Here is a 121,896-nt window from a genome sequence, read left to right as displayed (position 1 = left end):
GTCAGGGGCACAGATAGGTGCTTCTGTGGACGTGAAAGAGACTCCAGGATGGTATGTTGCCTCCCTGGTGCCAGGGTTCAGGATGTCTCCAAACGGGTAGAGGGCATCCTGAAGGGGGAGGGCAAACAGGCAGAGGTCGTTGTACATATTGGTACTAACGACATAGGCAGGAAGGGGCATGAGGTCCTGCAGCAGGAGTTCAGGGAGCTAGGCAGGAAGTTAAAAGACAGGACCTCTAGGGTTGTAATCTCGGGATTACTCCCTGTGCCACGTGCCAGTGAGGCTAGAAATAGGAAGATAGAGCAGCTAAATTAGTGAGAGGCAGCACGGTTTTGTGAAGGGGAGGTCGTGTCTCACTAACTTGATAGAGTTTTTCGAGGAGGTCACTAGGATGATTGATGCAGGTAGGGCAGTAGATGTTGTCTATATGGACTTCACTAAGGCCTTTGACAAGGTCCCTCATGGTAGACTAGTACAAAAGGTGAAGTCACACGGGATCAGGGGTGAACTGGCAAGGTGGATACAGAACTGGCTAGGCCATAGAAGGCAGAGGGTAGCAATGGAGGGATGCTTTTCTAATTGGAGGGCTGTGACCAGTGGTGTTCCACAGGGATCAGTGCTGGGACCTTTGCTCTTTGTAGTATATATAAATGATTTGGAGGAAAATGTAACTGGTCTGATTAGTAAGTTTGCAGACGACACAAAGGTTGGTGGAATTGCGGATAGCGATGAGGACTGTCTGAGGATACAGCAGGATTTAGATTGTCTGGAGACTTGGGCGGAGAGATGGCAGATGGAGTTTAACCTGGACAAATGTGAGGTAATGCATTTTGGAAGGGCTAATGCAGGTAGGGAATATACAGTGAATGGTAGAACCCTCAAGAGTATTGAAAGTCAAAGAGATCTAGGAGTACAGGTCCACAGATCACTGAAAGGGGCTACACAGGTGGAGAAGGTAGTCAAGAAGGCATACGGCATGCTTGCCTTCATTGGCCGGGGCATTGAGTATAAGAATTGGCAAGTCATGTTGCAGCTGTATAGAACCTTAGTTAGGCCACACTTGGAGTATAGTGTTCAATTCTGGTCGCCACACTACCAGAAGGATGTGGAGGCTTTAGAGAGGGTGCAGAAGAGATTTACCAGAATGTTGCCTGGTATGGAGGGCATAAGCTATGAGGAGCGATTGAATAAACTCGGTTTGTTCTCACTGGAACGAAGGAGGTTGAGGGGCGACCTGATAGAGGTATACAAAATTATGAGGGGCATAGACAGAGTGGATAGTCAGAGGCTTTTCCCCAGGGTAGAGGGGTCAATTACTAGGGGGCATAGGTTTAAGGTGAGAGGGGCAAAGTTTAGAGTACATGTACGAGGCAAGTTTTTTACGCAGAGGGTAGTGGGTGCCTGGAACTCACTACCGGAGGAGGTTGTGGAGGCAGGGACGATAGGGACATTTAAGGGGCATCTTGACAAATATATGAATAGGATGGGAATAGAAGGATACGGACCCAGGAAGTGTAGAAGATTGTAGTTTAGTCGGGCAGTATGGTCGACACGGGCTTGGAGGGCCGAAGGGCCTGTTCCTGTGCTGTACATTTCTTTGTTCTTTGTTCTTTAAACACGTGGCTAAACAGCTGGTGTAGGAGGGAGGGTTTCCGTTATCTGGACCACTGGGAGCTCTTCCGAGGCAGGTGTGACCTATATAAGAAGGACGGGTTGCATCTAAACCGGAGAGGCATAAATATCCTGGCCGCGAGGTTTGCTAGTGTCACACGGGAGGGTTTAAACTAGTATGGCAGGGGGGTGGGCACGGGAGCAATAGGTCAGAAGGTGAGAGCATTGAGGGAGAACGAGGGAATAGGGACAGTGGGGCTCTGAGGCAGAGCAGACAGGGAGAAGTTGCTGAACATAGCGGGTCTGGTGGCCTGAAGTGCATATGTTTTAATGCAAGAAGTATTACGGGTAAGGCAGATGAACTTAGAGCTTGGATTAGTACTTGGAACTATGATGTTATTGCCATTACAGAGACCTGGTTGAGGGAAGGGCAGGATTGGCAGCTAAACGTTCCAGGATTTAGATGTTTCAGGCGGGATAGAGGGGGATGTAAAAGGGGAGGCGGAATTGCGCTACTGGTTCGGGAGAATATCACAGCTGTACTGCGGGAGGACACCTCAGAGGGCAGTGAGGCTATATGGGTAGAGATCAGGAATAAGAAGGGTGCAGTCACAATGTTGGGGGTTTACTACAGGCCTCCCAACAGCCAGCGGGAGATAGAGGAGCAGATAGGTAGACAGATTTTGGAAAAGAGTAAAAACAACAGGGTTGTGCTGATGGGAGACTTCAACTTCCCCAATATTGACTGGGACTCACTTAGTGCCAGGGGCTTAGACGGGGCGGAGTTTGTAAGGAGCATCCAAGAGGGCTTCTTAAAACAATATGTAGACAGTCCAACTAGGGAAGGGGCGGTACTGGACCTGGTATTGGGGAATGAGCCCGGCCAGGTGGTAGATGTTTCAGTAGGGGAGCATTTCGGGAACAGTGACCACAATTCAGTAAGTTTTAAAGTACTGGTGGACAAGGATAAGAGTGGTCCTAGGATGAATGTGCTAAATTGGGGGAAGGCTAATTATAACAATATTAGGCGGGAACTGAAGAACATAGATTGGTGGCGGATGTTTGAGGGCAAATCAACATCTGACATGTGGGAGGCTTTCAAGTGTCAGTTGAAAGGAATTCAGGACCGGCATGTTCCTGTGAGGAAGAAGGATAAATACGGCAATTTTCGGGAACCTTGGATAACGAGAGATATTGTAGGCCTCGTCAAAAAGAAAAAGGAGGCATTTGTCAGGGCTAAAAGGCTGGGAACAGCCGAAGCCTGCGTGGAATATAAGGAAAGTAGGAAGGAACTTAAACAAGGAGTCAGGAGGGCTAGAAGGGGTCATGAAAAGTCATTGGCAAATAGGGTTAAGGAAAATCCCAAGGCTTTTTACACGTACATAAAAAGCAAGAGGGTAGCCAGGGAAAGGGTTGGCCCACTGAAGGATAGGCAAGGGAATCTATGTGTGGAGCCAGAGGAAATGGGCGAGGTACTAAATGAATACTTTGCATCAGTATTCACCAAAGAGAAGGAATTGGTAGATGTTGAGTCTGGAGAAGGGTGTGTAGATAGCCTGGGTCACATTGAGATCCAAAAAGACGAGGTGTTGGGTGTCTTAAAAAATATTAAGGTAGATAAGTCCCCAGGGCCTGATGGGATCTACCCCAGAATACTGAAGGAGGCTGGAGAGGAAATTGCTGAGGCCTTGACAGAAATCTTTGGATCCTCACTGTCTTCAGGGGATGTCCCGGAGGACTGGAGAATAGCCAATGTTGTTCCTCTGTTTAAGAAGGGTAGCAAGGATAATCGAGGGAACTACAGGTCGGTGAGCCTTACTTCAGTGCTAGGGAAATTACTGGAGAGAATTCTTCGAGACAGGATCTACTCCCATTTGGAAGCAAATGGACGTATTAGTGAGAGGCAGCATGGTTTTGTGAAGGGGAGGTCGTGTCTCACTAACTGGATTGAGTTTTTCGAGGAGGTCACAAAGATGATTGATGCAGGTAGGGCAGTGGATGTTGTCTATATGGACTTCAGTAAGGCCTTTGACAAGGTCCCTCATGGTAGACTAGTACAAAAGGTGAAGTCACACGGGATCAGGGGTGAGCTGGCAAGGTGGATACAGAACTGGCTAGGTCATAGAAGGCAGAGAGTAGCAATGGAAGGATGCTTTTCTAATTGGAGGGCTGTGATCAGTGATGTTCCACAGGGATCAGTGCTGGGTCCTTTGCTCTTTGTAGTATATATAAATGATTTGGAGGAAAATGTAACTGGTCTGATTAGTAAGTTTGCAGACGACACAAAGGTTGGTGGAATTGCAGATAGCGATGAGGACTGTCAGAGGATACAGCAGGATTTAGATTGTTTGGAGACTTGGGCGGAGAGATGGCAGATGGAGTTTAATCCGGACAAATGTGAGGTAATGCATTTTGGAAGGTCTAATGCAGGTAGGGAATATACAGTGAATGGTAGAACCCTCAAGAGCATTGAAAGTCAAAGAGATCTAGGAGTACAGGTCCACAGGTCATTGAAAGGGGCAACACAGGTGGAGGAGGTAGTCAAGAAGGCATACGGCATGCTTGCCTTCATTGGCCGGGGCATTGAGTATAAGAATTGGCAAGTCATGTTGCAGCTGTATAGAACCTTAGTTAAGCCACACTTGGAGTATAGTGTTCAATTCTGGTCGCCACACTACCAGAAGGATGTGGAGGCTTCAGAGAGGGTGCAGAAGAGATTTACCAGAATGCTGCCTGGTATGGAGGGCATTAGCTATGAGGAGCGATTGAATAAACTTGGTTTGTTCTCACTGGAACGAAGGAGGTTGAGGGGAGACCTGATAGTGGTCTACAAAATTATGAGGGGCATAGACAGAGTGGATAGTCAGAGGCTTTTCCCCAGGGCAGAGGGGTCAATTACTAGGGGGCATAGGTTTAAGGTGAGAGGGGCAAGGTTTAGAGTAGATGTACGAGGCAAGTTTTTTACGCAGAGGGTAGTGGGTGCCCGGAACTCGCTACCGGAGGAGGTGGTGGAAGCAGGGACGATAGGGACATTTAAGGGGCATCTTGACAAATACATGAATAGGATGGGAATAGAGGGATACGGACCCAGGAAGTGTAGAAGATTGTAGTTTAGTCGGGCAGCATGGTCTGCACGGGCTTGGAGGGCCGAAGGGCCTGTTCCTGTGCTGTACATTTCTTTGTTCTTTGTTTGTTCTTTGTAAACATGCACCAGATTTGGGCGGCTGCGAGTTACTGACTGATCGACGCTGGGCTGTCCCTCCCCCTCTGTCTCCATATAAAGAATAGTGTTTGCCTGGTGAGAGGGAGATTGCTTCTCCTCCACACAGAGTAAAGGCTGCGATGGAACTGAAGGGGAAAGTTGCGCTGGTGACCGGCGGTGCTCAGGGGATTGGGAAAGCGATTAGTGAAATATTACTGAAGAATGGGGCCAAGGTAACTCTTTACTTTTCCTGTCTGAAGTGTCTTAGGCTGTTGTTGCCCTTGTCTGACCGGGAGTCCACACGCAGTATGTTTAAAAATAAATAATTCTGATTATCTGAGTTTTGTTTTTCTCCGGGTAGTGAGTGTGAAACTGAATTTGATTCTGGTTTGGAAATTAACTGAATCCCAGGGAAATGGGAAATCACCCAGAACAAACAGCAAATACTGTGGTAGAGAGTTCAGAGAAGGTTTACTGGACTGATACCTGGAATGGGAGGGTTGTTTTATGAAGAAATGTTGCAGAGGTTAAGTTTGTATCCACTAGAGTTTATGCAAGTAAGAGGCAACTTGATTGTAACCTTTATGATCCCGAGGGGCATTGATATGTGGAGAGGATGTTTCCTCTTGTTGGAGAATCTAGAATTAGGATCACAGTTTAAAAATCAAGGGTTCGCTCGTTTAAAATGGAGATAAGGAGAGATTTTTTGGAACCACAGAATCCCTACAGTGCAGAAGGAGGCCATTCAGCCCATCAGTCTGCACTGACCTTCTGAAAGAGCATCCTACTTAGACCACTCTCCCACCCTACCACCAGAGCCCAACCTAAGGCACAATTTAGCATGGCCAATCCACAAAACCTGCACATCTTGGACTCTGGGCTACACCTCTCACTGCCTTGGGAAAACGAACAGCATAATCAAAGACCCCTCCCACCCGGCTTACTCACTCTTCCAACGCCTTCTAATGGGCAGGATATACAAACATCTGAGAACATGCGCGAACAGACTCAAAAACAGCCTCTTCCCCGCCGTTACCAGACCCTGAAGTGACCCTCTGATAGACAGATCTGATTAATATCACACCACTGTATGGTTCACCTGATGCCGATTTTTATGTATTTACATTGTGTACCTTGTGCTGCCCTATTACGTATTTTCTTTTTGTGGTGAGCCACGTAAGGCTGTTGTATATATTATTGTATTTACTCACTGTTACTGTTGTTGTGTTGATGTTGTTGTTGGCTCCGCCTGTGGCTCCGCTCCTCTGAGAAGGTATATAACCCATCGATCCGGGACAGCCTCTCAGTGCGGGAGGAGCTACTGGTGGGCACATTCTCGCTGATTAAAACCACAGTTCTTGTTAACTACCGTTTCGACTGGATTGAATGGTATCACTTTTCATGTACTAAATAATCTGTTTGAGCTGCACGCAGAAAAATACTTTTCAATGTACCTCGGTACACGCGACAATAAACAAATCCAATCTAACCAGAGCAACTGGAGGAAACCAAAGAGAAAACGCTGGAAAATCTCAGCAGGATCTATAGGGTGAGAAAAGAGCTAACGTTTCGAGTCCAATGACTCTTTGTCAAAGCGAACAGACAGAGAAAGTGGGAAATATTTATACTGTGGAGTGAGAATGAAAGATGAGTCATAGCCACAGAAACCCAGGGATACCGAGTGCTAATGGCCACAGAAACCAAGGGGAAAGAGTGCTAATGGCCACAGAAACCAAGGGGAAAGAGTGCTAATGGCCACAGAAACCAAGGGGAAAGAGTGCTAATGGCCACAGAAACCAAGGGGAAAGAGTGCTAATGGCCACAGAAACCAAGGGGAAAGAGTGCTAATGGCCACAGAAACCAAGGGGAAAGAGTGCTAATGGCAGTCCCCAGAGAGAACTGGAGGAAAACCACGCAGACAAGGGAGAACATGCAAACTCCACACAGAAAGTTACCCCAGGCTGGAATCGAACCCCAGTCTCTGGCACTGCGAGGCAATTGTGCTAACCACTGTGCCGCCCTGCTACCTTTTGAGGGTCGTGAGTCTCTGGAACTCTCCCTTCCTGAAAAGCAGTGGAAGCTGAGTCCTTGAATACTTTTAAGGCAGAGCCAGATAGAGTTTTGATTGACAAGAGGGTGACAGGTTATCGGGGGTACGCTTTGTTCTGTGTGGCCTCCAGAAGATTGAGGCCAGTTCCACGAGACCACCAACCCCCTGTCTCGGCCATTACGGGAGGGGTGGCGATCCCTGTTTGTCCATTTTGCTTCTAACAGGAGCTTCCAACCTCATTTAAGAGTGTCTAGTTCCACCTCTGAAGTATCACTTCACTTTGTCCCTGCCTCAGCTCTTCTGCTGCTGAAACCCTCATCCATCCCCTTATTACCTCTAAACTGGACAATTCTAACACACTCCTGGTTGGTCACTCATGTCCTATCCTCCGTAAACCTGCGGTCATCCAAACTCAGGGTCGTGACCCACGAGACCAGCTTTTAAGAATGCTGGCCATGGGCAGTCCCCAATGGGCTGTGATGTTCGAGCGGGTGGGGCAGCCCGAGGCTGGGCAGTGTGCTGGTCACAGCGCACGGGGGGAGGGGGGGCTAACGGGTGGCCAGGTGGGCACGCGATGCTAACGGTGGTGGCCTCAGCTTGGAGCTCCACTCCGGTACACGCCCTCTGGGAGCTGCTCGGCCTGTCCTCCACTATCGATCGGCAGTATGTGACCTGCGGCTCCGTGGTCAAACTGCTCAACGGCCGGCATAACGTCCACTTGCATTCCCACGACGTGATGTACGGATCGGGAAGTGGTCAGCAGTCTGTGACTGGGCTGGATGTATCTGACAGCTACTGGACAATGAGAGGGATGCCAGGTGAAGTCAATCAGCGAGGAATGCTGATCAAATGAGGCCAATCAATATGGCTGACACATGTCGACACTGGAAGAAACCAAACAGTCATCACTTTGTGTCACAACTCTCTGGAAACCAGGGAGTAAGTGCTTTAGGTGAAAATGGAGACGGAAATGATTTGGATGATTGGAGAGTGCAATGCAGTGCAACCAGTAAGAAATATTGTGACATTGTGTGTGTTTGACAAATTACTTCATCTTTTCTAAATTCAGAATTTGTAAAGTAAAAACAAGATTGTACGTTTTTCTATACTGGGTTAAATTTCTAAGGAAATGGGAATATATTTAAAACAAAGTTTGTGTGTAAATGTAAGGGTGCATATGTTCACCTGGAATTGCTTTAAATTTCAATGGTAAAAAGTCACAAACAGGCCAGGATCTCACAACAGATTCTGCTGAAGAGAGCTTCTCAGGACAGTCCACGGCAGGACAAAGCAGTGATGGTGCGAGCTGCATGCAGAGCTCTGATGAACAAACAATGAAGAAGAATCTGAAATCGGGAACAAAGCTGTATAAAGATTATTTCTTGAGGTGTGGCTTTTTTGTGCCAAAGCAAATCTGGGTGCAAAGACCATCTATGTCATATGCAAGGAAGTACTGGCAAATGAAAGTTTAAAGCCCGCAAGACATCAAAGGCATGCCGTTTTCAAGGGCAAACCTCTTGATTTTTTGAAAGGATGCAGTGAGAACTTAAATCATCAGTTGAAAACCTTAACAGAAATGTCACATTGAATGACAAAGCAAGTGAAATTGTGAGGACCAAGCAGGCTCACCTGTCACATTAAAGGTCAGCAAAAATGGTGTATCGCAAAGGTCTATCGGGCATGGATTGTGAAGTTCGGCCGGTTGGTAGAAGTGTGTCTGGGGAAGAAAGTTTGAAAAACAATGTCTTAACTCTCAGCAAATTTCCCCTTTCAAATCTGTCCTCCCTGTGACTCACATTGACTCGATTTTAAAAATGACATTGCCTCAACTCCAACTCATCCCACTCCTGACTTGAGTTCCCCCAAGCACACTGGCTGACCCAAGCATGTCTCAGACACACTGACTGACCCGAGCTCCCGTCGGACACACTGACTGACCCGAGCTCCCCTCGGACACACTGACTGACCCGAGCATGTCTCAGACGCACTGACTGACCCGAGCTGCCCTCCGGACACATTGTCCGACAAGAGCTTCGCTCGGACACTGACTGACCCAAGCATGTCTCAGACACACAGGCTGAAGCGAGCATGTCTCAGACACACTGGCTGACCCGAGCATGTCTCAGACACACTGACTGACACGAGCTTCCCTCGGACACACAAACTAACCCGAGCTGCCCTCCCGGACTCACTGTACGACATGAGCTTCCCTCGGACACTGACTGACCCGAGCCTCCCTGGGACACTGACTGACCCGAGAATGTCTCAGACACACTGACTGATCCGAGCTGCCCTCCCGGACACACTGTCCGACATGAGCTTCCCTCGGATACTGGCTGACCCGAGCTTCCCTCGGACACACTGACTGACACGAGCTGCTCTCGGACATACTGACTGACCCGAGCTGCCCTACCGGACACACTGACTGACCCGAGCTCCCCTCGGACACACTGACTGACCGGAGCACACCTCGGACACACTGACTGACCCGAGCTCCCCTCGGACACACTGACTGACCAGAGCTCCCCTCGGACACACTTACTGACCCGAGTTCCCTCCCAACACACTGACTGAATTGAGCTCCCCTCACACACTGACTGACCCGAGCTCGCTCGGACACACTGACTGACCCGAGCTCCCCTCTCACACTGACTGACCCGTGCTACCCTCAGACACACTGACTGACCCGAGTTCCCTCCCAACACATTGACTGACTTGAGCTCCCCTCACACACTGACTGACCCGAGCTCGCTCGGTGACACTGACTGACCCGAGCCTCCCTCGGACACTGACTGACCTGAGCATGTCTCAGACACACTGACTGATCCGAGCTGCCCTCCCGGACACACTGTCCGACATGAGCTTCCCTCGGATACTGGCTGACCCGAGCTCCCCTCGGACACACTTACTGACCCGAGTTCCCTCCCAACACACTGACTGAATTGAGCTCCCCTCACACACTGACTGACCCGAGCTCGCTCGGACACACTGACTGACCCGAGCTCCCCTCTCACACTGACTGACCCGTGCTACCCTCGGACACACTGACTGACCCGAGTTCCCTCCCAACACACTGACTGACTTGAGCTCCCCTCACACACTGACTGACCCGAGCTCGCTCGGTGACACTGACTGACCCGAGCATCCCTCGGACACACTGAGTGACCCGAGCCCGCCTCGGATACACTGACTGGCCTGAGTGCCCCTCGGACACTGACTGACCCAAGCTCCCCTCGGACACTGACTGACCCGAACTCACCTCGGACACACTGACTGGCCCGAGCTCCCCTCGAACACTGACTGAACTGAGCTCCCCTCGGACACACTGCCTGACCCGAGCTACCCTCGAACACACTGACTGACCCGAGCTCACCCTCGAACTCACAGACTGACCCGAGCTCCCCTCGGACACACTGCCTGACCCGAGCTCGCTCGGACACACTGACTGACCCGAGCTCCCCTCTCACACTGACTGACCTGAGCTCCTCTCGGACACACTGACTGACCCGAGCACCCCTCGGACACACTGACTGACCCGAGCTCCCCTCGGACACACTGACTGACCTGAGCTCCCCTCGGACACACTTACTGACCCGAGTTCCCTCCCAACACACTGACTGAATTGAGCTCCCCTCACACACTGACTGACCCGAGCTCGCTCGGACACACTGACTGACCCGAGCTCCCCTCTCACACTGACTGACCCGTGCTACCCTCGGAGACACTGACTGACCCGAGTTCCCTCCCAACACACTGACTGACTTGAGCTCCCCTCACACACTGACTGACCCGAGCTCGCTCGGTGACACTGACTGACCCGAGCATCCCTTGGACACACTGACTGACCCGAGCCCGCCTCGGATACACTGACTGGCCTGAGTGCCCCTCGGACACTGACTGACCCAAGCTCACCTCGGACACACTGACTGGCCCGAGCTCCCCTCGAACACTGACTGAACTGAGCTCCCCTCGGACACACTGCCTGACCCGAGCTGCCCTCGAACACATTGACTGACCCGAGCTCACCCTCGAACTCACAGACTGACCCGAGCTCCCCTCGGACACACTACCTGACCCGAGCTCGCTCGGACACACTGACTGACCCGAGCTCCCCTCTCACACTGACTGACCTGAGCTCCTCTCGGACACACTGACTGACCCGAGCACCCCTCGGACACACTGACTGACCCGAGCTCCCCTCGGACACACTGACTGACCCGAGCTCCCCTCGGACACACTTACTGACCCGAGTTCCCTCCCAACACACTGACTGAATTGAGCTCCCCTCACACACTGACTGACCCGAGCTCGCTCGGACACACTGACTGACCCGAGCTCCCCTCTCACACTGACTGACCCGTGCTACCCTCGGACACACTGACTGACCCGAGCTCCTCTCGGACACACTTACTGACCCGAGTTCCCTCCCAACACACTGACTGAATTGAGCTCCCCTCACACACTGACTGACCCAAGCTCGCTCGGACACACTGACTTACCCGAGCTCCCCTCACACACTGACTGACCCGAGCTCGCTCGGTGACACTGACTGACCCGAGCATCCCTCGGACACACTGACTGACCCGAGCCCGCCTCGGATACACTGACTGGCCTGAGTGCCCCTCGGACACTGACTGACCCGAGCTCACCTCGGACACACTGACTGGCCCGAGCTCCCCTCGAACACTGACTGAACTGAGCTCCCCTCGGACACACTGACTGACCCGAGCTGCCCTCGAACACACTGACTGACCCGTGCTCACCCTAGAACTCACAGACTGACCCGAGCTCCCCTCGGACACACTGCCTGACCCGAGCTCGCTCGGACACACTGACTGACCTGAGCTCACCCTCGAACTCACAGACTGACCCGAGCTCCCCTCGGACACACTGCCTGACCCGAGCTCGCTCGGACACACTGACTGACCCGAGCTCACCTCTCACACTGACTGACCCGCGCTCCCTTCGGACACACTGACTGACCCGAGCTCCCCTCTCACACTGACTGACCCGCGCTCCCCTCGGACACACTGACTGACCCGAGCTCACTTCGGACACACTGACTGACCCAAGCATTCCTCGGACACACTGGCTGGCCTGAGTGCCACTCGGACACTGACTGACCCGAGCTACCCACAGACACACTGACTGACCCGAGCTCCCCTCGGACACTGACTGACCCGTGCCCCCCTCGGATACACTGACTGATCCGAGCCCCCCTCGGACACACTGACTGACCCGAGCTCCCCTCGGACACACTGACTGACCCGAGCTCCCTCGGACACACCGATTGACCCGAGCTCCCCTCGGACACTGACTGACCCGAGCTCCCCTCGGACACTGACTGACCCGAGCTCTCCTCGGACACACGGACTGGCCCGAACTCCCCTCGAACACAGACTGAACTGAGCTCCCCTTGGACACACTGACTGACCCGAGCTGCCCTCGGAAACACTGACTGACCCGAGCTCCCCTCGGACACACTGCCTAACCCGAGCTCGCTCGGACACACTGACTGACCCGAGCTCCCCTCTCACACTGACTGACCCGCGCTCCCCACGGACACACTGACTGACCCGAGCTCACTTCGGACACACTGACTGACCCAAGCATTCCTCGGACACACTGGCTGGCCTGAGAGCCCCTCGGACACTGACTGACCCAAGCTACCCACGGACACTGACAGACCCGAGCTCCCCTCGGACACTGACTGACCCGAGCTACCCACGGACACACTGACTGACCCGAGCTCCCCTCGGACACTGACTGACCCGAGCTCCCCTCGGACACACTGACTGACCAGAGATCCCCTCGGACACACTGACTGACCAGAGCATGTCTCAGACGCACTGACTGACCCGAGCTGCCCTCCGGGCACATTGTCCGACAAGAGCTTCCCTCGGACACTGACTGATCCGAGCATGTCTCAGACACATTGGCTGAACCGAGCATGTCTCAGACACACTGACAGACCCGAGCATGTCTCAGACACACTGGCTGACCCGAGCATGTATCAGGCACACTGGCTGACCCGAGCTGCCCTCCGGACAAACTGTCTGACATGAGCCTCCCTCGGACACTGACTGACCCGAGCTTCCCTCGGACACACAAACTGACCCGAGCTGCCCTCCCGGACTCACTGTGCGACATGAGCTTCCCTCGGACGCTGACTGACCCGAGCCTCCCTCGGACACTGACTGACCCGAGCATGTCTCAGACACACTGACTGATCGGAGCTGCCCTCCCGGACACACTGTCCGACATGAGCTTCCCTCGGATACTGGCTGACCCGAGCTTCCCTCGGACACACTGACTGACACGAGCTGCTCTCGGACACACTGACTGACCCAAGCTGCCCTCCCGGACACACTGACTGACCCGTGCTCCCCTCAGACACCCTGACTGACCCGAGCACCCCTCGGACACACTGACTGATCCGAGCTCCCCTCGGACACACTGACTGACCCGAGCTCCCCTCGGACACACTGACTGACCCGAGCTCCCCTCTCACACTGACTGACCCGAGCTCGCTGGGACACACTGACTGACCCGAGCTCCCCTCTCACACTGACTGACCCGTGCTACCCTCGGACACACTGACTGACCCGAGTTCCTTCCCAACACACTGACTGACTTGAGCTCCCCTAACACACTGACTGACCCGAGCTCGCTCGGTGACACTGACTGACGCGAGCATCCCTCGGACACACTGACTGACCCGAGCCCGCCTCGGATACACTAACTGGCCTGAGTGCCCCTCGGACACTGACTGACCCGAGCTCCCCTCGGACACTGACAGACCCGAGCTCACCTCGGACACACTGACTGGCCCGAGCTCCCCTCGAACACTGACTGACCTGAGCTCCCCTCGGACACACTGACTGATCCGAGCTGCCCTCCCGGACACACTGTCCGACATGAGCTTCCCTCGGATACCGGCTGACCCGAGCTTCCCTCGGACACACTGACTAACACGAGCTGCTCTCGGACACACTGACTGACCCGAGCTGCCCTACCGGACACACTGACTGACCCGAGCTCCCCTCGGACACACTGACTGACCCGAGCACCCCTCGGACACACTGACTGACCCGAGCTCCCCTCGGACACACTGACTGACCCGAGTTCCCCTCGGACACACTTACTGACCCGAGTTCCCTCCCAACACACTGAGTGAATTGAGCTCCCCTCACACACTGACTGACACGAGCTCGCTCGGACACACTGACTGACCCAAGCTCCCCTGTCACACTGACTGACACGTGCTACCCTCGGACTCACTGACTGACCCGACTTCCCTCCCAACACACTGACTGACTTGAGCTCCCCTCACACACTGACTGACCCGAGCTCGCTTGGTGACACTGACTGACCCGAGCATCCCTCGGACACACTGACTGACCCGAGCCCGCCTCGGATACACTGACTGGCCTGAGTGCCCCTCGGACACTGACTGACCCGAGCTCCCCTCGGACACTGACTGACCCGAGCTCACCTCGGACACACTGACTGGCCAGAGCTCCCCTCGAACACTGACTGAACTGAGCTCCCCTCGAACACACTGACTGACCCGAGCTCACCCTCGAACTCACAGACTGACCCGAGCTCCCCTCGGACACACTGCCTGATCCGAGCTCGCTCGGACACACTGACTGACCCGAGCTCCCCTCTCACACTGACTGACCTGAGCTCCTCTCGGACACACTGACTGACCCGAGCACCCCTCGGACACACTGACTGACCCGAGCTCCCCTCGGACACACTGACTGACCCGAGCTCCCCTCGGACACACTTACTGACCCGAGTTCCCTCCCAACACACTGACTGAATTGAGCTCCCCTCACACACTGACTGACCCGAGCTCGCTCATACACACTGACTGACCCGAGCTCCCCTCTCACACTGACTGACCCGTGCTACCCTCGGACACACTGACTGACCCGAGTTCCCTCCCAACACACTGACTGACTTGAGCTCCCCTCACACACTGACTGACCCGAGCTCGCTCGGTGACACTGACTGACCCGAGCATCCCTCGGACACACTGACTGACCCGAGCCTGCCTCGGATACACTGACTGGCCTGAGTGCCCCTCGGACACTGACTGACCCGAGCTCACCTCGGACACACTGACTGGCCCGAGCTCCCCTCGAACACTGACTGAACTGAGCTCCCATCGGACACACTGACTGACCCGAGCTGCCCTCGAACACACTGACTGTCCCGAGCTCACACTCGAACTCACAGACTGACTCGAGCTCCCCTCGGACACACTGCCTGACCCGAGCTGCCCTCGAACACACTGACTGTCCCGAGCTCACCCTCGAACTCACAGACTGACTCGAGCTCCCCTCGGACACACTGACTGACCCGAGCTCGCTCAGACTCACTGACTGACCCGAGCTCACCCTCAAACTCACAGACTGACCCGAGCTCCCCTCGGACACACTGCCTGACCCGAGCTCGCTCGGACACACTGACTGACCCGATCTCCCCTCTAACACTGACTGACCCGCGCTCCCCTCGGACACACTGACTGACCCGAGTTCACTTCGGACACACTGACTGACCCAAGCATTCCTCGGACACACTGGCTGGCCTGAGTGCCCCTCGGACACTGACTGACCCGAGCTACCCACAGACACACTGACTGACCCGAGCTCCCCTCGAACACTGACTGACCTGAGCTCCCCTCGGACACACTGACAGACCCGAGCTGCCCTCGGACACACTGACTGACCCGAGGTTCCCTCGGACACACAGACTGACCCGAGCTGCCCTCCCGGACTCACTGTACGACATGAGCTTCACTCGGACACTGACTGACCCGAGCCTCCCTCGGACACTGACTGACCCGAGCATGTCTCAGACACACTGACTGATCCGAGCTGCCATCCCGGACACACTGTCCGACATGAACTTCCCGCGGACACTGACTGACCCGAGCCTCCCTCGGACACTGACTGACCCGAGCATGTCTCAGACACACTGACTGATCCGAGCTGCCCTCCCGGACACACTGTCCGACATGAGCTTCCCTCGGATACCGGCTGACCCGAGCTTCCCTCGGACACACTGACTAACACGAGCTGCTCTCGGACACACTGACTGACCCGAGCTGCCCTACCGGACACACTGACTGACCCGAGCTCCCCTCGGACACACTGACTGACCCGAGCACCCCTCGGACACACTGACTGACCCGAGCTCCCCTCGGACACACTGACTGACCCGAGTTCCCCTCGGACACACTTACTGACCCGAGTTCCCTCCCAACACACTGAGTGAATTGAGCTCCCCTCACACACTGACTGACACGAGCTCGCTCGGACACACTGACTGACCCAAGCTCCCCTGTCACACTGACTGACACGTGCTACCCTCGGACTCACTGACTGACCCGACTTCCCTCCCAACACACTGACTGACTTGAGCTCCCCTCACACACTGACTGACCCGAGCTCGCTCGGTGACACTGACTGACCCGAGCATCCCTCGGACACACTGACTGACCCGAGCCCGCCTCGGATACACTGACTGGCCTGAGTGCCCCTCGGACACTGACTGACCCGAGCTCCCCTCGGACACTGACTGACCCGAGCTCACCTCGGACACACTGACTGGCCAGAGCTCCCCTCGAACACTGACTGAACTGAGCTCCCCTCGAACACACTGACTGACCCGAGCTCACCCTCGAACTCACAGACTGACCCGAGCTCCCCTCGGACACACTGCCTGATCCGAGCTCGCTCGGACACACTGACTGACCCGAGCTCCCCTCTCACACTGACTGACCTGAGCTCCTCTCGGACACACTGACTGACCCGAGCACCCCTCGGACACACTGACTGACCCGAGCTCCCCTCGGACACACTGACTGACCCGAGCTCCCCTCGGACACACTTACTGACCCGAGTTCCCTCCCAACACACTGACTGAATTGAGCTCCCCTCACACACTGACTGACCCGAGCTCGCTCATACACACTGACTGACCCGAGCTCCCCTCTCACACTGACTGACCCGTGCTACCCTCGGACACACTGACTGACCCGAGTTCCCTCCCAACACACTGACTGACTTGAGCTCCCCTCACACACTGACTGACCCGAGCCTGCCTCGGATACACTGACTGGCCTGAGTGCCCCTCGGACACTGACTGACCCGAGCTCACCTCGGACACACTGACTGGCCCGAGCTCCCCTCGAACACTGACTGAACTGAGCTCCCATCGGACACACTGACTGACCCGAGCTGCCCTCGAACACACTGACTGTCCCGAGCTCACCCTCGAACTCACAGACTGACTCGAGCTCCCCTCGGACACACTGCCTGACCCGAGCTGCCCTCGAACACACTGACTGTCCCGAGCTCACCCTCGAACTCACAGACTGACTCGAGCTCCCCTCGGACACACTGACTGACCCGAGCTCGCTCAGACTCACTGACTGACCCGAGCTCACCCTCAAACTCACAGACTGACCCGAGCTCCCCTCGGACACACTGCCTGACCCGAGCTCGCTCGGACACACTGACTGACCCGATCTCCCCTCTAACACTGACTGACCCGCGCTCCCCTCGGACACACTGACTGACCCGAGTTCACTTCGGACACACTGACTGACCCAAGCATTCCTCGGACACACTGGCTGGCCTGAGTGCCCCTCGGACACTGACTGACCCGAGCTACCCACAGACACACTGACTGACCCGAGCTCCCCTCGGACACTGACTGACCCGAGCTCCCCTCGGACACACTGTCTGACCAGAGCTCCCCTCGGATTTTGACTGACCCGAGCCCCCCTCGGACACACTGACTGATCCGAGCCCCCCTCGGACACACTGACTGACCCGAGCTCCCCTCGGACGCACTGACTTACCCGAGCGCCCCTTGAACACACAGATTGACCCGAGCACCCCTCGGACACTGACTGACCCGAGCTCCGCTCTCACACTGACTGACCTGGGCTCCCCTCGGACACACTGACTGACCCGGGCTCCGCTCTCACACTGACTGACCCGAGCTCCCTCGGACACACAGATTGACCCGAGCTCCCCTCGGACACTGACTGACCCGAGCTCCCCTCGGACGCTGACTGACCCGAGCTCTCCTCGGACACACGGACTGGCCCGAACTCCCCTCGAACACAGACTGAACTGAGCTCCCCTCGGACACACTGACTGACCCGAGCTGCCCTCGGACACACTGACCGACCCGAGCTCCCCTCGGACACACTGCCTGACCCGAGCTCGCTCGGACACACTGACTGACCCGAGCTCACCCTCGAACTCACAGGCTGATCCGAGCTCCCCTCGGACACATTGCCTGACCCGAGCTCGCTCGGACACACTGACTGACCCGATCTCCCCTCTCACACTGACGGACCCGCGCTCCCCACGAACACACTGACTGACCCGAGCTCACTTCGGACACACTGACTGACCCAAGCATTCCTCGGACACACTGGCTGGCCTGAGTGCCCCTCGGACACTGACTGACCCGAGCTACCCACGGACACACTGACTGACCCGAGCTCACTTCGGACACACTGACTGACCCAAGCATTCCTCGGACACACTGGCTGGCCTGAGTGCCCCTCGGACACTGACTGACACGAGCTGCTCTCGGACATACTGACTGACCCGAGCTGCCCTACCGGACACACTGACTGACCCAAGCTCCCCTCGGACACACTGACTGACCGGAGCACACCTCGGACACACTGACTGACCCGAGCTCCCCTCGGACACACTGACTGACCAGAGCTCCCCTCGGACACACTTACTGACCCGAGTTCCCTCCCAACACACTGACTGAATTGAGCTCCCCTCACACACTGTCTGACCTGAGCTCGCTCGGACACACTGACTGACCCGAGCTCCCCTCTCACACTGACTGACCCGTGCTACCCTCGGACACACTGACTGACCCGAGTTCCCTCCCAACACATTGACTGACTTGAGCTCCCCTCACACACTGACTGACCCGAGCTCGCTCGGTGACACTGACTGACCCGAGCCTCCCTCGGACACTGACTGACCTGAGCATGTCTCAGACACACTGACTGATCCGAGCTGCCCTCCCGGACACACTGTCCGACATGAGCTTCCCTCGGATACTGGCTGACCCGAGCTTCCCTCGGACACACTGACTGACATGAGCTACTCTCGGACACACTGACTGACTCGAGCTCCCCTCGGACACACTGCCTGACCCGAGCTGCCCTCGAACACACTGACTGTCCCGAGCTCACCCTCGAACTCACAGACTGACTCGAGCTCCCCTCGGACACACTGACTGACCCGAGCTCGCTCAGACTCACTGACTGACCCGAGCTCACCCTCAAACTCACAGACTGACCCGAGCTCCCCTCGGACACACTGCCTGACCCGAGCTCGCTCGGACACACTGACTGACCCGATCTCCCCTCTAACACTGACTGACCCGCGCTCCCCTCGGACACACTGACTGACCCGAGTTCACTTCGGACACACTGACTGACCCAAGCATTCCTCGGACACACTGGCTGGCCTGAGTGCCCCTCGGACACTGACTGACCCGAGCTACCCACAGACACACTGACTGACCCGAGCTCCCCTCGGACACTGACTGACCCGAGCTCCCCTCGGACACACTGTCTGACCAGAGCTCCCCTCGGATTTTGACTGACCCGAGCCCCCCTCGGACACACTGACTGATCCGAGCCCCCCTCGGACACACTGACTGACCCGAGCTCCCCTCGGACGCACTGACTTACCCGAGCGCCCCTTGAACACACAGATTGACCCGAGCACCCCTCGGACACTGACTGACCCGAGCTCCGCTCTCACACTGACTGACCTGGGCTCCCCTCGGACACACTGACTGACCCGGGCTCCGCTCTCACACTGACTGACCCGAGCTCCCTCGGACACACAGATTGACCCGAGCTCCCCTCGGACACTGACTGACCCGAGCTCCCCTCGGACGCTGACTGACCCGAGCTCTCCTCGGACACACGGACTGGCCCGAACTCCCCTCGAACACAGACTGAACTGAGCTCCCCTCGGACACACTGACTGACCCGAGCTGCCCTCGGACACACTGACCGACCCGAGCTCCCCTCGGACACACTGCCTGACCCGAGCTCGCTCGGACACACTGACTGACCCGAGCTCACCCTCGAACTCACAGGCTGATCCGAGCTCCCCTCGGACACATTGCCTGACCCGAGCTCGCTCGGACACACTGACTGACCCGATCTCCCCTCTCACACTGACGGACCCGCGCTCCCCACGAACACACTGACTGACCCGAGCTCACTTCGGACACACTGACTGACCCAAGCATTCCTCGGACACACTGGCTGGCCTGAGTGCCCCTCGGACACTGACTGACCCGAGCTACCCACGGACACACTGACTGACCCGAGCTCACTTCGGACACACTGACTGACCCAAGCATTCCTCGGACACACTGGCTGGCCTGAGTGCCCCTCGGACACTGACTGACACGAGCTGCTCTCGGACATACTGACTGACCCGAGCTGCCCTACCGGACACACTGACTGACCCAAGCTCCCCTCGGACACACTGACTGACCGGAGCACACCTCGGACACACTGACTGACCCGAGCTCCCCTCGGACACACTGACTGACCAGAGCTCCCCTCGGACACACTTACTGACCCGAGTTCCCTCCCAACACACTGACTGAATTGAGCTCCCCTCACACACTGTCTGACCTGAGCTCGCTCGGACACACTGACTGACCCGAGCTCCCCTCTCACACTGACTGACCCGTGCTACCCTCGGACACACTGACTGACCCGAGTTCCCTCCCAACACATTGACTGACTTGAGCTCCCCTCACACACTGACTGACCCGAGCTCGCTCGGTGACACTGACTGACCCGAGCCTCCCTCGGACACTGACTGACCTGAGCATGTCTCAGACACACTGACTGATCCGAGCTGCCCTCCCGGACACACTGTCCGACATGAGCTTCCCTCGGATACTGGCTGACCCGAGCTTCCCTCGGACACACTGACTGACATGAGCTACTCTCGGACACACTGACTGACCCGAGCACCCCTCGGACACATTGACTGACCCGAGCTCCCCTCGGACACACTGACTGACCCGAGCACCCCTCGGACACTCTGACTGACCCGAGCTCTCCTCGGACACACTTACTGACCCGAGTTCCCTCCCAACACACTGACTGAATTGAGCTCCCCTCACACACTGACTGACCCGAGCTCGCTCGGATACACTGACTGACCCGAGCTCCCCTCTCACACTGACTGACCCGTGCTACCCTCGGACACACTGACTGACCCGAGTTCCCTCCCAACACACTGACTGACTTGAGCTCCCCTCACACACTGACTGACCCGAGCTCGCTCGGTGACACTGACTGACCCGAGCATCCCTCGGACACACTGAGTGACCTGAGCCCGCCTCGGATACACTGACTGGCCTGAGTGCCCCTCGGACACTGACTGACCCGAGCTCCCCTCGGACACTGACTGACCTGAACTCACCTCGGACACACTGACTGGCCCGAGCTCCCCTCGAACACTGACTGAACTGAGCTCCCCTCGGACACACTGCCTGACCCGAGCTGCCCTCGAACACACTGACTGACCCGAGCTCACCCTCGAACTCACAGACTGACCCGAGCTCCCCTCGGACACACTGCCTGACCCGAGCTCGCTCGGACACACTGACTGACCCGAGCTCCCCTCTCACACTGACTGACCTGAGCTCCTTTCGGACACACTGACTGACCCGAGCACCCCTCGGACACACTGACTGACCCGAGCTCTCCTCGGACACACTGCCTGACCCGAGCTACCCTCGGACACACTGAGTGACACGAGCTCGCTCGGACACACTGACTGACCCGAGCTCCCCTCTCACACTGACTGACCCGTGCTACCCTCGGACACACTGACTGACCCGAGTTCCCTCCCAACACACTGACTGACTTGAGCTCCCCTCACACACTGACTGACCCGAGCTCGCTCGGTGACACTGAGTGACCCGAGCATCCCTCGGACACACTGACTGACCCGAGCCCGCCTCGGATACACTGACTGGCCTGAGTGCCCCTCGGACACTGACTGACCCGAGCTCACCTCGGACACACTGACTGGCCCGAGCTCCCCTCGAACACTGACTGAACTGAGCTCCCATCGGACACACTGACTGACCCGAGCTGCCCTCGAACACACTGACTGTCCCGAGCTCCCCTCGGACACACTGACTGTCCCGAGCTCCCCTCGGACACACTGACTGACCCGAGCTGCCCTCGAACACATTGACTGACCCGACCTCACCCTCGAACTCACAGACTGACCCGAGGTCCCCTCGGACACACTGCCTGACCCAAGCCCGCTCGGACACACTGACTGACCCGAGCTCCCCTCTCACACTGACTGACCTGAGGTCCTCTCGGACACACTGACTGACCCGAGCACCCCTCGGACACACTGACTGACCCGAGCTCCCCTCGGACACACTGACTGACCCGAGCTCCCCTCGGACACACTTACTGACCCGAGTTCCCTCCCAACACACTGACTGAATTGAGCTCCCCTCACACACTGACTGACCCGAGCTCGCTCGGACACACTGACTGACCCGAGCTCCCCTCTCACACTGACTGACCCGTGCTACCCTCGGACACACTGACTGACCCGAGCTCCTCTCGGACACACTTACTGACCCGAGTTCCCTCCCAACACACTGACTGAATTGAGCTCCCCTCACACACTGACTGACCCAAGCTCGCTCGGACACACTGACTGACCCGAGCTCCCCTCACACACTGACTGACCCGAGCATCCCTCGGACACACTGACTGACCCGAGCCCGCCTCGGATACACTGACTGGCCTGAGTGCCCCTCGGACACTGACTGACCCGAGCTCACCTCGGACACACTGACTGGCCCGAGCTCCCCTCGAACACTGACTGAACTGAGCTCCCCTCGGACACACTGACTGACCCGAGCTGCCCTCGAACACACTGACTGACCCGAGCTCACCCTAGAACTTACAGACTGACCCGAGCTCCCCTCGGACACACTGCCTGACCCGAGCTCGCTCGGACACACTGACTGACCTGAGCTCACCCTCGAACTCACAGACTGACACGAGCTCCCCTCGGACACACTGCCTGACCCGAGCTCGCTCGGACACACTGACTGACCCGAGCTCCCCTCTCACACTGACTGACCGGCGCTCCCCTCGGACACACTGACTGACCCGAGCTCACTTCGGACACACTGACTGACCAAGCATTCCTCGGACACACTGGCTGGCCTGAGTGCCCCTCGGACACTGACTGACCTGAGCTACCCACAGACACACTGACTGACCCGAGCTCCCCTCGGACACTGACTGACCCGAGCTCCCCTCTCACACTGACTGACCCGAGCTCGCTCGGACACACTGACTGACCCGAGCTCCCCTCTCACACTAACTGACCCGTGCTACCCTCGGACACACTGACTGACCCGAGTTCCTTCCCAACACACTGACTGACTTGAGCTCCCCTAACACACTGACTGACCCGAGCTCGCTCGGTGACACTGACTGACGCGAGCATCCCTCGGACACACTGACTGACCCGAGCCCGCCTCGGATACACTAACTGGCCTGAGTGCCCCTCGGACACTGACTGACCCGAGCTCCCCTCGGACACTGACAGACCCGAGCTCACCTCGGACACACTGACTGGCCCGAGCTCCTCTCGAACACTGACTGACCTGAGCTCCCCTCGGACACACTGACTGACCCGAGCTGCCCTCGGACACACTGACTGACCCGAGCTTCCCTCGGACACACAGACTGACCCGGGCTGCCCTCCCGGACTCACTGTACGACATGAGCTTCCCTCGGACACTGACTGACCCGAGCCTCCCTCGGACACTGACTGACCCGAGCATGTCTCAGAAACACTGACTGATCCGAGCTGCCCTCCCGGACACACTGTCCGACATGAGCTTCCCGCGGACACTGACTGACCCGAGCCTCCCTCGGACACTGACTGACCCGAGCATGTCTCAGACACACTGACTGATCCGAGCTGCCCTCCCAGACACACTGTCCGACATGAGCTTCCCTCGGATACCGGCTGACCCGAGCTTCCCTCGGACACACTGACTAACACGAGCTGCTCTCGGACACACTGACTGACCCGAGCTGCCCTACCGGACACACTGACTGACCCGAGCTCCCCTCGGACACACTGACTGACCCGAGCACCCCTCGGACACACTGCCTGACCCGAGCTCCCCTCGGACACACTGACTGACCCGAGTTCCCCTCGGACACACTTACTGACCCGAGTTCCCTCCCAAAACACTGATTGAATTGAGCTCCCCTCACACACTGACTGACACGAGCTCGCTCGGACACACTGACTGACCCAAGCTCCCCTCACACACTGACTGACACGAGCTCGCTCGGACACACTGACTGACCCAAGCTCCCCTGTCACACTGACTGACACGTGCTACCCTCGGACACACTGACTGACCCGACTTCCCTCCCAACACACTGACTGACTTGAGCTCCCCTCACACACTGACTGACCCGAGCTCGCTCGGTGACACTGACTGACCCGAGCATCCCTCGGACACACTGACTGACCCGAGCCCGCCTCGGATACACTGACTGGCCTGAGTGCCCCTCGGACACTGACTGACCCGAGCTCCCCTCGGACACTGACTGACCCGAGCTCACCTCGGACACACTGACTGGCCAGAGCTCCCCTCGAACACTGACTGAACTGAGCTCCCCTCGAACACACTGACTGACCCGAGCTCACCCTCGGACACACTGCCTGATCCGAGCTCGCTCGGACACACTGACTGACCCGAGCTCCCCTCTCACACTGACTGACCTGAGCTCCTCTCGGACACACTGACTGACCCGAGCACCCCTCGGACACACTGACTGACCCGAGCTCCCCTCGGACACACTGACTGACCCGAGCTCCCCTCGGACACACTTACTGACCCGAGTTCCCTCCCAACACACTGACTGAATTGAGCTCCCCTCACACACTGACTGACCCGAGCTCGCTCGTACACACTGACTGACCCGAGCTCCCCTCTCACACTGACTGACCCATGCTACCCTCGGACACACTGACTGACCCGAGTTCCCTCCCAACACACTGACTGACTTGAGCTCCCCTCACACACTGACTGACCCGAGCTCGCTCGGTGACACTGACTGACCCGAGCATCCCTCGGACACACTGACTGACCCGAGCCCGCCTCGGATACTCTGACTGGCCTGAGTGCCCCTCGGACACTGACTGACCCGAGCTCACCTCGGACACACTGACTGGCCCGAGCTCCCCTCGAACACTGACTGAACTGAGCTCCCATCGGACACACTGACTGACGCGAGCTGCCCTCGAACACACTGACTGTCCCGAGCTCACCCTCGAACTCACAGACTGACTCGAGCTCCCCTCGGACACACTGCCTGACCCGAGCTCGCTCAGACACACTGACTGACCCGAGCTCACCCTCGAACTCACAGACTGACCCGAGCTCCCCTCGGACACACTGCCTGACCCGAGCTCGCTCGGACACACTGACTGACCCGAGCTCCCCTCTCACACTGACTGACCCGCGCTCCCCTCGGACACACTGACTGACCCGAGCTCACTTCGGACACACTGACTGACCCAAGCATTCCTCGGACACACTGGCTGGCCTGAGTGCCCCTCGGACACTGACTGACCCGAGCTACCCACAGACACACTGACTGACCCGAGCTCCCCTCGGACACTGACTGACCCGAGCTCCCCTCGGACACACTGACTGACCCGAGCTCACTTCGGACACACTGACTGACCCAAGCATTCCTCGGACACACTGGCTGGCCTGAGTGCCCCTCGGACACTGACTGACCCGAGCTACCCACAGACACACTGACTGACCCGAGCCCCCCTCGGACACACTGATTGACCCGAGCTCCCCTCGGACGTACTGACTTACCCGAGCGCCCCTTGAACACACAGATTGACCCGAGCACCCCTCGGACACTGACTGACCCGAGCTCCGCTCTCACACTGACTGACCTGGGCTCCCCTCGGACACACTGACTGACCCGGGCTCCGCTCTCACACTGACTGACCCGAGCTCCCTCGGACACACTGACTGACCAGAGCTCCCCTCGGACACACTTACTGACCCGAGTTCCCTCCCAACACACTGACTGAATTGAGCTCCCCTCACACACTGACTGACCCGAGCTCGCTCGGACACACTGACTGACCCGAGCTCCCCTCTCACACTGACTGACCCGTGCTACCCTCGGACACACTGACTGACCCGAGTTCCCTCCCAACACATTGACTGACTTGAGCTCCCCTCACACACTGACTGACCCGAGCTCGCTCGGTGACACTGACTGACCCGAGCATCCCTCGGACACACTGACTGACCCGAGCCCGCCTCGGATATACTGACTGGCCTGAGTGCCCCTCGGACACTGACTGACCCGAGCTCACCTCGGACACACTGACTGGCCCGAGCTCCCCTCGAACACTGACTGAACTGAGCTCCCCTCGGACACACTGACTGACCCGAGCTGCCCTCGAACACATTGACTGACCCGAGCTCACCCTCGAACTCACAGACTGACCCGAGGTCCCCTCGGACACACTGACTGACCCGAGCTCCCCTCTCACACTGACTGACCCGAGCTCGCTCGGAGACACTGACTGACCCGAGCTCCCCTCTCACACTGACTGACCTGAGCTCCTCTCGGACACACTGACTGACCCGAGCACCCCTCGGACACACTGACTGACCCGAGCTCCCCTCGGACACACTGACTGACCAGAGCTCCCCTCGGACACACTTACTGACCCGAGTTCCCTCCCAACACACTGACTGAATTGAGCTCCCCTCACACACTGACTGACCCGAGCTCGCTCGGACACACTGACTGACCCGAGCTCCCCTCTCACACTGACTGACCCGTGCTACCCTCGGACACACTGACTGACCCGAGTTCCCTCCCAACACATTGACTGACTTGAGCTCCCCTCACACACTGACTGACCCGAGCTCGCTCGGTGACACTGACTGACCCGAGCATCCCTCGGACACACTGACTGACCCGAGCCCGCCTCGGATACACTGACTGGCCTGAGTGCCCCTCGGACACTGACTGACCCGAGCTCACCTCGGACACACTGACTGGCCCGAGCCACCCTCGAACACTGACTGAACTGAGCTCCCCTCGGACACACTGACTGACCCGAGCTGCCCTCGAACACATTGACTGACCCGAGCTCACCCTCGAACTCACAGACTGACCCGAGGTCCCCTCGGACACACTGACTGACCCGAGCTCCCCTCTCACACTGACTGACCCGAGCTCGCTCGGACACACTGACTGACCCGAGCTCCCCTCTCACACTGACTGACCTGAGCTCCTCTCGGACACACTGACTGACCCGAGCACCCCTCGGACACACTGACTGACCCGAGCTCCCCTCGGACACACTGACTGACCCGAGGTCCCCTCGGACACACTTACTGACCCGAGTTCCCTCCCAACACACTGACTGAATTGAGCTCCCCTCACACACTGACTGACCCGAGCTCGCTCGGACACACTGACTGACCCGAGCTCCCCTCTCACACTGACTGACCCGTGCTACTCTCGGACACACTGACTGACCCGAGCTCCTCTCGGACACACTTACTGACCCGAGTTCCCTCCCAACACACTGACTGAATTGAGCTCCCCTCACACACTGACTGACCCAAGCTCGCTCGGACACACTGACTGACCCGAGCTCCCCTCACACACTGACTGACCCGAGCTCGCTCGGTGACACTGACTGACCCGAGCATCCCTCGGACACACTGTCTGACCCGAGCCCGCCTCGGATACACTGACTGGCCTGAGTGCCCCTCGGACACTGACTGACCCGAGCTCACCTCGGACACACTGACTGGCGCGAGCTCCCCTCGAACACTGACTGAACTGAGCTCCCCTCGGACACACTGACTGACCCGAGCTGCCCTCGAACACACTGACTGACCCGAGCTCACCCTAGAACTCACAGACTGACCCGAGCTCCCCTCGGACACACTGCCTGACCCGAGCTCGCTCGGACACACTGACTGACCCGAGCTCACCCTCGAACTCACAGACTGACCCGAGCTCCCCTCGGACACACTGCCTGACCCGAGCTCGCTCGGACACACTGACTGACCCGAGCTCCCCTCTCACACTGACTGACCCGCGCTCCCCTCGGACACACTGACTGACCCGAGCTCACTTCGGACACACTGACTGACCCAAGCATTCCTCGGACACACTGGCTGGCCTGAGTGCCCCTCGGACACTGACTGACCCGAGCTACCCACAGACACACTGACTGACCCGAGCTCCCCTCGGACACTGACTGACCCGAGCTCCCCTCGGACACACTGACTGACCAGAGCTCCCCTCGGACACTGACTGACCCGAGCCCCCCTCGGACACACTGACTGATCCGAGCCCCCCTCGGACACACTGACTGACCCGAGCTCCCCTCGGACACACTGACTGACCCGAGCTCCCTCGGACACACCGATTGACCCGAGCTCCCCTCGGACACTGACTGACCCGAGCTCCCCTCGGACACTGACTGACCCGAGCTCTCCTCGGACACACGGACTGGCCCGAACTCCCCTCGAACACAGACTGAACTGAGCTCCCCTCGGACACACTGCCTAACCCGAGCTCGCTCGGACACACTGACTGACCCGAGCTCCCCTCTCACACTGACTGACCCGCGCTCCCCACGGACCCACTGACTGACCCGAGCTCACTTCGGACACACTGACTGGCCCAAGCATTCCTCGGACACACTGGCTGGCCTGAGAGCCCCTCGGACACTGACTGACCCGAGCTACCCACGGACACTGACAGACCCGAGCTCCCCTCGGACACTGACTGACCCGAGCTACCCACGGACACACTGACTGACCCGAGCTCCCCTCGGACACTGACTGACCCGAGCTCCCCTCGGACACACTGACTGACCAGAGATCCCCTCGGACACACTGACTGACCAGAGCATGTCTCAGACGCACTGACTGACCCGAGCTGCCCTCCGGGCACATTGTCCGACAAGAGCTTCCCTCGGACACTGACTGATCCGAGCATGTCTCAGACACATTGGCTGAACCGAGCATGTCTCAGACACACTGACAGACCCGAGCATGTCTCAGACACACTGGCTGACCCGAGCATGTATCAGACACACTGGCTGACCCGAGCTGCCCTCCGGACAAACTGTCTGACATGAGCCTCCCTCGGACACTGACTGACCCGAGCTTCCCTCGGACACACAAACTGACCCGAGCTGCCCTCCCGGACTCACTGTGTGACATGAGCTTCCCTCGGACGCTGACTGACCCGAGCCTCCCTCGGACACTGACTGACCCGAGCATGTCTCAGACACACTGACTGATCGGAGCTGCCCTCCCGGACACACTGTCCGACATGAGCTTCCCTCGGATACTGGCTGACCCGAGCTTCCCTCGGACACACTGACTGACACGAGCTGCTCTCGGACACACTGACTGACCCGAGCTGCCCTCCCGGACACACTGACTGACCCGTGCTCCCCTCAGACACCCTGACTGACCCGAGCACCCCTCGGACACACTGACTGATCCGAGCTCCCCTCGGACACACTGACTGACCCGAGCTCCCCTCGGACACACTGACTGACCCGAGCTCCCCTCTCACACTGACTGACCCGAGCTCGCTCGGACACACTGACTGACCCGAGCTCCCCTCTCACACTGACTGACCCGTGCTACCCTCGGACACACTGACTGACCCGAGTTCCTTCCCAACACACTGACTGACTTGAGCTCCCCTAACACACTGACTGACCCGAGCTCGCTCGGTGACACTGACTGACGCGAGCATCCCTCGGACACACTGACTGACCCGAGCCCGCCTCGGATACACTAACTGGCCTGAGTGCCCCTCGGACACTGACTGACCCGAGCTCCCCTCGGACACTGACAGACCCGAGCTCACCTCGGACACACTGACTGGCCCGAGCTCCCCTCGAACACTGACTGACCTGAGCTCCCCTCGGACACACTGACTGACCCGAGCTGCCCTCGGACACACTGACTGACCTGAGCTTCCCTCGGACACACAGACTGACCCGAGCTGCCCTCCCGGACTCACTGTACGACATGAGCTTCCCTCGGACACTGACTGACCCGCGCCTCCCTCGGACACTGACTGACCCGAGCATGTCTCAGACACACTGACTGATCCGAGCTGCCCTCCCGGACACACTGTCCGACATGAGCTTCCCGCGGACACTGACTGACCCGAGCCTCCCTCGGACACTGACTGACCCGAGCATGTCTCAGACACACTGACTGATACGAGCTGCCCTCCCGGACACACTGTCCGACATGAGCTTCCCTCGGATACCGGCTGACCCGAGCTTCCCTCGGACACACTGACTAACACGAGCTGCTCTCGGACACACTGACTGACCCGAGCTGCCCTACCGGACACACTGACTGACCCGAGCTCCCCTCGGACACACTGACTGACCCGAGCACCCCTCGGACACACTGACTGACCCGAGCTCCCCTCGGACACACTGACTGACCCGAGTTCCCCTCGGACACACTTACTGACCCGAGTTCCCTCCCAACACACTGACTGAATTGAGCTCCCCTCACACACTGACTGACACGAGCTCGCTCGGATACACTGACTGACCCAAGCTCCCCTGTCACACTGACTGACACGTGCTACCCTCGGACACACTGACTGACCCGACTTCCCTCCCAACACACTGACTGACTTGAGCTCCCCTCACACACTGACTGACCCGAGCTCGCTCGGTGACACTGACTGACCCGAGCCTCCCTCGGACACTGACTGACCCGAGCATCCCTCGGACACACTGACTGACCCGAGCCCGCCTCGGATACACTGACTGGCCTGAGTGCCCCTCGGACACTGACTGACCAGAGCATGTCTCAGACACACTGACTGATCCGAGCTGCCCTCCCGGACACACTGTCCGACATGAGCTTCCCGCGGACACTGACTGACCCGAGCCTCCCTCGGACACTGACTGACCCGAGCATGTCTCAGACACACTGACTGATACGAGCTGCCCTCCCGGACACACTGTCCGACATGAGCTTCCCTCGGATACCGGCTGACCCGAGCTTCCCTCGGACACACTGACTAACACGAGCTGCTCTTGGACACACTGACTGACCCGAGCTGCCCTACCGGACACACTGACTGACCCGAGCTCCCCTCGGACACACTGACTGACCCGAGCACCCCTCGGACACACTGACTGACCCGAGCTCCCGTCGGACACACTGACTGACCCGAGTTCCCCTCGGACACACTTACTGACCCGAGTTCCCTCCCAACACACTGACTGAATTGAGCTCCCCTCACACACTGACTGACACGAGCTCGCTCGGACACACTGACTGACCCAAGCTCCCCTGTCACACTGACTGACACGTGCTACCCTCGGACACACTGACTGACCCGACTTCCCTCCCAACACACTGACTGACTTGAGCTCCCCTCACACACTGACTGACCCGAGCTCGCTCGGTGACACTGACTGACCCGAGCCTCCCTCGGACACTGACTGACCCGAGCATCCCTCGGACACACTGACTGACCCGAGCCCGCCTCGGATACACTGACTGGCCTGAGTGCCCCTCGGACACTGACTGACCCGAGCTCACCTCGGACACTGACTGACCCGAGCTCACCTCGGACACACTGACTGGCCAGAGCTCCCCTCGAACACTGACTGAACTGAGCTCGCCTCGAACACACTGACTGATCCGAGCTCACCCTCGAACTCACAGACTGACCCGAGCTCCCCTCGGACACACTGCCTGACCCGAGCTCGCTCGGACACACTGACTGACCCGAGCTCCCCTCTCACACTGACTTACCTGAGCTCCTCTCGGACACACTGACTGACCCGAGCACCCCTCGGACACACTGACTGACCCGAGCTCCCCTCGGACACACTGACTGACCCGAGCTCCCCTCGGACACACTTACTGACCCGAGTTCCCTCCCAACACACTGACTGAATTGAGCTCCCCTCACACACTGACTGACCCGAGCTCGCTCGTACACACTGACTGACCCGAGCTCCCCTCTCACACTGACTGACCCATGCTACCCTCGGACACACTGACTGACCCGAGTTCCCTCCCAACACACTGACTGACTTGAGCTCCCCTCACACACTGACTGACCCGAGCTCGCTCGGTGACACTGACTGACCCGAGCATCCCTCGGACACACTGACTGACCCGAGCCCGCCTCGGATACACTGACTGGCCTGAGTGCCCCTCGGACACTGACTGACCCGAGCTCACCTCGGACACACTGACTGGCCCGAGCTCCCCTCGAACACTGACTGAACTGAGCTCACATCGGACACACTGACTGACCCGAGCTGCCCTCGAACACACTGACTGTCCCGAGCTCACCCTCGAACTCACAGACTGACTCGAGCTCCCCTCGGACACAGTGCCTGACCCGAGCTCGCTCAGACACACTGACTGACCCGAGCTCACCCTCGAACTCACAGACTGACCCGAGCTCCCCTCGGACACACTGCCTGACCCGAGCTCGCTCGGACACACTGACTGACCCGAGCTCCCCTCTCACACTGACTGACCCACGCTCCCCTCGGACACACTGACTGACCCGAGCTCACTTCGGACACACTGACTGACCCAAGCATTCCTCGGACACACTGGCTGGCCTGAGTGCCCCTCGGACACTGACTGACCCGAGCTACCCACAGACACACTGACTGACCCGAGCTCCCCTCGGACACTGACTGACCCGAGCTCCCCTCGGACATACTGACTGACCAGAGCTCCCCTCGGATTTTGACTGACCCGAGCCCCCCTCGGACACACTGACTGATCCGAGCCCCCCTCGGACACACTGACTGACCCGAGCTCCCCTCGGACGCACTGACTTACCCGAGCGCCCCTTGAACACACAGATTGACCCGAGCACCCCTCGGACACTGACTGACCCGAGCTCCGTTCTCACATTGACTGACCTGGGCTCCCCTCGGACACACTGACTGACCCGGGCTCCGCTCTCACACTGACTGACCCGAGCTCCCTCGGACACACAGATTGACCCGAGCTCCCCTCGGACACTGAATGACCCGAGCTCCCCTCGGACGCTGACTGACCCGAGCTCTCCTCGGACACACGGACTGGCCCGAACTCCCCTCGAACACAGACTGAACTGAGCTCCCCTCGGACACACTGACTGACCCGAGCTGCCCTCGGACACACTGACTGACCCGAGCTCCCCTCGGACACACTGCCTGACGAGCTCGCTCGGACACACTGACTGACCCGAGCTCACCCTCGTACTCACAGGCTGACCCGAGCTCCCCTCGGACACATTGCCTGACCCGAGCTCCCCTCTCACACTGACGGACCCGCGCTCCCCACGGACACACTGACTGACCCGAGCTCACTTCGGACACACTGACTGACCCAAGCATTCCTCGGACACACTGGCTGGCCTGAGTGCCCCTCGGACACTGACTGACCCGAGCTACCCACGGACACACTGACTGACCCGAGCTCCCCTCGGACACTGACTGACCCGAGCTATCCACGGTCACACTGACTGACCCGAGCTCCCCTCGGACACTGACTGACCCGAGTTCCCCTCGGACACACTGACTGACCAGAGCTCCCCTCGGACACACTGACTGACCAGAGCATGTCTCAGACGCACTGACTGACCCGAGCTGCCCTCCGGACACATTGTCCGACAAGAGCTTCCCTCGGACACTGACTGATCCGAGCATGTCTCAGACACATTGGCTGAACCGAGCATGTCTCAGACACACTGACAGACCCGAGCATGTCTCAGACACACTGACTGACACGAGCATGTCTCAGACACACTGACAGACCCGAGCATGTCTCAGACACACTGGCTGACCCGTGCATGTATCAGACACACTGGCTGACCCGAGCTGCCCTCCGGACAAACTGTCTGACATGAGCCTCCCTCGGACACTGACTGACCCGAGTTTCCCTCGGACACACAAACTGACCCGAGCTGCCCTCCCGGACTCACTGTGCGACATGAGCTTCTCTCGGACGCTGACTGACCCGAGCCTCCCTCGGACACTGACTGACCCGAGCATGTCTCAGACACACTGACTGATCGGAGCTGCCCTCCCGGACACACTGTCCGACATGAGCTTCCCTCGGATACTGGCTGACCCGAGCTTCCCTCGGACACACTGACTGACACGAGCTGCTCTCGGACACACTGACTGACCCGAGCTGCCCTCCCGGACACACTGACTGACCCGTGCTCACCTCAGACACCCTGACTGACCCGAGCACCCCTCGGACACACTGACTGATCCGAGCTCCCCTCGGACACACTGACTGACCCGAGCTCCCCTCGGACACACTGACTGACCCGAGCTCCCCTCTCACACTGACTGACCCGAGCTCGCTCGGACACACTGACTGACCCGAGCTCCCCTCTCACACTGACTGACACGTGCTACCCTCGGACACACTGACTGACCCGACTTCCCTCGCAACACACTGACTGACTTGAGCTCCCCTCACACACTGACTGACCCGAGCTCGCTCGGTGACACTGACTGACCCGAGCATCCCTCGGACACACTGTCTGACCCGAGCCCGCCTCGGATACACTGACTGGCCTGAGTGCCCCTCGGACACTGACTGACCCGAGCTCGCTCGGTGACACTGACTGACGCGAGCATCCCTCGGACACACTGACTGACCCGAGCCCGCCTCGGATACACTAACTGGCCTGAGTGCCCCTCGGACACTGACTGACCCGAGCTCCCCTCGGACACTGACAGACCCGAGCTCACCTCGGACACACAGACTGGCCCGAGCTCCCCTCGAACACTGACTGACCTGAGCTCCCCTCGGACACACTGACTGACCCGAGCTGCCCTCGGACACACTGACTGACCTGAGCTTCCCTCGGACACACAGACTGACCCGAGCTGCCCTCCCGGACTCACTGTACGACATGAGCTTCCCTCGGACACTGACTGACCCGCGCCTCCCTCGGACACTGACTGACCCGAGCATGTCTCAGACACACTGACTGATCCGAGCTGCCCTCCCGGACACACTGTCCGACATGAGCTTCCCGCGGACACTGACTGACCCGAGCCTCCCTCGGACACTGACTGACCCGAGCATGTCTCAGACACACTGACTGATACGAGCTGCCCTCCCGGACACACTGTCCGACATGAGCTTCCCTCGGATACCCGGCTGACCCGAGCTTCCCTCGGACACACTGACTAACACGAGCTGCTCTCGGACACACTGACTGACCCGAGCTGCCCTACCGGACTCACTGACTGACCCGAGCTCCCCTCGGACACACTGACTGACCCGAGCACCCCTCGGACACACTGACTGACCCGAGCTCCCCTCGGACACACTGACTGACCCGAGTTCCCCTCGGACACACTTACTGACCCGAGTTCCCTCCCAACACACTGACTGAATTGAGCTCCCCTCACACACTGACTGACACGAGCTCGCTCGGACACACTGACTGACCCAAGCTCCCCTGTCACACTGACTGACACGTGCTACCCTCGGACACACTGACTGACCCGACTTCCCTCCCAACACACTGACTGACTTGAGCTCCCCTCACACACTGACTGACCCGAGCTCGCTCGGTGACACTGACTGACCCGAGCCTCCCTCGGACACTGACTGACCCGAGCATCCCTCGGACACACTGACTGACCCGAGCCCGCCTCGGATACACTGACTGGCCTGAGTGCCCCTCGGACACTGACTGACCCGAGCATGTCTCAGACACACTGACTGATCCGAGCTGCCCTCCCGGACACACTGTCCGACATGAGCTTCCCGCGGACACTGACTGACCCGAGCCTCCCTCGGACACTGACTGACCCGAGCATGTCTCAGACACACTGACTGATACGAGCTGCCCTCCCGGACACACTGTCCGACATGAGCTTCCCTCGGATACCGGCTGACCCGAGCTTCCCTCGGACACACTGACTAACACGAGCTGCTCTTGGACACACTGACTGACCCGAGCTGCCCTACCGGACACACTGACTGACCCGAGCTCCCCTCGGACACACTGACTGACCCGAGCACCCCTCGGACACACTGACTGACCCGAGCTCCCGTCGGACACACTGACTGACCCGAGTTCCCCTCGGACACACTTACTGACCCGAGTTCCCTCCCAACACACTGACTGAATTGAGCTCCCCTCACACACTGACTGACACGAGCTCGCTCGGACACACTGACTGACCCAAGCTCCCCTGTCACACTGACTGACACGTGCTACCCTCGGACACACTGACTGACCCGACTTCCCTCCCAACACACTGACTGACTTGAGCTCCCCTCACACACTGACTGACCCGAGCTCGCTCGGTGACACTGACTGACCCGAGCCTCCCTCGGACACTGACTGACCCGAGCATCCCTCGGACACACTGACTGACCCGAGCCCGCCTCGGATACACTGACTGGCCTGAGTGCCCCTCGGACACTGACTGACCCGAGCTCACCTCGGACACTGACTGACCCGAGCTCACCTCGGACACACTGACTGGCCAGAGCTCCCCTCGAACACTGACTGAACTGAGCTCGCCTCGAACACACTGACTGATCCGAGCTCACCCTCGAACTCACAGACTGACCCGAGCTCCCCTCGGACACACTGCCTGACCCGAGCTCGCTCGGACACACTGACTGACCCGAGCTCCCCTCTCACACTGACTTACCTGAGCTCCTCTCGGACACACTGACTGACCCGAGCACCCCTCGGACACACTGACTGACCCGAGCTCCCCTCGGACACACTGACTGACCCGAGCTCCCCTCGGACACACTTACTGACCCGAGTTCCCTCCCAACACACTGACTGAATTGAGCTCCCCTCACACACTGACTGACCCGAGCTCGCTCGTACACACTGACTGACCCGAGCTCCCCTCTCACACTGACTGACCCATGCTACCCTCGGACACACTGACTGACCCGAGTTCCCTCCCAACACACTGACTGACTTGAGCTCCCCTCACACACTGACTGACCCGAGCTCGCTCGGTGACACTGACTGACCCGAGCATCCCTCGGACACACTGACTGACCCGAGCCCGCCTCGGATACACTGACTGGCCTGAGTGCCCCTCGGACACTGACTGACCCGAGCTCACCTCGGACACACTGACTGGCCCGAGCTCCCCTCGAACACTGACTGAACTGAGCTCACATCGGACACACTGACTGACCCGAGCTGCCCTCGAACACACTGACTGTCCTGAGCTCACCCTCGAACTCACAGACTGACTCGAGCTCCCCTCGGACACAGTGCCTGACCCGAGCTCGCTCAGACACACTGACTGACCCGAGCTCACCCTCGAACTCACAGACTGACCCGAGCTCCCCTCGGACACACTGCCTGACCCGAGCTCGCTCGGACACACTGACTGACCCGAGCTCCCCTCTCACACTGACTGACCCGCGCTCCCCTCGGACACACTGACTGACCCGAGCTCACTTCGGACACACTGACTGACCCAAGCATTCCTCGGACACACTGGCTGGCCTGAGTGCCCCTCGGACACTGACTGACCCGAGCTACCCACAGACACACTGACTGACCCGAGCTCCCCTCGGACACTGACTGACCCGAGCTCCCCTCGGACATACTGACTGACCAGAGCTCCCCTCGGATTTTGACTGACCCGAGCCCCCCTCGGACACACTGACTGATCCGAGCCCCCCTCGGACACACTGACTGACCCGAGCTCCCCTCGGACGCACTGACTTACCCGAGCGCCCCTTGAACACACAGATTGACCCGAGCACCCCTCGGACACTGACTGACCCGAGCTCCGTTCTCACATTGACTGACCTGGGCTCCCCTCGGACACACTGACTGACCCGGGCTCCGCTCTCACACTGACTGACCCGAGCTCCCTCGGACACACAGATTGACCCGAGCTCCCCTCGGACACTGACTGACCCGAGCTCCCCTCGGACGCTGACTGACCCGAGCTCTCCTCGGACACACGGACTGGCCCGAACTCCCCTCGAACACAGACTGAACTGAGCTCCCCTCGGACACACTGACTGACCCGAGCTGCCCTCGGACACACTGACTGACCCGAGCTCCCCTCGGACACACTGCCTGACGAGCTCGCTCGGACACACTGACTGACCCGAGCTCACCCTCGAACTCACAGGCTGACCCGAGCTCCCCTCGGACACATTGCCTGACCCGAGCTCCCCTCTCACACTGACGGACCCGCGCTCCCCACGGACACACTGACTGACCCGAGCTCACTTCGGACACACTGACTGACCCAAGCATTCCTCGGACACACTGGCTGGCCTGAGTGCCCCTCGGACACTGACTGACCCGAGCTACCCACGGACACACTGACTGACCCGAGCTCCCCTCGGACACTGACTGACCCGAGCTATCCACGGTCACACTGACTGACCCGAGCTCCCCTCGGACACTGACTGACCCGAGTTCCCCTCGGACACACTGACTGACCAGAGCTCCCCTCGGACACACTGACTGACCAGAGCATGTCTCAGACGCACTGACTGACCCGAGCTGCCCTCCGGACACATTGTCCGACAAGAGCTTCCCTCGGACACTGACTGATCCGAGCATGTCTCAGACACATTGGCTGAACCGAGCATGTCTCAGACACACTGACAGACCCGAGCATGTCTCAGACACACTGACTGACACGAGCATGTCTCAGACACACTGACAGACCCGAGCATGTCTCAGACACACTGGCTGACCCGTGCATGTATCAGACACACTGGCTGACCCGAGCTGCCCTCCGGACAAACTGTCTGACATGAGCCTCCCTCGGACACTGACTGACCCGAGCTTCCCTCGGACACACAAACTGACCCGAGCTGCCCTCCCGGACTCACTGTGCGACATGAGCTTCTCTCGGACGCTGACTGACCCGAGCCTCCCTCGGACACTGACTGACCCGAGCATGTCTCAGACACACTGACTGATCGGAGCTGCCCTCCCGGACACACTGTCCGACATGAGCTTCCCTCGGATACTGGCTGACCCGAGCTTCCCTCGGACACACTGACTGACACGAGCTGCTCTCGGACACACTGACTGACCCGAGCTGCCCTCCCGGACACACTGACTGACCCGTGCTCACCTCAGACACCCTGACTGACCCGAGCACCCCTCGGACACACTGACTGATCCGAGCTCCCCTCGGAACACTGACTGACCCGAGCTCCCCTCGGACACACTGACTGACCCGAGCTCCCCTCTCACACTGACTGACCCGAGCTCGCTCGGACACACTGACTGACCCGAGCTCCCCTCTCACACTGACTGACACGTGCTACCCTCGGACACACTGACTGACGCGACTTCCCTCGCAACACACTGACTGACTTGAGCTCCCCTAACACACTGACTGACCCGAGCTCGCTCGGTGACACTGACTGACGCGAGCATCCCTCGGACACACTGACTGACCCGAGCCCGCCTCGGATACACTAACTGGCTTGAGTGCCCCTCGGACACTGACTGACCCGAGCTCCCCTCGGACACTGACAGACCCGAGCTCACCTCGGACACACTGACTGGCCCGAGCTCCCCTCGAACACTGACTGACCTGAGCTCCCCTCGGACACACTGACTGACCCGAGCTGCCCTCGGACACACTGACTGACCCGAGCTTCCCTCGGACACACAGACTGACCCGAGCTGCCCTCCCGGACTCACTGTACGACATGAGCTTCCCTCGGACACTGACTGACCCGAGCCTCCCTCGGACACTGACTGACCCGAGCATGTCTCAGACACACTGACTGATCCGAGCTGCCCTCCCGGACACACTGTCCGACATGAGCTTCCCTCGGATACTGGCTGACCCGAGCTTCCCTCGGACACACTGATTAACACGAGCTGCTCTCGGACACACTGACTGACCCGAGCTGCCCTACCGGACACACTGACTGACCCGAGCTCCCCTCGGACACACTGACTGACCCGAGCACCCCTCGGACACACTGACTGACCCGAGCTCCCCTCGGACACACTGACTGACCCGAGTTCCCCTCGGACACACTTACTGACCCGGGTTCCCTCCCAACACACTGCCTGAATTGAGCTCCCCTCACACACTGACTGACACGAGCTCGCTCGGACACACTGACTGACCCGAGCTCCCCTCTCACACTGACTGACACGTGCTACCCTCGGACACACTGACTGACCCGACTTCCCTCCCAACACACTGACTGACTTGAGCTCCCCTCACACACTGACTAACCCGAGCTCGCTCGGTGACACTGACTGACCCGAGCATCCCTCGGACACACTGACTGACCCGAGCCCGCCTCGGATACACTGACTGGCCGGAGTGCCCCTCGGACACTGACTGACCCGAGCTCCCCTCGTACACTGTCTGACCCGAGCTCACCTCGGACACACTGACTGGCCTGAGCGCCCCCCGAACACTGACTGAACTGAGCTCCCCTCGGACACACTGCCTGACCCGAGCTGCCCTCGAACACACTGACTGACCCGAGCTCACCCTCGAACTCACAGACTGAGTCGAGCTCCCCTCGGACACACTGCCTGACCCGAGCTCGCTCGGACACACTGACTGACCCGAGCTCCCCTCTCACACTGACTGACCTGAGCTCCTCTCGGACACACTGACTGACCCGAGCACCCCTCGGACACACTGACTGACCCGAGCTCCCCTCGGACACACTGACTGACCCGAGCTCCCCTCGGACACACTTACTGACCCGAGTTCCCTCCCAACACACTGACTGAATTGAGCTCCCCTCACACACTGACTGACCCGAGCTCGCTCGTACACACTGACTGACCCGAGCTCCCCTCTCACACTGACTGACCCGTGCTACCCTCGGACACACTGACTGACCCGAGTTCTCTCCCAACACACTGACTGACTTGAGCTCCCCTCACACAGTGACTGACCCGAGCTCGCTCGGTGACACTGACTGACCCGAGCATCCCTCGGACACACTGACTGACCCGAGCCCGCCCCGGATACACTGACTGGCCTGAGTGCCCCTCGGACACTGACTGACCCGAGCTCACCTCGGACACACTGACTGGCCCGAGCTCCCCTCGAACACTGACTGAACTGAGCTCCCATCGGACACACTGACTGACCCGAGCTGCCCTCGAACACACTGACTGACCCGAGCTCACCCTCGAACTCACAGACTGACCCGAGCTCCCCTCGGACACACTGCCTGACCCGAGCTCGCTCAGGCACACTGACTGACCCGAGCTCACCCTCGAACTCACAGACTGACCCGAGCTCCCCTCGGACACACTGCCTGACCCGAGCTCGCTCGGACACACTGACTGACCCGAGCTCCCCTCTCACTCTGACTGACCCGCGCTCCCCTCGGACACACTGACTGACCCGAGCTCACTTCGGACACACTGACTGACCCAAGCATTCCTCGGACACACTGGCTGCCCTGAGTGCCCCTCGGACACTGAGTGACCCGAGCTATCCGCAGACACACTGACTGACCCGAGCTCCCCTCGGACACTGACTGACCCGAGCTCCCCTCGGACACACTGACTGACCAGAGCTCCCCTCGGATTTTGACTGACCCAAGCCTCCCTCGGACACACTGACTGATCCGAGCCCCCCTCGGACACACTGACTGACCCGAGCTCCCCTCGGACGCACTGACTTACCCGAGCGCCCCTCGAACACACAGATTGACCCGAGCACCCCTCGGACACTGGCTGACCCGAGCTCCGCTCTCACACTGACTGACCTGGGCTCCCCTCGGACACACTGACTGACCCGGGCTCCGCTCTCACACTGACTGACCCGAGCTCCCTCGGACACACAGATTGACCCGAGCTCCCCTCGGACACTGACTGACCCGAGCTCCCCTCGGACACTGACTGACCCGAGCTCCCCTCGGACACTGACTGACCCGAGCTCTCCTCGGACACACGGACTGGCCCGAACTCCCCTCGAACACAGACTGAACTGAGCTCCCCTCGGACACACTGACTGACCCGAGCTGCCCTCGGACACACTGACTGACCCGAGCTCCCCTCGGACACACTGCCTGACCCGAGCTCGCTCGGACACACTGACTGACCCGAGCTCACCCTCGAACTCACAGACTGACCCGAGCTCCCCTCGGACACATTGCCTGACCCGAGCTCGCTCGGACACACTGACTGACCCGAGCTCACCCTCGATCTCACAGACTGACCTGAGCTCCCCTCGGACACACTGCCTGACCCGAGCTCGCTCGGACACACTGACTGACCCGAGCTCCCCTCTCACACTGACTGACCCGCGCTCCCCACGGACACACTGACTGACCCGAGCTCACTTCGGACACACTGACTGACCCAAGCATTCCTCGGACACACTGGCTGGCCTGAGTGCCCCTCGGACACTGACTGACCCGATCTATCCACGGACACACTGACTGACCAGAGCTCCCCTCGGACACACTGACTGACCAGAGCATGTCTCAGACGCACTGACTGACCCAAGCTGCCCTCCGGACACATTGTCCGAAAAGAGCTTCCCTCGGACACTGACTGACCCGAGCATGTCTCAGACACACTGACTGACCCGAGCATGTCTCAGACACACTGGCTGACCCGAGCATGTCTCAGACACACTGACTGACCCGAGCTTCCCTCGGACACACAAACTGACCCGAGCTGCCCTCCCGGACTCACTGTACGACATGAGCTTCCCTCGGACACTGACTGACCCGAGCATGTCTCAGACACACTGGCTGACCCGAGCATGTCTCAGACACACTGGCTGACCCGAACATGTCTCAGACACACTGGCTGACCCGAGCTGCCCTCCGGACAAACTGTCTGACATGAGCCTCCCTCGGACACTGACTGACCCGATCTTCCCTCGGACTCACAAACTGACCCGAGCTGCCCTCCCGGACTCACTGTACGACATGAGCTTCCCTCGGACGCTGACTGACCCGAGCCTCCCTCGGACACTGACTGACCCGAGCATGTCTCAGACACACTGACTGATCGGAGCTGCCCTCCCGGACACACTGTCCGACATGAGCTGCCCTCGGACACTGACTGACCCGAGCCTCCCTCGGACACTGACTGACCCGAGCATGTCTCAGACACACTGACTGACCCGAGCTGCCCTCCCGGACACACTGACTGACCCGAGCTCCCCTCGGACACCCTGACTGACCCGAGCTCCCCTCGGACACACTGACTGACCCGAGCTCCCCTCGGACACACTGACAGACCCGAGCTCCCCTCTCACACTGACTGACCCGAGCTCGCTCGGACACACTGACTGACCCGAGCTCCTCTCTCACACTGACTGACACGTGCTACCCTCGGACACACTGACTGACCCGAGTTCCCTCCCAACACACTGAGTGACATGAGCTCCCCTCACACACTGACTGACCCGAGCTCGCTCGGTGACACTGACTGACCCGAGCATCCCTCGGACACACTGACTGACCCGAGCCCGCCTCGGATACACTAACTGGCCTGAGTGCCCCTCGGACACTGACTGACCCGAGCTCCCCTCGGACACTGACAGACCCGAGCTCACCTCGGACACACTGACTGGCCCGAGCTCCCCTCGAACACTGGCTGACCTGAGCTCCCCTCGGACACACTGACTGACCCGAGCTGCCCTCGGACACACTGACTGACCCGAGCTCACCCTCGAACTCACAGACTGACCCGAGCTCCCCTCGGACACACTGCCTGACCCGAGCTCGCTCGGACACACTGACTGACCCGGGCTCACCCTCGAACTCACAGGATGACCCGAGCTCCCCTCGGAGGCACTGCCTGACCCGAGCTCCCCTCTCACACTGACTGACCCGCGCTCCCCTCGGACACACTGACTGACTCGAGCTCACTTCGGACACACTGACTGACACAAACATTCCTCGGACACACTGACTGACCAGAGCTCCCCTCGGACACTGACTGACCCGAGCCCCCCTCGGACACACTGACTGATCCGAGCCCCCCTCGGACACACTGACTGACCCGAGCTCCCCTCGGACACACTGACTTACCCGAGCGCCCCTCGAACACATAGATTGACCCGAGCTCCGCTCTCACACAGATTGACCCGCGCTCTCCTCGGACACTGACTGACCCGAGCTCCGTTCTCACACTGACTGACACGGGCTCCCCTCGCTCACACTGACTGACCCGGACTCCCCTCGCTCACACTGACTGACCCGGGCTCCGCTCTCACAGTGACTGACCCGAGCTCCCTCGGACACACAGATTGACCCGAGCTGCCCTCGGACACTGACTGACCCGAGCTCCCCTCGGACACTGACTGACCCGAGCTCCCCTCGGACACTGACTGACCCGAGCTCTCCTCGGACACTGACTGACCCGAGCTCCGTTCTCACACTGACTGACCCGGGCTCCCCTCGCTCACACTGACTGACCCGGGCTCCCCTCGCTCACACTGACTGACCCGAGCTCCCCTCGGACACACTGACTGACCCGGGCTCCGCTCTCACACTGACTGACCCGAGCTCCCTCGGACACACAGATTGACCCGAGCTCCCCTCGGACACTGACTGACCCGAGCTCCCCTCGGACACTGACTGACCCGAGCTCTCCTCGGACACACTGACTGGCCCGAACTCCCCTCGAACACAGACTGAACTGAACTCCCCTCGGACACACTGACTGACCCGAGCTGCCCTCGGAAACACTGACTGACCCGAGCTCACCCTCGAACTCACAGACTGACCCGAGCTCCCCTCAGACACACTGACTGACCCGAGCTCCCCTCTCACACTGACTGACCCGAGCTCACATCGGACACACTGACTGACCCAAGCATTCCTCGGACACACTGGCTGGCCTGAGTGCCACTCGGACACTGACTGACCCGAGCTACCCACGGACACACTGACTGACCCGAGCTCCCCTCGGACACTGACGGACCCGCGCTCCCCTCGGACACACTCACTGACCCGAGCTCCCTCGGACACATTGACTGACCCGCACTCCCTCGGACACACTGACTGACCCGAGCTCCCTCGGACACACTGACGGACCCGCGCTCCCCTCGGACACACTCACTGACCCGAGCTCCCTTGGACACATTGACTGACCCGCACTCCCCTCGGACACACTGACTGACCCGAACTCACCTCGGACACGCTGACTGACCCGAGCATCCCTCGGACACACTGACTGACCCGAGCTTCCTCAGACCCACTGACTGACCCAAGCTCCCCTCGGACACACTCATTAACCCGAGCATCCCACGAACACACTGAGTGACCCGAGCATCCTTCGAACACACTGAATGACCGGAGCTCCCCTCGGACACACTGACTGACCCAAGCTCCCTCAGACACACTGACTGACCGAGCAACGCTCTCACATTGACTGACCCGCGCTCCCCTCGTACACACTGACTGACCCGAGCTCCGCTCGGACACACTGACTGACCCGAGCTCTCCTCGGACACACTGCCTGACCCGAGCTCCTCTCTCACACTGATTGACCTGAACTCCCCTGGAACACACTGACTGACCCGAGCATCCCTTGAAATCTGACTGACCCGAGCTCCCCTCGTACACACTGACTGGCCCGAGCTCCTCTCGCACACTGACTGACCTGAACTCCCCTCGAACACACTGACTGACCCAAGTTCCCCTCGGATACTGACTGCCCCGAGCAACCCTTGAAAACTGACTGACACGAGCTCCCCTCGGACACACTGACTGACCCTATCTCTGCCCTCACATTGATTGACCCGAGTTCCCCTCGGACACACTGACTGGCCCGAGCTCCGCTCTCACACTGACTGACCTGAACTCCCCTCGGACACACTGACTTACCCGAGCGCCCCTCGGACACACAGATTGACCCGAGCTCCCCTCGGACACTGACTGACCCGAGCTCCCCTCGGACACACTGACTGACCCGAGCGCCCCTCGGACACACAGATTGACCCGAGCTCCCCTCGGACATTGACTGACCCGAGCTCCCCTCGGACACACTGACTGACCCGAGTTCCCTCCCAACACACTGACTGACTTGAGCTCCTCTCGCACACTGACTGACCTGAACTCCCCTCGAACACACTGACTGACCCAAGTTCCCCTCGGATACTGACTGCCCTGAGCAACCCTTGAAAACTGACTGACACGAGCTCCCCTCGGACACACTGACTGACCCTATCTCTGCCCTCACATTGATTGACCCGAGTTCCCCTCGGACACACTGACTGGCCCGAGCTCCGCTCTCACACTGACTGACCTGAACTCCCCTCGGACACACTGACTTACCTGAGCGCCCCTCGGACACACAGATTGACCCGAGCTCCCCTCGGACACTGACTGACCCGAGCTCCCCTCGGACACACTGACTGACCCGAGCGCCCCTCGGACACACAGATTGACCCGAGCTCCCCTCGGACATTGACTGACCCGAGCTCCCCTCGGACACACTGACTGACCCGAGTTCCCTCCCAACACACTGACTGACGTGAGCTCCCCTCACACACTGACTGACCCGAGCTCGCTCGGTGACACTGACTGACCTGAGCATCCCTCGGACACACTGACTGACCCGAGCCCGCCTCGGATACACTAACTGGCCTGAGTGCCCCTCGGACACTGACTGACCCGAGCTCCCCTCGGACACTGACAGACCCGAGCTCACCTCGGACACACTGACTGGCCCGAGCTCCCCTCGAACACTGACTGACCCGAGCTCCCCTCGAACACACTGACTGACCCGAGCTGCCCTCGGACACACTGACTGACCCGAGCTCACCCTCGAACTCACAGACTGACCCGCGCTCCCCTCGGACACACTGCCTGACCCGAGCTCCCTCGGACACACTGACTGACCCGAGCTCACCCTCAAACTCACAGACTGACCCGAGCTCCCCTCGGACACACTGCCTGACCCGAGCTCGCTCGGACACACTGACTGACCCGAGCTTCCCTCTCACACTGACTGACCCGCGCTCCCCTCGGACACACTGACTGACCCGAGCTCACTTTGGACACACTGACTGACCCAAGCATTCCTCGGACACACTGACTGACCCGAGCTCCCCTCGGACACTGACTGACCCGAGCTCCCCTCGGACACACTGACTGACCAGAGCTCCCCTCGGACACTGACTGACCCGGGCCCCCCTCGGACACACTGACTGCTCCGAGCCCCCCTTGGACACACTTGACTGACCCGAGCTCCCCTCGGACACACTGACTTACCCGAGCGCCCCTCGAACACACAGATTGACCCGAGCTCCGCTCGGACACTGACTGACCCGAGCTCCGCTCTCACACTGACTGACCCAGGCTCCCCTCGGACACACTGACTGACCCGGGCTCCCCTCGCTCACACGGACTGACCCGAGCTCCCTCGGACACACAGATTGACCCGAGCTCCCCTCGGACACTGACTGACCCGAGCTCCCCTCGGACACTGACTGACCCGAGCTCTCCTCGGACACACGGACTGGCCCGAACTCCCCTCGAACACAGACTGAACTGAGCACCCCTCGGACACACTGACTGACCCGAGCTGCCCTCGGACACACTGACTGACCCGAGCTCACCCTCGAACACACAGATTGACCCGAGCTCCGCTCTCACACAGATTGACCCGAGCTCCCCTCGGACACTGACTGACCCGAGCTCCGTTCTCACACTGACTGACCCGGGCTCCCCTCGCTCACACTGACTGACCCGGGCTCCCCTCGCTCACACTGACTGACCCGAGCTCCCCTCGGACACACTGACTGACCCGGGCTCCGCTCTCACACTGACTGACCCGAGCTCCCTCGGACACACAGAGTGACCCGTGCTCCCCTCAGACACTGACTGACCCGACCTCCCCTCGGACACTGACTGACCAGAGCTCTCCTCGGACACACTGACTGTCCCGAACTCCCCTCGAACACAGACTGAACTGAGCACCCCTCGGACACACTGACTGACCCGAGCTGCCCTCGGAAACACTGACTGACCCGAGCTCACCCTCAAACTCACAGACTGACACGAGCTCCCCTCGGACACACTGACTGACCCGAGCTCCCCTCTCACACTGACTGACCCGAGCTCACTTCGGACACACTGACTGACCCAAGCATTACTCGGACACACTGGCTGGCCTGAGTGCCACTCGGACACTGACTGACCCGAGCTACCCACGGACACACTGACTGACCTGAGCTCCCCTCGTACACTGACTGACCCGAGCTCCCCTCGGACACACTGACTGACCCGAGCTCCCTCGGACACATTGACGGACCCGCGCTCCCCTCGGACACACTCACTGACCCGAGCTCCCTCGGACACATTGACTGACCCGCACTCCCCTCGGACACACTGACTGACCCGAGCTCCCTCGGACACACTGATGGACCCGAGCATCCCTCGGACACACTGACTGACCCGAGCTCCCCTCAGACACATTGACTGACCCGCACTCCCCTCGGACACACTGACTGACCCGAGCTCGCCTCGGACACACTCACTGACCCGAGCTCCCTCAGACACACTGACTGACCCGAGCTCCCCTCGGACACACTCACTAACCCGAGCATCCCACGAACACACTGAGTGACCCGAGCATCCCTCAAACACACTGAATGACCCGAGCTTCCATCGGACACACTGACTGGCCCGAGCTCCCCTCGGACACACTGACTGACACAAGCTCCCTCAGACACACTGACTGACCGAGCAACGCTCTCACATTGACTGACCCGCGCTCCGCTCGGACACACTGACTGACCCGAGCTCCCCTCGGACACACTGACTGACCCGAGCTCACCTCGGACACACTGCCTGACCCGAGCTCCTCTCTCACACTGAATGACCTGATCTCCCCTCGGACACCCTGACTGACCCGAGCATCCCTTGAAATCTGACTGACCCGTGCTCCCCTCGGACACACTGACTGCCCCGAGCATCCCTTGAAAACTGACTGACACGAGCTCCCCTCGGACACACTGACTGACCCTATCTCTGCCCTCACACTGATTGACCCGAGCTCCCCTCGGACACTGACTGACCCGAGCTCCGTTCTCACACTGACTGACCCGGGCTCCCCTCGCTCACACTGACTGACCCGGGCTCCCCTCGCTCACACTGACTGACCCGAGCTCCCCTCGGACACACTGACTGACCCGGGCTCCGCTCTCACACTGACTGACCCGAGCTCCCTCGGACACACAGATTGACCCGAGCTCCCCTCAGACACTGACTGCCCCGAGCTCCCCTCGGACACTGACTGACCCGAGCTCTCCTCGGACACACTGACATACCCGAGCTCCCCTCTCACACTGACTGACCCGAGCTCACTTCAGACACACTGACTGACCCGAGCTCCCCTCAGACACTGACTGCCCCGAGCTCCCCTCGGACACTGACTGACCCGAGCTCTCCTCGGACACACTGACTGACCCGAGCTCCCCTCTCACACTGACTGACCCGAGCTCACTTCGGACACACTGACTGACCCGAGCTGCCCTCGGACACACTGACTAACCCGAGCTCCCCTCGGACACACCGACTGGCCCGAACTCCCCTCGAACACAGACTGAACTGAGCACCCCTCGGACACACTGACTGACCCGAGCTCCCCTCGTACACACTGACTGACCCGAGCTCCCTCGGACACATTGACGGACCCGCGCTCCCCTCGGACACACTCACTGACCCGAGCTCCCTCGGACACATTGACTGACCCGCACTCCCCTCGGACACACTGACTGACCTGAGCTCCCTCGGACACACTGATGGACCCGAGCATCCCTCGGACACACTGACTGACCCGAGCTCCCCTCGGACACATTGACTGACCCGAGCTCCCCTCGGACACACTGACTGACCCGAGCTCCCTCGGACACACTGACTGACCCGCACTCCCCTCGGACACACTGACTGACACGAGCTCGCCTCGGACACACTCACTGACCCGAGCTCCCTCAGACACACTGACTGACCCGAGCTCCCCTCGGACACACTCACTAACCCGAGCATCCCACGAACACACTGAGTGACCCGAGCATCCCTCGAACACACTGAATGACCCGAGCTTCCCTCGGACACACTGACTGGCCCGAGCTCCCCTCGGACACACTGACTGACCCAAGCTCCCTCAGACACACTGACTGACCGAGCAACGCTCTCACATTGACTGACCCGCGCTCCCCTCGGACACACTGACTGACCCGAGCTCCCCTCGGACACACTGACTGACCCGAGCTCACCTCGGACACACTGCCTGACCCGAGCTCCTCTCTCACACTGAATGACCTGATCTCCCCTCGGACACACTGACTGACCCGAGCATCCCTTGAAATCTGACTGACCCGTGCTCCCCTCGGACACACTGACTGGCCCGAGCTCCTCTCGCACACTGACTGACCTGAACTCCCCTCGAACACACTGACTGACCCAAGTTCCCCTCGGACACTGATTGCCCCGAGCATCCCTTGAAAACTGACTGACACGAGCTCCCCTCGGACACACTGACTGACCCTATCTCTGCCCTCACACTGATTGACCCGAGTTCCCCTCTGACACACTGACTGGCCCGAGCTCCGCTCTCACACTGACTGACCTGAACTCCCCTCGGACACACTGACTTACCCGAGCGCCCCTCGGACACACAGATTGACCCGAGCTCCCCTCGGACACTGACTGACCCGAGCTCCCCTCGGACACACTGACTGACCCGAGCTCCCCTCTCACACTGACTGACCCGCGCTCCCCTCGGACACACTGACTGACCCGAGCTCACTTCGGACACACTGACTGACCCAAGCATTCCTCGGACACACTGGCTAGCCTGAGTGCCCCTCGGACACTGACTGACCCGAGCTACCCACGGACATACTGACTGACCCGAGCTCCCCTCGGACACTGACTGACCTGAGCTCCCCTCGGACACACTGACTGACCCGAGCTCCCTCGGACACACTGACGGACCCGCGCTCCCCTCGGACACACTCACTGACCCGAGCTCCCTCGGACACATTGACTGACCCGCACTCCCCTCGGACACACTGACTGACCCGAGCTCACTTCGGACACACTGTCTGACCCAAGCATTCCTCGGACACACTGGCTGGCCTGAGTGCCCCTCGGACACTGACTGACCCGAGCTACCCACGGACACACTGACTGACCCGAGCTCCCCTCGGACACTGACTCACCCGAGCTCCCCTCGGACACTGACTGACCCGAGCTCCCCTCGGACACACTGACTGACCAGAGCTCCCCTCGGACACTGACTGACCCGAGCCCCCCTCGGACACACTGACTGATCCGAGCCCCCCTTGGACACACTGACTGACCCGAGCTCCCCTCGGACACACTGACTTCCCCGAGCGCCCCTCGAACACACAGATTGACCCGAGCACCGCTCTCACACAGATTGACCCGAGCTCCCCTCGGACACTGACTGACCCGAGCTCCGTTCTCACACTGACTGACCCGGGCTCCCTTCGCTCACACTGACTGACCCGGGCTCCCCTTGCTCACACTGACTGACCCGAGCTCCCCTCGGACACACTGACTGACCCGGGCTCCGCTCTCACACTGACTGACCCGAGCTCCCTCGGACACACAGATTGACCCGAGCTCCCCTCAGACACTGACTGACCCGAGCTCCCCTCGGACACTGACTGACCCGGGCTCCCCTCGCTCACACTGACTGACCCGGGCTCCCCTCGGACACTGACTGACCCGAGCTCTCCTCTCACACTGACTGACCCGAGCTCCCCTCTAACACTGACTGACCCGAGCTCACTTCGGACACACTGACTGACCCGAGCTCCCCTCTCACACTGACTGACCCGAGCTCACTTCGGACACACTGACTGACCCGAGCTGCCCTCGGACACACTGACTGGCCCGAACTCCCCTCGAACACAGACTGAACTGAGCACCTCTCGGACACACTGACTGACCCGAGCTGCCCTCGGAAACACTGACTGACCCGAGCTCACCCTCAAACTCACAGACTGACCCGAGCTCCCCTCGGACACACTGACTGACCCGAGCTCCCCTCTCACACTGACTGACCCGAGCTCACTTCGGACACACTGACTGACCCAAGCATTCCTCGGACACACTGGCTGGCCTGAGTGCCACTCGGACACTGACTGACCCGAGCTACCCACAGACACACTGACTGACCCGAGCTCCCTCGGACACACTGACGGACCCGCGCTCCCCTCGGACACACTCACTGACCCGAGCTCCCTCGGACACATTGACTGACCCGCACTCCCCTCGGACACACTGACTGACCCGAGCTCCCTCGGACACACTGACGGACCCGCGCTCCCCTCGGACACACTCACTGACCCGAGCTCCCTTGGACACATTGACTGACCCGCACTCCCCTCGGACACACTGACTGACCCGAGCTCACCTCGGGCACACTGACTGACCCGTGCATCCCTCGGACACACTGACTGACCCGAGCTCCCTCAGACACACTGACTGACCCGAGCTCCCCTCGGACACACTCACTAACCCGAGCATCCCATGAACACACTAGTGACCCGAGCATCCCTCGAACACACTGACTGACCCGAGCTCCCCTCGGACACTGACTGACCCGAGCGCCCCTCGGACACACTGACTGACCCGGGCTCCCTTCGCTCACACTGACTGACCCGGGCTCCCCTCGCTCACACTGACTGACCCGAGCTCCCCTCGGATACACTGACTGACCCGGGCTCCGCTCTCACACTGACTGACCCGAGCTCCCTCGGACACACAGATTGACCCGAGCTCCCCTCAGACACTGACTGACCCGAGCTCCCCTCGGACACTGACTGACCCGAGCTCTCCTCGGACACACTGACTGACCCGAGCTCCCCTCTCACACTGACTGACCCGAGCTCACTTCGGACACACTGACTGACCCGAGCTGCCCTCGGACACAGTGACTGACCCGAGCTCCCCTCGGACACACCGACTGGCCCGAACTCCCCTCGAACACAGACTGAACTGAGCACCCCTCGGACACACTGACTGACCCGAGCTGCCCTCGGAAACACTGACTGACCCGAGCTCACCCTCAAACTCACAGACTGACCCGAGCTCCCCTCGGACACACTGACTGACCCGAGCTCCCCTCTCACACTGACTGACCCGAGCTCACCTCGGACACACTGACTGACCCGAGCATCCCTCGGATACACTGACTGACCCGAGCTCCCTCAGACACACTGACTGACCCGAGCTCCCCTCGGACACACTCACTAACCCGAGCATCCCACGAACACACTAGTGACCCGAGCATCCCTCGAACACACTGAATGACCCGAGCTTCCCTCGGACACACTGACTGGCCCGAGCTCCCCTCGGACACACTGACTGACCCAAGCTCCCTCAGACACACTGACTGACCGAGCAACGCTCTCACATTGACTGATCCGCGCTCCCCTCGGACACACTGACTGACCCGAGCTCCCCTCGGACACACTGACTGACCCGAGCTCCTCTCTCACACTGACTGACCTGAACTCGCCTCGGACACACTGACTGACCCGAGCATCCCTTGAAATCTGACTGACCCGAGCTCCCCTCGGACACACTGACTGACCCGAGCTCCTCTCGCACACTGACTGACCTGAACTCCCCTCGAACACACTGACTGACCTAAGTTCCCCTCGGACACTGACTGCCCCGAGCATCCCTTGAAAACTGACTGACACGAGCTCCCCTCGGACACACTGACTGACCCTATCTCTGCCCTCACACTGTTGACCCGAGTTCCCCTCGGACACACTGACTGGCCCGAGCTCCACTCTCACACTGACTGACCTGAACTCCCCTCGGACACACTGACTTACCCGAGCGCCCCTCGGACACACAGATTGACCCGAGCTCCCCTCGGACACTGACTGACCCGAGCTCCCCTCGGACACACTGACTGACCCGAGCTCCCCTCTCACACTGACTGACCCGCGCTCCCCTCGGACACACTGACTGACCCGAGCTCACTTCGGACACACTGACTGACCCAAGCATTCCTCGGACACACTGGCTAGCCTGAGTGCCCCTCGGACACTGACTGACCCGAGCTACCCACGGACACACTGACTGACCCGAGCTCCCCTCGGACACTGACTGACCCGTGCTCCCCTCGGACACACTGACTGACCCGAGCTCCCTCGGACACACTGACGGACCTGCGCTCCCCTCGGACACACTCACTGACCCGAGCTCCCTCGGACACATTGACTGACCCGCACTCCCCTTGGACACACTGACTGACCCGAGCTCTCCTCGGACACACTGACTGACCCGAGCATCCCTCGGACACACTGACTGACCCGAGCATCCCTCGGACACACTGACTGACCCGAGCTCCCTCAGACACACTGACTGACCCGAACCCCCCTCGGACACACTGACTGGCCCGAGCTCCCCTCGGACACACTGACTGACCCGAGCTCCCTCGGACACACTGACTGACCCGAGCATCCCTCGGACACACTGACTGACACGAGCTCCCTCGAACGCACAGATTGACCCGCGCTCCCCTCGGACACACTGACTGACACGAGGTCACCTCGGACACACTGACTGACCCAAGCTTCCCTTGGACAAACTGACTGAACCGAGCTGCCCTCGGACACACTGACTGACCCGAGCTCCCCTCGGACCACTGACTGACCCGAGCTCCCCTCTCACACTGACTGACCTGAGCTGCCCTCGGACACACTGACTGACCTGAGCACCCCTCGGACACACTGACTGACCCGATCTCGCTCGGACACGCTGACTGACCCGAGCTCCCCTTTCACACTGACTGACCCGCGCTCCCCTCGGACACACTGACTGACTCGAGCTCGCTCGGACACACTGACTGACCCGAGCTCCCCTCTCACACTGACTGACCCGCGCTCCCCTCGGACACACTGACTGACCCGAGCTCACTTCGGACAAACTTACTGACCCTAGCATCTCTCGGACACACTGACTGACCCGAGCTCCGCTCGGACACACTGACTGACCCGAGCTCCCCTCTCACACTGACTGACCCGAGCTCACTTCGGACACACTGACTGACCCAAGCATTCCTCGGACACACTGGCTGGCCTGAGTGCCACTCGGACACTGACTGACCCGAGCTACCCACAGACACACTGACTGACCCGAGCTCCCTCGGACACACTGACGGACCCGCGCTCCCCTCGGACACACTCACTGACCCGAGCTCCCTCGGACACATTGACTGACCCGCACTCCCCTCGGACACACTGACTGACCCGAGCTCCCTCGGACACACTGACGGACCCGCGCTCCCCTCGGACACACTCACTGACCCGAGCTCCCTTGGACACATTGACTGACCCGCACTCCCCTCGGACACACTGACTGACCCGAGCTCACCTCGGGCACACTGACTGACCCGTGCATCCCTCGGACACACTGACTGACCCGAGCTCCCTCAGACACACTGACTGACCCGAGCTCCCCTCGGACACACTCACTAACCCGAGCATCCCATGAACACACTAGTGACCCGAGCATCCCTCGAACACACTGACTGACCCGAGCTCCCCTCGGACACTGACTGACCCGAGCGCCCCTCGGACACACTGACTGACCCGGGCTCCCTTCGCTCACACTGACTGACCCGGGCTCCCCTCGCTCACACTGACTGACCCGAGCTCCCCTCGGATACACTGACTGACCCGGGCTCCGCTCTCACACTGACTGACCCGAGCTCCCTCGGACACACAGATTGACCCGAGCTCCCCTCAGACACTGACTGACCCGAGCTCCCCTCGGACACTGACTGACCCGAGCTCTCCTCGGACACACTGACTGACCCGAGCTCCCCTCTCACACTGACTGACCCGAGCTCACTTCGGACACACTGACTGACCCGAGCTGCCCTCGGACACAGTGACTGACCCGAGCTCCCCTCGGACACACCGACTGGCCCGAACTCCCCTCGAACACAGACTGAACTGAGCACCCCTCGGACACACTGACTGACCCGAGCTGCCCTCGGAAACACTGACTGACCCGAGCTCACCCTCAAACTCACAGACTGACCCGAGCTCCCCTCGGACACACTGACTGACCCGAGCTCCCCTCTCACACTGACTGACCCGAGCTCACCTCGGACACACTGACTGACCCGAGCATCCCTCGGATACACTGACTGACCCGAGCTCCCTCAGACACACTGACTGACCCGAGCTCCCCTCGGACACACTCACTAACCCGAGCATCCCACGAACACACTAGTGACCCGAGCATCCCTCGAACACACTGAATGACCCGAGCTTCCCTCGGACACACTGACTGGCCCGAGCTCCCCTCGGACACACTGACTGACCCAAGCTCCCTCAGACACACTGACTGACCGAGCAACGCTCTCACATTGACTGATCCGCGCTCCCCTCGGACACACTGACTGACCCGAGCTCCCCTCGGACACACTGACTGACCCGAGCTCCTCTCTCACACTGACTGACCTGAACTCGCCTCGGACACACTGACTGACCCGAGCATCCCTTGAAATCTGACTGACCCGAGCTCCCCTCGGACACACTGACTGACCCGAGCTCCTCTCGCACACTGACTGACCTGAACTCCCCTCGAACACACTGACTGACCTAAGTTCCCCTCGGACACTGACTGCCCCGAGCATCCCTTGAAAACTGACTGACACGAGCTCCCCTCGGACACACTGACTGACCCTATCTCTGCCCTCACACTGTTGACCCGAGTTCCCCTCGGACACACTGACTGGCCCGAGCTCCACTCTCACACTGACTGACCTGAACTCCCCTCGGACACACTGACTTACCCGAGCGCCCCTCGGACACACAGATTGACCCGAGCTCCCCTCGGACACTGACTGACCCGAGCTCCCCTCGGACACACTGACTGACCCGAGCTCCCCTCTCACACTGACTGACCCGCGCTCCCCTCGGACACACTGACTGACCCGAGCTCACTTCGGACACACTGACTGACCCAAGCATTCCTCGGACACACTGGCTAGCCTGAGTGCCCCTCGGACACTGACTGACCCGAGCTACCCACGGACACACTGACTGACCCGAGCTCCCCTCGGACACTGACTGACCCGTGCTCCCCTCGGACACACTGACTGACCCGAGCTCCCTCGGACACACTGACGGACCTGCGCTCCCCTCGGACACACTCACTGACCCGAGCTCCCTCGGACACATTGACTGACCCGCACTCCCCTTGGACACACTGACTGACCCGAGCTCTCCTCGGACACACTGACTGACCCGAGCATCCCTCGGACACACTGACTGACCCGAGCATCCCTCGGACACACTGACTGACCCGAGCTCCCTCAGACACACTGACTGACCCGAACCCCCCTCGGACACACTGACTGGCCCGAGCTCCCCTCGGACACACTGACTGACCCGAGCTCCCTCGGACACACTGACTGACCCGAGCATCCCTCGGACACACTGACTGACACGAGCTCCCTCGAACGCACAGATTGACCCGCGCTCCCCTCGGACACACTGACTGACACGAGGTCACCTCGGACACACTGACTGACCCAAGCTTCCCTTGGACAAACTGACTGAACCGAGCTGCCCTCGGACACACTGACTGACCCGAGCTCCCCTCGGACCACTGACTGACCCGAGCTCCCCTCTCACACTGACTGACCTGAGCTGCCCTCGGACACACTGACTGACCTGAGCACCCCTCGGACACACTGACTGACCCGATCTCGCTCGGACACGCTGACTGACCCGAGCTCCCCTTTCACACTGACTGACCCGCGCTCCCCTCGGACACACTGACTGACTCGAGCTCGCTCGGACACACTGACTGACCCGAGCTCCCCTCTCACACTGACTGACCCGCGCTCCCCTCGGACACACTGACTGACCCGAGCTCACTTCGGACAAACTTACTGACCCTAGCATCTCTCGGACACACTGACTGACCCGAGCTCCGCTCGGACACACTGACTGACCCGAGCTCCCCTCGAACACTGACTGACCCGAGCTCCCCTCGGACACACTGACTGACCCGAGCTCACCCTCGAACTCACAGACTGACCCGAGCTCCCCTCGGACACACTGACTGACCCGATCTCGCTCGGACACGCTGACTGACCCGAGCTCCCCTTTCACACTGACTGACCCGCGCTCCCCTCGGACACACTGACTGACTCGAGCTCGCTCGGACACACTGACTGACCCGAACTCCCCTCTCACACTGACTGACCCGCACTCCCCTCGGACACACTGACTGACCCGAGCTCACTTCGGACAAACTTACTGACCCTAGCATCTCTCGGACACACTGACTGACCCGAGCTCCGCTCGGACACACTGACTGACCCGAGCTCCCCTCGAACACTGACTGACCCGAGCTCCCCTCGGACACACTGACTGACCCGAGCTCCCCTCGGACACTGACTGACCCGAGCTCCCCTCGGACACACTGACTGACCCGAGCTCCCCCTCGAACACACTGACTGACCCAAGCTCCCCTCGGACACACTGACTACCCCGAGCTCCCCTCGGACACAATGACTGACCCGAGCTGCCCTCCCGGACACACTGACTGACATGAGCTCCCTCGGACACACTGACTGACCCGCGCTCCCCTCGGACACACTGACTGACCCGAGCTCCCTCGGACACACTGACTAACCCGCGCTCCCCTCGGACACACTGACTGACCCAGCTCCGCTCTCATACTGACTGACCCGAGCTCCCCTCGGACACACTGACTGACCCGAGCTCCCTCGGGCACACTGACTGACCCAGCTCCGCTCTCATACTGACAGACCCGAGCTCCCCTCGGACACACTGACTGACCCGAGCTCCCCTCGGACACACTGTCTGACCCGAGCTCCCTCGGACACACTGACTGTCCTGAGCATCCCTCGGACACACTGACTGACCCGAGCATCCCTCGAACACACTGACTGACCCGAGCTTCCTTCGGACACACTGACTGACCCGAGCTCCCTCGGACACACTGACTGACCCGAGCATCCCTCGGACACATTGACTGACCCGAGCTCCCCTCGCTCACACTGACTGACCCGAGCTCCCCTCGGATACACTGACTGACCCGGGCTCCGCTCTCACACTGACTGACCCGAGCTCCCTCGGACACACAGATTGACCCGAGCTCCCCTCAGACACTGACTGACCCGAGCTCCCCTCGGACACTGACTGACCCGAGCTCTCCTCGGACACACTGACTGACCCGAGCTCCCCTCTCACACTGACTGACCCGAGCTCACTTCGGACACACTGACTGACCCGAGCTGCCCTCGGACACAGTGACTGACCCGAGCTCCCCTCGGACACACCGACTGGCCCGAACTTCCCTCGAACACAGACTGAACTGAGCACCCCTCGGACACACTGACTGACCCGAGCTGCCCTCGGAAACACTGACTGACCCGAGCTCACCCTCAAACTCACAGACTGACCCGAGCTCCCCTCGGACACACTGACTGACCCGAGCTCCCCTCTCACACTGACTGACCCGAGCTCACCTCGGACACACTGACTGACCCGAGCATCCCTCGGATACACTGACTGACCCGAGCTCCCTCAGACACACTGACTGACCCGAGCTCCCCTCGGACACACTCACTAACCCGAGCATCCCACGAACACACTAGTGACCCGAGCATCCCTCGAACACACTGAATGACCCGAGCTTCCCTCGGACACACTGACTGGCCCGAGCTCCCCTCGGACACACTGACTGACCCAAGCTCCCTCAGACACACTGACTGACCGAGCAACGCTCTCACATTGACTGATCCGCGCTCCCCTCGGACACACTGACTGACCCGAGCTCCCCTCGGACACACTGACTGACCCGAGCTCCTCTCTCACACTGACTGACCTGAACTCGCCTCGGACACACTGACTGACCCGAGCATCCCTTGAAATCTGACTGACCCGAGCTCCCCTCGGACACACTGACTGACCCGAGCTCCTCTCGCACACTGACTGACCTGAACTCCCCTCGAACACACTGACTGACCTAAGTTCCCCTCGGACACTGACTGCCCCGAGCATCCCTTGAAAACTGACTGACACGAGCTCCCCTCGGACACACTGACTGACCCTATCTCTGCCCTCACACTGTTGACCCGAGTTCCCCTCGGACACACTGACTGGCCCGAGCTCCACTCTCACACTGACTGACCTGAACTCCCCTCGGACACACTGACTTACCCGAGCGCCCCTCGGACACACAGATTGACCCGAGCTCCCCTCGGACACTGACTGACCCGAGCTCCCCTCGGACACACTGACTGACCCGAGCTCCCCTCTCACACTGACTGACCCGCGCTCCCCTCGGACACACTGACTGACCCGAGCTCACTTCGGACACACTGACTGACCCAAGCATTCCTCGGACACACTGGCTAGCCTGAGTGCCCCTCGGACACTGACTGACCCGAGCTACCCACGGACACACTGACTGACCCGAGCTCCCCTCGGACACTGACTGACCCGTGCTCCCCTCGGACACACTGACTGACCCGAGCTCCCTCGGACACACTGACGGACCTGCGCTCCCCTCGGACACACTCACTGACCCGAGCTCCCTCGGACACATTGACTGACCCGCACTCCCCTTGGACACACTGACTGACCCGAGCTCTCCTCGGACACACTGACTGACCCGAGCATCCCTCGGACACACTGACTGACCCGAGCATCCCTCGGACACACTGACTGACCCGAGCTCCCTCAGACACACTGACTGACCCGAACCCCCCTCGGACACACTGACTGGCCCGAGCTCCCCTCGGACACACTGACTGACCCGAGCTCCCTCGGACACACTGACTGACCCGAGCATCCCTCGGACACACTGACTGACACGAGCTCCCTCGAACGCACAGATTGACCCGCGCTCCCCTCGGACACACTGACTGACACGAGGTCACCTCGGACACACTGACTGACCCAAGCTTCCCTTGGACAAACTGACTGAACCGAGCTGCCCTCGGACACACTGACTGACCCGAGCTCCCCTCGGACCACTGACTGACCCGAGCTCCCCTCTCACACTGACTGACCTGAGCTGCCCTCGGACACACTGACTGACCTGAGCACCCCTCGGACACACTGACTGACCCGATCTCGCTCGGACACGCTGACTGACCCGAGCTCCCCTTTCACACTGACTGACCCGCGCTCCCCTCGGACACACTGACTGACTCGAGCTCGCTCGGACACACTGACTGACCCGAGCTCCCCTCTCACACTGACTGACCCGCGCTCCCCTCGGACACACTGACTGACCCGAGCTCACTTCGGACAAACTTACTGACCCTAGCATCTCTCGGACACACTGACTGACCCGAGCTCCGCTCGGACACACTGACTGACCCGAGCTCCCCTCGAACACTGACTGACCCGAGCTCCCCTCGGACACACTGACTGACCCGAGCTCACCCTCGAACTCACAGACTGACCCGAGCTCCCCTCGGACACACTGACTGACCCGATCTCGCTCGGACACGCTGACTGACCCGAGCTCCCCTTTCACACTGACTGACCCGCGCTCCCCTCGGACACACTGACTGACTCGAGCTCGCTCGGACACACTGACTGACCCGAACTCCCCTCTCACACTGACTGACCCGCACTCCCCTCGGACACACTGACTGACCCGAGCTCACTTCGGACAAACTTACTGACCCTAGCATCTCTCGGACACACTGACTGACCCGAGCTCCGCTCGGACACACTGACTGACCCGAGCTCCCCTCGAACACTGACTGACCCGAGCTCCCCTCGGACACACTGACTGACCCGAGCTCCCCTCGGACACTGACTGACCCGAGCTCCCCTCGGACACACTGACTGACCCGAGCTCCCCCTCGAACACACTGACTGACCCAAGCTCCCCTCGGACACACTGACTACCCCGAGCTCCCCTCGGACACAATGACTGACCCGAGCTGCCCTCCCGGACACACTGACTGACATGAGCTCCCTCGGACACACTGACTGACCCGCGCTCCCCTCGGACACACTGACTGACCCGAGCTCCCTCGGACACACTGACTAACCCGCGCTCCCCTCGGACACACTGACTGACCCAGCTCCGCTCTCATACTGACTGACCCGAGCTCCCCTCGGACACACTGACTGACCCGAGCTCCCTCGGGCACACTGACTGACCCAGCTCCGCTCTCATACTGACAGACCCGAGCTCCCCTCGGACACACTGACTGACCCGAGCTCCCCTCGGACACACTGTCTGACCCGAGCTCCCTCGGACACACTGACTGTCCTGAGCATCCCTCGGACACACTGACTGACCCGAGCATCCCTCGAACACACTGACTGACCCGAGCTTCCTTCGGACACACTGACTGACCCGAGCTCCCTCGGACACACTGACTGACCCGAGCATCCCTCGGACACATTGACTGACCCAAGCATCCCCCGGACACACTGACTGACCCGAGCTCCCTCGGACACACTGGCTGACCCGAGCATCCCTCGGACACACTGACTGACCCGAGCTCCGCTCTCATACTGACTGACCCCAGCTCCCTCGGACACACTGACTGACCCGAGCTCCCCTCGGACACTGACTGACCCGAGCTCCCTCGGACACACTGGCTGACCCGAGCATCCCTCGGTCACACTGACTGACCCGAGCATCCCTCGGACACACTGACTGAACCGAGCTCCGATCTCATACTGACTGACCCAAGCTCCCCTCGGACACACTGACTGACCCGAGCTCCCTCGGACACACTGACTGACCCGAGCTCCCTCGGACACACTGACTGACCCGAGCTTCCCTCGGACACTGACTGACCCGAGCTCCCCTCGGATACACTGACTGACCCGAGCTCCCCTCGGACACAGTGACTGACCCGAGCTCCCCTCGGACTCTGAAGTGAGATTTCCCACTTCTCTTATTTCAGATTTCCATCAAATTCTGCTTTTGAATACTCTGGGTGATTTTTGTTTTGAATCCTTTAGGTGAGTCTGCTAGATGCTAATATACCAGTTGGTGAAGCCACTAAAGTCGACTTTGAACAGGTCTATGGAGCTGCGAACATTTTATTCCTTCCCTGTGATGTCACGTCAGAAAATCAGCTCAAAGGTACAGATTCAAACATTTAATTTTTTAAAAAATATTTTTATTAGCATTTTCAATATTTTATACGTTGCCATTTGTTTTTGTTTATTGTAGAGCAGAAGAGTTTTTTTCTTAAGTTTCTCTATTTAATGTTCATTACCGCCTGACTCGCATTCAAAGTATCATCTTGCATCATTGACATAGTGTATATATGTATTTGTGGAACCCATCTCTTCATTCACCTGAGGAAGTACCTGCGCTCAAAACCTCGAGATTCCAAACAAGCTGTTGGGCTTTAACCTGATGTTGTAAGATTTCTTATTATGAAAGGACTGACATTGTGAGTTACTCTAAATAAAGTGGTTGGTGTTGGAACACCTCATTCCAAAATGCCGCAGACCTGGCCAATCAACTCCATTCACCATCTTTTCCAGATTCTTTCAAGAAGACACTTGAAAAATTTAAGAGATTGGACATTGTTTGTAACAATGCGGGGATCTATGATGAGGAGAACTGGGAGAAATGTCTCAGTTTAAATCTGGTACGTGTTTCTCGTATATCAATTAAGCTGCATTCCATGTAAATAGTGGGCATATTGGGCAGGATACTCCCGCAATCGGCAAGACGGCCCGACGCTGGTGCCAAGAACGGCCCGAATCACTCGGGCGTCGGGCCACGCGCAAGTTGCGGAATCCTCCGCACATCCGGGGGCTAGGCCGGCGCCAAAGGGGTTGGCGCCTCGCCAACAGGCGCTGAAGGGCTGCCGCCGTCCCACGCATGCGCAGATCCGCCGGCGTGGGAACTACAGGGCCATGGCGGAGCCCTACAGAGGCTGGCGCGGAGGGCAAGACTGCCCCCACGGCACAGGCCCCGCCCGCAGGTCGGTGGGCCCCGATCGCAGGCCAGGCCACCGTGGGGGCCCCCCCCCAGAGCAAGATCCCCCCGCGCACCCCCCCCCCCCGAGGACCCCGCTAGATGGCTGACAAGCCAGGTCCCGCCGTGATGGACCATGTCTATTTCACGCTGGTGGGACTGGCCGAAAACGGGCGGCCGCTCGGCCCATCGAGGCCCAGAGAATTGCCAGGGGAGCCGCTGCCAACGGCCCCTGACCGGCGCGGCGTGAACCTCGCTCCCACCTGAAAACCGGCACCGGAGAATTCGGCAGCCTGCATTGGAGCGGCGGGGGGTCGGAGAATCCCGCCCTTGGTGTTTCACTTAAGGCACATATGAAACGTGGGTCTCCTCTGGGTGCTCCGGTTTCCTCCCACCCCGCCTTCCCCCCCCTCCCCCGCCCCCAAGACGTGCTGTTTGGACATTCTAAATTCTCCCTCTGTGTCCCCGAACAGGCACCGGAGTGTGGCGACTAGGGGCTTTTCACAGTAATTTCTTGCAGTGTTAATGCAAGCCTACTTGTGACAATAAAGATTATTATTATAAGAGACCCTTATTGAGATTGTGATGTGGGTGAGATTGAGGTGAATGATTCGTTATCTTTCACTCTGTAAATAAATGTAAGACTAAGTTAATATTGGCTCCAGTAACGTCCTTGACCTACTGTTTGTCTGAATTAGAACAGTACCTATTCCCGGGACAGAGTTTTACCTGTCCTGAGTGGGCATGAAAGAGTGTAAAATAGCGTGTGATGATGCGGGTGCCCATCCCGATGTTATCCCGCACTCGCGCGATATTGTGGTCGGCTGGTGTGTCCTGTCCGTAATATCCAGTTATGGAGCCATCTGAAGGGTTTATTTGCCCTCTTGCCTGGCATATTGGGAAGTGGGGTGGGAAGATGGGGGTGTGGGGAGGGGATGGAGAACAAAGGTGGGGGAGGGGGGGGAGTGTGGGGGAGCACTCAATCTCAAGGCCCCATCAGATTTGGAGCGCCTTCCACTCCAGGATCTGGGAGTGTCCGGAGCTTCCCCCACCCCCAATCCGGTCTATGATCAACCCCTCCCCACAAGAGCCCCTCCAATTAGCCCGCACTTGGGGCCCCCAGCTTGGGAACAGTCCTGGGTCTCAGTTCCAGGAAGAGTGCTGCAGTACCTCTTCTGGCCACTGCAACGCTTCCAAGAGTGGACAGAAGTCCTGCTCACTGCCAGTCAATGCTCAATTTTTTCTAGGACATACAGTGCAGAAGGAGGCCATTTGGCCCATCGAGTCTGCACCAACCCACTTAAGCCCTCACTTCCACCCTATCCCCCTCACCCAATAACCCCTCCTAACCTTTTCGGTTGAGTGTTAAATGGCAGTGGGCTTCTGGGAGTCGATTGGAAGGCATTACTTATCACTAGTATCAATGTTAAAGTGAAGAACTCACACAATTATTGTTATAGTTACTCAATAAAACTTTTGTTACTACTGGACGAGTTCGAGTCTTCTTCATCGAGATTCAGAAAACCTCATCAGTCAACCAAGGTTTGAGTAACACATATTACACTCCGTAGTACATCAAAACACACAAAGAAGTGTAATAAAAGATGATACAGGAGTGTAATAAAAGATGATACAGGAGTGTAATAAAAGACATGCCAACCCTCAGGTAGACAAGTGCTTAAAAATTCAGCACTGATCAACCTTACCCTGATTCAGAGGGCAAATGGAATGTTGGCATTTATCGAAAGGGGAATGGAATATAGTAGTAGGAGAAGTCTTCCTGCAGCTGTTCAGGGTATGAGTGAGACCACATCTGGAGTACTGTGTACAGCTTTTACAATTTGGGTCAGAAGCGGCACAGAGAAAGGCCACCTGACTCATTCCTCCGATGAAAGCCTGATCTTATGAAGAATGATTGAACAGGCTAGATCTCCGCCATGTCCTCAGAGCACAATTAGGCCGTTCGGCCCATCAAGTCAGCTCCGCCATTCAATCATGGCTGATATCTTTCCCATCCCCATTCTCCTGCCTTCTCCCCATAACCCCTGATTCTCTTATTAATCAAGAACCTATCTATCTCTGTCTTAAAGACACTCAGTGATTTGGCCTCCCCAGCCTTCTGCGGCAAAGGGTTCCACAGATTCCCTACCCTCCGGCTGAAGAAATTCTTCCCAATCTCAGTTTTCTTTTAAAAATGTCTTTTTATTGGGCTTTTGAACATAGTATATTTACAGTTATGTACACAGAATGAAATATAAAAAAACAAACTGGTACAATAATGTACACCAGCTCCAAAACAGCAACTCTGCATAGTTAGCAATATTACGTTTATCAAATAGGTAGACACATGTTTGCGGGGGTTGGGGGGGGGACACATGTTTGCGGGGGTTGGGGGGGGGGGGGGACTGAGGAGGTACATATACATTTGGGTGCCGGAGAAACAATTACATTGATTATGTCCGATACAGAGAGGGCAAGAAGAATGGATCTGGTGCTGGTGTTGTTCCTTGCTTCTCCCAGGCGGTTTTCGCTGCCGTTGTTGTTGTGCGTTCACCTCTGCTTCGGCCGCTCGTCCCGTCTTTCTCCCGTATTTTCTTGCTCTCTGTTACTGTATTTGCCAAGTTTGTTGTTGTTTCCCATGCTCTCCTTCCTGCTTTCATCCCTCCACCTCCCCTCCTCTCTGGTTCCCCTCTTTGTTCCCTGGTCTCCTCCCTCATCCCTCTTCCCCCCCTTCTGCCCCCCATTCCTCCCCTCCTGTGGTTCGCCTTTCTTTTCTCCTAGGTTTAGCTGTTCCCGCCCAGTCCCCCCCCCCCCCCACCCCGGGTCTTTCCCCCCCTCTCACGCCTTGGCTACTTTCCCCTGATTCTTGGCTACCTGGCTATTCTTCCGCTTGTTCGTTGGCCACAAACAGGTCCTGGAACAGTTGGGTGAATGGCTCCCACGTTCTGTGGAAGCTGTCGTCTGACCCTCGGATGATGAATTTGATTTTCTCCATTTGGAGAGATTCCGAGAGGTCGGGCAGCCAGTCTACAGCTTTGGGTGGTGCTGCTGACCGCCAGCCGAACAGGATTCTACGGCGGGCGATCAGGGAGGCAAAGGCAAGGGCGTCTGCCCTCCTCCCCAGGAATAGATCTGGCTGGTCAGATACCCCGAAGACCGCCACTTTCGGGCATGGCTCCACCCTCACCCCCACCACTTTGGACATTCCCACAAAGAAGGCTGTCCAGTACCCATCAGGTCAGGGGCAAGACCAGAACATGTGGGCGTGGTTGACTGGGCCTCCTTGGCACCGCTCACATCTGTCCTTCACCTCCGGGAAGAACCTACTCATACGGGTTCTTGTTAAGTGGGCCCTATGTACCACTTTTAGTTGTGTCAGGCTGAGCCTTGCGCACGTGGAGGTGGAGTTGACCCTATGCAGTACTTCACTCCAGAGTCCCCACCCTATTTCAATCCTCAGGTCCTCCTCCCATTTCTTTCTTGTTGCATCCAGTGCGGTGTCGGCCCTTTCTACCAGTCGCTCATACATGTCGCTACAGTTCCCTTTATCTAGGATGTTTGCGTCCAGTAACTCTTCCAATAATGTCTGTCGTGGCGGTTGTGGGTATGTCCTTGCCTCCTTTTGTAGGAAGTTGTTGAGTTGCTCGTTCCCCCTGGCGAACTGGAATTTCTCTGTCAGTTCGTCCTGTGTTGCGATCCTGCCGTCCGTATATAGGATCCCTGACTGTCAGTGTCCCTCCGTCCTGTCCCCACTTTTTGAAGGTGGCGTCAGTCAGCGCTGGTGCGAACCTACGGTTGTTGCAGATGGGAGCTTTGTCCGACATTTTGGTCAGGCCAAATTGCTGCCGTAGTTGGTTCCAGGACTAGAGAGTGGCTATCACCACCGGGCTGCTGGAGTGTTTTTTGGGTGGGGATGGGAGTGCCGCCGTGGCGAGGGCCCGGACGGAGGTCCCCTTGCAGGAGGTCTCCTCCGCGCACACCCACTCGGCCTCTGGCTCCTTGATCCATCCCCTTATTTGCTCGGCCGTCGCCACCCAGTGGTAGAATTGTAGGTTTGGGAGGGCTAGCCCCCCACTGGATTTTGTTTTTTGTAGGACCTTCTTTGGGATCCTAGCATTCCACCCCCCCCCCCCCCCCCCACCCCCCCCCCACCCCCATACGAACGACATGAGTAATTTGCCTAGTGCTTTGAAAAAGGCCTTGGGGATGGTGATCGGGATGGATCTGAATAGGAAGAGGTATCGGGCAGTACGTTCATTTTGATCGTCTGGACTCTCCCCGCGAGGGAGAGTGGGAGTGCGTTCCATCTTTGCAGGTCCTTTTTGACTTCCTCTGTCAGATTGGTGAGGTTCCATTTGTGGATCCCTTTCCAGTCCTGGGCTATTTGGATTGCCAGATAGTGGAATTTGTGTCGGGCTTGTTTAAACGGCAGTCCCGTTAGTGCTGCACCACCTACTTGTGAGCGTACCGGGAAGATCTCGCTTTTGCTCATGTTGAGTTTGTACCCGAGAAGGTGCCAAACTCTTTCAGGAGCGTGATGATTCCGTCCATGCTGCTCTGTGGATCCGAAATGTAGAGGAGCAGGTCATCTGCATAGAGTGAGACTCTGTGCTCTCTGCCTCCCCTTCGGATCCCCCTCCAGCTTTTTGCTGCTCTGAGCGCGATTGCCAGTGGTTCGATCGCTGGGGCGAACAGCAGCGGGAACAGTGGGCATCCTTGTCTGGTGCCCCTGTGCAGCTGGAAGTATCGGGAGTTGGTGTTGTTTGTCCGTACGCTCGCCATGGGAGCGTTGTACAGGAGCTTTACCCAGGAGGTGAATCCTGTTCCAAGCCCGAACCGCTCCAATATCTCTATGAGGTATTTCCATTCGACCCTGTCAAAGGCCTTTTCTGCGTCCAGGGAGACGATCACCTCTGGTGTTCTCTCCCGGAGGGGGTCATTATCACGTTCAGCAGGTGCCTGATGTTCGATGTTAGCTGCCTACCTTTGACAAAACCCATCTGGTCCTCTGCGACCACCTCTGGTACGCAGTCTTCTAGTCTTTTGGCTCGGATTTTGGCCAGTATTTTGCCATCTGCGTTTAGCCACATTCTTTATGACCCACATTCTGTTGGATCTTTATCTTTCTTAAGTATCAGCGAGATTGAGGCCTGTGCTAGCGTGGGTGACAGTGTGCCCCTAGCTAGCGAGTCTGTGAACATCGCCCGCCGGTGTGAACATCTCCCTGTCGCAAATGTTTTGTAGAAGTCCGCCGGGAATCCATCCGGTCCTGGCGCTTTCCCTGCCTGCATGGAGCTAATGCTGTCCATGATATCTCCCAGTGCTAGTGGTGCTTCCAGGCCCCGTTTTCTGTTCTACCCCATGACTGGTATATCCAGTCCATCAAGGACGTGTTTCATCCCGGACTCCCCCATTGGGGGCTCTGAGATATACAGCCTTTGGTAGAAGGCCTCGAAGGTTTTGTTGATCTTTTCTGGTTCTGTTTCTAATGTGCCTCTGGTATCCCTGATTTGTGCAATTTCTCTGGTGACTGTCTGCTTTCTCAGCTGGTGTGCCAACAGGCGGCTGGCTTTGTCTCCCTGTTCATATAGAGTCCCACGTGCCTGGTGGATTGGGTGCATTGCTTTCCTAGTGGAGAGCAGATCAAAGTTCCTTTGTAACTCTTTCCTCTCCAACAGGAATTCTACGGTCGGGGCCTCGGAGTATTTACGGTCTACCTCCAGTATTGAGTCGACCAGCTGCTGCCTAGTCGCCCTGTCCTCCCCGTCTCTTCACACTTTGTAAGCGATCATTTCTCCTCTTATTACGGCCTTTAGCGCTTCCCAGAACATGGAGAGTGAGACCTCCCCGTTTTGGTTGTTCTCCGTGTACTCTGCTGTGGCCTGTGATATCTTTTCATTGCAGGCCTTGTCTGCTAGTAGGGCTGTGTCTAACCTCCACGTGGGGAGCTGTGCCCTGCCCGTCTCCAACCTCACGTCCATGTAATGTGGAGCTTGGTCGGATATCACACTTGCGGAGTGTTCCGCTTTGACCAGCCCCGAAGCATTGTTTCCCCACCACAAAGAAATCAATTTTTGTATACGTTGTGTACTGGGGAGAAGGAGGAGAACTCCTTCTCCCCTGGGTGGATGAACCTCCAGGGGTCCACCGCCCCCATCTGCAACATAAAACGACTGAGTTCCTTTGCCATGTTTGAGGTGTTCCCTGTTTTGGGATTTGATCTGTCAGTCATTGGACCCTGTACACAGTTGAAATCCCCCCCCCCCCATGATCAGTTGGTGCGTCGCTATGTCGGGGATCTCTGCCATGATCTTTTTGATGAAGCTCATCTCGTCCCAGTTGGGCACATACACATTAACTAGTACAACCGGTGCCCCATCCAGGGCCCCGCTGACCATGACGTACCGTCTCCCTGGGTCCGTAACCGTCTTTGTCGCCCTAACCATCGTCCTCTTGCTGATCAGTATTGTCAGCCCCTGGCTCGCATCCCGTAGCAGGAATGGTAGGTCTGCCCCACCCAGCCCTTTCTTACCCGCAGTCGGTCCTGTTCCCTCAGGTGTGTTTCTTGGAGAAAGACTGTGACGGCTTTCATGTTTCTCAGGTGGGTGAGGACTCTGGATCTTTTCACTGGGCCATTGAGTCCCCTTACGTTCCAGGTGTCTATCCTGGTGGGGGGCTTCTGTCCCCCCATTAACGTGGGATTAACCATACTTACCTGGTGGACGCGCCCCTGTACTCCAGGGTTTCCCTTTGTTAGGGGGCCGTCCTGGATGGCCGCTGTCACTGCTTCCCCCATGCGGTCAGGTCCCTGCACTCCGGGGTTTCCCCTTGTCCAGGGGGAACCCAACATGGCGGCCAACGTTGTGTTTGCCACGTGGATCTGCCCCTGCGCTCCGGGGTCTCCTTTTATCCAGGGGGCACACACCACTGTGCGTCTGCCACGTGAGTAGTCCCCTGCACTCTGGGGTCTCCCTTCACCCAGAGACCCGTACTGGGTGGTTGCTTGCAGCGATTCCTTGTTCCGAGCCTTTGGTTCTGGCACTTTCTAGCCTTATTACTGTTCTTTTTCTAGCGTTGCTTGTCTCTCCTTCCCTGTGTTCCCCCCCGAACCCTCCCTCCCCCCCCTTATCTCCACTCCCCCCCCCGCCCCCCCCATTTACCCCTCTTTTGGCCCTCTTTCAGCCGTTCCTGTCCCCAATTGCTCTCCTGCCTCTGTTGACTGGTTCCCCCGCCCCCTGGCCTGGTGCCGTACCCCTTGCTGGGGGCGCGGCCCTGCTTTGTTGCATGCCTCCAGTGCTAGCTTTCCTGCTAGTGCGGTGACCTCCCTCCCGGGAGTTACTTTCTCACTTCTCCCTCACCCGATCTCCATGGTTTTCTGCCCGCTCTTCTCCCATCTTACCCTGCACTCCTCTTGCCTGCTCTCCCCTCTCCGCTACTCTCGTTCCCTCGTGCTGGGCCATGGTCTCCCGCCTGAAGCAGTCCCTCAGGTAGTGGTTTGCTTTTTGTTCAGGGTGCGTTCTCCATGGGGAGGGTGGGGAGGCCAAGTGTTGCCTCCCCCCTCACGCCCCCCCCCCCCTCCCCCCTTGGCGCGCCGTTGCCCCTTACCAGGGGCCCTTTATTTCTACCCTTGCTGTCGGTTTTCCAGCCCGTGTTCCTCGAAAAAACTTGTTTGCTTTGGCGGGGGCTGTGAAGAAGTCATCTTTGTTCTGACATGTGACCCTCAACAAGGAAGATAAAGAAACCTGAACGACTAAATCTGTGATTGGACAATAACATTTGTGAATGGTGTAAAGTACATTTTTATTCATTTCATTTGTATTGTTTACAGAAATTATGTGTAGTTTGTTTGAAAATCTCAAGCAAAGGGGATGCAATGATAAGCAGGAACAGTGTATTTAACAGTGTATATAAAAGTGTATATAGGCTCCGACCACTTGGTGTCGTGCAAGAGGAACAGGACACTGGAACAGAACAGAGCCAGTCTTGATCAGAGTTACAGAAGCTGTTAGTAGCACGGTAAAATGATCCACAGTTTCATTAGCAATAGTTTAGTTTACCCAGTTTATTCAACATTAAATAACTAAGTCTTGAATTAGAAGTTCTGTCATACACTGATTAATTTATTATCATAGTACACGAACATAACACAGTGCTGCAGTGTTAGCATTGCTGCCTCACAGCACCAAAGACCTGGATTCAATCCTGACCCTGGGTCACTGTCCATGTGGAGTTTTCACATTCTCCCCGTGTCTGCGTGTGTCTCACTCCCGTAACCCAAAACTGTGCGGGGTAGGTGGATTGGCCATGCTAAATTCCCCCCTAAATGGGGAAAATAAAGAATTGGGCACTTTAAATTTAAAAAAATTAAAAAAGCTTTCTTCAGGGCCCAGCTACTTCTGAAGCACAAATCAACAGTGCTCACTGCTGGGATGCAGTGGGGGCCTAGACGTGAGGGCCCAGGATCTGTCTTTTGCAGTGCACTCAGCTGTTTCTTGCTGTCACGTGGAGCGAACAGCACTTGGAGTTTAAAAGAATGAGAGCTCTTCTTACTGAAACATATACGGCCCTGAGGGGTCTTGATAGGGTTGATTTCTCCACTTGTGGGAGAGGATAGAATTAAGTCGAAGAGTCAGACATCTGCCATTTAAGGCAGAAATGAGAGGAATTGTTTCTCTCAAGGAGTTGTGCGTCTGGTGAATTCTCTTCCCCAGACAAGTGGAGGCTGGGCCATTGAATCTATTCAAGGCTGCGTTCAACAGATTTATGTTAGACTCAGGAGTCAAGGGTTATGGGGACAGACTGCAAAGTGGAGTTGAGACACAACCTGACCAGCCATAATCTTATTGAATGGTGGAGCAGGCTCAAAGGGCCGAATGGCCTTCTGCTCCGAAGTCCTGTATTCCAATAGTAGTTTTAACCTCCTTTCCATACATATATTCACACACAGGGCCCTGTTCTCTGTCAGCAGAAAAAGCATGTTTCAGTTTTCTTACTTTAACTTTGACCTTATTAAATAAACCCAGAGTACCCTTTGAACTGTCGTTAACCCAGGTCTGTATGCCAGCCTCACAACCGAGTGTTTCCATTTATCTACTGTTTGAAATTCAATTCCTAAACTAAAGTTTGTTTTGTAAAACATATGAATTATGAAATCAGATATTTGCCACAGGTGGGGACCAGCTTTGCTTCAATGAAGTGAGCAGGTTAGGTGCAGCACGAGGCATACCAACCTGGTGAAGCTAAATCGCAGGACTACATGCTGACTAAACAGTGAAAACAGCATGGTATAGACCAACAAACAATGGATCAGACCAACGTTCTGCAGTTCTGTCACACCCAGTGATGAATGGTGATGGACAATTATACATCGAAAGAGGAGAAGGATCCACAAACATGCGCACTCTCAATGATTGTGGGTGGCCAAACCCTCTTCGGAAAGTAACCATTGTCATCCAGGAACACGGAGTGGAAGTGTCATCACAGCCTCCCCCTGAGGTTCCTAGCATCACAGGCTTCAGTCTTTTGCAAATTCTATTCTGTTCACATGATAGCAAGAAGCAGCTGAGTGCATTGCAAAGGACAGATGCTGGACCCTCATTTTTGGGCCCTCAGTACACCCCAGCGGTGAGCACTGTCGATTTGTGCTTCAGAAGTAGCTAGGCCCTGAGAAAAGCTGTTCTAGTACAACTACAACATTGGCATGAATCGAACAATGTGGAAAATGACCCAGGTATGTCCACTCCTCAAAATGCAGGACAAATCGCATCTGGTCAATCATCCCATCGGTCTAATTTCAGTGATTAGCAAAGTGATGGAAGTTGTCATTAAGTGACAATTATTCAGCAATAACCTGCTCACCATTGTTCAATGTGTGTTCTCCCAGGGCCACTTGGCTCCAGATCTCATTACAGCCATGGTCTAAACATGGACAATAGAGCTGAATTCAGGAAAGCAGTTGAGAGTGACTGCAGTGAGGTCATGGCTGCAGCATGGCATCAAGGAGCCCAGCTAATTTGTAATACACTGGAATCAGAGGGGAAACATTCCACCGGTGGGAGTCAGACCCAGCACAAAGGATGATTCTTGTTGTTATTGGAGGCCAAATGTCTGAGCCCCAAACATTGCTGCAGGGGTTCATCAGGTTAGGGTCTTGGGCCCAACCATCTTCACCTGCTTCATAAGTGACCTTTCTTCCATCATAAGGTCAGGCGTGAGGATGTTCACTGAGTGCACAATGTTGTGTATCATTTGCAGCTCCTCAGATACCGAAACATTTCATGTCCACGCGAAACACGACTTAGGCAGCATTCAGACTTGGGCTGTTAAGTGGCAAATAAAAATACACACTTCACAAGTGCTAGGCAATGACCATCTCCAACAAGAGAGATTCCAACCATGCCCTCATGATGGTCAATGACATGACCATCACTGAAGTCAAACTGTCAATACACTGCGGGTTACCATTGACTAGAAACTGAACTGGACGAACCGTATATATACTGTAGCTACAAGAGTTGATACGAGGTTCGGAATTTTATTGAGCGTAACTCATCTCCTGACTCCCCAAACCAGTCAACCATGTACAAGATACAAGTCAGGAGTGTGATGGAATACTGTCCACTTGCCTGGGTGAGTGCAGCTCCAACTCCAACAACATTCAAGAAGCTCAACTGCATCCAGCACAAAACAGCCGGTTTGATTGGCACCCCATGCACCACCTTCAAGGCATTCCCTCCACCACCTGCGCACAGTGGCAGCGGTGTGTACCATCTACAAGGTGCATAGCTGGAAGTTACGAAGATTCCTTCGACAGCACCTCCCAAATCCTCGGCCCTGCCATCCAGAAGGACAAAGTCAGCAGACACATGGGAACACCGTCAACTGCAAGTTCCCCTCCAAGTCACTTGCCATCCTGACTTGGAAATATATTGCCATTCCTTCTCTGTCGTGGGTCAAAATCCCAGAACTCCCTCTCTACTAGTGCTCTAACTGACTGCAATGCTTCAGAACAATGATTCACTATCACCTTCTTGAGAGCAATTAAGGATGGTTAATAAATGCTGACCAGCTGGCAAAGCCCACATCCCGTGAAAGAACAAAAAAAAAAATTGCCTTGCCTCCTTCAACAGCACCTTCTAAACCTGTGACCTCTACCACCTAAAAGAGCAAAGGGCAGCAGGCAAACAGGAACACCACTATTTGCAGCTTTCCCATCAAGTCACATACAATCTTGATTGGAGGCTCCTACATACTTTGTTCACCCAACGGATTGCTGTGGTTCAAGAAGATGGCTCATCACCATCATAAGGGACAATAAGGGGTGTGTAATTCTATCCCAGTCTGTCCGATTCTCCTAACCTGCTGATCTACCCAACAACCTGTTGATCCATTCACTAACCGGTCCACCTATCGGACTAAACAATTTGTCCATTCCATTGAACAGTCTGTTTGTTCAACTAACCAGCCTGTCCATCCTCGTAACCAGTTTGTCCATCCCATTTATCAGTCTTCCCATTCCACTAATCTGTCTGTATCCTGCAGATTACAACTCTGCTACTGCCTGATTATACCTGTGCTCTGCGACTGCCTGAATGTACTCTTGCTGGAAAAACTTGCATGTAGTTTGCTGCCTTCACAGAATCCCTACAGTGCTGAGGAGGCCATTCAGCCCTTCGAATCTGCACTGATCCTCTGAAAAAGCACCCACCTAGGCCCATGCCCTGTCCTTGTAACCCCGCCTGACCCTATGGGTAATTTTAGAATGGCCAATCCACCTAACCTGCACAATTTTGGACTGTGGGATGAAACCGGAGCACCCGGAGGAAGCCCACGCAGACATGGGGAGAATGTGCAAACTACACACAGTCAGCCATCCAAGGTCGGAATTGAATCTGTATCCCTGGTGTTCTGAGGCAGCTGTGCTAACCGCTGTGCCATCGAGCATGTAACTCTGTGTACTTTACTTCGACCTGTGTATGTTTGTACTTTAATGTTTGTCCTGTTTTCTGAATGTGCCTGTTCTCTGCTGATTCCTGTACTTACTTCTTGTATTGCAGGTCAGCGTGATCAAAGCAACCCATCTGGGAATACAGCACATGAGTAAGGAGACTGGAGGTGCAGGAGGAGTGATTGTTAATATTGCCTCCATAGTAGGTAAACAATACAATAACAATTACTCATCAATGTGCTTTGTTGTAAATGTTTCACGTGGATGCTGGAAAGCATCCACTTAGAACAAACTATTTTTTTTTTAAAGTAAGTTTTACTTATAATTTACAGCAAGGAAACATATTTATACTCCACACGACCCTCCACTTACCTGCTTCATCTCACACCATCGTCCAATTTATCTCGGTACCCTTAGTTGTTATTTAGCTTTCCCATTCTGTGTGGGAGCAAGTCGCACATTCAAACCACCCCATGGGGAAAGAAGTTTTCTGAGTTGCTCATTGGATTAATAAGTGCCTTTCTAATAGATGGCCCCTAGTTTTGGACTCAAGTAGAGGTCAAAACAATTATTTCAATCTCCCGTATCATAACCCTTCATCTATCAAGTTAACTCCTCAGTCTTCTCTTTTCGAGAGATAGGTGTTCCAGCCTAAGATTTGATTACAAAAATTGAGGCTGACACAGAGAATGCTGCACTGTCAGAGATACCATCTTTCTGATGAGATGTTAACCAAGGCCCTGTCCACCTCTCCCATGGCACTATTTCAAAGAAAAGCAGGGAGGGTATCCTCAGTGTCCTGACCAAAATTATCCATTCATCAATAACACAGAAAGAGTACAGTATCTGGTGTTATATTCCTTGCCTTTTCCTCCAAGATAGCCAATATGTAGTGTTGACAAAAATTATAAAAATAAGAAGTTTGAATCAAAACAAATTTATTTTACACTACTAAACTAAATGAAGTTCGCACACTCTACTGAGTTACAGATATTAAACAATGATACTGAATCTGTAATACAGCAATCAATATTCTATCTAACTATTAAACTACACTATCACTCTGCTCTCATCATGTTCTCTTCAGTTTCTCCCAGAATTCCTAAGATGCTGTCTTATATACAGTGAATTAGTAACGCCATCTAGTGTTTGATTTATACATAGTTTCAGATGTTAACCCTTTACTACACTGTACTATACATATCATCACATCTGGTTATTATTACATTGCTATTTGTGGGATCTTGCTGTGTGCAAGTTTGCTGCATTGTTTTCGAAATTACAATAGTGACATTTTAAACAAGTATTAATTGGCTTTACAGTGCTTTGGGACATCCTGGGCAATGAAAGGTGTTACATAAATGCAATTATTTGTTCTTTCTGCAGTTGAAGGGATGGTGTTATATTCCCTTTGAACTCTTTCTCTACATGGACCTGCTCTGGCATTTGATGATCTATGCAGTTCTTTTTCTTTGACACAATGTGGGTATCGTTGGCAAAGCCAGCATTTGCCACCCTGTCCTAGATTACCTTGAAGTGAATTGGCTTGCTGGGCCATTTCAGGGGATGGTAAGAGTAACATGTAACTCTGTGTAGAGCTACATGTTGGCCAGATCAGGTAAGGATGGCAGATTTCCTTCCCGAGGGGATATGAATGAGCCAGCTGTGTTTCAACAACATTCAATAGCAGCTTTGTGGTCACCATTGCCAGGACTAGCTTTACATTATTTAAAATTAAATTCCACCAGCTGTTACATCCCCCCCCCCTCTCCCCCCCCACCACCACTGTCAGCATTCTGCAGGGACCACTCCCTCCGTGTCAACCTGGTCCACTCCTCTATTGCCCCCAACCCTTGATGGCGTGCTGTTTGCTGGTGGCGGGATTCTCTACTCCCACTGCTTGTCAATGGTGTAGTCTCTGTGGTGGAGGTACATCCACAGTGCTGTTGGGAGGGAGTTCCAGGATTTTGACCCAGAAACAGTGAAGGTACGGCAAAGTATTTCCCAGTCAGGATGTTGAGGAGCTTGGAGGAGAATTTCCAAGTGATGGTGTTTCCATGTGTCGGCTGCCCTTGGCCTTCTAGATGGTAGCGGTCATGGGTTTGAAGATGTGTGGCTGTAACATTCTCTCCCCACAGTTAGTGGATGGAGCGGAAAATTTCAATGTTGAAGCTTAGTTTAGAGAGGTGGAGGAAAAGGGGCTGAGCAAATTTGGGAACAGCTCAAATGTGAATTGTTTGTTCTTGTGGATGGTAAATGTTGACATGGAGGAGATAGACTGAAGGACCAATTTCAAGGTTGTAACTTCTGTGCATTTCTACAATCACATGATTCTATCTGATGTGAGTATTTGATATTTTCTTTCTGCTGTTTTGTGGTGGACAGGTCTGATTCCCTTTCTCACTGGACCGGTTTATGCAGCCTCCAAGCACGGAGTGGTGGGATTCACTAAATCAATGGCTGTGAGTGTTAAATCGTATCGTAAATAATCATTTCCTGTATAACTGGTGCTGTGAGCGCGAATCCTCTGTAGGAATATAAGAAATAGGGGCAGGGGTAGGCCATGTGGTGCCACAAGCCTTGTTCGCTATTCAATAAGATCATAGAAACAGAAACTAGGAGGAATAGGCCAATCAGCCCATCGCGCCTGCTCAGCCATTCAACATGATCACAGCTGATCCTCGATCTCAATGCCATAGATCCACATTCTCCCTGCCTTCTCCCCGATCGAAACATAGAAACTATGAGCAAGAGTGAGCCATAGTAGGCCATAGATTAGAGCTAACTTTTAAAAAATAAATTTAGAGTACCCAATTCTTTTTTCTTCCAATTAAGGGGCAATTTAACATGGCCAATCCACCTACCCTGCACATCTTTGGGTTTTGGGGGTGAGACCCACGCAGACACGGGGTGAATGTGCAAACCCCACACGGACAATGACCCGGAGCTGGGATCGAACCCGGGTCCTCGGTGCCGTGAGGCAGCAGTGCTAACCACCGCACCACCATGCCGCCCCGATCATAGCTCAACTTTTACCTTGACTCATTTCCTCACCCAATCCATATATTCCTTAGTGCCCAAACATCCATTGATCTCAGCCTTAAATATACTCTTTGACTGCACATCATCAGGGGAGAGAATGGCAATCCTCACAATCCTCTGAAGGAAAACATTTTTTCTCATTTCAGACTAAAATTGTGAACCCCTCATGCTGAGACTATGATCCGAGATCTAGACTTTCAGCTAGGGGAAACCGCCTGTCAGCATCTAAACTGTCAAGTCCTCAAAGTCTTGTATGGTTCAATGATCTCCCCTCTCATTCTTCTTCATTCTTTTAAAACCAAGAGGTAATGATGAGACTTCTGAACCATCAATATAACCTGAATTAGATACTGTGTACAGTGTTGAGCTCCACACTATAGGAAGGACATCAAAGCTTTACAGACTGAACCACAAAGATTCACGAGGAATCTGCCAGGTTTCATGAAAGACTGGGAAGTTGAGAATTTTTAATTAGAACAATGTACAATGTGGCAGCAGGTTGGCCCAGTGGTTCGCACTGCTGCCTCACAGCGCCAGGGACCCGGGTTCAATTCCCGGCTCGGGTGACTGTGTAGAGTTTGCAAGTTCTCCCCGTGTTTGCACAAATTTCTTCCGGGTGCTCCGGTTTCCTCCCATAGTCCAAAGATGTGCAGGTTAGGTGGATTGGCCATGACCAATGCCCGGGGCTATGTGTGTAAGGCGGGGGAGTGGCCCTAGATAGAGTGCCCTTTCAGAGGGTGGGTGCAGACCCAATGGGCCGAATGGCCTCCTTCTGCATTGTAGGGTTTCTGTGGATTCACAAGCCCAAGATCTGCCATGGTCGTACTGAATGGGAGAGCATTTGCTTACTAATCCGCAGTGGCTTCACCCTTCTCTGTAATCTCCTCTGGTCCTGCGTGTCATGATATGTAATTGACTGGGATGTAAAGAGTTAACAAGTTAATGATAATGCTTCTTACCACTAGAGGGAAACACAGAACAGCCATATATATATCATGTGACCTCTGGGATTCTGGGTAGACGGTATTTAGGCATAAGAGAAATCAGTTGTGTATTTGAATGTTCTGTAGTTCGAGATAGCATAGTTTAATGTAATGTTATACTTCAGGAATAAGTGTGAATCTTATAATAGTAATGTTAATAAATTAGTTTTGTTTGTTAACAAAGCTTGTTGTTTTTTGTTCAACACTACACAGCCAAGCCATCCAGGTAAGTCAAAGTAGAGAACAAACACTGCGTTCCTCCATTTCTGTCCTTGTGAGCATCTCTGATTTTAATTACCCCGGAAAACACATGTGTATTCTACTCAATCTCTGCTCAGAGGACAACCCTCTCATCCTAGCAATCAATCCAATGAATCTTCATTGCACCCCCTCCAAGCAAGATTTCCTTATACTTGCACTCTAACTCCCACTTGTACAAGGATCCCCAAACCCCCTAAATCCCGACCTATACCAATCTCTTACTGATAAAGGAAGACTCTCCTTTTCTATTCCTCCTATATAAGTGAATAATTTCACACTTTTTTGCACATTGTACTCTATCTGTCATAGAATCCCTACAGTGCAGAAGAGGCCGTTCGGCCCATCGAATCTGCACTGACACATGAATGGCCCTGGCCTGCCCACCTAATCCCACTTGCCAAGTGTTCATTCAGGCAATGTCAAAGGATGGGAGACAACCCGCTCCTGCCATCATCCCAGGCAGTGCATTTCAGACCTTCACCACTCTTTGGGTAAAAAGAGCTTCCCCTCAAATCCCCCCTAAACCCTCCACCCCTCACTTTGATCTTGTGTCCCCTCGGAACTGACCCTTCAACTCAGGGGAACAGCTGTTCCCTTTCCACCCTGTCCATGCTCCTCATAGACTTGTACACCTCAATCAGGTCACCCCTGTCTTTTCTGCTCCAGAAAAACAGCACAAGCCTATCCAACCTCTCTTTGTACCTTAAATGCTCCATCCCAGGCAACATTCTGGTGAATCTTTCTGCACCCCCTCCAGTGCAATTACATCTTTCTTATAATGTGGATCAGCCTGCACTGATTCTCCGAAAGAGCACCCCACCTATATCCACTCTCCCACCCTATCCCCATAACCCCAGCTGACCCACATTGCGGTCCATGTGCAGGGCCTCGCCTCACACCCAGAGGACCCGGCCGCCCATCACGCCGGTAGGGACCCCGAGGGAGAGGCCGGCGATGGCCCAAGGTGTACAGCTGTCGCTTGTCTTTCAAACAGATGACTGACAGCGTGTGTCGCAGGGGTCTCTGCCTCACCAAGGGGATGGTGCTGCACCTGTGCCATGTACATGAAGAGTTGGCACCATGTGGTGTAAGAAGAAACCTGCTCGACGGTCATCGCAGCCTTGAACTTCCATACCCCAGGATCATTCCAGGGCTCGAGCGTGGAATTGTGCGGCATCTCACAACCTACAGCCCACAAGTCCACCCGTGAGGTCACGGATGCCTGTTGGCCCAGACACTGAACTATATAAACTCTGACATGGCCCAGGCCCAACAAGATGCCGGGGCAGCAGGATTCTCCCCCAATGAAGGCTTGCCCAAGGTCCAGGGGTTAGTGGATGGCATGCATATTGCCCCGCGCTCACCAGGCCATCTTTGAGTGCCCATCAGCAACAGGAAGAGTTTCCGCTCCCTGAAAGTCCAGTTCATGTGCGACCACCATATGAAGATCATGAACTAGCAGGTTTCCAGCTAGTGTGCACGGCAGCTATATCCTGGGGCTTCTTCGAAGACCGCCCCAGCCCGCTTGGCTCTTGGGGGAAAATGGTTACCCACTGAGGACCTGTCTAATGACACTGGTGCAGAAGCCGGTGACCGATGCGGAGACCCGATACAACGAGGCCCACGCAGTAGCCCGGGCTGTCATGAGTAGTGCATTGGACTCCTCAAAATGCAGTTCCAACGCCTCGAACGCTCTGGTGGCGCACTCCCAGAGGGTCGCCTGCTTTGTGGTGGTCTGCTGTGCCCTTCAATGTGGCACAGCAGCAGGGCGATGTTGTTGCTAACTTTTGGTTGGTTCAATTGGCTCTGTTTTATAACCTTTGCTCTAGAGTCGCCAGGTATCTTTATGATACCGCCACAAGGTTCAAGTTCAAGTAATGATCAATAACTCAATACACCAATTAGTAAGATTCAAATCAAAGCACATTTATTTACACACAGTCAAATCTACTCATGCATAAACGCCACTTCTACAACTAACAGGCCTATACTTAGCTTCGGACTGGCCCACCAGGTCAGGGGAACAAATGGCCTTTCGTTCGGGTTCTGAGTCTGCGGGATTCAAAAGCTGGTATGGACTGGTAGCTAGTATTACAAAGAGATAGGATAAAATAGTTGCACAAAGACATTGGGCATCATTCAACCTCCACATTGTACCCGGCGCGGTGAGTGAATAGCGGGAAAGACCAGGATTGAGATTCGCGCTGGGCGGAAAACATTTTGCCATTCACCTAGCCCACTACCGATGGCATAATGTGGATCATTTAGTACTCCCGTTTAAAAACGTGAAGCTCATGCAATGGCTGCTGAGGGGAGGTGAATAGCCATTTCCATTAACCGACATGCAGCTCAAGGCCACTGGATCATGGGGGGTTGGGGAGGCTTCCGGGGAAATTGGTGTTGTTCGGGGGACTGGAAGGATTCAGGGAGTGCTTCTTTAACAAGGCGTTCTCCATTCTCTGAATGTTCAGATCATGTGTGACCGCCGCCTCCTGATCATGCACGTGTATGCATGCTATCCTGGAAACTACACCCTGGGGCACTCGGAGAGCCCTGGTGTCTTCGAGGACCGCCCAGGATGACGGGTTGACTTGTGGGGGACTAGAGATACGCACTGAGGTCATGGCTGATGACGCCAGTGCAGAGGTCTGAGACCGAGGCGAAGACCCGTTACAATGAGGCCCATGTTGCCCCCCTCGTTTTCATTGAGTGGTGGATTGGGCTGCCCAAAATGTGGTTTCGATGCCTGGATCACTCTGGTGCGGCCCTACAGTACACCCCCACGGGTCTCTCGCTTTGTGGTGGTCTGCTGTGCCCTCCACAATCTGGCACAGCAGCGGAACATCATGCTGTAGGAGGAGGAGAAGGAGGTGGAGGGACGTGCGGCCCCATCTAAGGAGGAGGAGGCGAACCAGGAGGGACTGGAGGATGAGGCTGAGGAGGAGCCGAAGGATGGAGGATTGCCGGCGCCAAGGATCTGACATCCTGGGAGCACCAACGAGGCCCTCATCATCTACAGATTGCCCGAAGATGAGGCTGCGCCTATCAGTTACCCCCCCCCCCCCCCCCCCGCTCCCCACCTCAATCACACTAACCCCTCCCTGACCACCCTCCAGTTGTCTGTGCAACATCTCTCCAGGGTGATGGGCCTGTGTTGGCCCAGTCAGGCGGTCGATATACAAGGCAGGAGGGTGATGGCCACTCACTGTGAGGAAAGTTCTGGTGCTCCTCAGGGTCTGATTAAGTCTGACTCCTGTCTTTCTGCCCCCAGAGGGCTCACAACCATCCTCATGACCGAGTTTGCATCGGGGGCTTTTGATCTTGGACCACTATGCCGGGAGAGGGTGGAGTAGCAGGGGTTGGAGTGCGGGCAGGCCGCTGTGAAGACTATAGTGACAGAGGCTTCACATGTATGAGGTGTGACATGTTTTAACAGTGAACATTTCACTGTGACAGATTTCCATTCCCCCCTAGCTACGGACAGTGACAGTGCCTACTCAGTGCTCCTCACTCTTCTTGATCTTCGATGGTCATAGAATCGTAGAACCCCTGCGATGCAGAAGGAGGGCATTCGGCCCATCTAGTCTGCATTGACCCTTTGAAACAGCACCCGACCTTGGTCTAATCCTCACTCTAAACCTATAACCCTACCCAATCTTTGGACACTAAGGGACAATTTATCACGGCCAATCCACCGGGCCTGCACACGTTTGGACTGTGAGAGGAAACCGGAACACTGAGAGGAAACGAACGCAGACACGGGGAGAACGTGCAAACTCCACACAGGCAGTCACCCGAGGTCGGAATCGAACCCTGGTCCCTGGCGCTGTGAGGCAGAAGTGCTAACCACTGTGCCGCTCCAGTCCTACGTCTAGGTGTGTCCCCAGGGTGCACCTCAGAGGTGGAGGCAGCCTGCTGCTTTCTGCGCCCTGTGGCCTTTGATGCCCTTGGCAGACGTCCTCTGGAGGGCCTGGAGCCGGAGGACCCTGGCCGAGTTACCACAGGCGTCGCCGCGCCATCCTGTTCTGCCTGCTGCCCTTGAGATTGGGGGTGTCAGGAGGGGGGATTCAGAAGGACTGGAGAACCCCTTACTCTCCTTCTTGGAGGGCTCTGGGTTGGGCTCCAGCGCTTCCTCCTCCGAGGGAACCCGTGTGAGATGGAGGGGCAGCTGGAGTGAGCACCAGATACCAATGAGTCATCTGGCAGTGCCAGTCTTGGAGGTTCCTCATTATCTGCACCATGATGTTGAGGCCATCGGCCATGGTCATCACAGACTGGACGGTGCCTTGGACATCACCACTCAGGATGCGGACGTGTTGCTCTCGGTTTCCCACTGTGGTTGTCACCCTTGCAGTGTTCGCCTGGCTGCCACATATTGCTGCCACCATCTCCTGCGCCTGAAGGCTTTGGGACTCCTCCAATCGGCTTTGCAGTCGCTGACACCCCTCCTGAATCACATGGCAGTGTCCAAACAACTGCATCAGCTCTGGGAGAACCTTATCCAGAGGCATCTGGCTGGGATGCAGTTGTGTCCTGGGATCCAGCAGACCTCCGACTGAAGTCATAGAATCATAGAATTTACGGTGCAGAAGGAGGCCATTCGGCCCATCGAGCCTGCACCGGCTCTTGGAAAGAGCACCGCACCCAAGCCCACACCTTCACCCTCCCCGTAGCCCCACCCAACCATTTTGAACACTAAGGGCAATTTAGCATGGCTAATCCACCTAACCTGCACATCTTTGGACTGTGGGAGGAAACCGGGGCACCCGGAGGAAACCCACGCACACACGGGGAGGACGTTCCTGCCTCCACCTGATGGCATCAGCAACTATGTGCTGCTCACCAGATAGTGGACCTGAAGCCTGTTTGCTAATGTTGCCCACTGAGGTGGTGTCTCTGGACTGGTGGAAGGAGCGGGTGATCGCTGTGATGCATTGTTGGTGTTCTCCTCGGAGCTCTCTACGAGATGTTCGCTTGTTGGAGGTGAGCAGCTGAGTTGTGAGTCGAACGAATCAGACGGCGAGGGAGTCAGGCAAGGCGAGATTCACGTGGGGGCTCAATTTTTGCACCAAGTGCAAGTGAATACAGGCCGCGATCTCATCATTGCTGCCGACGTGAAACACCCCGCCAAACCTGCCCAAAATGGCACTTGGAACATTTTTGGATGAATCATGTCCATTGTGTAAAATACCAGCAAATAGTTTTTAAAAATTGTATTAAAATACCTTTCCTCTCTTATCTTCCTTTGGAAGACAAGGTCGATGCGTCCCAGCTGTCATCCTCCCCCTCCCTCAGCGCTGATACACGCACCTCGGTGGGAAACGTTAGGCTTCTGGGGCACAATCTGGTGAGCACTAGGTGGAGACAGGAACCTCCAGGCGAGACAGCAGTCGGAGGGCTGCTGGATCCCAGGACCCAGCTGGGTCCCAGCCTGATGCTGAGCCTCTGGCACAGGGTTAGCCGGAGCTGATGGAGATGATAGGGTGTGGCTGGGACATTCAGAGGGAGATGTCAGTGTCACTCCAGCAGGTCCATAGCTGATTGGAGGCGCCCCAGAGGCTACGGGTGCGGGAGATGTCGACGGCAATGCGTGGCACCGACGCCAACAGTGCTGGGGTGGTGACCGCAGTGGAGAGCCTGGTGCGCAATGTCAGCACCATTAGTGAGGGTGTCCATGGTGTGTCGGCCATGGCTGAGGGTCTCGGCAGAATTTCCAACTCTCTGGGAGATGTGGCCCAGTACCAGGCTGACCTTGATGAGGTGCTGTGGGAATGTTCCACTCTCAGATGGAAATGGCTGGGTGCTGCGGAGCTTGTCCCAGTCGCTGCTGGGCACTGTTGAGGTAACTGCAGAGCATGTCCCAGTCACTGAGGAGCATCGCCGAGGGCGTCAGCACGATGGCGCAGACTGTGGGTGCCGCCAGAGCTCACAGAGCCAGATGACTCCATCCTGAAGTAAACCCGGACCCAGGACATGGAGTGGGGCTGGTGGCCACCAGTTACCCCGAGTTTCATACCTCTGATGAAGCCTCATCTCGACCAGCACATGGGACAGGTTGGCATGGCTGTGTATGTGCCATCAACAAGTACGCCGGGGCCTCCGGTGCCAGAGTCCTCAGAGGATGCCCACCGAAGGCCATGGGATGAGGTAAGCAGCTGGCTGCCTCCATCTCAGGTGTACATCCTGGGGAGACACCTGGACATAACGGTAGAGCTAGGAAGACCAAGCACGCTGAGGATAACTGAGGGCACCAGGGGGAGATGGCGAGGGTGGTGGTAGGTAGAGGGTGAGGGGGGCGAGGTGGTGGCAGGGAGAGTGGGGCGGCTCCATTGGAGAGTGGGAAATTACACGACACATTAAAAACCATTGAGCACAACCTGCCTGATGCCTCTGTCACTTTCTTCCACAAGGTGGGCCGACCTCTGAGCCTGTGGCCCATCTCTCCAGGCCCCCCCCCGCCCCACCCCCCCACCATACCACATGCAGGTGATGGGTGTGAGCGAGCACTCAGCAGACAGGGAGGGGTCACACTGTGGTATAGATTGAGGAGCACTGGCGCTCAGCTCTCTGCGGGTAATCATCAGCCCCTGCCCTCGACAGTGACCCGCTGACAGTGTCGACACAGTCCCAGCACCCTGGAGTGATGTAACACATACCCTGGGAGGGTGGGGAGATGAGGGTGGGGGGTGGGTATGGTATCGACAACAGACCAGGCCACGTCCTATGTGAGTCGGGTGAGAATGAGGGCCTCCCTGGCCCTCCGGGCTTGCTGCACCCTCGCCACGTCTGCCTGTCCTATAGCCTCTGGCAGGTCCTCCTGCCCCTCCCTGGGATCGTCCTCCAACCCTTGCTGACTTGGCGCTACCTCATCATCCTCGTCCTCCTCCTCCGAGGTGGCCACATGTTCCTCAGCACCAACCTCCAGCTCGTCGCCCCGCTGCTGTGCGAGGTTGTGGAGGACACAGCAGACCACCACAAAGCGGGCGACCCTCCGCGGGGTGTACTGCAGGGCACCACCAGAGCGGTCAAGGGATTGGTTCCGCATCATGAAGCGTCTGATCTACCGCTCAATCACAACTCGGGTGGCCACATGGGCCTCGTTATATTGGGTCTCTGCTTCGGTCTCCGGCCTCCGTATTGGCGACATAAGCCAGGTCCTCAGCAGGTATCCCTTACCCCCCAAGAGCCAACCGCCCTCCTGTGGTGCTCCCCGAAGAGGCTGGGGATGACCGACTGCCCCAGGATGTAGCTGTTGAACACTCCCCGGCAAGCGTGTACGCACGTGCATGATCCTCATGTGGTGGTTGCACATGAGCTGTATGTTCAAAGCGTGGAACCACTTCCTGTTAACGTAGGGCACTCCCAGGTGGCTTGGTGAGCACAAGGCAACATGCGTGCCATCCATTACCCCCTGGACCTGTAGCATCCGGCCATGGTGGAGAATCCTGATGCCCGGGCATCCTGTTGGGCTTGGTCCATTTCAAAGACAATGTCGTTTTCTGCCTGGGCAAACAGGACATCCATGAGCTGTCGGATACACCTGTTAGCTGTGGCCTGAGAGATGCCACACAGGACCCCGCTCGAGCCCTGGAAAGAGAGAGAACACGGGAAAATGCAGACTTGCCAGCCTGAAATCAATAGTCGGGAAAATGCTCGAATCTATTTCAAGGATGTGATAAACTGATAAATAATGGCAAAGTTGTGCAGAGTCAACATGGATTTATGAAAGGGAAGTCATGTTGGACAAGCCTGTTGGAATTTTTTTAAGGATGCAGCCAGCAGAATAAATAAAGGTGTCACGCTCTGGTTGGAAGGCTATGACTAGTGAGGCCCTGTGAGGATCACTGCTTGGGCCCCAGCTGCTCACCATCGACATCAATGATTTGGACGTTACAATCAAATGTAACATTTCCAAGTTGGCTGGTGACACAAAACTAGATAGGAATATGAATTGTAAGGAGGATGCAATGATGCTTCAAGGGGACTTAGACAGGCTACGTGAATGAGCAAGAACATGGCAGATGGAATTAAATGTGAAGTTATCCCTTTTGGTAGGAAAAAGTGAAATGCAGAATATTTTTAAATGATGAGGGATTGGTAACTGTTGACGTCCAAAGGGAGCTGGGCGTCACCGAAAGCTAACATACAAGTGCAGCAAGCAATTAGCAAGGCAAATGGTCTGTTGGCCTTGATTGCAAGAGGATTTGAGTACAAGGGTGAAGATGTCTGGTTACAGTTGCATAGAGCCTTGGGGAGACAACACCTGGAATATTGTGAACAGTTTAGGTCTCCTTACCAAAAGAAGGATCTACTTGCAAGAGTGGAAGTGCAACAGGAGTTCACCAAACTGATTCCTGGGATGGCGGGATTGTCCTATGAGAAGAGAGTGAGGAAACTGGGCCTGTATTCTCGAAGGTTCAGAAGAATGAGAGGTGACCTCATTGAGACATACGAAACGTGAGGTATTTCTTCACTCAGGGGTTGTGAATCTTTCGAATTCTCTACCTCCGAGAGCTGTGGAAGTTTAATTATTGAGTACCTTCAAACAGAGATCGGTAGACCTCTCGATAGTAAAGACATGAAGGGATATGGGGATAGTGCGAACAAATAGCAGTGAGGTGGAAGATCAGCCATGATCTAACTGAATGACTGAATGTTGGAACAGGCTTGAGGGGATGAATGGTATACTCCTGCTCCTATATCCTTTGATAGCTGGGCCCCAAACTCTGCACAGACTAGGGTCTGAGATCTTCTGAGTGGAATGTAGAAAAAATCTATTAGTATCAGAGAGTTGGTGGACTTCCGGTGGCAGCCATGGCTTGAGTGGTGGTTCCCGCTCGTGGTGGACATTTTGGACCTTTTCCCCGGCTAACGGTGGAGCTGAGTGTTTGTAAAAGGTGCAGGAGAAATGAAAGAAGAGAGTATCCCACTGGTGTATGGATTCATGTACCAGAAGTCGTCGAAAAAGGAGAGTACAACGATCGAAGGTTGGTGTGGAGCCTGCGACACAGGGGAAGATGGCAGAGGGTCAGGGTCCGAGCTTGCCGGCCCAGTGGTTGACGGATCAGTTAGTGAGCTTCCTCCATGAGACGTTTGCCCAGCAGAGGAAGGAGAACTTGGAGGACCCGGCCAGGGTGGTGGATCCGATGAAGGCAGGGATTAACCACATGAAATGAGGGCCAGGCGATCCAGAAGGTGGAGGAGGCGGTGGTGGAGCACGAGACGCAGCTTGCCTCAATGGCTGCAGAGATGGGGTTGATGAGAGGTCAACAGAGGAGGTTGCAGGACAAGGTGGAGGACGTGGAGAATAGATCGCGCAGGCAGAATTTGAGGATCGTGGTCCTGCCGGAGGGCAGCGAGGGAGTGGACGCCGATGCATATGGGGCAAGGATGTTTGAGAAGCTGCTGGGTGAAGGGGCGTTTGCTCGGCCCTTGGAGGTGGACCAGGCGCACGGGACGCTAATGACGAAGCTGAAAGGAAATGAGCTGCCGAGCGCGATGGTGGTGCGACTGCACGTTTCCTGAATAAGGAATGGATTTTGAGGTGGGCCAGGCAAACGGGACACTGTACTTGGAAGTACTCATTCTAGTTACATGTGCACAAAGTGTACTCCCAAATTAACTTTTGCGTTATGGATAGGATGTTGTTGGCGGGGTTGGTGGATATTGAGTACGGGTTCCGATGCCCGCAGGCGAGGGACTTTGTGCGGAGGCAGGTCTCGACCTTTCCGTACCTACCGCCCCAGGGGATACAGGACAAGGTTGTGTCGAAAATGGGAGCGGGGGAGGGGAAGGTCTCGGAAATTTATAAAGAACTCATGGAATGGGAGGGAGCCCCAATAGGGGAGGTGAAGCGAAAATGGGAGGCAGAATTGGACAAGGAATTAGAGGCGGGACTGCGGGAGGAACCCCTGAGTAGGGTTAGCACTTCCTCATCGTGTGCCAGGCTTAGCCTGATTCAATTTAAGGTGGTCCACAGGACCCATCTGACTGTGGCCCGTATGAGCAGGTTCTATGAAGGGCTGGACGATGTGTGTGGGCGGTGCACAGGAGGACCCGCAAAACACATCCACATGTTTTGGGCATGTCCAAAGCTTAGGGGATTTTGGCAAGGATTTGCCGATGTCACCTCCACGGTATTAAAGGTACGGGTGGTTCTGAGTCCGTAGCTGGCGATTTTTGGTGTGTGGGAAGACCCGGGAGTCCGGGGGGGGCGAGAGAGGCTGTTGTTTGGGCCTTTGCCTGCCTGGTAGCCCGGAGATGGATCTTATTGGTGTGGGGGGACTCGGAACCCCCAAAATCGGGGATATGGGTCAGTGACATGGCCGGGTTTCTCAGGCTTGAGAAGACCAAGTTCGCCCTGAGAGGATCGATGCTCGGGATCACCCGGAGGTGGCAACCGTTTATCGACTTCTTTGTGGAAAATTAAGGTGGAGGGAAAGAGGGAGGCATGGGGGGGGGGGGGATGGTTGAGGTGGGAAACACTTAAACACTGAGTGGGGAAGGGGGTCTGGGGAACTGTGTATGTGAGCCATGTTGGCTGGGTTTGGTTCTTGGTCGGGTGTTATTTGTTCTGTTGGTTGTTGCCGTTGAAAACTGTTGTTAAAATTATATATGCCTGAATAAAATATTTTCAAAAAAAATATCAGAACGTTTGTAACATTACAGAATTTCCATTTTCAGCTGACCTGCTTTGAGAAGCATGGAGTTCGATTACACGGGCTGTGTCCTGTTTTTGTTGACACTGCACTTCTCGTGGATCTGAAATCAGTGAAGATTTCGGGACATAAGGAGAAGCTTCAGACGATGATCAACAAATTGGGAGTTCTGAAGTGAGTATAACAGTCAGAAAGGGGTAAGAGATTAGTTAGGATGACCACAGTTCAATGTTTGTGGGGAGGTGGTGGTGGGCGGTGTCGTGTAATTGTCACTGGACTAGTATCCCAGAGACCCAGGGTAATTTCTGAAGACCTTGGTTCGAATCCCACCATAGCAGGTAGTGGAATTTGAATTTAATAAAAAAGATTTGCAAATAAAAGTTGAATGGTGACCATGAAGCCATTGTAAAAAAAAACACATCTGGTTCACTAATGTCCCTTCATGGAAGGGAATCTGCCTGTCGCCCTTATCTGGTCTGGCCTACATGTGACTCTTAACTGCCCCCCTGAATTGGCATAGCAAACCACTCAGTTCAAGGGCAATTAAGGATGGGCAGTAAATGCTGGGCGGCGGGAGTCTGTCTTCCTGCTGATGGTCAATGGGATTCCCATTGTAACCACCGCTCGCCATCATGCAACCCGCTGGCAAAATGGCACACCAGAGAATTTTAGCCCACATATTTGATTGGAATTATCTCCTGACTGACATTGCGGATGATGTGTCAGCAGGTGAGCCAAAGCCCCAGCAATATCCAAAGGTATAAAACAAATTGGATGAATGTTAAGAAATCCCATCTGATTTTCCTTTAAGGACTGCTGATGTCGCTGAAGGATTCCTGCGGCTTGCTACGGATCAGACCAGGACTGGGGCGATGATGAAGGTGATAGGGAATGGCAAGTTTGACTATGAGGCCGAACCTCCTGGTCTTCTCCCAGCAACTCAGTAATCTACTCAGTGATCAAACGAATGTGAGCAACGAGCCACTGAGAACGATGGAAAAATGTTCAAAAGCAGTTGGAAATAAAATAATTTCCCTTTAATGCTGGTGTTGGTAGTTTTACTATTTTCATATTGAAGGGTTGGTTATAAATTTAAACTTCAAAATATTAGCAGGCAGCGGCGAGGGAAATTGGGAGGGTGAGAGAGGATAGGGGCACGGTGGTATCGGAGCCAAAGGAGGTGAATGGGGCCTTTGAGGCTTTTTACTGGAGAATGTGTGATTTGGAGCCTCGGGTGGGGGATGAAGAGATGAGGCGGTTTTTGGATGGGTTGAGGAGGCGAAGGTCAGGGACTGGGGGCCCTGATTGGGCTGAGCTAGGTAATGGATTGTGTGGGATTGATGCAGGTGGGGAAAGCCCCGGGTTCGGATGGGTTCCAGTCGAATTTGATAAGTTTGGTTTGGAACTGAGGTATATAATGAGTCAATGGTGAGGGGGGGATGCTTCCCCCCCCATACTGTCTCAGGATTCGATATCGCTCACTAAAGAAGGACAAGGACCCGGAGCGGTGTGGATCGTACCGTCTGATCTCGGTGTTGAATGTAGATACGGTGTTGTTGGCGAAAGTGCTGGCGATGCGGATGGAGGATTGTGTGCCAGAGGTGCTGGGCGAGGACCAGACTGGGTTTGTGAAGGGGCGGCAGTTGTTGGCGAATGTACGGACGATGCTTAATGTTATAATGATGCTCTTGGTGGGCCGAGAAATGGAAGTGGTGGTGACAATGAACGCGAGAATGCTTTTGACCGGGTCGAGTGGGTGTATTTGTTTGAGGTGCTGGGGCGGTTGAGGCAGGGGTTTGTGGATTTTGTTTGGTTGCTGTATAAGGCACATAAGGCGAGTGTTCGGATGACCAAGGTCAGCTCGGATTATTTTGGGTTTTGTCCGGGGCACAAGGCCGAGGTGCCTGCTTTCTGCTTCCCTTTGCCTGTGGATTGAGCCACTGGCAATGCCGCTGAGGGGTTTGAGGGTCTGGAGGAGTATTGAGCAGGTGCGGGAAGGGGGGTGTTGAGCACCGAGTTTCTTTGTGTACGGGTGATCACCTGCTGTATATTTCAAATCCAGTTGGGGGCTTTGACAGGATCATGTGGATTTTGGGGGAGTTTGGGGTACAAGTTTAATACGGGGAAAAGTGAGGTATTCGTGATTAATGCATGGGGAAAGGAGAGGAGGTTGGGGGAATTGCCACTTCGGTTGGTGGGGGCGAGCTTTTGCTCCCTTGGGATACAGGTGGCACGGTGTTGGGCCCAGCTGTATAAGTTGAACTTGACGTGGTTGGTGGAGGGAACGAAGGCGGACTTTAAGAGATGGTCTGTGTTGCTATTGCCGTTGGCGGGTTGAGTCCAGATGGTAAAGGTGACAGCGCAGCAGAAAGTTTTGTCAGTGTTCCAGAACGTCCCAATTATTGAGTCCAACTCCTTTTTTACGAAGGTTAATGGGATGATCTTGAGGTTTGTGTAGCTGGGGAAGGTTCCGAAGGTTAGAAGAGTGTTTTTGGAGAGAGATCGATGGAGCGGATAGCTAACATTACCGAGCTTGTTGATCTATTGGGCAGCTAATATTCAAAGTTTACGAAATGGGCAGTGGAGGAGCGGTCGATTTGGGGCGGATGGAGGCGGCTTCATGTAAGGGGACCAGCCTTAGGGCACTGTTGTTGGCCCCTTCCGTTCTCACCGGTCAGCTACTCCATGAGCCTGGTGGTGGTATCAGCACTGAGGGTTTGGAACCACTGTCAACAGCACATTGGATTGGAAGACATGTGTTTGTTTGGCACCGATTCACGATAATCGTAGGTTTGCACTGGCGGGGTTGGATACGAGGTTTCGGGGCTGGTGGCATGTGGGGATAGAATATTTTAGGGATTTGTTCGTGGGAGATTCTTGCACTGCGCCAATTACTGAGTCGGCCTACTAAAGAGCATCTAGTTCAAGACTAGTTAATTTTACTATAGTATAATGAACTGTGGGTAGGAAACTAATGCTATAAAACTGGAATTAATAGAAACCCAACTGACCACGATGGTTTCTCCTCAAGATTCCCCCAGGCTACAGTGTCACGGGCTACTACTTGCCTGACATCTACTGGTCGGAGGCTATATATATTCACACATGCACTTGTTAATGCATATCACTACAGGGGGGAAATTTGCAGGTCTGGAGGAACTGGAGGGGACATTTCAGGTGGCGAAGGGGAATAGGTTCAGGTGTCTGCAGGTGAGGAACTTCATGAGTAAGGATGTGCTGTCATTTCAGATGCTGCTGCCCCCAGGATAAGCTTCTGGTCCGAGGATGGAATAGGGGCGGGTGGGGTTGCAGACATGTGTGGGGAGTTGATGAAGAGGGAGGCGGTCAGGCGTAGGTCTGAGTAGTTGGGTGGGGCGTGGGGGCCAGAGTGTGGAGTGAAGATCTGTAGAGGGTGAATACGTCCTTGTCCTGTGTAAGACTAGGCCTTATCCAATTGCAGGTGGTGCACAGGGCCCACATGACAGTGTCCAGGATGAGTCAGTTCTTTCCAGGGGTGTCGGATAGGTGTGGGGGGGAGGGGGGAATCACGTGCATACGTTTTGGGATTGTTTGAGGTTGAAGGGGTTTTGGAAGGGATTTTCAGACGTAATGTCATAGATTTTAGGGTAGAGGTATCCCTGAGTCCGGAGATGGCGATATTTGGGGTGTCGTAGGGTCCGGGAGTGGGGAGAGAGTCAGACATGTTGGCCTTTGCCTTCCTGATCGCCCAGAGACAGATTTTGCTGGTGGGACTTGGAGCCGCCTAAGGCAGGGGTAGGGGTGAGCGACTTGGCAGAGTTCCTGCATCTGGATTAGATCAAGTTAGCCATTGGACGCTGGGAGGAAGGGTTCACCTCCAGGTGGAAGCTGTTCATTGACTTCTTTAAATAGTATTGAGTCATCAGCAGTGGGGGAAGGGTGGTGGTTTTGTTTTATTTTCCATTTGGGTAGGGGGTGGCGTGAAAAACTAGAAAAGGGGATGGGTGCCGGGGTGGCAGTGGGTGAGTGGGGGGTGTTCATTGAAGGCGTGATGGAAGGGAGGGGTTTGATTCCTGTTGCCACGGTTGGCTTGTGCATTTCTTGGTTATATTGAAAATGCCTTCAGTAAAATGTTTTTTTTTAAACTTCAAAATATTCCCATTTTACAGAAGTTTTCGAGCAGCAAGTGTAGTTAGTGGTGATATAAAAGCAAAGTACTGTGGATGCTGGAAATCTGAAATCAGAATAGAAAATGCAGGGAAAACGCAGTAAGACGCTTCTTCCCAATGAAAGAGAGGGAGAAATGTGATGAATGTTATTCTGTTTAAGAGGCGGTGGAGCAAAATAGGTCAGGGATAGGTGTGAGCTCGCAGAGATTGCACAAAGATGTTGAGGGCACAACACAAGAGAAGCATTAATGACAATGTTAAAGACTATAACAGATGCTGATCGTGGCACAAAGGTAAGATAGAAGAACTATTAACACAAAGTATCCTGCAGTATATCTGAGCCATGCCTCCCAAGAAAATGTCCTTTTCTGTCCCCAATCACCTCCACATTTTCCTGAATTATCTCTGCACTTTAAAAAAAAAAAAATTTTATTAAAGGTTTTCATAAAATATCAATAACAAAATGAGAAAGAAAAAAGAACCCAACAGGGTTAAGCACAAAATATAATCTAAAAAAAGCAACCCCCCAAACCCCTCCCCCTGTACATAAATAATAAATTAACATTAACACCCCGACTTAACACAACAGGTGTATACACCCCCTCAGACCCTCCAGTGTAAATAACATAAACAAAAATAAAGTAAACCTCCCCCCCCCCCCCCCCACCCCCGAGCTACTGCTGCCATTGACCAATGTCTATCGTTCTGCCAGAAAGTCCAAGAACGGTTGCCACCATCTAAAGAGCCCTTGTACCGACCCTCTCAAGACGAATTTCACCCTCTCCAATTTAATGAACCCTGCCATATCGCTGATCCAGGATTCCACGCTTGGGGGGCCTCGTATCTTTCCACTGAAGGAGAATCCTTCGCCGGGCTACCAGGGACGCAAAGGCCAGAATTCCGGCCTCTTTCGCCTCCTGCACTCCCGACTCCTCTGCCACCCCAAATATTGCGAGCCCCCAGCCCGGTCTGACCCTGGATCCTACCACCCTCGACAACGTCCTCGCTACGCCCTTCCAAAATTCCTCCAGCGCTGAGCATGCCCAGAACATATGGGTGTGATTTGTTGCGCTCCCTGAGCACCTAACACACCTGTCCTCCCCCCCAAAGAACTGGCTCATCCTTGTCCCGGTCATGTGTGCCCTGTGCAGCACCTTAAACTGTATGAGGCTGAGCCTCGTGCACAAAGAGGAAGAGTTCACCCTCCCTAGGGCATCTGCCCACGTCCCCTCTTCGATCTCCTCTCCCAACTCCTCCTCCCACTTACCTTTCAACTCCACCACCCAGGCCTCCACCTCCTCCTGTATCACCTGGTAAGTTTCCGAGATCTTCCCCACTCCCACCCAACCCCCGAAAGCACCCTGTCCTGTACTGTGTGTGGCAGTAGCCGCGGGAATTCCACCACCTGCCGTCTGGCAAATGCCCTTACCTGTAAGTACCTGAAGGTGTTCCCCGGGAGGAGCCCGTACTTCTCCTCCAGCTCACCCAAGCTCGCGAACTTCCCGTCCACAAACAGGTCCCCAACTTTCGTACCCCTGCCCTGTGCCACCCCGAAAACCCTCCACCTGTTCTTCCTGGGGCGAACCGGTGGTTCCCCAGTAATGGGGTCCACGCCGAGGCCCCAACCTCCCCCCTATGCCGCCTCCACTGCCCCCAAATTTTGAGGGCCGCCACCATCACCGGGCTCGTGGTATACCTCCTTGGAGGGAGCGGCAGCGGCGCCATTGCCAGCGCCCCCAGACTCGTACCCACACAGGACGCCGTCTCCAGCCTCTTCCATGCAGCTCCCTCCCCCTCCACCACCCACTTGCGCACCATCGTCGCATTGGCGGCCCAGTAATACCCACAGAGGTTCGGCAGCGCCAGCCCCCCATATCTCTACTCCGCTCCAGGAACACCCTTCTCACCCTCGGAGTCCCTCGCGCCCACATAAACCCCATTATACTCCTGTTAACCCGCCTGAAAAAAGCCTTCGGGATAAACACAGGGAGGCACTGGAACAGGAACAAAAACCTTGGGAGCACCGTCATTTTGATTGACTGCACCCTACCCGCCAAGGACAGCGGCAACGCGTCCCACCTCTTGAACTCCTCCTCCATTTGCTCCACCAGCCTTGTAAAGTTAAGCCTATGCAGGGCCCCCCAGCTCCTAGCCGCCTGGACCCCCAAATATCTGAAGCTCCTCTCTGCCCTTTTTAGTGGGAGCTCGCCAATCCCCCTCTCCTGGTCCCCTAGCTGAACTAGGAACAGCTCACTCTTCCCCATATTGAGCTTGTACCTCGAAAAGCCCCCGAATTCCCTAAAGATCCTCATTACCTCTGGCATTCCTCCCACTGGGTCCGCCACATACAGCAGCAGGTCGTCCGCATAAAGCGACACCCTATGCTCCTCCCCACCCCGCACCAACCCCCTCCAGTTCCTCGACTCTCTCAGTGCCATAGCCAGGGGTTCAATCACCAGTGCGAAGAGCAGGGGGGACAGGGGACACCCCTGTCTCATCCCTCGGTGCAACCGAAAGTACTCGGACCTCCTCCTATTTGTGGCCACACTCGCCATCGGGACCTCATACAACTGCCTAACCCACCTGACAAACCCCTCCCCAAACCCGAACCTCTTCAGCACCTCCCACAGGTACCCCCACTCTACCCTATCGAAGGCTTTCTCAGCGTCCATCGCCACCACTATCTCCGCCTCCCCCTCCCTCGCCGGCATCATGATAACTTTCAAAAGCCTCCGCACATTCGCGTTCAACTGTCTCCCCTTCACAAACCCCGTCTGGTCTTCATGGATGATCTGCGGCACACAATCCTCAATCCTCGTGGCTAAGACCTTCGCCAGCACCTTGGCATCTACATTTAGCAAGGAAATCGGTCTGTAAGACCCACATTGCAGGGGATCCTTGTCCCGCTTAAGGATCAAGGAGATCAGTGCCCGGGACATCGTCGGGGGTAAAGCCCCCCCTCCCAGCCCCCCCTCCCTTGCCTCATTCAAGATCCTAACTAACAGCGGGCCCAACAAGTCCATATGTTTTTTATAGAACTCGACTGGGAAACCGTCCGGCCCCGGTGCCTTCCCCGGATCGGTACAATTCCTCGTAGAAGTCCCTGAAGACCCCATTGATGCCAACCCCACTCCGCACCATGCTCCCTTCCCTGCCCTTAACTCCCCTGATCTCCCAAGCTGCGTCCTGATTCCGAAGCTGATGCGCCAGCATCCGGCTTGCCTTTTCCCCATACTCGTAGACCGCCCCCTGGGCCTTCCTCCACTGCACCTCCGCCTTCCTGGTGGTCACCAGGTCGAATTCGGCCTGGAGGCTGCGCCTCTTCCTCAACAATCCTTCCTCAGGCTCTTCCGCATACCTCCTGTCGACCCTCACCATCTCAGCACTCTAGCCTCCACCGGCTTACTACCCGTCCTAGACCTGGAGCGATCCAGTGCCGGATCCAACACCTTGTTAAAGTCTCCCCCCATTATCAGGCCCCCCACTTCCAAGTCTGGGATCCGACCCAACATACGGCGCATAAAACCCGCACCGTCCCAGTTCGGAGCATACACATTGACCAATACCACCCTCTCTCCCTGCAACTTACCACTTACCATTATGTACCTACCGCCATTATCTGCCACAATGCTCGACGCCTCGAATGACACCTTCTTTCCCACCAAGATCCCACCTGACCTACCCACCCTTTCCTCAGTCTTACCTGGTCTGCCACCTTCAGGTGTGTCTCCTGGAGCATAACCACATCCGCCTTGAGCCCCTTCAGGTGCGCGAACACGCGGGCCCGCTTAACCGGCCCATTCAGTCCCCTTACATTCCAGGTTATCACCTGGATCAGGAGCTACACGCCCCCCCTCCCCCACCGACTAGCCATGACCCCTCCTCGGCCAGCCACTCACCCGCACCCCACACCCGGCCCGTTCCCCACAGCGACATACCCCCGTCTCAACCCCCCCCCCCCCCCACTCGCTCCAGCTCCTCCTTGACCTTAGCAGGAGAAACTCGATAATGGTGCCGGTCCTTGTAGGTAACCCACAGTCGCGCCGGCTGCAACATGCCAAACTTCACCCCCTTCCTGTGCAGCACCGCCTTCGCTCGATTGTACCCGGCCCTCCTCTTCGCCACCTCCGCACTCCAGTCCTGGTATATTCGAACCTCTGCGTTCTCCCACCTGCTGCTCCTCTCCTTCTTGGCCCACCCGAGCACATACTCCTGATCGACGAACCGATGGAACCGCACCAGCACCGCCCGCGGAGGCTCATTAGCCTTGGGCCTCCTCGCCAACACTCTATGGGCCCCTTCCAGCTCCTGGAAAGATGTGCAGGTTAGGTGGATTGGCTGTGATAAATTGCCCTTCGTAACCAAAAAGGTTAGGAGGAGTTATTGGGTTATGGGGATAGGGTGGAAGTGAGGGTTTAAGTAGGTTGGTGCAGACTCGATGGGCCGAATGGCCTCCTTCTGCACTGTATGTTCTATGTTAGGCACTCAAGGTATCTGCATTTGCTATTTGTGTTACTGGGTGATGCTCAGAAGTGTACTCGTAAGCCGCCACTAATAGTGCTCAGTGTTTGACCCGGGCCAAAGCAATGGGAGGAATTGTGCTTATTAAAGAGGCCCGGTAGAGGTTTGTGGTGCGTGATGATGGTAAAGTGTCGTCCATAGACGTATTGGTGAAACTATTATACTGCAAATGTCACGGCCAATCCATTTTTTTCAATCTGTGCATATCTCCTCTATTCATCTGTCAGGCTCCAGGATGCATACGCGACTGGTTGATCGGTGCCATCATCCCATCTCGTCGCCAGTGTAGTAATCCAAGAGACACGGCCTGGAAAGTTAACTTTCTATATAACTCAAAATTAAAGCCAGTATCCTGGTGTATAACAACAGAGCCTCAGCCCGGGGTGACCGGAACAGCCAGTCCATGGTTGGGCCCGCATTTGAAGGGCTGAGTTAACGAGTCCTACCTGGGTGGGCCTCCGCCTGTTACCAGAGAAACCCATACTCTACAGGCCCCACGGGGCAGATCTATTATTGATCCCCCAATGTCCACGTCAGGATTATCATACTAAACATCTTACTGTCATTGAAAACCCCACTATCAACATCCTGGGGGTTACCATTGACCAGAAATTGAACTGGACTAACCATATAAATACTGTGGCTACAAGAGCAGATCAGAGGCTGGGAATCCTGTGCTGAGTAACTCACCTCCTGATTCCCCAAAGCCTGTCCTCAATCGATAAGTAACAAGTCAGGAGTGCAACAATTTCCACTTGCCTGGGTAAGTCCAACTCCAACAACACTCAAGAAGCTCAACACCATCCAGGACAAAGTAGCCCACTTGATTGGCACCCCTTCCACAAACATTCGCCCCCTCCACCACTGACACAGTAACAACCGTGGGTAGCATCTCCAAGATGCAAGAACTCCCCAAGTCTCCTGAGATAGCACCTTTCAAACCCAGGACCGCTCCCATCTGAAAGGACAAATGCAGCAGTTATATAGGAATATCAGCAACAACTGGAAGTTCCCCTCCAAGCCACACTTCCTGACTTTGAAAGATATCGCCATTCCTTCACTGTCACTCGGTGAAAATGATGGAACTTTTTCCTAACACCATTGTAGGTGTACCTGCACCACATGGATCTGGTTCTAGAAGGCAGCTCACCACCTTCTGAAGGGCACAGTCCCAGAATAAGAGGTAGACCATGAAGGACTGATGTGGAGATGCCAGCGTTGGACTGGGGTGAGCACAGTAAGAAGTCTTACAACACCAGGTTAAAGTCCAACAGATTTGTTTCAAACACTAGCTTTCGGAGCACTGCCCCTTCCTCAGGTGAATCGGCCGAATGGCCTCCATCTGCACTGTAAATCCTATGATCTATGATCTACTAGAACATAAAACATTACAATGCAGAAGCAGGCCATTCGGCCCATCAAGTCTGCACCGACGCACTTAACCTTCACTTCCACCCTATCCCGGTAACCCAATAACCCCTCCTAACCTTTTTGGTCACTAAGGGCAATTTATCATGGCCAATCTACTCTCACCTGAATCCTATGATTCACCTGAGAAAGGAGCAGTGCTCCGAAAGCTAGTGTTTGAAACACACCAGTTGGACTTTAACCTGGTGTTGTAAGACTTCTTACTATGAAGGACTGAGATGAGGAAGAATTTTTTTACTTAGAGCAGTGATGGGCAACCTCAATCAGTTCAGTCAAACCGGCAAGAAAAAAACTACATGGAGAGAAATCAGCGGAATGTGAAAACCATGCCTGTGGGAGACGGTCAACAAAATGTCTCGAGGGCAGCAATCAGAATCCAGATGGATCACACGTAGCCCCCAGGCTGCAGGGTGCCCACCGCTGGCTTGCAGGGTGGTAAATGTTTGGATTTCTCTATCCCCAGTCACCTGTGGAGTCTCAACCATTGAGTATTTCAAGCCAGAGATTGATAGGTTTCTAGATACTAAATAAATCAAGGCAGACAAAGATATTGCTGGAAAGTAGTACAGAGATGGAAGATCAGCCATGATCAAATTGAAAGACAGAGTAGGCTGAAGGGTAATGCGAGCAAACTGTATGATGCACTTCAGGTGCACTCTCACCAATCCCTGCACAGTTGGAACAAGGCTTCCCTACTTTTATGCTCCATTTCCCTTGCAATCAAGGCCAACATTCTATTTGCCTTCCAAATTAATTTTTTTACCTGCATGTTAACATTTTGTGGTTCATGTGCAAGGACACCCAAATGAACTGGCCCGGGGGCAGTTCGGCACTGTGACTGCTTCACCGGGGAGGGGGTTCCATGTTAACTGGGAACATGACTGCCTGGCACTCAGACAAGGAGCAACCTGTTAACCAGTGGCCAGGCAGTTTGCCCTGTCTTCTGAACCGGTTATTTCTGGACTCCCTAATTGGGGAAGAAATGAAGAACTTGCTTTTATAGAGCGACTTTCACTTTTTGAAGTGTGGCGCCCTAACTGTTGTAATGTGGGGGACTTCATATAAAGGGTGAGCAATTCACAATTCCCCATCTCGGATAAAACACGAATGATAAACCCTATTTTCAGCATTTTTCACCTACATGGTCTCCCGTTTAGACAGTTTGCGGTACAGTTTAATACCCAGATCGGGGATCCTCGGTGAATTTATTCAATGAACAACACAGACTGGAAAAGTTTTGTGTGGGTTCTTGAGACTGTGTTAATTTTCCGGGGGGGGGGGGGTCATTTGGCCTCGGTAATTTGCGTTCAGGAAGGAACCTGATGCATTAATGGGGTGTAAAATAGTACTTCTATCCAGTCGGTTAACTGACATTTGGCACATGTGGCCCAGATTTTGCAGAGGTGGAAGTTTTGACCTGTCTGCTGTCGCCAAATTAAGCCAAATGCAGATTAGCACAAGAATATTGAAGTGACCATCACCCTGTCCCCGACAACTCCGAGCCAGAAATCAGTGGGATCAATTGAAATGTGGCGAAAACGTCCTCTTTTCCACTGTCACATCGTGGACATCCAATAAAAGGTTACTTGTTCAGTCCCCTAAGTGGGAGGCCGCAGGGGAGTCAATACAGTTCCAAAAACAAGTAGTAGGGCAGACAGTAAAGAAATAGTCTGGAACTTCAGGATCTGCAAGTAATGACAAAACTACAAGAAGTAGACTGGCTAAGCTAAAAGAGAAAAATAATAAACAAGCAATAATAACACATAATACTGTGAGCAATTTTGGGCCCCACACCTCAGGAAGGACATATTGGCACTGGAGCGGGTCCAGCGGAGATTCACACGGATGATCCCAGGAATGGTAGGCCTAACATACGATGAATGTCTGAGGATCCAGGGATTATATTCATTGGAGTTTAGGAGGTTGAGGGGAGATCTAATAGAAACTTACAAGATAATGAATGGCTTAGATAGGGTGGACGTAGGGAAGTTGTTTCCATTAGCAGGGGAGACTAGGACCCGGGGGCTCAGCCTCAGAATAAAAGGGAGTCACTTTAGAACAGAGATGAGGAGAAATTTCTTCAGCCAGAGAGTGGTGGGCCTATGGAATTCATTGCCACAGAGGGCGGTGGAGGCCGGGACGTTGAGTGTCTTTAAGACAGAAGTTGATAAATTCTTGATTTCTCGAGGAATTAAGGGCTATGGAAAGAGAGCCGGTAAATGGAGTTGAAATCAGCCATGATTGAATGGTGGAGTGGACTCGATGGGCCGAATGGCCTTACTTCCGCTCCTATGTCTTATGGTCAAATCCCTCTATTCCACAGCAGTCTCTCACCATTTACATAATATTTGCTTTTCTATTCTTCTTGCCAAAGGGACAAGCCCACATTACACTCCTCCTGCCAATTTGTTTTGCCCATCGACTTAACCTGTCTGTTTCCTTTAGCAGACTCTGTATATCCTCCTCATAACTGGCTTTCCTACCTATCTTTGTATCATCAGCAAATGTATTAACAACAGAGCTAGTCCCTGCAAGTCATTAATATAGATGGTAAATAGTTGAGGCCCCGGCACTGATCCCTGCGGCACTCCACTGGTTATAGCTTGCCAACTTGAAAATGATCCATTTATCCCGACTGTCTGTTTCCTGTTAGCTAATCCTCTATCCTGACAAACATATCACCCGCAACATCATGAACTCTTATTTTGTGCAGGAACCTATTATGTGACCAATTTGAATGCCTTATGGAAATTCAAATACACCATACCCACCGGCTCCCCTTTATCCACCCTGCTTGTTACATCCTCAAAGAACTTGAATAAATCTGTCAAACACCATTTCCCTTTCACAAAACCATGTTGACTCTGCTTGAGTGCATTATGATTCCATGGGCCAGTTTAGCTCAGTTAGCTGGACAGATGGTTTGTGATGCCCATACTGGCTGAAGTTATCTCAACCTTGCCCCTTTCCTGAGGTGTGGTGATCCTCAGGTTAAATCACCGCCACTCAGCTCTCCCCCTCAAAAGGGAAAAAGCAGCCTTGGTCGTCTGGAACAATGGCAACTTCACTTTTACTTCTAATTAAAAAAAATAAATTTAGAGTGCCCAATTATATTTTTCCAATTAAAGGGTAATTTAGCATGGCCAATCCTGCACATCTTTCTGGATTATGAGGGTGAGACCCATGGGGAGAATGTGCAAACTCCACGTGGACAGTGACCCAGGGCCGGGATTGAACCCAGGTCCTCAGCATCGTGAGGCAGCAGTGCTAACCACTGCTTCACCGTGCCACCGTTCACTTTTATTTCTAAATGTCCTGCTGCTTACCTCCTTCATGGTGGTTTCATTGGTAAATATTAGATTAACTGGCCTTTAGTTTTGTACCTTCTGCCTTCCTCCTTTCTTGAATAGAGTTGTTACATTTGTGGCTTTCCAATCCGTTGGGACCTTTCCGGAATATCCCCCATCTCTGCAGTCACTTCCTCTAAGTCCCTAGGATCCAGACCATCTGATCCAGGGAGTTTGTCAGCCTTTAGTTCCATCAGTTTTCCCAATAATGTTTCTCTAGTGATTGTGAATATTTTGACATTCTCTCTCTCCCTTCCAATCAAAATTCATCGATGGGATGTGGGCATCGTTGGCTGGACCTGCATTCATTGTCCATCCCTAAGGGCAATTAAGAGTCAACCACATTGCTGTGGGTCTGGAGTCACATGTAAGCCAGTCAAGGTAAGGATGGCAGATTTCCTCCTGAAGGACATTAGTGAACTTTAAAAAATGAATTTACGGGTTGTGGACATCGCTGGTTAGGCCAGCATTTGTTGCCCATCCCTAGTTGCGCTTCAGAAGGTGATGATGAGTTGCCTTCCTGAACCGCTGCAGTTCTTGAGATGCAGGTACACCCACTCTGCTGTTAGGGAGGGAGTTCCAGGATGTTGCCCCAGTGACAGTGAAGGAGCGGCGATATATTTCCCAGTCTGGGTGCTGAGTGACGTGGAGGGGAACCTCCAGGTGTTGGGGTTCCCAGGTATTCCCTTGTGCTTCTAGGTGATAGTGGTCATGGGTTTGGAAGGTGCTGTCTCAGGAATCTTGGTGAGTTACTGCTGTGCATCTTGTAGATGGTACACACGGCTGCCACTGTTCGTCGGTGGTGGCGGGTTTGAATATTTGTGGAAGGGGGAGCAATCAAGCGGGCTGCTTTGTCCTGGATGTTGTTGAGCTTCTTGAGTGTTGTTGGAGCTGCACTCATCCAGGCAAGTGGAGAGTATTCCATCACAGTCCTGACTTGTGCCCTGTAGATGGTGGACAGGCTTTGGGGGTCAGGGGGTGAGTTATTCACTGTAAGATTCCTAGTCTTTGACATGCCCTGGTAGCCACAGTATTAATGTGGCTAGTCCAGTTCAGATTCTGATCAATGGTAACCCCCAGGACGTTGACACCAGAAGGGTGTTTACAACAATCGACAATTGTTTCATGGTTACGTTTACTTTTGATTCCAGTTTTTCATTGAATTCAAATTTCACCATCTGCCATGGCAGGATTCGAACCCAGGTCCCCAGAGCCTTACCCTGGGTGCCTGGATTATTAGTTCAGTGATATGCCACTAATAATAATAATAATCTTTATTATTGTCACAAGTAGGCTTACATTAACACTGCAATGAAGTTAATGTGAAAAGTCCCTAGTCGCCACATGCCGGAGCCTGTTCGGGTACACAGACGGAGAACTCAGAATGTCCAGATTACCTAATAGCACGTCTTTCGGGATTTGTGGGAGGAAACTGGAGCACCCGGAAGAAATCCACGCAGACATGGGGAGAACGTGCAGACTCCGCACAGACAGTGATCCAAGCCCGGAATCGAACCTGGTACCCTGGTGCTGTGAAGCAACAGTGCTAACCACTGTGCTACCGTGCTGCCCAAATGCCACTGCTTCCACTATAGAACAGTACAGCACAGAACAGGCCCTTCGGCCCTCGATGTTGTGCCGAGCATTGTCCGAAACCAAGATCAAGCTATCCCACTCCCTGTCATTCTGGTGTGCTCCATGTGCCTATCCAATAACCGCTTGAAAGTTCCTAAAGTGTCTGACTCCACTATCACAGCAGGCAGTCCATTCTACACCCTAACTACTCTCTGAGTAAAGAATCTACCTCGGACATCCCTCCTATATCTCCCACCCTAAACCTTATAGTTATGCCACCTTGTAACAACTACATCCACCCGAGTCTCTGAGCGCCCACTCTATCTATCCCCCTCATCATCTTATAAACCTCTATTAAGTCTTCTCTCATCCTCCTCCGCTCCACAAGCCCCCTGTTAATAAACGCTAACACACTATAGGCCTTCTTCACGGCTCTACCCACTTGAGTGGCAACCTTCAGAGATCTGTGGACATGAACACCAAGATCTCTCTGTTCCTCCACATTCCTCAGAACCCTGCCGTTGACCCTGTAATCCACATTCAAATTTTTTCTACCAAAATTAATCACCTCGCACTTATCAGGGTTAAACTCCATCTGCCATTTTTCGGCCCAGCTCTGCATCCTATCAATGTCTCTTTACAGCTTACAACAGCCTTCCACCTCATCCACTACTCCACCAATCTTGGTGTCATCAGCAAATTTACTGACCCACCCTTCAGCCCCCTCCTCCAAGTCATTGATAAAAATCACAAATAGCATAGAGTCATGGAAACAGGATTAATAGCATTCGTCAGTGGTAGAGAAATTACTGGAGAGAATTCTTCGAGACAGGATCTACTCCCATTTGGAAGCAAATGGACGTATTAGTGAGAGGCAGCATGGTTTTGTGAAGGGGAGGTCGTGTCTGACTAACTTGATAGAGTTTTTCGAAGAGGTCACAAAGATGACTGATGCAGGTAGGGCAGTGGATGTTGTCTATATGGACTTCAGTAAGGCCTCGTGGTTGACTGGTACAAAATGTGAAGTCACACGGGATCAGGGGTGAGCTGGCAAGGTGGACACAGAACTGGCTAGGTCATAGAAGGCAGAGAGTAGCAACGGAAGGGAGCTTTTCTAATTGGAGGGCTGTGACTAGTGGTGTTCCGCAGGGATCAGTGCTGGGACCTTTGCTGTTCGTAGTATATATAAATGATTTGGAAGAAAATGTAACTGGTCTGATTAGTAAGTTTGCAGACGACACAAAGGTTGGTGGAATTGCGGATAGCAATGAGGACTGTCAGAGGATACAGCAGGATTTAGATTGTTTGGAGACTTGGGCGGAGAGTTGGCAGATGGAGTTTAATCCGGACAAATGTGAGGTAATGCATTTTGGAAGGTCTAATGCAGGTAGGGAATATACAGTGAATGGTAGAACCCTCAAGAGTATTGACAGTCAGAGAGACATAGGTGTACGTCCACAGGTCACTGAAAGGGGCAACACAGGTGGAGAAGGCAGTCAAGAAGGCATACGGCATGCTTATCTTCATTGGCTGGGGCATTGAGTATAAGAATTGGCAAGTCATGTTGCAGCTGTATAGAACCTTAGTTAGGCCACACTTGGAGTATCGTGTTCAATTCTGGTCGCCACACTACCAGAAGGATGTGGAGGCTTTAAAGAGGGTGCAGAAGAGATTTACCAGAATGTTGCCTGGTATGGAGGGCATTAGCTATGAGGAGTGGTTGAATAAACTCAGTTTGTTCTCACTGGAACGACGGAAGTTGAGGGGCGACCTGATAGAGGTCTACAAAATTATGAGGAGCATAGACAGAGTGGATAGTCAGAGGCTTTTCCCCAGGGTAGAGGGGTCAATTACTAGGGGGCATAGGTTTAAGGTGAGAGGGGCAAGGTTTAGAGTAGATGTACGAGGCAAGTTTTTTACGCAGAGGGTAGTGGGTGCCTGGAACTCGCTGCCGGAGGAGGTGGTGGAAGCAGGGACGATAGTGACATTTAAGGGGCATCCGGACAAATACAGGAATAGGATGGGAATAGAGGGATACGGACCCAAAAAGTATAGGAGATTTTAGTTTAGATGGGCAGAATGGTTGGCACGGGCTTGGAGGGCCGAAGGGCCTGTTCCTGTGCTGTACTTTTCTTTGTTCTTTGTTCTTTGTTCAAAAAGGAATTAGATAAATGCTTGCAGAAGAAAGTAAAGCCCAGGAGAGTGTTGTGTTAACCGGACTGTTTTATAAAAGTGTTCGCACAGACTGCAGATGCTGCAATTCCATGTTTATGATTCAATGATAAAGACTGAACAGTTCTGCTTGTTCACCAGCAGATGGCACCAAATCCATTGGAATCTCCAAGTTACTGATCACATGGCACAGGGAACTGGGATCCATAGGGTCCTGAGCTCCACAGGATCACAGCTTAAGTCCCGACCATGCACCATCCAACACTTCTCAACACCACCTGAACACTGGCTCTTAGCACCTTCAGCACTGGGCCCTGAGCACCACACAATGCTCAGCCCTCAGCAACACTTAATTTCTGAAGATGCTTCAAATAGCATCCTATCAGTTTTATTTGGACATCACTGAGGTGAGGGAACATCATTGGGGTGGGGATATCACTGGGCTTGACGGACATCACTAGGTATGAGGGATATTACTGGCTGGGGTACACCACTGGGGAGGGGACATGACTGGATATTAGGGACATCAATGAGTTTGAGGGACATCACTGGGATGTGGACCTCGCTGAAGTGGGGGACATTACTGGGGAGGGGGACAGCACTGAGGAACGGGACATCGATGAGGTGGGGACCACACTGAGGTGGGGGACATCACTGGGGAGGGATTTAAAAAATGTTTTTATTCAAAGTTTTCATTTATATTTAAAAAAATAACAAGAAAGAATAAGCAAATATATATTTAAAACAAGCCTCACACAACCTAACCCCTTCCCTTCTCCCCCTCACCCTCTTAACAACTAATGGTGACTAATTCCTTGAAATGAACAATAAACAGCTTCCATCTCCAGTAAATCCCCTCGATGCTCCCCTCATGGTGTACTTGACTTTCTTGAGATTTAGGAACTCCATCAGACCCCCAGCCACACTGAGGCACTGGGTGGGGCCATCGACCTCCACCCCAGCAGTACTCGCCTCCGAGCAATGAGCGAGGCAAAGGTCCTGCACCCGTCTGCAGCTCCGGCGAGTCTGACACCCCAAATACGGCCACTAAAGGGCAGGGCTCCCGTTTAATCTTCAGAATCGCCGACATGGTGCGAAAGGGGCTGGTTTAGCACAGTGGCTTGTAATGCAGAACAAGGCAAGCAGCGTGGGTTCAATTCCTGTCCCAGCCTCCCTGAACAGGCGCCGGAATGTGGCGACTAGGGGCTTTTCACAGTAACTTTATTGAAGCCCACTTGTGACAATAAGCAATAAAAAATTATTATTAAAGAAGGAGACCCAGAAACCTTTGAGCTTGGGACAAGACCAGAACATGTGCCCGTCCTTAGCCGGGCCTCTTGAGTAGTGCTTGCACCTGCCCTCCAACCCTGCAAAGAAATGACTCATTCTGGACTGAGTCAGGTATACCCTAAAAACGACTTTAAATTTGATTGAACCAAGACTCGCTATTGAGGATGTGGAGGTTAACCTCACTCCACACCTCGTCATCTAATATGGGCCCCAACTCCTCCTCCCACCTAGTCTTAAACCCCTCCACTGACACCGAAACCTCCGACATAATCCGTCAATAAATATCGGAGGTGCTCCCTTCCTCCAAGCCTGGATGTGAAAGGACCCTCTCCATTAGAGAGGTTGGCGGCATCAGGGGGGTATTCGGAAAGTCCGTTTCGTAAAATTGCGAACTTGAAAATATCTAAATAAATCGGAACACGAGAGCCCAAACCTTTCCATCAATTCCGATGACTGGCAAACTGCCCCTCCAGGAACAGATCACCCACTCTCTCTAGCCCCTTCCCTACCCACTCCCCCCGAACGTGGCATCTAACCTGACCGGCTCGAACAGATGGTTAGCACAGAAAGGAGCCAGCATCGACATTAACCCCAATTTAAAATCTTGCCGAAATTGTCTCCCTATCTTCAAAATGGAAACAACCCCTGGATTTGACAAATACTTTGTCGGTGAGAATGGGAGCTAATAACCAGTTGGCCAGCAAACTTCTTGTAAAATTCCACTGGGAACCCGTCTACCCTGTTAGCATCCGCCCTACCCCCACCAATACCGCCTCCCTGCCCGAAGGCTCCTCCAGCCCCTCATGTTCTTCCTCCTCCACTTTTATACAGCACCGACTTGCCTTATTAAAGGCTGCACTCCTCTGCACGTTCTGCCCTGATATCCTGATAAATTCCGATGCTGCTTCCTTCCCACCTCACGTCCCAGTTTTCAGGACCCCCTCCTTCTTCTGTCAGCTGTGGAAATGGGCTATCACCGCTCTGATGGCTCATTCGCCCGAGACCTCTGCCAGAGTGTATGGTGGGCCCTATCCAACTCAGAAGGGGGCATCTGTTCATCCCCACCCCATAACAACATGGCAAACATCTGGGAAAAGTACTCGGTTGGCCACGGACCCTCCACCCCCTCTGGCAACCTCATGATCCTGGGGTTCTGACTGCTCAATCTATTCTCCAGGTCGTTGACCTTCACCACCAGAGCTTTCATCCTCTCCTCCACCACCATCATCTCAGTTCCAGTGAGCATATTTGGTCACTGTGCTGCAACAAGATCTCCTCCATCCCCTTCAGCCCCTCTCCAAGCTCTTTCCCAATGTGATGAATAACTGTATAACTGTACCTTTAATGTGATGATCCCTTTAAGACCGGGTTTGGAACCCTGGGGGACTCCGCCTCCGGCTCTGCCCCCCCCCCCCCCCCAGGGAACTGTATACAAGGTAATGTTCAGTGGGCAGCGTGCAGTGAGCACACCTCTCGGCAGCTGTCTGGTTCTCTGCTACTTAAAGCCTTTAAATTATCAATCTTCTCTCTCGAGTCGTAATTGAGGGTATCTCACCCAGCCTACAAAGTTCTTCCCAACTTCTCCCTTATCGGGCCCAGCGCATCCTCAATAAACTTTTTGAACGTCTCCATCGGCCCCCTTCCTTGCCTCTCAAATTGTTTACCGAATTGTCCGGACATCACTGGATTTGAGGGACATCACTGGGGGTGGGGTGGGGGGAGGGGTGGGGGGGGGGGGGGGTCATCACCCTGTATGAGGAACATCACTAGGGTGGGGGACATCACTGGGATGGGAGTTATTACTGGATTTGAGGTATGTCATTGTGTATGAGAAACATGACTGGGAAGGCGGACATCACTGGGTATCAGGAATATCAATGGGTGCGAGGGACATTGCTGGGTACGAGAACTATCATTGGGTTTGACAGACATTGCTGGGTATGAGGGACATCATTGGGTGTGAGAGATATTGCTAGGGTGGGGACGTCATTGGGTTTGAGGGACATTGGTGGGTATGAGGGGCATCACTGGGTTTGAGAGACATCACTGGGTATGAGGGACATCACTGGGTTTGAGGGACATCACTGGGTTTGAGAGACATCACTGGGTTTGAGGGACATCACTGGGTTTGAGAGACATCACTGGGTTTGAGGGACATCACTGGGTATGAGAGACATCACTGGGTTGGAGGGACATCACTGGGTATGAGGGAAATCACTGTGTTTGAGAGACATCACTGGAAAGGGGACATCACTGGGAAGGGGGATATCACTGGGAAGGGGACATCACTGGGAAGGGGACATCATTGGGAAGGGGGATATCACTGGGAAGGGGACATCACTGGGAAGGGGACATCACTAGGAAGGGGACATCACTGGGAAGAGGGACATCACTGGGAAGGGGACATCACTGGCTTAGAGGAACATCACTGGGAAGGGGGACATCACTGGGTTTGAGGGACATCACTGGGAAGGGGACATCACTGGGTTTGAGAGACATCACTGGGTTTGAGGGACATCACTGAGAAGGGGACATCACTGGCTTAGAGGAACATCACTGGAAGGGGGACATCACTGGGTTTGAGCGACATCACTGGGAAGGGGACATCACTGGGTTAGAGGAACATCACTGGGAAGGGGGACATCACTGGGTTTGAGAGACACCACTGGGAATGGGGACATCGCTGGGTTTGAGGGACCTCATTGGGTATGAGGGACATCACTGGGTTTGAGGGACATCACTGGGAAGGGGGACATCACTGGGTTTGAGGGACATTGGGGGGGGTTTAAACTAATGCAGCAGGGGCATGGGAACCTGGATTGTAGTTTTAGGGTACGGGAGAATGAGAGTATAGAGGTCAAGAGCACAGAATTGACGTCGCAGGAGGGGGCCAGTGTTCAGGTAGGTGGTTTGAAGTGTGTCTACTTCAATGCCAGGAGTATACGAAATAAGGTAGGGGAACTGGCAGCATGGGTTGGTACCTGGGACTTTGATGTTGTGGCCATTTCGGAGACATGGATAGAGCAGGGACAGGAATGGATGTTGCAGGTTCCGGGGTTTAGGTGTTTTAGTAAGCTCAGAGAAGGAGGCAAAAGAGGGGGAGGTGTGACGCTGCTAGTCAAAAGCAGTATTACGGTAGCGGAGAGGATGCTAGATGGGGACTCATCTTCTGAGGTAGTATGGGCTGAGGTTAGAAACAGGAAAGGAGAGGTCACCCTGTTGGGAGTTTTCTATAGGCCTCCAAATAGTTCTCAGGATGTAGAGGAAAGGATGACGAAGATGATTCTGGATAAGAGCGAAAGTAACAGGGTAGTTATTATGGGAGACTTTAACTTTCCAAATATTGACTGGAAAAGATATAGTTCAAGTACATTAGATGGTTCGTTTTTTGTACAATGTGTGCAGGAGGGTTTCCTGACACAATATGTTGACAGGCCAACAAGAGGCGAGGCCACTTTGGATTTGGTTTTGGGTAATGAACCAGGCCAGGTGTTGGATTTGGAGGTAGGAGAGCACTTTGGGGACAGTGACCACAATTCGGTGACGTTTACGTTAGTGATGCAAAGGGATAAGTATACACCGCAGGGCAAGAATTATAGCTGGGGGAAGGGCAATTATGATGCCATTAGACGTGACTTGGGGGGATAAGGTGGAGAAGGAGGCTGCAAGTGTTGGGCACACTGGATAAGTGGAGCTTGTTCAAGGAACAGCTACTGCGTGTTCTTGATAAGTACGTACCGGTCAGGCAGGGAGGAAGGCGTCGAGCGAGGGAACTGCGGTTTACCAAAGAAGTGGAATCTCTTGTTAAGAGGAAGAAGGAGGCCTATGTGAAGATGTGGTGTGAAGTTTCAGTTGGGGCGATGGATAGTTACAAGGTAGCGAGGAAGGATCTAAAGAGAGAGCTTAGACGTGCAAGGAGGGGACATGAGAAGTATTTGGCAGGTAGGATCAAGGAAAACACAAAAGCTTTCTATAGGTATGTCAGGAATAAAAGAATGACTAGGGTAAGAGTAGGGCCAGTCAAGGACAGGGATGGGAAGTTGTGTGTGGAGTCTGAAGAGATAGGCGAGATACTAAATGAATATTTTTCGTCAGTATTCACTCAGGAAAAAGATAATGTTGTGGAGGAGAATGCTGAGCCCCAGGCTAATAGAATAGATGGCATTGAGATACGTAGGGAAGAGGTGTTGGCAATTCTGGACAGGCTGAAAATAGATAAGTCCCCGGGACCTGATGGGATTTATCCTAGGATTCTCTGGGAGGCCAGGGAAGAGATTGCTGGGCCTTTGGCTTTAATTTTTATGTCATCATTGGCTACAGGAATAGTGCCAGAGGACTGGAGGACAGCAAATGTGGTCCCTTTGTTCAAAAAGGGGAGTAGAGACAACCCCGGCAACTATAGACCGGTGAGCCTCATGGCTGTAGTGGGTAAAGTCTTGGAGGGGATTATAAGAGACAAGATTTATAATCATCTAGATAGGAATAATATGATCAGGGATAGTCAGCATGGCTTTGTGAAGGGTAGGTCATGCCTCACAAACCTTATCGAGTTCTTTGAGAAGGTGACTGAACAGGTAGACGAGGGTAGAGCAGTTGATGTGGTGTATATGGATTTCAGTAAAGCATTAAGGTTCCCCACGGTAGGCTATTGCAGAAAATACGGAGGCTGGGGATTGAGGGTGATTTAGAGATGTGGATCAGAAATTGGCTAGCTGAAAGAAGACAGAGGGTGGTGGTTGATGGGAAATGTTCAGAATGGAGTTCAGTTACAAGTGGCGTACCACAAGGATCTGTTCTGGGGCCGTTGCTGTTTGTCATTTTTATCAATGACCTAGAGGAGGGCGCAGAAGGGTGGGTGAGTAAATTTGCAGACGACACTAAAGTCGGTGGTGTTGTCGATAGTGTGGAAGGATGTAGCAGGTTACAGAGGGACATAGATAAGCTGCAGAGCTGGGCTGAGAGGTGGCAAATGGAGTTTAATGTAGAGAAGTGTGAGGTGATTCACTTTGGAAGGAATAACAGGAATGCGGAATATTTGGCCAATGGTAAAGTTCTTGGAAGTGTGGATGAGCAGAGGGATCTAGGTGTCCATGTACATAGATCCCTGAAAGTTGCCACCCAGGTTGATAGGGTTGTGAAGAAGGCCTATGGAGTGTTGGCATTTATTGGTAGAGGGATTGAATTCCGGAGTCAAGAGGTCATGTTGCAGCTGTACAAAACTCTGGTACGGCCGCATTTGGAGTATTGCGTACAGTTCTGGTCACCGCATTATAGGAAGGACGTGGAAGCTTTGGAGTGAGTGCAGAGGAGATTTACCAGGATGTTGCCTGGTATGGAGGGAAAATCTTATGAGGAAAGGCTGATGGACTTGAGGTTGTTTTCGTTGGAGAGAAGAAGGTTAAGAGGAGACTTAATAGAGGCATACAAAATGATCAGGGGGTTAGATAGGGTGGACAGTGAGAGCCTTCTCCCGCGGATGGAAATGGCTGGCACGAGGGGACATAGCTTTAAACTGAGGGGTAATAGATATAGGACAGAGGTCAGAGGTAGGATCTTTACGCAAAGAGTGGTGAGGCCGTGGAATGCCCTACCTGCAGCAGTAGTGAACTCACCAACATTGAGGGCATTTAAAAGTTTATTGGATAAGCATATGGATGATAATGGCATAGTGTAGGTTAGATGGCTTTTGTTTTGGTGCAACATCGTGGGCCGAAGGGCCTGTACTGCGCTGTATCGTTCTATGTTCTATGTTCTATCACTGGGAAGGGGGACATCACTGGGAAGGGGGACATCACTGGGAAGGGGAACATCACTGGGTATGAGGGACAACACTGGGAGCGGACATCACTTGGTTAGAGGAACATCACTGGGAAGGGGGACATCACTGGGTTTGAGGGACATCACTGGGAATGGGGACATCACTGTGTTAGAGGAACATTACTGGGAAGGGGGACATCACTGGGTTTGAGGGACATCACTGGGAATGGGGACATCGCTGGGTTTGAGAAACATCACTGGGTTTGAGGGACATCACTGGGAAGGGGACATCACTGGGATTGAGGGACATCACTGGGAATGGGGACATCACTAGGTTTGAGGAACATCACTGGATATGAGGGACATCACTGGGAAGGGGACATCACTGGGAAGGGGGACATCGCTGGGTTTGAGGGACATCACTGGGTTCGAGGGACATCACTGAGAAGGGGACACCACTGGGAAGGGGGACATCACTGGGAAGGGGGACATCACTGGAAAGGGGGTCATCACTGGGTTTGAGGGACATCACTGGGTTTGAGGGACATCGCTGAATCTCTGCAGTGCAGAAGGAGGCCATTCAGCCCATCGAGTCTGCACTGACCCTCTGAAAGAGCACCTTACCCAGGCCCAGTCCCCCAGCCTGTCCCTGTAACCCCACTTAATCTTTGGACACAAAAGGAGACATCACTGTGGTGGGGGATTCCACTGGGGTGGGGCCCTCAATGCACAAGGGCATTTCACTGGGTATGAGGGGCATTGCAGGAGGCGGGAGTGATCACTGAGTGCGGTGAACATTGAGCACAGGATTCAGGAGGAGAAGCGCAGTGCCAGAGAAGGGGAGGGAGTGAAGGACCTACTCTTAGTGTAAGAGTTGCTCCCTCTGAGCAGACATCCTTTTCCTGTCACTCAGTTGATTCGCTCTTGTGCAAGGAGCAAAATTCACTCTGAAATATCATTTTTGGGGGGGGGGGGGGGGGGGGTTGGGCAGTGGAAGAGAGTGGCTGGACCTAGGGATTTGGTTGAAGTTTGTTTGCTCCAACACTACAATAAACAGAATTATTTTGCTTACCCCGCATAGTTTAAAGTCACTGAGAAAAGAAAGATGTGAGCCATTAGGCTGTGACCTGTGACCCACACACATTATTAAATCTGTTATAACAGGACTTTCCTTCCTCTGTTTTAAGCAGCGGCTGGACCCCAGCTCAGAGATAAGAGCGAGGGCCTCAGAGACACGAGCACACGGCGCTGCTATCAGTCTGCATGACCAGGCTTCACCCCTGAGATAAACGGGTGGCTTCACTGTGGAGGAAGCATTACAACAATGCGGTCAGTCCGTTTGGAACAGGGGTAAGTTGCACGAGAGGACTGTCTGATTCCCCCACCTCTCATCTGTTTTGTCTTAGAGTGATGCAGTTACTCATGGGCATGTTGCTTTAATGCGATTAGAATGACGGTAATGGTTTGCTTGAATTGATGTTTGTGTTTTTTATGAGGTGATGCTGAAGTCAGGGTCCAGCAGCGGGCTGTAAACCCTGAAAGGAATGTTAATTGGCTGAAGATGTGGCCAATCTGAAGCAGCATGAAGCGCCCGTTTCATTTCCATAATTTGAATGTTGCTTGTGTTCTTCAGCGTCAGGAGAGCCAGCTCCTTGTTTAGCTCCATTAGACATCAGTTTGAAGAAAAGGCTCCCTGGCCAGAATAAATCTGGGTTCCTGGGTTGTGTTTATATAGCAATCATTAATATTTCTCCTCAATAAAATGCCCAGAACTGCACACATTTTATGAATGAAAAGCAAATAACAGGTACAGTTAGGGGGGGGGGGGGGGGGGGGACTTTGTAACATTAAGGATATTCTGAACTTGTGGACACAAGCTCAAGTCTGTTTTGGGTTCTAGTTGCTGCTGCTGAACACTCTAATATTGAACAGATTTCGGGCGTGTTTCATTATGGGATGAAATCTATATTGACGTTTCAGTGGGCGAAACAGCAAATGAGCAGCGTAAGAGCTATCGCAAAATGATGCGATTCAGAAAACCTTGGGTAATTGAGTGCAATTTATTTGGTGTAATATTCAATAGTGGTTGCATTTTTGGATCAATGTTTCTTGTATGTTTCTTTATATTACTAACAGTCTCCAAAGAGTCTCCATCTACCCTTCAGCACACTGAGAAATCAGTGACTGGAAGGCAGTACAGCCCAGTGTCACCCATTGAGCCCATTGGGTTCTGATACTAGCGGTATGGTAGTAGAGTGGTTAGCACAGTTGCTTCACAGCACCAGGGACCCGGGTTAGATTCTCGGCTTGGGTCACTGTGCGGAATCTCTACGTTCCCCCCGTGTCTGCGTGGGTTTCCTCTGGGCGCTCCGGTTTCCTCCCACAGGACCCGAAAGACGTGCTGTTAGGTCATTTGGACATTCTGAATTCTCCCTCTGTGTACCCGAACAGGCACCGGAAAGTGGTGACTAGGGGATTTTCACAGTAACTTCATTGCAGTGTTAATGTAAGCCTACTTGTGACACTAATAAAGATTGTTATTAGAGTCAATGTGAAGACAAAGGGAAACTCATTTTATTGTTCCCCTTTGTTGTCCCCTCATCCTTTTTCTTCATCCCCATCCCCATACACCTTATCCCCCCCAACCCCCTATCCCTCCCACCCCTCATTCCCTCTCATTCACTCCCCCATCTCCAGATTCTGAGCCAGAAAACAGTACCCAAACCATACACCCTGACTCCTCCTTCCTGACCTTTGACCCCAGCCACCTCAGCCTCTGTTAACAAATGGTGAATTCCCCACTTGCTGGCAATGCAGGTGATCTGAATGAAGTTTTCTCCGGTTTTCAATCAGGTGCCTCGTGATTATCAGGGTGTCTGGACCCTGGAACTGTGCGAGGCTGCTGTCGGCTCATTGGAAAGGTTAGCTAGAGCTGCTTTCAGCTCTTAGCCCAGACACGCACCCAGACACTTTCTAGAAACATCAAGACTCTTCGGAAAAACCCCAGGCCCCTCCAAGGCACACCCAGTATACCTCCCACAGACTGCCTCAGATACCTCCACAGATACCCCCCCCCCCCCCCCACTGCCCCCGACTCATCTATGTACCCACCCAGAAGCACTTCCGCCAGACACCTTCCCTCCCCTCCCCCCGAGGAGAGAAGAGTGGAGAAAGATACCCACAAGGACAGGTAGATCAGGGAACCTGTCAACGCTGTAGTCAGGTGACAGGAGCAGCACCCGCTGAGGGAACTGAGGTGAGTTTGCACTTTGATCTCCCAGCTGTCTGGGCAATGGGATAAACACCCGCAGCTGGAGGTGATGCCATGTCCTTCTTTTGGTAAGATGAGATGGCATTGCGTGTCTGCTGGGGTTTCCGAGTCATGGCGCTGCTTATATGAAATAGTTTCATGCCTATTGCACCATGCAGTGATCTCTAACCCTCAGAGCCTCCCCACTCTCCCACTGATAGGTACTGTTCGACCTTCCTGTCTTTTGATTCCTCGCACATTGTGGCTCTCCGAGTGCCGTGCATCAAGCAAGAGTTCGGGGAACCAGTCTGGATTAACACTTTGGGTTACTTAAAAACAAATATCTTATCATTTGCTACAGCATTGCAGCAAAAATATTCATCTTCAGTAGCTATGAATGGGTCCAATAATTCAGCATTGTGGAGTCATGTTCCCACACACTGCACTAATATTCTGTCATGTATTTTGACAGAGGGAAATGTTGGCTGGGTTTACAGGAAGTCAAAGTCTGTCAAAGAATCTTAAAGTTCCAACTGTTCCAGATTTATTGATGTCAGTAATTAATTTGAATCCTTCAACAGCACCAGTGAGAAGCTTTTTAAGATCAGTGACTCTGCCATTGCTCTCATTACTTTAGGTTCACAATCCGTCGAATATCTAAAGAAGTCATTGTGTGTGGAAGGGACAGCAAGCTCCATGAACACCAGCTCCAAGACTCCTTGGCTGCTTCAGGCTAGTGTCATTTCCTCCCGTTGATACCTCAGTTTCCATTTGTATGTTGTTGACACCCAGCTCTACCTCAGCACCACCGCTCTAGACTCCTACGCCGCTGCTAAACCATCAAGGCTGTTAATACAACACCCAGGGCGGGCTGTGATGACATTTCTTCAACTTACTGCTGCTAAGATGGAAGCCAAGATGGTCCCCGTCAAGAAGCTCCAATTTCCCTGGAGGAGGTGCTGACAACAGGGGGACTGGAGAAGGGGGTAGTGTCGGCGGTGTACGGAGCTATTTTGGAAGAGGAGAAGGCACCACTGGAAGGGATCAAAGCAAAGTGGGAGGAAGAGTTGGGAGAGGATATGGAGGAGGGGTTCTGGTGTGAGGTGCTCCTGAGAGTGAATGCCTCCACCTTGTGCGCGAGGTTGGGGCTGATACAGCTGAAGGTGGTATACAGAGCACACCTCACGAGGGCGAGGATGAGCCGATTCTTTGAAAGAGTAGAAGATGTGTGTGAACGTTGCGCGCGAGGGGGGGGGGGGGGGGGGGCCTTAATCACATTCATATGTTTTGGTCCTGTCCAAAGCTAGAGGATTACTGGAAGGAGGTTTTTAGGGTAATTTCTAAAGTGGTGCACGTGAAACTAGACCCGGGCCCCCAGGAGGCCATATTTGGGATGTCGGACCAGCCAGGGTTTGGAAACGGGTGCGGAGGCAGATATCATAGCCTTTGCCTCGTTGATCGCCCGAAGGCGGATCCTGATAGGTTGGAGAGCGACCTCTCCACCCTGTGCCCTGGCGTGGCGGGGGGGACCTGTTGGAATTCTTGACTCTTGACAGGTTAAGTTTGAACTGAGGGGAAGGATGGAGGCAATTCATGGCATTATTCATTATTCACTTTCAAGAACTGGATAACATTGAACATTAGTTGGGGCGGGTGGGTGGGAGGGTTGGGGGGAGGGGGGCTGTGTGTGTTAATGGCGACTATGGGTGATCCCTGATTCCTTTTTGTCATTTGTTTGTGTGAACATGCGGGCTAATGTTTGGGGTTTGGTTGGAGGATGGGATCGTTGTTATTGATATGGGGATTGACATATTTGTTCCTGATAATTGTTTATTGTTGGTGGGTGTAAATTTGGGAGAAAATGTGAAAAAGGAGAAGAATAAAAAATACTTTTTGAAAAAAGAAGCTCCAATTTCCAGCTACCGGCTTCATCGCCATCCTTCGTGACTGTCTGAGGATGGACCACATTGTTTGCAACCTTGGTGCCAGATTTGATCTTGAGTTGAGCTTCCAACCACACATCTGCACTGTTACTATGACAGCAACTGGAATTAGGATGAAGAGAGAGAGGCAAAGCAAGTGACATGAATAGGAAGAGAGTACTAGACATAACTAAAATGAAAGAGAAAACATTGAAGTGTACAAAATTGTTACAGGGCGCGACAGGGTGGATGAAGGAAGAATGTTTCCCTTGGTTGTAGGGGAGGAGACTAGAACCAGGGGGCACATAAGAGGTGGCAATTTAGGCGTGAGATGAGGAGGAACTTCATCAGTCAGAGGGTGATAAATGTTTGGTATTCTTTACCACAGAGGGCTATTAACGTTCAGTCATTGAGCATGTTCAAAGAAGATAGATTTCCAGATACCAATGACATCAAGGGATATGGGGAGAGCATGGGAAGATGTCATTGAGTCTGCAGATCAGCCATGATCTGGTTGAACAGTGAAGTTTGAAGGGCTACTCCTGCTCCTTTGTTCCTATATTGTACCTGAGGGAAAGTAACAATCAGTGTAAATGAGCCGTGGGCTCAGTCAAATAGGGACCAGTGAGAGACAAACTCTTAGATCAACTGTCAGGTTCTTCACATTGCAAAACAAGATGTTCATTCATAAGCACATGAAAGCAACACTCAGTCAGTAACGGTGCAATGTAACATGCAGGTCATGTGGCTGGAAGCCATCTCTGAACATAGTGAGGGTGCAAACACATTCCAGAGTCTGTCTTCAACAACTGCCTGTAGACTTAGAACATAGAACATAGAACGATACAACGCAGTACAGGCCCTTCGGCCCACGATGTTGCACCAAAACAAAAGCCATCTAACCTACACTATACCATTATCATCCATGTGCTTATCCAATAAACTTTTAAATGCCCTCAATGTTGGCGAGTTCACTACTGTAGCAGGTAGGGCATTCCACGGCCTCACCACTCTTTGCGTAAAGAACCTACCTCTGACCTCTGTCCTATATCTATTACCCCTCAGTTTAAAGCTATGTCCCCTCGTGCCAGCCATTTCCATCCGCGGGAGAAGGCTCTCACTGTCCACCCTATCTAACCCCCTGATCATTTTGTATGCCTCTATTAAGTCTCCTCTTAACCTTCTTCTCTCCAACGAAAACAACCTCAAGTCCATCAGCCTTTCCTCATAAGATTTTCCCTCCATACCAGGCAACATCTCTGTTGCCTGGTAAATCTCCTCTGCACCCGCTCCAAAGCCTCCACGTCCTTCCTATAATGCGGTGACCAGAACTGTACGCAATACTCCAAATGCGGCCGTACCAGAGTTTTGTACAGCTGCAACATGACCCCATGACTCCGGAACTCAATCCCTCTACCAATAAAGGCCAACACTCCATAGGCCTTCTTCACAACCCTATCAACCTGGGTGGCAACTTTTAGGGATCTATGTACATGGACACCGAGATCCCTCTGCTCATCCACGCTTCCAAGAACTTTACCATTAGCCAAATATTCCG

The 121,896-nt window shown here is 55.1% G+C and overlaps 1 protein-coding gene across 1 annotated transcript; it reads left to right on the top strand.

Moving 5' to 3' along the window:
• Positions 1-4,894: 4,894 nt before the first annotated feature.
• LOC140427489 (15-hydroxyprostaglandin dehydrogenase [NAD(+)]-like) lies at positions 4,895-91,969 on the top strand. The gene is made up of 7 exons (XM_072513002.1): positions 4,895-5,046; positions 63,065-63,188; positions 63,599-63,705; positions 76,094-76,190; positions 78,370-78,446; positions 90,954-91,102; positions 91,740-91,969. The coding sequence occupies exons 1-7, from the start codon at positions 4,954-4,956 to the stop codon at positions 91,873-91,875; spliced, it is 783 nt and encodes a 260-aa protein (XP_072369103.1). The 5' UTR covers positions 4,895-4,953; the 3' UTR covers positions 91,876-91,969.
• Positions 91,970-121,896: the final 29,927 nt, after the last annotated feature.

Source organism: Scyliorhinus torazame, chromosome 7 (genome assembly GCF_047496885.1).
Source record: "Scyliorhinus torazame isolate Kashiwa2021f chromosome 7, sScyTor2.1, whole genome shotgun sequence".
NCBI classification, from domain to species: domain Eukaryota; kingdom Metazoa; phylum Chordata; class Chondrichthyes; order Carcharhiniformes; family Scyliorhinidae; genus Scyliorhinus; species Scyliorhinus torazame.
The sequence above is the reverse complement of the archived record's forward strand: the minus strand, read 5'-3'. Positions and strand labels throughout refer to the sequence as shown.

What these genes read in the sequence shown, in the direction of transcription:
- LOC140427489 (XM_072513002.1), top strand. Translation starts at nt 4,954, where the DNA reads ATGGAACTGAAGGGGAAAGTTGCGCTGGTGACCGGCGGTGCTCAGGGG. An exon ending in TACTGAAGAATGGGGCCAAG is followed by an intron (nt 5,047 to 63,064) that starts GTAACTCTTTAC and finishes TGAATCCTTTAG; the next exon opens with GTGAGTCTGCTAGATGCTAA. An exon ending in GATTCACTAAATCAATGGCT is followed by an intron (nt 78,447 to 90,953) that starts GTGAGTGTTAAA and finishes TTCCATTTTCAG; the next exon opens with CTGACCTGCTTTGAGAAGCA.